Genomic DNA, 144,179 nt, shown 5'->3' with positions numbered 1-144,179 from the left:
CTTGTTAATTTTAGCTCTTAAACCTTTTCAAGTTTGTCTAAAAACAAAAAAACTAAAACTGAAGAAATCTAAAGGCACAAAAACAAGAAAACCAAAATCATTTGTCACCAAATGTTTTGAAGTAGTTGGAAAGTGCTGTTTATGTCAATGTCCCGGTGCTCTCCAAAGTAAATGTGAATGGATTTGTTCCAAAGAGGCAGGAAAGTCAGAAAAAATACCTTGAGGGAAAAAAAAGTGAAGGAAAACAATTGTTTATAAAACATATCCAGTCCATTATTATATTTGGCTCAAATGAATGAAAGTGATAGATATTTTCCCGTTAAAGTTTATATACACCTTGCAGTATTTTAGTCTTTATTTTAGCAATAAGAGGGAACACAAAAATGTATATGTTGTCTTTTTATTTAGTACTACCCTGATGAAGCAGTTTATTCTGCAAGGTGTACGTAAACTTTTGACTGCTAACTGTTGATGAATGTGTGATGTGATGAATTACCTCATCAGGGTCACACCGTAGTAGAAAGCTGGGCAAGGTTCCTCTATTTCCCACAAACACCATGATTGCACTGACCACGCCATCTTCACTGACACTGGGCTTAAAGTCATTAAAAATAGAGAACATTTATTTTGCTACTTTAAAAGGAATTAAACATAACTTTATCAATTACACAAATATAGGTTAATGACCCATGCAAACCCAAGACCCATGCAAATTGAGAAAGGTAATCTTGAATTTTAAGCTTGCATCTTAGTATCTTCATGAAGGATGTTCCTGTATTTACCACGGTTGACACAGTAATGCGGCAGCCTTCTTCATTTGGTTTGTTACCTGTAAAATATATGATGATTATAGGTAAAATATATGATGATTATAGGGGCATATGTAAATGCACAGGTGGGAATGTATTACTTGCAAATGGAAAAGATTCAAAGCATTAAAAGCTATAGGGATAGTTAGGGACTTGATAGCAGTGTTTTAGCTTGATAGAGGTGTGCTGGCTGGGCAAAAATTCATAATAAATCTTGTAACATCACCTCATCAATACAGGTCTGTGATTCCACACCGCTTGCCCTGTATCTCCAATAACAAATGTGAACTGATCCTGCAAAATGAATGTTTAATCCAGATAAGCACAAAAATATTACATATTCCAAAACAAATAGTAACTGAACAACTCACTCTTCAAATGCAAAACGAAATTAAATACATTAACGTTACAAGCATTATTTCTAGAGGTGGGTGATATATTAAATATGTATGTATGTGGTTAAGATTGATTAATATCTAAATGTCTTCGAGAGTTACAATATTGGATCAGCATTCAGCATGCAAATTTAACTTTAAGTCATACTCATTTAGTTTGTTTAAAATTATTTAAAAAGTCGGTTTAGTAAAAATAAATAAATGAATAAATATATTTAAAAAAACAAACACATTTCAGTAGACAAATTCCTCGAACACGCCCACACACCCGAGCACATTACGATGTAAGACACTAGGCTTGTTTGAGATGAGCAAAATCTGCGCAGAACCGATCACCGGTGATCAGCGCGAGATGCATGCCGGTTAGAAATGTGTCCGAGTGCGGTCCGCCTTGCTCTGATGTCATGCCGACGTATGTCAAAAAACTCTCGCGACCGCAAGGCGCACGTGTCGGATTCTGCAGTCGCGCGCAGTTGCTCTCCACCGACTGCGCTGATCAAAAGCACGATGGGAAACGACTTGCTGACGGCACAGCTTAATGCTCATTGGTTTAAACAACCGTGATGTATTGTTCTCTTTTAAAATGTTTGATTTTAAAACTCTGACATCATGTTTTATGTGTATAAATTATGTGTGGATATTCCCAAACTCTCTGACAGTGCGATCTATGTGATGTAATTTTATTTTTTTAATAAAAAAAAACACATGTCTGTATTAAAGAAAAAATGATTGATAAACACGTAGGCCTATTTAAAATGGAATTAAATAAGTACTTTGGGTGTCTTGTTCATTATATTTTCATATAAAAGCAACAAAACTTAAATTGCATCCACTTTATTAGCAACACCATGCACGAGCGTGAATCCCGTGAATCCCGCGATATCCACCTTTGATCTCACAGGTGTCAGATCCACTGCGAGAAGCGAGATCTGTCCGGCTTGCCTGCGCTTTTTTCACTCCTCCTCTCACTGCAGCCGCCTACTCTCGCATACATTTCAGGCGAGGCAAGGCGCATCTCAAACAAGCCTATTATTTGAATGCAATCATAGATAAATTATTGGAAACATGATTAATTTACCTCCCAAATCTATTGCGTATAACGTAACTATCTGCGATTAAAAAGCACTCTTAATCGCAATATCAACTGCGGTGAAAAAAATTCAATAAAGAAAGCATCAAGATATACTTACTTGACTGATTATTGGCAGTATAACATCTCATCTGCAAACAGCCAAACGTGGCGCTCCTTTTGTTCTCTTCTTTTGTTCTCTTCTTGTTTGGGAAGCTTCAGTTTCCTCATGCACCGCCATTACAGAAACATAACAGCGCATTTTTCAAACTCTAGTGAAGTACTGCGTCATCATGACGTAGTATTTCTGGCGCATGCGCATTAAACACCATGTTCGTATCGAGTATATTTTTATTTCAGTTTTTTCTGTTTAAGTTGAATTTGTTCTAACTCATTGTGTTGTTAGACTCTGTAAGTTCACAAAACTTTACTCTTTCACCTAACTAAAAGTCAATATTTTTGTTCAATATTAATGCACACAGTATATATTATAGACTAAACACATTTAAAATACATGAACAAATTATTTTTGGACAACACACTTGAGTTGAAATTAAAGTGAATTACTTTCCATGTTTTCCATTAAAATTATTATTTTATTTAGTATATTAGTCAATACATCAAAATAAATTTCATTTAATAACTTGTAACTTTAATAAATTTAAAACACTATAAATCATAATTATTTAAAATGTATGTTTAAGTAAAACTTAAGTAGACACAATTAAAAAGTGATTGTTTTAAAACATGCACTTAAGTGTGTTTAGAAATATTGTGATGAAAGTGTACTTTAAGTTAAGCTTAATTAGATATTATTACAAAGTGCATTTGTAAAAAGTGCACTTAAGTGTGTTTACAAATATGATCATGAAAGTGTACTTTCTTTAAGTAAAACTTAATTAGACATTATTACAAAGTGCATTTTTAAAAAGTACACTTAAGTGTGTTTAGAAATATTGTCATGAAAGTGTACTTACTTTGGTCCAGTCAGTGTGATGTCCTTCCTAGCCCTGCCAACCTGTTCACCTGGGGCTTGGTGGACTCACCTGCTTGCCAACTCTGCCAGAAAAGGGGATCATTAGAGCATATCCTCAGCTGCTGCTCAAAAGCCTTGGGAGATGGGCGTTATCGTTGGCGCCATGACCAGATCCTGAAGGCAGTAGCAGACGCCATCAGCACTGGCATTAACATTAGCAAGCAGCATCATCCAACCAAGTCTGCAATTGCCTTTGTTTGAGCAGGAGAGAAGCCTCAGCCCCCTAGAAAGACGCAAGGGGGCGTCCTCGCAACAGCAAGAGACTGGCACCTCCTGGTGGACCTGGGGACTCAATTGAGGTTCCCAGACACCATTGCAGTTACATCACTACGACCGGACATGGTCTTGATGTCCGCAGCAAGTAAGCAGGTGGTGTTACTGGAACTAACGGTCCCCTGGGAAGATAGAATGGAGGAAGCCCAGGAAAGAAAGAGGGCCAAGTACGCTGATCTGGTAGCGGAGTGTCGGAGGAATGGGTGGAAGTCCCGCTGTGAGCCTGTTGAAGTGGGCTGTAGGGGCTTCGCAGGCCAGTCTCTACACCGGGTCCTGGGACTCTTAGGGATTTGCGGACTGCACAGGCAAAGAGCCATCAAGAACATCCTGGAAGCCGCTGAAAAGGCAGCACGGTGGCTCTGGTTAAGGAGGGGGGACGCGTGGCGTAGAGCGCTACCTGGACACAAGTCGGGGCTTGATCACCCCCGGCTGGGTCGCCCGGGTGAGGGTGTCTGATGTAAGACCCGAAACACCCTATGACCACGGGAGTATCACTGACGATGTGTCCAGGTTGCACCACAAGGTGTATTCAAGTACTAAGTTAAAATTAATTACATATTATTACAAAGTGCATTTTTAAAAGTGCACTTAAGTGTGTTTATAAATATTGTGATGAAAGTGTACTTACTTTAAGTTAAACTTAATTAGATATTATTACAAAGTGCATTTGTAAAAAGTGCACTTAAGTGAGTTAATAAATATTGTCATTAAAGTGTATTCCCTTTAAGTACACTTAAGTGGTCTTTAATTTTAATTATATTATATTATCTGCAAGTACACTTTTCAAAAAGTATACTTTTATTAGTTTAAGAACACAAAAAGTACGCTTTCAATACAATTAAGCACACTTCTTTTTCACAAGGGTTAAGACTTTTGCATTGTGATATTATTTATGAAAGTTAATTGACATCATAATTTCATCTCAACTTTTAATACACATACAGTAAACAAAAATAATTTTCACAGCCATAACACGAAAAACCTAATTTTCATCCGTCCATCTGTTAGTCTGTCCAAATTTTTATCTCCCGTTTAATGATGTATGACAGAAATGTTGACATATTGCACTACATGAACCATGAAATACCCCATAAGGTCAGTGTTTTCGAAAACTACAACTGGATTTATTATATCCTTCATGAATTGTTCTCTAATGACCACAGCAGTGACATTATCTTCTGGTCTGAAAGGCCACAGGAAGACTAAATGTCCAACTCCTGCTTGGCTCTAAAAGCTGCATGTGGGTTCGATTGGATTCCTGCCAACTGAACCATGAACTAATCTAACCCTTCCTGACAGGTGCAGTACGGGCAAACACAATCTCATCGGTTAGTAAAGTGTGTGTGCGTGTGTATTTTTGTGCTTCCACACATGAATGCTTGCATGCATGAATATTTCCAGGGGTGTTCGTCTATGTTTGTCAATTATCTCTAGTTGAATTCTGTTGCCCTTTCATTGCTCAGTAGATGACTCTGTCTCGGATGATTCTCCTACAATTTCCTAAGTGAAAAAGGCAATTATGAGACAACTGTTGACATACAGTAAGATTATATGTAGAACTATAAAATGAGTGTGTATACACTATTAAAAATAAATGTTCCTTTTTAGCATTGATGGTTCCATGAAGAACCTTTAACATCCATGGAAACTTTCCATTGCACATAAAGTTCTTTAGATTTTTTAAATGTTCTTTATACAAAAAAAAAAAAAAACAATTTTTAAGAACTGTTCACTGAAAGATTCAATGGAAAATGGGTCTAAGGCATCACTATACGAAAACCCCCTTTTGGACCCTTTATTTTTTCATTGTGGACTTTTTATTTTTATTAAATGGACACACAATCCCAGACACAGAAACAGGGAAATATGTCTGTCAGGTACGAGCTGTCTGCACGTCTGTGTATCGGTGGTTAATCAGTTTCGGCATGAGTGCAGCAAACAGCGGTTGGTCCCCAGGTTTATTTTGACTCAATCAAAACTAATCAGCTTTCATGCTATCACCTCCAGTTTCATATTCCTCTGCTTTGACAGTTGGGTGATGACTTCCAATAGGTTATGCTTGTGTGTGGGTGTGTTAATCTATTTTTGTTTATTTGGATTCCCCAATAGCTGTCAGAGCTGTGGACGCTTGACTTCTTGTTGTGTGTGTGTGTGTGTGTGTGTGTGTCCCTGTCTGTTTTCATTTTGTATTTTTGCTCATGGGATTCCTTCGGCCATCTTGTCTGGCTCTCGCTGACAGTTCTAAAGAGAGGGAGGCAGGATTCCCTCATCCATGATTTTAACATCTGTTCCTGATTCTGTGCCACCCTGCACAGGTTACACACAAATCTGCTTTCCAGGCTGCAAGGCTTCTCCAATTCCTTCTCAGTTTTACAGCTGACTGTCTCATTAAACATACAAAATTGTTTGGTTTGAGGATTTGGTTATTAATTATTTTAATTTGGAATAGTAAATTAAAGCTGCAATCCACAAGAGGCCACGCTCGGTGACTTCACTATGGTTGAAATCCAAATTGGTTGCATTTACTTTCTTAATACATGTTCTTGTGCATGATTAATCAGTGCACATTATTCAAAATAATTAAAATGCGTGTTTGTAATCTTTCATCAAAATGTAGTAATTAGCTTTGCCTCTGAAATGATTTACCTTTTGGCTGTCATCTCATCTCTAATGCTTTTTTTAATTCCACCCCTCGAGTATATATGGAACACTCAATTTTTACAATACAATCATTACAATACAAATTATTATATTTATAAATGTATTAATATAATAATTGATGCAAGTACAGCTTGTTAAAGACCCCCTGTGGTGAAAATCAATGTTTTTTTGTAAATATGTTTTAAGACAAAACATGTGCAACATGTACATTATGATGAATACTTTGATTGTTACATATACGTGTGCACCATATCAGACATTAATTATAAATGTTAGCTAGATTATGTTCAGTATGCCTACCTGTCAATTTATGTTTATGCTGAAATATAATTAAATAACGGTTCGTCTTTTTCAAAACATCTATCGTGTGTTATGATGTGTATTGAGCTGGCTCACATGATTTATGTTTCGAGCTTCAGAACTTCTGTTGAGAGAACATTGTGAGCATTATTGTTTCCTGGTTTTCACAGTGCAGTCTGGGACTTTTAGTTCACTTGAAGGCTGCGTCTAACTCCACTTTTAGACATACACTCGTGGACTTCCTGAGCTCTTCCATCACCGCCATTTTAAAGTGCATTCGACTTCATTAAGTGGGCGAGTCTACTCATTATGTACACTTTGGCAGATCCATAGACCACAATGCAACATGATTGTGATGTCACAGCAGATCAAGCTCAATTTACCCCCACCCCCCACAGACAACTCTAGTGTCTAAAGTTATTTTGACATTTGATTTGACTTGTAGCTACATTAAGCTGACTGTTTTTTCAGTTATATTTTATTTTAATGTTATCATTAAAGGGACAATGTGTAGTTTAAGCATTTTATTATCTAAAATCAATATTTTTATTCATAACTATGTCCTCAATGGTGTACAAATACCTCTGCCAATGATCTGACTTATCCTCGTAAACGAAGAATTTATTATCTTTATATACATGGGACGGGTAGGTCCACGGAGGCTTCCATGTCGTTCCGCCATCTTGAAAAACTATAATAGCAGAGAGGGACAAAAAGTACTAGACCAACGCGTTCCCGTGCAGAGCCAGCGTCACGTGACTGAAAGCAGCTGAACCAGACAAGAAGATTTAAGAGACGCTTGTCACTGCCCCGGCAAGTTTAAAAGGCTGCACTGCACGGTTATTTATAATGGAGAACCATACTTATGTGGAGCCACAGGACCGGAGATTGCAAAAAACAAGGTTTAATGTCGGGATAGCTTTTTCCAGGTGGAAAAAGTTGATGCAGGAGAAAGCTTTCAAAATAGACACTGAACTTGCTTTCTTCTCAACAGGTAAGTCAATGTTACGGTCTAAATTACAAGCTTTTTTTCATTGCTTGGTTGCTTCTCTGCCTTTAGAAACTTTCAATTCTATCAAATATCCGTTTGTTCGTTGTGTCAAGTTGCAGTTTGTTTGAAATAACAAACCTGTTCACCCGAAGGAAAACTCGATGAAGTGCTATTAGAAGACATCCTTTATAGCTTTTTAACGGCTACCGTAGAAGCAACACGCATTTGAAAAAGCGAGGCGCTGTATAGAGCACTATTCATTTGAATGCAAAATACAATTTCACCACTAGATGGGAGAAATTCCTACACATTGTCCCTTTAAATAATAATAAATAATAAAAACAAATAATAAATCAGCGTCAAGGTGTTCCATTTAAACAAAATGCAAGAGTTCCGCCAGTAGTGGACACTAGTGCAGCGTAAGCAATGACGTACATATGAGTGAACGAGACGGAGGGAAGTTAGCGAGGGTAGGGCATACAAAATAGACTTAAACGCAGCCGAAGGATTTTGCGATTAAGACAGCCCAACCCGATCTCATGGCAATTCATATTTTACGAGGTGGCTAATTCGTATGAATTTGTATGACCTCACTCGATTGCTCGATTGAGCAAAAATCTTATGTATTTTATTAGTTGCCCAATTCGTACAAATTGGTTGCGAGATAGCATTGGACAGTCCTTAAAATGGCTGATACATGCATACATACATATAGTTTACCGAGTGGATCAGGTAGTGGTGTGAGTGTGAGTGAGTGGAGGCGGGGACTACTTTGCATATCCAGGGACTACTTTACATTCTTCAGTGTATATTAAATGAAACAAGGGCGTAGAGTAACAGTCAAGCTATTTTAAGGCATGAAGAAATTATTTTCACAGGAAAAAAGCACATATATATTATTTTGATTATAAAAGATGAGTTTTAAGGGATACAATTACTGACTGCAGGGGTTATAGGATGGATTCGATTGTTGTAATTTTATTTCCAGTTTGAAATATGTAAATTGTGCTTCTTTAAATTAACTAACTAAAAAAATAAAATAAACAAGTAACTCAATCAAACCAACCAACCAACAAACAAATAAATAAATAGCATGTCATTATACTTTGTATTATTGAATAAAGTTATAGTAATTTGAACAATGCTGAACAGTAATAATAGGCATGTATGCCTTAACAAGTCGCCTCTAAACCACTCTTCTACCAAATAATACAGATCATTATTCCAACAATAGACTGTGTTTACAAGCAGTTGCCAGGCAACATAGTCACATGTCTTTACATGTTGGTTATCACATGGCTTGTGCATTCAGATGTTGTTTTATAAATATACTTTCTATGTTTAGAAGAATAAATACAGTAATCATATGGCTGGATGCAATCCCATTTTTCACTAATTTGAATTAATCACACTTCATTAATTATATGCACAGATTATATTGGTGAAAATGATACGAGGGATGAGCCACTGCAGTCTCTGACCCCATCACGTTCCTCTCAGATCTGCTGTCTTCCCGAATTGAGATGTGGGCACTTTAGCTCTGGTGTTGGCATGGCAACTGCTAGGCTTGTCAGAATGATAAGCTTTTTATAACCACAAGTTTACCAACTACTGCTCTTTTACCTCTCGAGACCATCGTGAAGAGAATACTTACACCCTGGGAAAACAATTCAAGCTCATGTCGAACCTTGAGTGTTTTTCATGCGTATAGGAGCATCCTTCAAGTTGTAGAGCTGGTAAGAAATAAACAATAACTGAAGTGGCAAGTCTAACTTAAAAAAAGTTCCATTTATTTATTTGTAAAATAGTATATTACTGAGTTTGGTGGTGCATGCTCAGGCATATACATCTTTAATAGCTTTTCTCATTCTGTACATATACCTCATGCAGCCTGCCAACAAAAGGTTAAAAGTGCAGTAAGCGATCTCTGAGAAACACGTTGATATTTGAAATCAACCCAAACAAACACGCCCCTCTCTTCATTGCTCCGCCCCCAAAGTACATGAACATGCAACGCAAGAGTGGATGTCTCTTTATCATAGCTAAAGCAAAGCAAAATAACACTTCACAAAAAAATAAAGTGGAGATGGTGAGCAACTGACAATGAAGAACAAAAAATGAACATGCAGTACACAAGCGTATATAGACCAATTTTCAGTTGGTAAACATGGTGACGTTTTTATGTGGGCGGAGCTTAAGTGGTGGCAGAACGATCCCTCTGGCCGCTTCACTAACGTAAAGTCTGCAAGTTTTGTTAGCTTGTTTTTAACAATGACTGGAGAAAATCCGATTTTATCTTAATGTGCAAGGTCACTCACTGTCCAGGACCACGATTGTTATTTGCAAAAGTTAATTTTAATCGGACGGAACCAGATTGGCCGACCCGTACACTCATTGAGGATCTGACAGGATTAACGTTAACGTTACCTCCGGTTGAGTGGCCTGATAGAGAAACGGAGGGCATGTAAATCTTTAGATGCCTATAACTATGTGCTGAATGGTCATGTACAAGACTTGTGTGGTACGATCTACAGTTCTGCCTAGCCAGCGCCGAGAAGACGACAATGTAAAGAGGGACATTACGGTGCAATTTTAATGAGGCGAATATTTCTAGAAATAAAATATTGCAGATAAAGCATATTAATTTTTCATTGATTCTTGCACCCAACAACACAACAAGATGACATTTAATAATAAGAAGAATAATTTAAGATCCTTATTTTGTAGCCGAATCTGTGCTGGTTTGTATTTGCCGCCTCCAGTTTTCCCTTTGTTCTGCCACCAGCTAGCGCCGTGACGTAACTGTGACGTCGGCTGAAAATTGGTCTATACAAGCGAGAGTTTGTTGTTAGTCGCCAGCAGCACAGCATATTCCTCTGACCTTTTCTGTTTTGTAATGTCTCTCAGCCATCCCTCTTTCTACAGTCTTCAAATCTCCCTATTGCTCACTCACTCTCTCTCCTCCCCCATCATGAGTGGACACGCCCACTACTGCTGATTGGCACCTTTAAAGGTGCTGTATGTAAGAATGACACCTAGTGGTCGAAATAGGTACTGCAGTTCAAATTCAAAATATCAGAGACCGTTGTTTCCCCCGCCCCCTCCTCCTCAGACTCGACACTCACGGGGGTTGCCAGTTTGAGGACACGCAACAGGAGCGAGCGCAATTGACGAAGAAATCCGAGGAGACTTACAGACTGTAAGTTAACGAGTTGATTTATCCGCGTTTTAATATGCTCTCGTTCATATGTGTACTTAGCATGTTTCCAAAATATCTGCAAACATATTATGGTATTTTAATGCTTTAGTAGAGTAAAAAAGTTGCATTCAGCACCTTTAAGTGATCAGAATGAACAAATTTTCTTTCTTCTGAAAATATTCATTATACTGAATATAAAAGTTATTAAATTGATGTCCATTTTAAATGATATATTGGCATGACATTGAGAATCAAACACTTTTATACCTTGTTTTGCGGTGTGTATTTTGACCTTAACACCTTTAATCTTATTATTTCTTATTAGGTTCTAATCTTCTTGATTGACACAAAGAGTTGTAACTTTCCCAAGATCCTTCTCAAGGCCTTGCAGGTGCATGCTGTACGCCAAGCTGTCCTTAAGCTCCAGCAAACTCAACCATGACACACACACACACACACACACACACACGCACACACGCACGCACGCACGCACACACACACACACACACAAACACACACACAAACTTCTGTGTACTGGAAGTACAGTTTCGCTCCTTCTCTTGGGTAGGGACACACACATACAGTACTGTACATAATTAACTATTGTACATCTATGCCCATACAGTATAAGGCATTTCTTAGAAACAAACAAGAATAAACAACAACATTGTAAGCAATGCATTAAATTCAATACAGGGTAGTTAGTGTTTCTTGATATTATACAACAACATATAGCATCCTTAAATGTTTCCAGCCTGAAGTGCTCTTTAAAGCTCACAAAAAGCCTTTCTACATCATCTTTCAACAGTGGCAGGTTTTCTGTGTTTGGAGAATGTTGTATGGACACAGGAGCTGGGGGCGTCTGTCCTGCCAGGCCCCGTGATACAGGTCCATATGCCACTGCGCCAGATGCCAAGAACAAAGTCATGGCAGCCCCAGCGCTCTCTAATGCCCTTGTCTGAGGCGGCCTGGTGCCAGAGAGAGGACGAGACAGCTAGAACTAATGAAAAACTAACAAGGACTGAGACTAAACCGTCTAACCGAGAAGCTGAGCTCTGCATGTGTCCTGGAGTCACGTTCTAAACCCCAGTTTCAGCAGAACATCACAAACAAGACAAGTGATCGTTCCCTGCGTGTGTAAAAAAGTGAAACATCTCAACTTTAAAAGTAAACAAACTAAATTCATGACTTCATAATTGTTCATAATTGTTGTTATTAATAATAATAATAATAATAAAGCAACAACAACTACAATTATTAAGTAAACAATTAGTTATTATTATTAAAAACAACACAGCAACAACATATTTTCGGTTCTCTTTGAATTTATTTATTTGAACAGTTGTAATAATTTTTTACTTATTTGACTTATAATGATATATGTGTGTGAGAGAAACAAATCTAAATTAACAGCTACTTTTGAATGGCTGGCAAAGGAGAAAGATGCTTTTTAGGATACTTTTCTTTTTATGATTTATAATTGGCTTAATAATAATAACTTTTTTTTTTTTTAATGTATTTTGAATTGTCAAAATATATGGGTATTTTTAATTGGCCGTTGAAAGAGAAATATGCTTTAAGTCAGAAGGTGAAGTTACAATATCTGGCAGGATTGCCTATTTGAACAATGCAAGATGGGGACTGAAGTATCGTGCTGGAAACCTGTTTGAAAACAATCATTAATTCGGTCACACTTTAGATTAGGCTCCAATACTTACTTTACTTTACTTACTTACTTACTTAAGTTAAGTTTAGGTATTGGGTGGATTAAGGGATGTAGAATATGGTCATGCAGAATAAGCCATTAATATGTGCTTTTATAATTACTAATAAACAGCTAAAACCTTAGTAATATGCGTGCTAATAAGCAAATCGTTAATAGTGAGAAATGGGCCCTAAACTAAAGTGTTACCATTAATTCCATTTATTGCCACCAGCCACATCATCACTTAATAAATCAAACATGGTCAGCATCTTCTGACTCTCCAGAATTGTACGTGCTTATTCAAGCATTGCTTCCATTGAAAGTGACGCCAATGCACAACCAAAAATAAGACATGACTGAGCCACTTGAACATGCCAGGTTTCCTAGCAACAGCAATCAAAGTAGTGCCATTATGTCCGTGGCTAACTTGCTTTTAAAATACCAGCGTTTGCCAAGACTCCCACCGAAATATCAGCCTCACCGTGGTTGATGACGATATGACCCCTGAAGGATAAAAGCAGCATTTAGAAGCGGGTGGCCTTAAAAGCAATGCCCCACTCATGTTGTTGTCATTCTTCGCTTTGCTCCTGTCACGGGAAGCTTAGCTGCACAAACCAGAAAATCCCCTCTTTCTACCGTTACCAAGGAAACTATTTACTGAGACGCCTACCCCCCACCCCCCCACCCCACAGTATTCATTCTCGGTTTCCCGAAACAAGAAAAGTACTTACGTTTCGGCTTCTCCTCTGTGCATAATAAGTCTATTACAAGCACAATGTGTTATCTTTCCTGAAATGCCAGAGGATCGCAGGCCTGTGAGGACTTACCACAAACTGACGCTTTCTTATTGTGTTCCCCGTCCAACTCTCAATTGATTGTAATTGCTGATGTCTCGGATGTGTATTAGCAAAGCGGCTTCTGAAGTCTGTCATGGTTTGAAAAGGTTTAAAGGATTATTGTGGAAAAGGAGCATGAGCTCTAAATGACTGCATTTATTATTTCACAAACAATGAAGCCGTATAATAGTAGTAAATCAACATTTATGAGTACAAGCGACTTGTGAATCTATCTGGGTCAGTGCTCAAATCAAGGAAAATGGGTCAAGAGACATCAGAGAGACACGCATGGTATATTTCTTTGTGCCATGTCCCACAGAATGGTGATAACAATAAGAACTGAAAACACACATACTAAATACTAAACACAGACAGAATTAAAGTGTAAAAATGACATAATGATTTTCTGGGAAATCTAATCTCATCTCAATAGGAATGTCTGTAATTGTGGATACTGCATGTTTCATAATGCATATCATTGATTTTTGTTAAATACCATAACTAAAGCTTCTGTTCTGATTGTGCTGCGTTCATTCCGGATGTATGGGTATTTTTGGGTAAAATAACAATTAGTGCTACAATAAACATACTGCTGGAATTCATCTGATGTAAAAAGAAATTAAAAACCACAAAGGGGAGTCCGATCTCAGAAACCACTGTAGCAAAGGAAATCTTGATGAACTATGATCTATCTACGATCTATATGATCGGTTACTTTGATTATAGAATATGAGGAACATGAATTATTCCATAAGAAAATAAAAGAATTGTCAATTTTGATTTCAAAGTGACTTTAAAAGGTCACACAAAGGTAACATAATTATTTGTATATACACAGACTTTGCTTTCAAAGAAACCTGGAACAATGTATTAATTCAAAATCAGCAAATTACAATGATTTCTGAAGGATCATGTGACACTGAAGACTGGAGTAATGATGCTGAAAATTCAGCTTTGATCACAGAAATAAATTACATTTTAACATATATTAAAAAGAGAAAACAGTTTTTTTAAATTGTAATAATATTTCACAACAGTACTTTTTTTGTTTATCAAATAAATGCAGCCTTAGTGATAATGCCAGGTTCAGACTACATGATATTTTGGTAACGCTTCATTTTACAGTACAGTACTTACAGTGTACTTACCTAGAAAGTACTGGCTAATATAAGGTAAGTACATGGGTTAGGGGTAGGTTCAGGGTTAGTACCTAGTTATTACCCAATAATTGTAATTACTATAATAAGTACATAGTATGTACATGGGTAACAGGACTGTAAAAGGAAGCGTTACCGATATTTTTGTCTGTCAAGATATTCACTGTGTCAGATTTTACGATTTGGACTCCCAAATTCTTGTCGGAGACAAGAAACGTCATGATTGCTTTCCAACCAATCATCATTTGCCATCTTTACCAACGAGCGAGATGTCATTGAGAAGACTTCCGCAAACAAGAGTGTAAATAAACAATGGCAAAGCTGCATGTTTTGTTCTGGCTGTCTTGCTAGCTTTATTCCACGAACCTTTCCTCCATTGCATAATCCCACAGTAGCAGCACCAAATCTATAGCGGCAACCAGTATCCGCTAAGAGGCTGAGTAGAGGGAGTAAAAGATGACGCGTTTCCACTGCAAATCTAGTATTGTAATATTGAAGAGAACAGCAGTATGATGATAGATGATGGTAAATTATGAAAAAATTTAGTGAAATTAAATAAAACCAAATGAAATGAAAATGGTCAACAGAATGTGAGTGCCCCAGCTACTCACCCCCTTCCTACATGCTATTCACGTGCAAACTAACAGGTAATATGCACCTATACCAAGTGACGTAACAAACTAGAAGTGAACATTTCAAAATTAAAGCCACCAACCCGTACCTGGCACCTACAAATACTATATAGTCACAGATGTGATGGAACCCAAAATCAAACATGCTAGACTGCATCTGAAATCGCCGACTTCCCTACTAAAATCTTACAAACCCCAAACTTTAAAACCACAGTATGTGTGTGTAATTTACAGTATATATGTATATAAAGATTTACTCTAAAGGTTAATTCATGACACATATCTTTTGAATAGGCATGAAGCGAGAGCTCTACACCAGATGAATAAAGTGTGCCCACATATGTCTATGCTCTGCTATGCTATCCATAAATAATGTTTTAAATGTGTGCATTCACTCAAGCACCCGCTCGCCTGTGTGTTTGTGTGCAATCTTGCATGAGCCAATATGAGCTGATGTGTATGTGTGACTGTAAGCATGCATGTGTTCACTGCTGCTGCTGTGTGTGTGTGTGTGTGTGTGTGTGTTTTATAAACGTATGTGAGGTCAGTGTTATGCACCGAAACTAGACAAGGACACAGGAATCCCATGATCCCCTGCAGGGCCCTTGTCACGCTTGACATCTGCCTCTCTGCTAATGCCTGCAATCGACTGAGCAACCTTCAAACAGCATCTAAGCAACATCTGAACAATGTCCCAGCTGATCTCTCCTCAGGGACTGAAGTCTGCGCTCACCTCTCCTGTGCTCTGTTTCACTAAGATGATAAACACACCTCGCACAGCATGCTGAACACAGCCAAAGCCCAAAGGCAAGAGGAAAAGGTTCTGCCTCTGAGACACAAGGGACACAATGAGACATCTGCCTGATGGAAGAGGCTGATGAACTTGAGAAAAACTTTATGAATCATGCATTTACTTCTCATACAGCAAGTTGATGTATTGTCATTTTCTTCTGCATGCTGGAAGCTTGCTCCCCACCTTTAGGTAACTGATTTTATATCTCACTATTTCTTACTTTCCACCTCAGAGCAAAAAATAATAAATTGTGAATGTTTAAACACGCTGGAGAAAAACTCCAAACAAAATCAGAAAAGGTCTTCTTAAAGGTGTCCTGAAGACAACACTTATTATAGAGCCTAAATAGAGGCTCAAAATAATGTAAGAAAAAAAAGAAAAACACAGATGTGGGAGATCAAATAAGGAAATGTTACTGCAGGGAGGAAAACTGGAGATATTCTGTCTTTTAAATTTAAAGACACTTCTGTGTCCTGACCACCTGAGTCAAGCCAGAAATAAAAGCTTTAGCGCAAGTTCTGCCAGGAAGACTCAACTGTTACGTCACTTATTACGTCTCATCTGACCAATCGTGTTCTAATACTCTTAGTATAAAAGATCGGTACTTACTCATTCACAGATGCTGACGCCAACATTCACATCCATCCTCCCCACCATCACCAGGATGGTCCCTTCCCATACCTCCCAGGGGTCTCTCACTCTCACTCTCTCACTCTCACCCTAACCCCTGCCTTCGTCTTCAGGCAGGAAATTCAGATTCCGTACTCTCGGATTGCGAGCTACGGACGAGGCCTTCGCCAAAGAACTTTATATCACAATACTTGCTTGCTGGGCTGTTAATAAATGTGTGCTTTGTCACGTCATTTTACCTCCCGAGTCTTTCTGGTAGAACTGAGCTTTGAATGCTATCAGTGATTGTTCTGATTGGTGCAGGATAAGTGGGCGGAGACTACAAGCTTTTATAAGACCAACACACATGACCACTAGACAATTGAACTAAATGCAAAACTTCACTGATCAATGAATACAGATAACGTACAGCAAACCAGTGAGGCAGATGAAAAACTGAATGTGGCAAGTTCCAACTGTACAGATATTTTAATCCTAGAACAGATTCAACGTATTGACATGATAGCATCACACAGTTGTGAATATCCCGTTCCACCACTTCCCAAAGCTGCTCTACTGGACTGAGATCTGGAGACTGTGAAGGCCATTTGAGTTTAGTGAACTCACTGTCATGTTCAAGAAACCAGTTTGAGAGGATTTGAGGTTTGTGACATGGTGCGTTATCCTGCTGGAAGAAACCATCATAAGATGTGTACACTGTGATCATGAAGGGATGGATATGGTCAGCAACAACACTCAGGTCGGCTGTGGCGTTTAATGATGCTCAATTGGTCCTAAGAGGCTCAAAGTGTGCCAAGAAAATATCTCCACGCCATTACACTGCTAACAGCCTGAGCCGCTGATACATGGCAGGATCCGAGCTTTAGTGTTGTTTACGCCAGATTCTGACCCGACCATCTGAATGCTGAAGCAGAAATCAAGACTCATCCGACCAGGCAACGCTTTTCCAAATCTTCTATTGTCTAATGTTGTTGAGCCCGTGTGAAACGCAGCCTCAGTTTGCTGTTGGTCTTCTGCTGCTGTAGCTCTTCTGCTTCAAGCTTCAACATGGTGTGTGTTCAGAGATGCTCAGAGTGGTTTTTTGAGTCACTGTTGCCTTTATCAGCTGAACTAGTCTGGTCATTCTCCTCTTAAATTAACGAATCATTTTTACATACAGAACTGCCGTTCACATATTTTTATGGCCATTCTCTGTAAACCCTAGAGAGGATTGTGTGTGAAAATCCCAGTAGATCAGCAGTTTCTGAAACACTCAGACCAGCCCGTCTGGCACCAACAGTCATGTTCAAAGTCACTTAAATCAGCTTTCTTCCCCATTCTGATGCTCAGATTGAACTTCAGCAGATCATCTTGATCATGTCTACATGCCTAAGTGCATTGAGTTGCTGCAATGTGATTGGCTAATTCGATTTTTGCGTTAATGAGCAGTTGAACAAGGTGTACCTAATAAACTGGCCATAGTACAAGATGCATATTTATGGACAAAAAAACTGTGTAAAATGTAAGTTACTTAATATTAGCTTCTTTATGCCACTGATCATGCTTCTGTTCTGAATAGCAGTCAGGCTTGTGTGAGAGTCCTACTTTATAAAGATGCTGAGAGCACAAATGCACTGACATGGCTTTCACTTGTATCAATGCTTCCTTGAAAAAACGCCATCACTGCTTCACCTCCACAATAATGGCAAACAGACGAGTTCTTTAATGTTACCTCTCATCAACTGAGGCTCATTTCTGACCGTCTGACCTCTGGTCTCCTCTCTGATGAAACCTGTTATGATGTGCAGAGAGATTACAGTTCTCCAGTCAATAAACGAGTCCCTGCTGCTTATAATGTGATGTGATGATTCATTCCCTAAGCTCATCTGAAGAAGATGCATCTTCAGATATCAGTTGTAATGATATTGAGAACAGCTCTTCTTGCTGCCATGATGGGTCACTAATAAAAGCAGCAATGCTAATGAACCAGGTCCTAATAACCATCAGCGCGATGGCGATAACACAAAATATTGAAACAAAGAATATGGGTGTTTTCTCGATGCTTGGATGTTTCCTCATTACCGCAGATTTAGACAAACTAGCTCATTTAAGAGTTTTAGAATTTCATCAAAAACAATCATGTTTCTTAACCGAAAATATTGTTGGTTTAACTTAAAACAGTAAGTTACCTGGTTGCCTTAAAATTTTAAGTTAATTGAAATTAAAAAATTGTGTTAATACAATGAAGGAGATTGGTTTAATAAACAGAAGCTCAAATATGTTATCTGAACCATATAAATGATCTAAATTGACTTGACAAAAGAAAAAATGTTGTGATAACAAATCATTAAAATATTAGTTTTTACAGTGAGAAAGCAGAGAATCATACAAAAAAATGTTTCACACATATTATGGTTTTACTTTGACCCCAATAGTGTTTCTCTTGCCAAATATGACAGGAAATTGTAAAACTTATTAAAACTACTCCCAGTTTGTTTTCATCATTAAGTAGATGATTTTTAAAGTCTAGTACTATAAAATAGAAATACACTTCCTATTGAAACAGACCTTCTGAAGCAGCTTGATTTAATAACATTGTAAATGTATCATTATTAATTCGTTTTTCATACCTCATTATTTTATATGAATACAACTTTGCTCGGTCATTCAACCACTTGAAGACCTCAATAAACTGAAGGCCGTTTAAAACAGCACAAGACCTTCAGTAGGAAATACCGTACATCAACACAATCAAAATCCTTGCTTAAAAATAATGAAATTGCAGGATCATCAACGATAAACCTTAAACGTTTTAGGCATAGACTGTAAAAAATATGGACAAAGCGTCTGTGACGTCACCCATAGACTTTCTGAAGAACGGTTTTGAGGCTGTTTATGGGGGGTATGGGCGGTGCCATCTTGGAAAATCTTACGATATTTCAAATACAAATGTTCAGAAAGGATACAGAGGTGGTATGATGTGTTGTGTCAGATCATGGCCGAGACGTCAAATTTCAGGAATTCCACTCGGCGCAGCCCGTTATCAGCTGTCAATCATGCGCTTATTTGTCATACATTTTTTATCTAAATACGATCTAAACTACCGAGTTAGAAAAAAATTCACCCCCCTCACAGTTGTCAGGCACTCGGGACCTATCCAAAAATACAATAAAAGTCCATGGGACCAACATGTAAACATATAAATTTATGCTGTGAAAATGAATCGGTTACCTAACGTAACCTCGGTTCTCTCTAGATGAGGGAACGAGTATTGCGTAAGCCAGAAAGATTCATCTTTTCTGAGAAATTGAAGCCAAAAATTATCCTATAATTTTGTATCCATTGTCAACGCAGTTCAGCTGCAGCAGACCATGAGCAGGCTAGCTAGCAGCTCATTGGCTCGCTCACAGGGAACTGCTTAAGCCTATGAGGAGACACGAATGAACTCTCGGCCAATGAGAGTCTGACCTGCTCTCATTGCGTCAAAGCCCGCCGAAACGGGCGTGGCCAGAGAGTATAAATTCACCTCTCAGGCTGCAAACTCTGGTTTTCATAGAATGAAGCGAGAACGCTAGTAGCACAAGCACGGCCAGGAACGCAATACTCGTTCCCTCATCTAGAGAGAACCGAGGTTACGTTAGGTAACCGATTCGTTCTCTTACGAGAGGTTCTCTCGTATTGCGTAAGCTAGCTTACGCTGTGGAACACCTGGTCAACGCCGTGTGTGCTAAGCATCCACTATGAGTCCCAGGGGGGACCCCGGGGAACCCTTATGAGTGGGAATAATATATGTACATGTGACAAAGGCCAGCAGAGCGGGCCGGGGATTGTGAAGTACATGAGCACATGATAAGGAGGGACAGAGCGAAACCGGTCTGAGAGAATAACTCCCTATAGTGCAGCTCAACCAGAAGAGCTGTAACATACTAGACTGCAAGTAGTTTAGCCTGCAAGGCGGGAACTTCCAGATTGTAAAATCTGACAAAGGTGGAGGGGGAAGCCCATCCCGCTGCCACACAAATATCATGAATGGAAATTCCGCTGGACCACGCACACGATGAGGCCATGCCTCTAGTGGAATGGGCCCTGATGCCCAGAGGGCATGGCAGGTCTTTTGACGCGTATGCGGCTGCAATGGCATCAACTATCCATCTGGACAGAGTCTGTTTCGAGGCGGCCAACCCTTTGGTGCGCCCACCGAACGAAACAAAAAGCTGCTCAGCTCGTCTGACCGGAGCAGTGCGAGTAAAGTATAATCTCAGGGCCCTGACCGGACACAGGAGATTAGAGTCAGATTCGCTATCGGATGCAGGCAGAGCCGATAGGGAAATAACTTGTGCCCTGAACGGGGTACCAATCGCTTTTGGGACATAACCATGTCTAGGTTTGAGAACGACTAAGGAGTCATTGGGCCCAAACTCCAGACAGGAAGCGCTACTGGACAGCGCGTGAAGGTCTCCCACACGCTTCACTGACGCGAGCGCGAGCAGAAAAATGGTTTTGAGCGAAAGGTATTTGAGGTCCACGGTGTTTAACGGTTCGAATGGGGGGGGCTTTCATAGCTTCGAGAACTATGGAAAGGTCCCAAATCGGCACCGAAGGGGGGTGTGAGGGGTTCATCCTTCTAGCTCCCCTGAGGAAGCGGATGACTAAGCCATCTTTGCCCAGTGACTGGCCGCGCCGGGGTTCAGCGAACGCCGCGACGGCTGCCACATACACCTTGAGAGTGGACGGGGACCTGCCCTTGTCCAGCATCTCTTGGAGAAAACCTAGCAAGGAAGGAACCTCGCATGACCGTGGGTCCAAGCTTCTGTCGGTGCACCACTTAGAGAACACAGACCATTTAGACGCATAGAGCCTTCTAGTAGAAGCCGCTCTAGCCTGCATGATCGTGTTTAGAACTCCCTCTGGCAAAGCAACGGGTAGTCGTTGATCACCCACGCATGAAGCGCCCAGCGCTCTGGGTGGGGATGCCAGATCGTGCCGCGAGCTTGGGAGAGGAGATCTGTTCTGACTGGAATGGGCTACGGGGCTGTCTGTGACAGCTGAGTGAGTTCCGGAAACCAAGTCTGACCCTCCCAACGCGAGGCTACGAGGAGGACCGAGTGGCGTGTTTCCCTGATTCTCTGAAGCACCTGCGGTAGCAGAGAAACCGGAGGGAATGCATAAAGCGGGCGGCTGGGCCAGGTCTGGGCTAGCGCGTCCTCACCTTTTGAGAAAAATATTGGGCAGTGGGTGTTTTCTTCTGAGGCGAAGAGGTCCACCTCTGCTCTGCCGAATATTTGCCACAGCTTTTGGACTGTAATAGTGTGCAGGGACCATTCCCCGGGGGGAATGGGGTTCCTGGACAGACTGTCTGGACCGTCGTTCAGATGGCCCGGCACGTGCGTCGCTCTGAGCGAGAGCAGGTGAAACTGGGACCAAACTAGGATGCGTTCTGTCAGCCGGAAGAGATTTCTGGATCTGACTCCGCCCTGACGGTTTAGATAGGAGACCACGGCCATATTGTCCGAACGGATCAGCACATGGTGACCGTGAATGCGTGGCAGAAAGCGCGTGAGCGCATTCTCGACCGCCAGCATCTCCAAACAGTTTATGTGGAGGAGACTCTCCTGAGCTGACCAGGGGCCGAAGGCCGGTGAGCCCTCGCAGACCGCACCCCAACCCGTGTTGGATGCGTCTGTCGAAATGACTTTTCGGCGAGAAAAGGTCCCCATGGAAACGCCCCGCTGAAACCATTCTGTCATGGTCCATGGCTGCAGAGCTGTGATACAGGTCTGCGTTACTTTTATCAGCTGGCGGCCCGTGGACACACGGCTCTTCAACCAGAACTGAAGCGGGCGCATGCGCAGTAACCCCAGCTGGAGCACTGCGGAGGCTGAGGCCATGTAACCCAGCGCCTTCTGAAAAGTTTTCAGAGGTGTGAGTCTGTTCATCTGAAAGGATGCGGCGAGACGCTGAACACGGCGCGCGCGCTGTGTAGATAGACGAGCCGTCATCGAGACCGAGTCTAGCTCTATACCCAAGAAGGAGATAGTCTGACTGGGTTGAAGTGCGCTCTTTGTCCAGTTGACAGAGAGGCCCAAACTTTTCAGATGGTCGAGGAGAACTGTACGATGAGACAGTAGCTCTCTCTGTGATTGTGCCAAAATCAGCCAGTCGTCCAAATAGTTCAGTATTCGCAGCCCCTGACTCCGCAGGGGGGCGAGCGCCGCATCCATGCACTTCGTAAACGTGCGGGGTGCTAGGGATAGGCCGAACGGAAGGACGGTGTATTGATAAACCTGGCCTTCGAAGGCGAAACGTAAGAATGGCCTGTGAAGGGGATTTATCTGAATCTGAAAGTAAGCATCTTTCAGATCTAGTGAAATGAACCAGTCCCCCTGGCGCACATGCGCGAGGAGTTTTCTGATAGTGAGCATTTTGAACGGTCTCTTCATGAGAACTTTGTTCAGAAATCTGAGGTCTAAGATTGGTCTGAGGCCGCCGTCTTTCTTTGGAACCAGAAAATAACGGCCGTTAAACCCCGACTCGCTCATAGATAGAGGAACTCTCTCTATAGCCCTTTTGCACAATAGTTTTGCTATCTCTGAACGGAGCAGAGTCACTGCTTCTGGGTTCACAATAGTTTCTAGCCGCGCTCGGAAACGTGGAGGGCGGCGGTGAAACTGTAAGCGATAGCCTAGCCTTATTGTGTTTAGCACCCACTGGGAAATTCCCGGAATGGCTACATGGTCCCCGTTGCTGCACACAGCGGGCCGCGCGGGCGCGCTCATAGTGTTTATGACAGCGGGACTTACACTCAGAGAGGAGTTTAAGGGCCGTGTAACAGAGTGAGCAGAGGTGGGACGCGCACACGGGCTCGGGGGCGCGCTTATGCACTCTGAAACTCGAGCGGGTTGGAACCACTTTATGAGAGTGGGCTCTGTGAGACACACGGGAACTGAAATGCTTTTGTGTATGAGTGAACACAGTGTTGTGGGCACCTTTTCAACACGTGAGGCTTTTATGCTCTTTTTGAGATTTCTCTGGGTCGCCGTGACAACGGCGTTTGTGGTCATGCAAGCGGGAAAGGGGACCGGCTTGGTAATGGCGGGGTACACTGCTGTAGTAGCCGCGTGAGCGGGGACTAACAGAGGGCGAAACTTTGACGGCGGTCCGGCCTCGGCGGGAGAGCGCCGTCTTTTTCTCAGCTGTGCTAGGCAGACTTTGAGTGATCAGGTTTCAGCGTGATCCTGGACCAAGGCCCCTGGGGAGGCGGCGGTCTGTGGCGGCTGTCAGAGCGAGAACGAGGGCGGCCGCCCTGGCGTCGCTGAGAAGTCTGACTGTGCTGAGCTGGGCGCTGGGGTGGGTCTCATGCAGGAGGCTGGTCACGTGAGCGGCCTGCAGAGGAGCTAGCGTGACGAGGCAAAAAAAAATTCATGGCCTGGGAGGCTTTCTGCACTTCGGAGAAACGGTCAACGATACCCGTGACAGCAGATCCGAAGAGGCCGGATGGAGAGAGCGGGGCGTTGAGAAAAGCGGCACGCTCAGAATCTCCCATGTCGGCGAGTGTGAGCCACAAATGTCTTTCAGACACGCAAATGGCGGCCATACATTTCCCCAGGGCTTGAGCAGCAGATTTTGTAGCGCGAAGGGCAATGTCCGTGGCGCTCCTCAAATCCGCGACTGAGGGGGGATTTTTTCCGCTCTCGTCCCACTCACGCAGTAAATCACCCTGTAGAATCTGAAGGACGGTCATGGAGTGAAGTGCAGAGGCTGCTTGGCCGGCGGCTGAGTAAGCGCGGGCGTGGAAGCTCGAAGTCGCTCTGCAGGCTTTAGAAGGAAGCACAGGTGATGAGCGCCATCTCTTGGAGGGCGGGCACAAATGTGCGGCGACCAGGTCCTCTACAGGGGGAATGGAAAGATAGCCCTTTTCTGCGGCTCCGTCCACAACGCGAAGCGGAGCGGAAGAGTTGGAGCGAGTTCTGGCAGAGAGCGGGGCATTCCAGGCCCGTTTAGTGACGGGAGTCGAGCGCTGGCGGAAATAGCTGCCGTCCATACGGTTGATGGTCTGCTCGGGGGGAGGAGACCAATCGAGCCCGAGGCGTTCGACGGCCTGTGAGAGGAGGCGCACTAATTCCTCCTCGATTCCAGCGCGGGTCCCAGAGGATTCTCGGGCCGAAGAGGCGTGAGAACCGGACCATTCCTCACTGTCTGAAGCGAGAAGCGAACATGTTTCCTTGATGTCCGCGGCGTCATCGGAGGCGACAGAGCGGCCACTCGGCGGCAACTGTATGTCCGGAAGCGGCGGAGAAGGAGAGCGGGAGGCGATAGGCTCCGGCGGGATGAACGCTTCTGGCTGGGGTTCCGGCGGCCTCTGAGAGCGGCGTTTCTTCTTACGCGGCGAAGTCAGAGGCGGCGCGGAAGCAACTTTAGTGGCCTGAAGTCGAGCCCGCAGGGTCGACAACGGCATCTCCTCGCAGAGATCGCAGCCGCCATCGGCGAGGCCGCCATCGGCGTGCTCCAATCCGAGGCAGAAAGCGCAGATGACGTGGCGGTCTCCAGTCTCGAGGGGAGCGCGGCAAGAACCGCAGGAGGAAAAAGCGAGACATCTTTACAAAGACGCTCGGCTCTTTTAGATACACACACAATACAAGAAGCTTTTTTTTTTTTTGGTAAAAGGATATGAATCCGTCGGATGGCGCTAGCTTGCAGGACGGCTGGAGGTGGCGAAGACGGCCGGCTTCCTCAGTCTCCCAGATGCTCGCTAGAAGGTGCCTTTTCCACGACGGCGGCTTCTCTCAGGATCAGCAGATGCGTGTAGCCTCGCTGAAGAGATGAAACTCGGAGTTTGCAGCCTGAGAGGCGAATTTATACTCTCTGGCCACGCCCGTTTCGGCGGGCTCTGACGCAATGAGAGCAGGTCAGACTCTCATTGGCCGAGAGTTCATTCGTGTCTCCTCATAGGCTTAAGCAGTTCCCTGTGAGCGAGCCAATGAGCTGCTAGCTAGCCTGCTCATGGTCTGCTGCAGCTGAACTGCGTTGACAATGGATACAAAATTATAGGATAATTTTTGGCTTCAATTTCTCAGAAAAGATGAATCTTTCCCGCAGCGTAAGCTAGCTTACGCAATACGAAAGAACCTCTCGTAAGAGAACGGACATTTTAACATGCGGTCTATGGATATTTGCTCCCTTTTGGGACCTCCCTCTAGCGGATTTTCGATGTATTGCAGTTTTTCGCACTTCCAGGCTTCATTTTTCAGATTAGAATGTTGCCGCTTGGTTTTAGGTCACAATAGATTAAACACAGACTGAGAAGTACATGAACCACAAGAAAAAAGTGTGTGTATCGAGGAGATATCGAACGCTATGTTAAAAAATCCTTTGTTTTCCATTAGATCCTCTTCGCAGACCCCATAAAGTTTCCAGTCGCGATACATCATACGCTTATAAAGTTCACCACAGCTCTTCAGAGAATCAGGCGACTTCAAATCAAACAACTCCTCTAAAGTCAGTCAGGAGGATCTGATGATGGCAGTTCTACAACCGACGATGACTAACGACTAAAAATCGCTCAATAAATCTACCTGTGACGTTAATGTCTTTTCTCCTCATGACTTCTCGCAGAAGATACTTCATCACTGCACTGTAACAGTCTCCCATATGCAGTCTGAGCCGTAATAATTGTGAAATTAGCTGTGTGATAATGCCTCAGGTGCACCAGAGGCACGTTCTGTCGGGAATGTATTACTCCCACAGTGCTCTCGGCTATGTGGAAGTTTGAAGGTGAACATTTTATTTCAGATTGCATTGTAGCCTAATGACAAGTGGATTCTAGGGGGATAGGAAGTTTAGGAGAACTTATTAAAAAAATGTATGCACTGAAAATTGTCTTCGCAGGCATTAATACACTCTTTTATTACTAAAACCCACTGGCATGGGCTTAGAGCCCAGATTTTACATTGGACACCAAAGTTGCAATTAAATAGTACCACAATTGTTTATCAAAATAAGTCTCACCAAGCCTGCATTTATTTGAGCAAAAACACAGTAAGTTAATAGTTTTCTATTTGAATATATTTTAAAATGTCATTTAATCATGTGATCAAATTTCAGCATCATTACTCCAGTCTCTTTGCTGCTAAATAAACATTTCTGATTATTATCAATGTTGAAAACAGTTGTGCTGCTTATGATTTTGCTGAAACCGCAATGCATTTGTTTCAGGATTCTTTTATGAATAATAGCAATTTCAAGTGAGCAGTATTTATTTGAAATAGACATCTTTAGTACAAATTTAAATGTCTTTACTGTCCTTTTTGATCAATTGAATGTGCCCTTGCTGAATAAAAGCAATCTACCTGTATATGTTAATGGTATTGAATGGTATATTTTAAAACAATCATTTTATATTTTAAAATTTGTTTGCGGGGGAACAAATGTTATGTTTTAAGGACCCATATTGATGGTTATGGCTAAAAACAATGTGTCCAGGGCCATTTCAGCATTTTTTGGCCATCTTTTTGCAGAATATGTATCAGATATCAGAAGCTTTGCCAAGGTAAATTACAACAAAACAATGACCCGACTTCCAGAAAGTCAGAAAAGGAAGAAAAACCCAGTTTTCTGTGTGCAGACTGTTTTCTCAACAGTCGGGCCACTGCCCCAGCAGAAGTGTGTCTGGTGAGACATCAAGACATTATTTTAGGGCTGTCTTGAGGTATGTCACAGGTTGTGGTATGAGTGAGGAGCTGGCATGTTTGCAGTAGAAGGATTAGTACTATCAAGACAAGTGCAGCACCTACACACACAAGCACATGACACACACACGAGACCGCAGCTGTACATGACACACCGCAGAATTATGTCACACCGGTGCTGCGGATGAGATGGATAGAATCATTTATCTGCCAAATGAGAAGAGGGAGACGGGGAGGAGAGAGAGCCCAGAGAAAAGACAGATGTCAGATGTGTGTGTGTGTAAAAGAGAAAATAAAATATAGAGTGCAGCAGCGGTTCGGTGACACTGAGGTACATTTTCTGTCAGTTATGGAGGAGCTGTGGATTCTGCGGTCTCGTCTTCTTTGCATGATGTCTTTGGAGACCGTCAGATCAGATCTGAGCGCTGACAGCCGGTGAACACTGACTATACACACTTTCTATACATTCTGAAGAGGGCTGGATTATGGACTGGACCAGAGGTCTTGGTCTGTCAAGGGCCTTCAAAACCACATGTCCAGGGGTCTGATCCCATACAAATGGTGCTAACCTTAGTTACATTTTTACTAGATTTACCACTGTTCAGAATGTTAAAATAAAACTAACTTTAATTTTAAAAGCTTGTTTTATATCCATATCAGTTTCATCAGTATACTCATTTATTTCTCCAACTACTTGTATTATTTTGAGTGCACTTTCTGTTTAACCCAGTTGTGGCATTTTCATCTTTCTGACATCATATTAAGAAAAAGACATCATAAGACATATTTTTGACCATGTGGTTCACAGTTATGGGAAAAAAACACATTATATATGGTCAATGTTTTATATTAAAACATAAATATTCATTTTCTGTTATAGATTTGAAAGTGTTTTTTACAGAAAATATGAATTTTCTTTTTAGAATATGAAAATCCCTATAAAGGGACATGGTGATGGAAAAATGAATGTCAATGTATGTCAACTATATGTCAATTATTTAGTTTTCTCTTGCAAAACGTTTGCTTTCTCCAGAATCTTTGCGTTCACTTTCAAACCTTGTGAGTTTTGCAAGCAAACGCAAAGTGTCTCGGAGGAATGCAAACATTTTTGTTTATCGGGAGAACGCAAAAGCATTGACATTTTTTTTTTTTTCTTTTTTTTCTCATCACCATATGCCTTTAGGGGCTCTGTATGAAATTGGGAAAATATTATTGTTAAATTATCAGCAGTAACTCTTCAAATAAAAAGATAAAGTAAAAAAAAAAAAAAGTAAAATAAAGCAGAAATTGCACCATTACCTGAAAATGACCCACTTACTTTACCCAGAATGCTGCACTCAGCTATGTTTCTAATGGACAAGTGCAGTGATTTATGTTGTACACCATCTCCATTAACAGACCGCATTATAAACCACACACACACACATTGTGTTCTGGCCTTCAGTCAGAGCTGAAGGATTAGTTTCCTCTCCAAGCGCTGATTGATTTGTCGAAGCACAAACAAAACTCTTTTTTCTGCTATTATGGTAACAGAAACAATTTAGCAACCCAACAATCTTAGAGACAATTGCAGCTTCTATCTGTTGGGGCGTGTTTTTGAAGAGCGCGTTTCAATCGTAGCAAAGCACCCAACAATGTGGCTTCCTCAGTGTCACTGGGTTCAAGTTTTACTCACCGGCCAACTGGCGAGTAACCTCGTTTTAAGAACTTACCAAAGCCAGCTTTTACTCAGTTTTTTTACTCACTTTTTGTTCCGTGGTAAAAAAGTAATTTTGGACTTTGTAGGCATTATCCAGAGAATCTTCGAGAAAGACATTCATGCAGTTGAGTGGCTTCTCGTCCTCCGAGATGTGAAAGGTAAAGAACAGGGTGTCCCTGTCTTGCAAAGGTTTCTGGACCGAGCAGAACAGAATTATATTGATTTAAATTTGGCAGCACATTCAAATCCATCATCCCCTGACAAGTTAAATCCAATTTTCAGCCTCTCCATGTCTGTCGCTATTGCTTTCTGTGAAGGTGGACAGATAAACACTGAGAGGTTCGCTACTGACCGGAGAGGTTGTAGTTTCAGAAACGTTACTGGACTGCTGGGCCACAGTTATAGATCTGGAAAAGATGTTTGAGTGATTGTAAAGACCCTTTTAAAGGGGTCATGACATGGACTTGAATGGAAAATGGACACATGGGTTACTCTACAACAGTAGCTTGGTTAAAACCAGACCATTCTCAGGTGTAACTGAGTTATGGTCTGGCAAAGCGTCATAGACAAATCATTTCCAGAGGGGCGTCACCAACGGACGTCGCGGATAGACCTAAACCCAATCAGAGCGATGAAGGAGATGACGTATGCAGAGCGGCGGAGAAACATCTCCGAGTGTTGTTCTTTGCTCGGTTTTTAACAAAAAGGAAACGTTCAAATCGCTTAAAACAGACGCGATAGCTGATTCGAACGAGTGATGCTCGACGGCGGCATCCATCTTTGTAATGTAGGCTACTAAATCTGCTTCAAAATCCCAGCGCTGTCGTCATCGTGTAAAGCCCGCCCCAACGTTTCTGATTGGTGCCGCGATTTCGACGAATTGGAAATGAGCTTGAATGAGCTCTTTGCCAGACTAACTTTCAGAGCAAATCTAAATTTGCCGGAAGTTGTCTGGGTTTTCCCAGGCTACTACAACAGTGGTGTAAAGTACTTAAGTACTGTTAAAATTAAAACTTTTACTCAAGTCGCATGGAGTCATTTTTGCTGAAAGGTATCTGTATGCTTTTCAAGTGATAAACCTCTGCTCTACAATATGAACATACGGCAAGTTTCATACCTTAAAGCTAACTCCCTAGTTTAAAAAATGACTTTTGCCTTGCTGCGACATCTCTTCTCTTCTCTGATGATGTGTTTACTGGCGTGAGGGCGGGGCAACCTGTCACTCACATGAGATCCACCAATAGCAAACCACAACCATCCAATCAATTTTGTACTGTTCAAAAAGCTGTTTCATTTGAATATACTTCACAATAGGGAAGAAAAGACTATAGGTGCGTTCTATCTATCTATCTATCTATCTATCTATCTATCTATCTATCTATCTATCTATCTATCTATCTATCTCTCTATATCTCTCTATCTATCTATCTATCTATCTATCTATCTATCTATCTATCTATCTATCTATCTATCTATCTATCTATCTATCTATCTATCTATCTATCTCTCTCTCTCTCTCTCTCTCTCTCTCTCTCTCTCTCTCTCTCTCTCTCTCTCTCTCTCTCTATCTATCTATCTATCTATCTATCTATCTATCTATCTATCTATCTATCTATCTATCTATAATAACTGGCAGTTATTGTGCAGTTAACAAATAACCTCATTAGATATAATCAATTGTATATTCCATTAGTGAGATCTGCATCTGCATCTGTTTCCAAAACCCCCAGAATCATTCAGAGCAAAAATATCAGTTCAACTTGCTATTCTGCATCTATGAAAAGCAAAGTTTAACAACACTGGCGTTGCATCCGTCTACGTGCATTTCTCCAACAATGCAGATAAAAGTGTAATTCATGAGTCAGGCCTTCAAACGTCTGTTGGTTTGAAAGGAGATACGCAAACACACTCTCTGAAGACGTGACCGTGGAGTGTGTGTGTTCTCTTTCACTCTTCATGGCAAAGCAAATAATTAACGAGAAACAGGATGAGTTTTGCTTTTCGTGACGCGCACAAACACATTTAACTCCTCCCCTCCTAACACGACCTACATTTGAAGAGCTCATCTGGACAATTTGCATGCAAATGACGCGTTGATATTTTTCACTTACAGTGTCTCTGCATTTGCAAGTCTGTATTAAAAATCTCAGTGTGGAGCGAACAATTACGTGAGGCGAAGCAGGAATGATTATTCTGAGATGCTGTGAAACGGCGTTGTTATTATGTGTGTACATATACCTTTTCTCTTTACTGATGAGGATTCACATAATGCCTGATTGGAAGAGTTGGGAAGCTAAGATGCTGTGACTTCATAAATAACTACATGGTTTTGCTGGGCTGAACCATTCACTATGAAATCCGGCCTGTTTTCACAAAGTAGCCTAACCACAACTAACTAATAAATCCTCATTTAACTGCAACATGGTTAGCAGATAGTACATTAATCCTAATTTACTTATAATTTATAACTAGATACAACCGCGCTTACAACTGACCTTTACATTTCATTGTTAAAGATGTTGCTTATATTTGAATATTTAATCAGATATAAAAATAGACCACCGGTCACATTGGCAATTAAACTGATACTTGAGCTAATCAGCCTAGCCGAAACTACTGGAAAAGCTCAATTAATTGAGCTCGGGAAATTCTAATCATAGTTTCATTCTAGTGGCGTTAACGCCAAGTAAACTGCCACACATTAATTTGGCTTTATTTTCATTAGCTTGCTTGATAGCGCAGCGGAAACTCGTAGCCCTTCCATTTCACTTAGCTTTCCATTAAATCAACAAATTAAAATGGCAGGGTTATGATCAGTCAAGCTGTTGGTTTAGCTACAAAGCTGGTTAAATTGAACTTTAATGTGGTCTTTTAAACAAGTAAAACCATTGCAGCACTGATTTGCTCACAACTAATGGACAAAAAAAAAACTAAAAAACATTCTGTTGATCGGTCATGGAGATGCATCTCACAGTCCCTCAATCCCCAAAAGCATTCGATAACAAATCTAGCCAAGCCAAAGGAAAAAAGACACAAGCAAAGCAATCATTTATTTGAAGCGCAGTGCATTCGCCAAAAAGGCCACAGAGCAGCATAGCGTCGACAGCTACACAAAAACATTTGAGCGCCTTTTTAAAGGCAGAAGTGTGGATCTGATATACTGGTGACAGTTTAACCGTCAGGCATCCATCACATCTGTGGAAATGGCTCTCCTATTTGCAAGCACCAGCTGACGCACAAAGACAACAATCTGTTTAGTGCGGCTCTCGCAGGGTGTACGGCGGGTCGCCGCTGTGCTCTTGCGGTGGAGTAATGAGGAAGAGTTTGCGTGTGACGGTCCTCGCTTTGTCATAGTGACAGTGGTGGATGAAGAACACAAATTGAGCACTCGAGTAAAAGTATGATACTAGGGATATGCGATTAATCGTATTCTGATTTCGATTTTTGGCTTACACTTTCCTTCCTTCACAACGCTTTCGTTCCTCCCTAAGCCAAACTTAACATCCAATTCAGCTGAATAAGTGAGTGATGTAAAATACAGTCTACTGTTGCTAAACTGCAGATCGTGGCTGATATTAAACAGTGTTATTGAAAGCGCATTAAGCCGCGAAAGAGATACTGTTCCCTAGGCGGCCACATGCTCCGAGACCGGGCGAAACGCGCATACATTTAATAACACAGTCGGTTATGTCTTAAGTGAGTGTAAACACTTGAGAAAGTGTGTTTAAAATGCGCGTGTAACAGTATATCCGTGCAGCTGAAAAAAAGTGCATCACGGTTTCCACAAAAATATGAAGCAGCACAACCGTTTTCAACATTGATAATTGATCTTAAACAGTAAATCAGCATATTTTAATGTTTTCTGAAGGATCATGTGACACTGAAGACTGGAGTAATGATGCTGACAATTCAGCTTTGCATCACTGGAATAAATTACATTTTAAAATATACTCTAATAGAAAGCAGATGTTTTAAATATATTTTTTCACAATATTACTGTTTCAAATAAAACCCATTGCGCCTGAAAAATGACAAAGAGCTTAACTTGGCGTAACTTGACAAATGATGATTTATGAGCTTTAAGTCCGTAAAATTTGGATTTGTGGAGTCTGAAATCTCATCTTTAACTCCCTCTTCATGGTGACATTTTCGAAAATGTCACAAGTGAGAATCATATGAAGTCCCTAATGTGAGCAAACCAAAGCCACACTGCAATAACAACAGCAGCTTCTGTTCCATCTCAAGGAGGAAGAAAATCTCCACAAGCACAGTTACATAATTGCTTTTTTGGACCTATTTGACCCTTTGAAATTCATGACAATCACATGTTTCTGTAAAGAAGGACAGAAGATTCACTCTCTTTAAATTCTTAATGCCAGCAGCACTTTAAGAGTTGTGTCTTATATGTAATCCATTCCTCACAGGCTTCTAACACATCAGTCTCAGTCAACAAGTTCAAAAGCTAGTTTAGCTTTGGCAAGATATTAAGATTCGGTTTCTGGGATTTTTGTAGATGTTGGGACTTTTGAAGATTTAACCAGCCATTGACAGATCTAGCAGCAGTGTGAATGTGGCCTTTGACATGATAATTCACAAGGTGTCCTGATGAACTTCATGCTGATATGAATTTAGTTTAGGCATAAATAACCTGTACAAATTTTTAAAGTGTGCAGCTAGACAAAGTCAAAACATAAATTCTCTCTATCCTGTCTCTTTCTTGAAATTTCATTCCGTAGCGTCAGGCAGTTTTGATTTATATGCTGTTGAACGATTGATGCTCACGTTTGTGCCAACAAGTCCTCCAACCCATACGACCATTTAGGTCGTTTGTGACTACCTTCAAATACGACACATAAGAGCGTTTCCTAAATTTGCGCCCCTACCGGCAGCTGGAGATATGGAGAAATGCATTATAAACCTCGATGCATTATGGGTTATTTTTATCTACCTGCTAACGTTACAGTTTACGTCAAACTCTCCCAGCTATTCAAAGTAGTTTATTGCTATAAAAATATATCTTTTTGATGACTTCATCACACGTACAGGTAGGGTTTCCATCCGTATATAGTCCCGTGTTTATGAATTAAATGATGTCGTGTTTCAAATCGGTATTTATATTTCAAGCTGTGTGACGTTCATTCAAACGCACGCCAGCATTATAAAGTTAGTTTTCATTGTGACATTCAAACATTGAAATTTGCCTGTGTTGGGAAAGGTATCATGCAAAAAGTCCACACATTTACTATGTTTTACCAGTAACTGTCGATCCTATGTCATGTGTAGTAAAAGCACAGTAACGTTATACCATGCTTCTTCCACCGTAACTGTAACCACGGTAACCACACTTACAATGCTTTTACCACAGTAACTGTGTTTGTATTGTGTACTATTGTAGTTAAAGCACAGTAACACAAGACTTAACATGTTTTTTTTACCAGTTACTGTAGTTGTAATGTGGTATTTGTAATTAAACACAGTAATTTACCATGATTTTACCACAGTCTGTGTTTTTACTGTCTACTATTTGTAGGTAAAGCACAGTAACCACAGCACTTGCCATGGTTTTACCACAGTAACCACAGTTTTACTGTGGTATTTGTAGTTGAAACAGTAACACAACACTTACCATGGTTTTACCACAGTAACCATAGTTTTACTGTGGTATTTGTAGTTGAAACAGTAACACAACACTTACCATGGTTTTACCACAGTAACCATAGTTTTACTGTGGTGTTTATAGTTGAAACAGTAACACAACACTTGCCATGGTTTTACCACAATAATCACAACACTGGCCATGCATTTAATACCTTTTTGTAATGTAATTGTAATTCAATATTCTTTTTCTGTCTTGCAGTTACTTCAGATCACATACTCCTCCATCTCCATCTCCCACAACAACCTTTAATCCAACAGCTCTTTTAAGAGGCCATCTCTCGCAAAAACTCACTTTCTGTCTCTCTCTCTCTCTCTCTCTCTCTCTCTCTCTCTCTCTCTCTCTCTCTCTCTCTCTCTCTCTCTCTCTCTCTCTCTCTCTCTCTCTCTCTCTCTCTCTCTCTCTCTCTCTCTCTCTCTCTCAGTTTTTTTTAACTGTAATTAATTTATACATTTTTTTTGCTCTCTTTCTTTCTCTTCTTCATCATGGAATATTTTTAAAAATCAAAATTTGATCAATTCTGTCAGAAAGCTGCTATTAACAGGGAACTTGAACTCAAAGCTCCCAGTGCTGATCTTGAAGAAGCTGCCAGGGAGGCTGAACAGGTCCTTCAAATTAGGTAATGTTGAACACATTTAGTTATAGCTGATTTGCTTTAATGAATGTATCCTTATTTTATGTTTTATTAACTTTCCTTAAAGTCCTTCCTCTCAAATAATTTGGTCACGGATCATTTTTAACACACTGTCTCAACATGTATATATTTCTCTTTGTTTCAGCTGAAAAGGAAGTGCTGTCAAGGGCTTGGTAAACCTGTTTTCGTGGAGAGGGATGAATTCGGCCATCTTGTGTGTTTATGGAGAAGGAAAAAAGCGGCAAAGGCAAATGTTTCCAATGGTATGTCTGTGTTGGTCTTAACCCTTGATTGAATATTACTGCAGTTACATTTTGCACAGCATTTGATGTTTCTTAAACTTTGTTTTACATACTACACTACCCCATCAGTAAGAACCCACAATGAAGCGTCATGTTGATGTAGTAATAGTTCATACAATTGACCAAGTCAGCAAATTCATATGATATTATGCAAGTGCACTCGTACAAAATTCTATGACTTTTACTCCAGCTGCTGTCATTGGCCATTGCCTCAACTCTCTTGCAGATTGTAAGTAGTTGGACCGTTTATATCAGAAAGTTCATATCAAGTCCATTGTATTCTTTATTAACCTTTACATATTGGCGCCGTCTCTTCTCGTACCAACAGTACATGATATCTTTCCACATGTTGATTTTTATTGACCACATCTGTTTAAGAAGCAAGAGTCTGGAAATGCTAGTTTAACAAGTTACGTGACACATCAGATCTTCAAAGAACTTGTCCTAATCAGATCACTTAAACAATTAGTTCACCCAAAAATGAAAATTCTGTCAGTAATTGCTCACCCTCATGTTGTTCCAACCCGTAAGACTTTCATTCATCTTCAGAACACAAATTAAGATATTTTTGATTAAATCTGAGAGCTGTCTCACTCCTCCATAGAAGCTAAGGGATCGAAACTTGCCGGCCTAGAAAGTTAGAAAAGACTATGTTTAAAATAGTCCAAGTGACTACAGTGGCTCAACCTTGAGTTTATCCAGCGACGAGAATACTTTTTGTGCGCAAAAATAACGACTCATTTAATTCTTCATTTTCTTCTCTGTGGGCCTCTGAGTGAGTTTACGTAGTGTAACAGCGCAGCGCTTCTGTGTTGTACGTCAGAACGTAGGCTCGCTATTGGCCGACGCAGGTCATGTGTGTGATGCGTGTGACGTACAACACAGAAGCGCTGCGCTGTTACACTACGTGGCTCACTCAGAGGCCCACAGAAGAAAATGAAGAGTTGAATAAAGTCATTATTTTTGCTTGTTTTTGCACACAAAAAGTATTCTTGTGGCTTGATAAACTTATGGTTGATTGACGAAAGTCTTACGGGGTTGGAACTTGGAACAACATGAGATTGAGTAATTACTGACAGAATTGTCATTTTTGGGTGAACTAACCCTTTAAGTTCGTTCATAACACCAATAACAATAACTATAATGATAAATATTCTAACATCCACAACAAACGGACGATAAAGTTCTGTTTATTATCAAAAGTGCGTGCTGTGGTAATGTTGTCTGCCATTTTAAGTGCTTAAGCTTTTTAAAGTCGAGTAGATTCTGATTGGCTGTCAAAATTTTTATAGTTCATCAGCTGGAAAAAAACAACATTTCTGAAAGTCATTCCAACGAAATTGTTCCTCTGTGTCGTTATATGTTAAATAGCTGCAGTGTGGGCTCATCCTTTGTGTGAAGAGGCCTTTAAACTGCTTACAACAATACTGGCAGCAAGTAATCATGTTTAAAGGAATTCATTTATTAATATAGCTTGCTATTGAAGATACAGCTTTTTCTAGTACCACCTTTCTCTCATTATTAAAACTTACACCCAAAATTCTGCCCATCTCAGTTCCTGTCTTAATGTACATGTTTAAACAACAATAGTATTTAAACATGGGTTCAATAGACATTTCTTGTTTTACAGCTGAAAAAGAGCAAGCCAGGCAAACCAGTATTCACCAGGACAACCAGTTCTGTTGGGGATGAGAAATGAACATGGCCTTCTCATGTATTCATAGATACTCATACATACATGTTTATAGCTGGAAACTACTTTATATGGTGAGTACTGACAGTTTTTCTGGAGTTATTATTAAATTGTTGTTTTGTCTGATTGTTTGAAGGAGGATGAAGCCAGTTGATGAAGAAATAGGCATGTTGCACTAGTTTTAAATACATTATTAATTTGTTATGACTGCTTGTATTATGTTCTCATTTTCTACTTGTACAGAAAGACTACATCAAGAGGTAGAGGAGCCGATAGCTGGCACTGAACACACTCAATGCTCAGGTCCGTCTTCACGCAGTTGGTCAGTTCACATGGTCCAGACTAAGGAGAAATGGGTCTGAGGCCAGAGATGGAGTTTTTGTTGACAGGAGACGATTCTGTGGCCACCAAGTGCAGCACTGCATCAGTTATCCACTGTGAAGAATACATTCCAGCTCTACATTGACAGGTCAGAGTTACGGCCCATGGAATCAATGGTAAGTCTAGTGCAGGGGTAGGCAAGTTCGGTCCTAGAGAGCCGCTGTCCTGCAGAGTTTGGCTCCAACACTGAGAAAAACCTCACCTGCCTATAGCCTTAGTAATCCTGAAGACATTGATTAGCTTGTTCAGGTGTGTTTGATTAGGGTTGGAACTAAATTCTGCAGGACAGTGGCTCTCTAGGACCGAACTTGCCTACCCCTGGTCTAGTGCAACAATTTTAAATAATACTATTATATATGGTTTGCTGATTTACCACCTCCTAAATACATATTTTCTTTGGTTAGAACTTCACCCATCCACCCTGATGCTGTGCTGAAGAAGGCTCATCAGTGTCTTTTCTTCCTCAGACAGCTGAGGAAGTTCAGTGTGAGCACCAAAACCCTCAAATCAACCCTCAATTTTACACTGTGGAGAGGATCCTGACTGGCTGCATCACTGCAAAGCTCTACGAACTGCACAGAACACTGTTGGAGGTGAGCTTCCCTCCCTCCAGGACAAGGGAGTGTGTGAGGAAACTTCCCTTCCTACAGGTGTGTGTGAGGAAAGCACGGAGAATCCAGACACCCGAGCCATGGACTGCTCTCACCGTTACCATCAGGCAGAGGTTATCGTAGAACCCGCACCAGCAGACTGGACTCATACCAGTAAAACACACAGCAACCCCCACCCCCCAACCTCATATGCTCTACATTTTTTCAATTACACTGACTGGACTCTTACTCAGTATTATTCTGGACCCTGACATTCTATTTTCACTCATTCATACCGTACTGCACTGTATATGTATACTGTGATTATTTTGTTTGTTATTTTTTTCATTTTTCAATCTGTGTATAGTATAATATTGTACCATATATTGTTCTCTACTTGTATTGAGTCCCTAACATATACTGTGTATATTAATACTGTATGTGTTGTGTAAATATTCTATACTTGTCATCCATACTGTCATTCTGCAGAGTTTGCAAAAAAGAATTTCATCACCTGTACACACTTGGGTTCATGGTTTTGTGACAATAAAATTATTTGATTTGATCACATCTTTTGTCCATCATTTGTACTGTACTGTGCTCGATAACAATTGCAAATTGCTTATATACATGGAAGAATATTTTGATGGGGAGATAAATATCATGATTATAACAACCCTTTTTTATTTCTCTCAAATATCATAAGTCTTTATATGCTACTTTAGCTGTATTTATGCTGTATTATCCAGTAAAGTTTTGTACATGGTGTTGGATAAAAACATATGGTGAATATTATTTATATACATGGAAGAAGATTTTGATAGGGAGATAAATATCATGATTATAACAACCCTTTTTTATTTCTCTCAAATATCATAAGTCTTTATATGCTACTTTAGCTGTATTTATGCTGTATTATCCAGTATAGTTTTGTACATGGTGTTGGATAACAACATATGGTGAATATTATTTATTAAGGATTGTGTTTGGTAAATATACAATTAGATTTTGTAATAAGACATAATAACCATGATTGTTTTAATTGAGACATGAAGATTTTTCATATTAATGACATTTGGGACAATCATTTGCTAGAATGTTACCATTGTATATGTTTTAGGACTTAGATGTTGTGTCAAATACAGTAAATATGCCAAATTTCAGTTACATGAAGTGAAAGGCTGAAAGATGCATCACAAGAGACTGCTTGGGCTGTATTGTAATGGGCACTTCAGGCACACTGAGGATGATGTACCAGGGAAAGATCAACATGGATCCTGTACTATAAGCAGGATGAGCATTCAAATTTCTGATGTCCAGAACTTTTACATTATGATGCTTTGCAGTGCATTCATTTTTTGTTAAGACTTTTGAGCCATAAGTTACACACTGTGTGTGTACTTGGACAGTATGCCATTCAGTAAAACAATGTTGTACAATGAAGTGTCACAAGTGTATTGGTTGTTTAAATTGATGTCTTTGTTTATTGTCAACACTTCTTATGCTATGTTTACATAATGATGTTGACTTCACTTTAAAAAAAAATCATATATATATATATGAAAAGGTGGTATAAAGGCGTTTTAAAAAGTGCTTATAGTAAAATACCAAATTTTAGCCTGCCTCTCAAATATGTCTTAGAGGTTTTCACAATGACCATGATTAGATATCCCTATGTTCAGTAAAGATAGTATTTTTTAAAAATGTCTTTATTAAACGTTTTAAACTACATTACCCATGAGCCTCTATCATTATAAGCTATTTGGCAATAGTCTTTGTTTGTAGTTCAGTTAACTTATACTTAGGGTTAGGGTTAGGATCTCGGTAAAGGGGTAATTTCTCACAACAAATCAACACCACATTGTTAACTTTATGTATTACTGACGTAATTATAACAGCAAAACGTACTTTGCAACATTAAACGTTTAGTAATATGGGTTTAAAGATTGTCCAACCACAGCCAGTCCTGTAGGTGCCAAGGAAATGTCAAAGCCAATGACAACCCAGTTGAGCAGATGCGTCACACTTACTTGTCCATATATGGTCATTTATGACAGGATCTTCCAGGTTCTTGTGGTGAATGGACAAATTAAACATTTATTTGTCCCCATTAAATATAAAACTAAAATGACAGATTGCATTGCATAACCAGATGCACCAATAGATTACACGCAATAGAAAAATGTTGCAGTTGGATACTGTATGACAAATAAGTATTAAAATAATTCAAAAAGTTTCATTTGCTTACAAAAAACTAATCCTCTGATAATTATTCAAGCATTCAGTATTTCTTAAACAAAGATAAGTTCAGCTACTATTCAAATGAAGTAATTCTATAACATTTACAATGTATTAAAGGTATATAATTATTTAATCACTTCTGTGTTTCCAGGAAATGGACCCCATTACCATTATTAGCTAGTATAAATATAGGAATAAAAAAAAAAAGCTCAAAAAAAGCATAATGAATGGACACATTTTGTAGTAATTTCCCAATGTTTATTTATATGTCAAACTGTTTAAATACAAAGATAAGCGCCCAGCACAGCATCCTCTGTCACACAGGTACTTCTCCAGTTTGCGCCACTATGTAGAAAAGAAAACAAAAAAATAGGTTGGTTATATAAAAAAATATCTGCATTGAGGTAATCAATTATAGTGAAAAATAGAAAACTCTTAAAAAAAAACACTGATTGATAAAGTAACTGATATGTAACCGAAACCCCTTTAAAACAACAATGAATAGTATTTAACATGTAATTTTGATTGGCATTTCAGATGGATGGAGAAAACTGAACTGGAATGATATATGTAAGGGATAATGTGTAAGGGACATTATCCCGCTTATTACATGGCTACATACCAAATATATCAATAATTTGACTCAAAATATTGATTTAAAAAGGAGTTTATTGATTTAAAAATGATTGTATTGCTTCCGCTAAAGAAAATAGCGTTTAGCGCTACGTCTCTACGGTTAGAATCCATTGCAACGCTCTGTTTTTCATGGCAACGGTGTGTTATACTTAGCAGCGGTCTGTTTTCAAGAAACAACAGACCGCATTCTACATTAGAATTCAACCAAGCCATGTAATAAATTTATATATATATATATATATATATATATATATATATATATATATTTATATAATTACATATTATGCAATTCAATAACATTAAGTTGAAACAATTAAGGAAATAATATTAAAAAGAAAGAAAATAGGTTATTTTTACATTACCATTCCCGCCCTCTTTCTCTGTGTTGGCAAGTAGAATACAGTGGGAGGGATGGTGACAGGAGTGCTCACAGTAGAATCTGAGTGTTCACTGTAGAAAAGAAATTATTACAAGTAGACATGGTCAGAGTGGAAATTAGCAATAAGAGTGAAGAAGGGCTGAGAGCAGATGTGCCACACAAGACAGAGAGCGATGTGGAAGCTTTTGGATGGGTTGGGTCTTAAAAGAGCCATTGGGCTTGATATTGTAGAGAGCTGAAGGAGTTTGATATTGTAGAGAGCTGAAGGAGTTTGATATTGTTGAGAGCTGATGGAGTTTGATATTGTAGAGAGCTGAAGGAGTTTGATATTGTAGAGAGCTGATCGAGCAGGACTAAGTAATTTGTGACAAATCCTGCAAAAAAGGACAAAAGAGAATTTTATTAAATCACATGATGAACTATAAAAACACTGACAACCAATCAGGATCTATCCAACTTTAACCGTTTGTTGTGGATGTTAAAATAGTTATCATTATAGTTATTGTTATTGGTGTTATGAACGAACTTAAAGGGTTAGTTGACCCAAAAATGACAATTCTGTCAGTAATTACTCACTCTCATGTTGTTCCAAGTTCCAACCCCGTAAGACTTTCGTCAATCAACCATAAGTTTATCAAGCCACAAGAATACTTTTTGTGTGCAAAAACAAGCAAAAATAATGACTTTATTCAACTCTTCATTTTCTTCTGTGTGGGCCTCTGAGTGAGCCACGTAGTGTAACAGCGCAGCGCTTCTGTGTTGTACGTCACACGCATCACACACATGACCTGCGTCGGCCAATAGCGAGCCTACGTTCTGACGTACAACACAGAAGCGCTGCGCTGTTACACTACGTAAACTCACTCAGAGGCCCACAGAGAAGAAAATGAAGAATTAAATGAGTCGTTATTTTTGCGCACAAAAAGTATTCTCGTCGCTGGATAAACTCAAGGTTGAGCTACTGTAGTCACTTGGACTATTTTAAACATTGTCTTTTCTAACTTTCTAGGCCGGCAAGTTTCGATCCCTTAGCTTCTATGGAGGAGTGAGACAGCTCTCAGATTTAATCAAAAATATCTTAATTTGTGTTCTGAAGATGAATGAAAGTCTTACGGGTTGGAACAACATGAGGGTGAGCAATTACTGACAGAATTTTCATTTTTGGGTGAACTAATTGTTTAAGTGATCTGATTAGGACAAGTTCTTTGAAGATCTGATGTGTCACGTAACTTGTTAAACTAGCATTTCCAGACTCTTGCTTCTTAAACAGATGTGGTCAATAAAAATCAACATGTGGAAAGATATCATGTACTGTTGGTACGAGAAGAGACGGCGCCAATATGTAAAGGTTAATAAAAAATACAATGGATTTGATATGAACTTTCTGATATAAACGGTCCAACTACTTACAATCTGCAAGAGAGTTGAGGCAATGGCCAATGACAGCAGCTGGAGTAAAAGTCATAGAATTTTGTACGAGTGCACTTGCATAATATCATATGAATTTGCTGACTTGGTCAATTGTATGAACTATTACTACATCAACATGACGCTTCATTGTGGGTTCTTACTGATGGGGTAGTGTAGTATGTAAAACAAAGTTTAAGAAACATCAAATGCTGTGCAAAATGTAACTGCAGTAATATTCAATCAAGGGTTAAGACCAACACAGACATACCATTGGAAACATTTGCCTTTGCCGCTTTTTTCCATCTCCATAAACACACAAGATGGCCGAATTCATCCCTCTCCACGAAAACAGGTTTACCAAGCCCTTGACAGCACTTCCTTTTCAGCTGAAACAAAGAGAAATATATACATGTTGAGACAGTGTGTTAAAAATGATCCGTGACCAAATTATTTGGGAGGAAGGACTTTAAGGAAAGTTAATAAAACATAAAATAAGGATACATTCATTAAAGCAAATCAGCTATAACTAAATGTGTTCAACATTACCTAATTTGAAGGACCTGTTCAGCCTCCCTGGCAGCTTCTTCAAGATCAGCACTGGGAGCTTTGAGTTCAAGTTCCCTGTTAATAGCAGCTTTCTGACAGAATTGATCAAATTTTGATTTTTAAAAATATTCCATGATGAAGAAGAGAAAGAAAGAGAGCAAAAAAATGTGTAAATTAATTACAGTTAAAAAAACTGAGAGAGAGAGAGAGAGAGAGAGAGAGAGAGAGAGAGAGAGAGAGAGAGAGAGAGAGAGAGAGAGAGAGAGAGAGAGAGAGAGAGAGAGAGAGAGAGAGAGAGAGAGAGAGAGAGAGAGAGAGACAGAAAGTGAGTTTTTGCGAGAGATGGCCTCTTAAAAGAGCTGTTGGATTAAAGGTTGTTGTGGGAGATGGAGATGGAGGAGTATGTGATCTGAAGTAACTGCAAGACAGAAAAAGAATATTGATTTACAATTACATTACAAAAAGGTATTAAAGGCATGGCCAGTGTTGTGATTATTGTGGTAAAACCATGGCAAGTGTTGTGTAACTGTTTCAACTATAAACACCACAGTAAAACTATGGTTACTGTGGTAAAACCATGGCAAGTGTTGTGTTACTGTTTCAACTACAAACACCACAGTAAAACTATGGTTACTGTAGTAAAACCATGGCAAGTGATTTGTTACTGTTTCAACTACAAATACCACAGTAAAACGACAGTTACTCTGGTAAAACCATGGTAAGTGCTGTGGTTACTCATGTGCTCTAACTACAAATAGTAGACAGTAAAAACAGTTATTGTGGTAAAAGCATGCAAGTTACTGTGCTTTAACTACAAATACCACAGTAAATTTAACGTTACAGTTACTGTGTTAAATCCAAGGTATGTGTTGTGGTACTGTGCTTTAACTACAAATACCACAGTCAAACCACAGTCTTAAAAGCATGGCGTTGTCTTATTTAACTAAAAATACCACAGTAAAACTAATTACTATGGTAAAAATGTATGGGCACTGTGCTTTAACTAGCAGGATCGAGCTAATATACTGTGGTAAAATCACATTCATTCAGTGGCAATCGCAACCCATTTGTAAAGAAAAAACATCAAACTACACTTATACTTACACATGAATTGCCGACAGTCACAACGATACATTAAATAGATCTTTAAATAAAATAAAACAGATATTGATTACTGCGGTCAGGGACATTCTTTTTCTTGCCGCATTTTGTTTTTATTGGTAACGACAGTCAAAGGTCATTTGATGACGACACACCCGATAAACGAGACTGTCATATATAAGACTGCTAGAGGGCGCTTCATTTTAAAACGCCACTATAGGTCGTAATACGCTGCATGTACAAACGACATATGGGGTCGTTTTTCGGAGGAGGACAGTCTCGTTTGTGCATACAAAACTTCAATCCGCTCCTTTTAAATTTGCGTCAAGTTCACTTCAAACTTTAATACATTAACTTATCCATGAAAAGGATGTTGGATTGCTTTCCATCGGCTCTGGAGGTGAAGACGACAACTCCTATAATTCCACGCTCATTCAAGACGTCATCAAGCTTTGCTATTGTTTTGAATAAGCGGCATCTAACGGCGAAACTTACATACTGTGCCTTTAAATGCAAATTTCTTTGTGTGAAGAACATTTAAACTAAATCTAAATATTTTTTGCAATAGAAATGTTACATGGATGTTAAAGGTTCTTCATAGGACCATAAATGCCAAAAAGAACCTTTATTTTTAAGAGTGTAGCCTAAATGAAGTGCCATAATCCTTGGTATTGTTAGACAGGAGCCATCATTCACGGTCATCGGGCCCTTCCTCTGCTGACTGATGAAGGATAACGACCTCTTCCTCTTCGCCCATTTTTAGAACTCCATTTAAGGGTTATTCTTTAATCAGTCAGATTGAACCGTCTGGTGCTGCGCGGGAAAACAGCAGCCCTGTCAGAAACGAGACCTCATCTGGATTCCCCTGCCCTCAATTTCATGTGTGACGCAAGGTCACGTATGAAAAAGCCAGGATGCCTTGTTCCTCAATCTGGTTTGACAACCAATACAACAGGTTGGGCTTTGAAAATACTTGTTTTAAAATCCCATAAAAGGGATAGACAAAGGCAGAACAAAAGATTAATCAAATTTCATCCCAAAATCAAAAGGAAAAAATGAAATAAATGGTGCATGAAGAAAATTAAACCGTTTCTTCATAATTAAGCATATTCCAGATATTATATTATAGTAAAAAAGTACTTATTTAAGAAAAAATATAACTAATACTAGGAAGTGTCAATCAAAGAATATTTAGGCCTAAATTTAAATGGTTGTTTTATATTTTAAGATTTATTCACTTGAATTTCATATAACATTTCCAACCATTTGCATTGCAGTTTTAACAAACTAATTTAATGTGATGCATATTTTTCAGTCATACATAATGCCAGCGGGAATACAGAACTGGATCTAAACGCATACAGTGAAAGTTTAATGTTAACGAACTCAAAATACACTTCTCAAGATAACTAATACAAAGGAACCGTGAACAGAACAACCAAACCTCCATTGACGAGATCACACAAAGAACAGAAGAAACACAAGGCTTAAATAGACAGACAAACCAATCAATGAAAACAATCCACAGGTGAGACCGATAATCAAACAGGAAACAGAATTAAACACCCACACAGAAACAAACCAATCCCATTGGAAATAGATACGATTTTTGTAATAGTACTAATAAACTGACTGTGTTAATAACAAGGTTTATATATTTATCACCAATAAGTCCAATTTTTTTTCAATCTCATATTGCTTGTTCCACACACTACTTGCAATGCCGAAAAAAGATTAATGGTCCTAAACATAGGCTTTACTCAGGTTTGCTGTGCAGTTTGGACAAAGACTGTGCACTTTATTAACTGAGGTCAAGGCAAAGGGATTAAATAAATAAATAAACTCAGACTCAAACCGTTCTTGACCTAATTGAGGCTTAGAAATCGTTGCTCATTAACTTCCTGCCCTCAGTGTCTTGCTAATGGAATTGTCTCATGGATCTGACGATGGATCTCAGAGCTTCGGAGTGTATGAGAGTCAAGCTGTGTTATGGAGAGATGCCTCCTCCGCTAAAATCAATCTGAATATGGAGTATCACATATCACACTCATAGTATTTAATTCCTCTGACCCCACTGAAAAGTTTTGGAGGGAAATCCCTGTATCTGATGATGTAATTCCATGAGCTCATTTCCTGAGGTGTATGCTCTTGTTTTACACTGTTATGGTGAATGCATATTGTACGATTTTTCCTAGAACTTTTTAAAAATGCATTTTGAGAATGAAATTCACATATAAATTTTTTTTTCAAAAAGTGCTTTTTTTTCTTAGATATTTTGTAGGGTTTAGAGTAAAAAATTTAGGGCGTAAAAAAAAAACCTGATTCAAAAAGCAATTCAATAAATATAACTAACCATATAATAATGCATAGATATGATAGCAAAATCTTATCAGGTTTTAAAGGGAAGGATAAAACAGTAGTTATTGTACATTGTTTGCTATTGAGTATTTTAAAAGATGTCACAGTCTTTGACCAAGATATTATTGTGGTTATCATGCAACTTGGCATGAAATAATGGCAAATTACAGCAAAAGAAATATACAGCAGCATGTGTTTAACAGTACTGAACAATGGAAAACAATATAACGCCCTAAAAATGTATGAATGAATCAGACTCAGAATGAATCATATATTTGTTCTTGTTGTTTATTTAGCAACAAGCTGTTGAAAGTGTAAGTAGAATTATGTTTGAAAGAGTGACCAATATTTCGAAAATGAGTCCCAGATGTTGAAAGACTAAGTGGTTCAGTGGTTCTGGTCATGCCAAATTCACATTTACATTATAGGAAACAACATACTTGTTATATAGAAGGGAAACAGACATTAGTGAGAACTTAGCTGGTCTTGGTGATTAATTTGCAAATATTTACAACTTGTTGATTCTTCTACACATTCTCAATTAAAGGAATAGTTCATCCAAAATGAAAATACTGCTAGTTAAGTTTCATTTACATGACAATGATTTACTAAAAACGGAAAAGTTTTTCCTTTGCGGTTTGAAAAATTTCACATACAGAAGACAATGTTGTCAAAATGGTCGCCGTTCACACAGATCCACGAAAACTATTAAAAACGCTGTATTATGCTGCCAGGCCAGTAGTTGGCGATGTCACTTTGTAAAGAAACACTACACACTAGCCCCATTGACTCCCTGTGCCAATGCATTGATGAAGTCAACAGTTGGATGTGGCAAAACTTTCTTCAGTTAAAAAAAAGACAAAACTGAACTCATTGCATTTGAAAACAAAGGTGAAATTCTCCAGGTGAATACATACCTTGACGCTAGTCATAAAAAACAAACAAAAAATCAAGTAAGGAATATTGGTGTGATTTTAGGACTCTGACCTTAGATTTAGTAGTCATGTAGATCAAGTCAGTTAGAAATACCAAGGGTTCACTCAAAGCAAGGAGAGTCTGCTTTTAGCTATTATGCCAGCCGCAGCTGGGACCAGAGTCCAGAAGAGATCAGATGTGCTCCTATAGTAGCCACATTCAAATCCAGACTCAAAACACATCTGTTTAGCTGTGCATTTACTGAATGAGCACTGTGCCACTGCACGTCAGACTGATTGCACTTTATCTTATCTATGCTTCATCTCATTATTCTATTCATTCTTTTAGAACTGTTTTGATTATCTTTGGATTTAATCTTAACTGTTTTAATGTCTGGCGGGAAAGTTTGAAAGGAATTGTGAAAGAGTGATCATTTTGGCCGTGCACTCAGACGTGAGTGAAGAGACACCAGGACTCTAACTCGTGGATGGTGAAAATACACTCTTGTGTAAAGCAGGTATATAGGTTTTCACACTCCATTAAGGGTGAAGAGATGCTGGAAATCGTCAAAGACAGACAGTGTAAAGTTTACACACTGCATTAGGGTTGAAGAGACGCTGGAACCTGTCAAAGACAGAAAGTGTAAAGTTTACACACTGCATTAGGGGTGAAGAGACGCTGGAACCCGTCAAATACAGACAGTGTAAAGTTTACACACTGCATTAGGGGTGAAGAGATGCTGGAACCCTTCAAAGACAGACAGTGTAAAGTTTATACACTGTATTAGGGCTGAGGAGACGCTGGAACCAGTCAAAGACAGACAGTGTAAAGTTTACACACTGCATTAGGGGTGAAGAGACGCTGGAACCCGTCAAATACAGACAGTGTAAAGTTTACACACTGCATTAGGGGTAAAGAGATGCTGGAACCCTTCAAAGACAGACAGTGTAAAGTTTACACACTGCATTAGGGGTGAAGAGACGCTGGAACCCGTCAAATACAGACAGTGTAAAGTTTACACACTGCATTAGGGGTGAAGAGATGCTGGAACCCTTCAAAGACAGACAGTGTAAAGTTTACACACTGTATTAGGGCTGAGGAGACGCTGGAACCAGTCAAAGACAGACAGTGTAAAGTTTACACACTGCATTAGGGGTGAGGAGACGCTGGAACCGGTCAAAAACAGACAGTGTAAGGTTTACACACTGCATTAGGGGTGAGGAGACGCTGGAACCAGTTAAAGACAGACAGTGTAAAGTTTACACACTGCATTAGGGGTGAGAAAACGCTGGAAACCTTTAAAGACAGACAGTGTAAAGTTTACACACTGCATTAGGGGTGAAGAAACGCTGGAACCCGTCAAAGACAGAGAGTGTAAAGTTTACACTGCATTGGGGTGAAGAGACGCTGCAACTGGTTAAAGACAGAGAGTGTAAAGTTTATACACTGCATTAGGGGTGAGGAGACACTGGAAATCGTCAAAGACAAAGAGTGTAAAGTTTACACACTTCATTATGGGTGAAGAGACGCTGCAACTGGTCAAAGACAGACAGTGTAAAGTTTACACTGCATTAGGGGTGAAGAGACGCTGCAACTGGTCAAAGACAGACAGTGTAAAGTTTACACACTTCATTAGGGGTGAAGAGACACTGGAACCCGTGAAAGACAGACAGTGTAAAGTTTACACATTGCATTAGGGATGAAGAGACGCTGCAACTGGTCAAAGACAGACAGTGTAAAGTTTACACACTGCATTAGGGGTGAGGAGACGCTGGAACCCGTGAAAGACAGACAGTGTAAAGTTTACACACTTCATTTGGGATGAAGAGACACTGGAAATCGTCAAAGATAGACAGTGTAAAGTTTACACACTTCATTAGGGGTGAAGAGACGCTGCAACTGGTCAAAGACAGACAGTGTAAAGTTTACACACTTCATTAGGGGTGAAGAGACACTGGAACCCGTGAAAGACAGACAGTGTAAAGTTTACACATTGCATTAGGGGTGAAGAGACGCTGCAACTGGTCAAAAACAGACAGTGTAAAGTTTACACACTGCATTAGGGGTGAGGAGACGCTGGAACCCGTGAAAGACAGACAGTGTAAAGTTTACACACTTCATTTGGGATGAAGAGACACTGGAAATCATCAAAGACAGAGCGTGTAAAGTTTACACACTGCATTGGGGTGAGGAGACGCTGGAAATCGTCAAAGACAGAGAGTGTAAAGTTTACACACTGCATTCGGGGTGAAGAGACGCTGGAAATCGTCAAAGACAGAGAGTGTAAAGTTTACACACTTCATTAGGGATGAAAAGACACTTGAAATCGTCAAAGACAGAGAGTGTAAAGTTTACACACTGCATTAAGCGTGAAGAGATGCTGGAAATCGTCAAAGACAGAGTGTAAAGTTTACACACTTCATTAGGGATGAAGAGACGCTGCAACTGGTCAAAGACAGATAGTGTAAAGTTTACACACTGCATTAGGGGTGAGGAGACGCTGGAACTGGGCAAAGACAGAGAGTGTAAAGTTTACACACTTCATTGGGGTGAAGAGACGCTGCAACTGGTCAAAGACAGACAGTGTAAAGTTTATACACTGCATTAGGGGTGAAGAGACGCTGGAACTGGGCAAAGACAGAGAGTGTAAAGTTTACACACTTCATTAGGGATGAAGAGACACTGGAAATCTTCAAAGACAGCGAGTGTAAAGTTTACACACTGCATTAGGGGTGAAGAGACGCGGGAAATCGTCACAGACAGACAGTGTAAAGTTTACACAATTCATTAGGGGTTAAAAGACGCTGGAACCCTTCAAAGACAGACAGGGTAAAGTTTACACACTGCATTAGGGGTGAAGAGATGCTGGAAATCATCAAAGACAGACAGTGTAAAGTTTATACACTGCATTAGGGGTGAAGAGACGCTGGAACCTGTCAAAGACAGAAAGTGTAAAGTTAACACACTGCATTAGGGGTGAAGAGACGCTGGAACCTGTCAAAGACAGAAAGTGTAAAGTTTACACACTGCATTAGGGGTGAAGAGATGCTGGAAATCGTCAAAGACAGAGAATGTAAAGTTTACACAATTCATTAGGGGTGAAAAGACGCTGGAACCCTTCAAAGACAGACAGGGTAAAGTTTACACACTGCATTAGGGGTGAAGAGATGCTGGAAATCATCAAAGACAGACAGTGTAAAGTTTACACACTGCATTAGGGGTGAAGAGATGCTGGAAATCATCAAAGACAGACAGTGTAAAGTTTATACACTGCATTAGGGGTGAAGAGACGCTGGAACCTGTCAAAGACAGAAAGTGTAAAGTTAACACACTGCATTAGGGGTGAAGAGACGCTGGAACCTGTCAAAGACAGAAAGTGTAAAGTTTACACACTGCATTAGGGGTGAAGAGATCCTGGAAATCGTCAAAGACAGAGAGTGTAAAGTTTACACACTGCATTAGGGGTGAAGAGATGCAGGAAATCATCAAAGACAGACAGTGTAAAGTTTACACACTGCATTAGGGGTGAAGAGACGATTTCCATTGTGTGAAGAGTAAATTTCCATTGTGTATGAAATGTTCTATATAAATAAATTTGCCTTGCCACACCTATAGACTGAATATGTAATACACATGCACATGACGTCACTTTTTTCACAAATTCATGTTTTTGTAGTTTACACAGAGACGATAACAGTATCGTTTTCAAAAACGTGGACGTTGAAACCCGTTTTAAAAGTTTGTGTTTAAAGGGCCCCAAAATTCCATTGTTGTGTAAATGAATGGCCACAACGCATAAAAGGTTTTCCGTTTTAAGTTGAAAACAGTGTCGTGTAAACGCCGGCTTATACTCACCCTCATATTGTTCCAAATGCGTATGCTGGTATTTTTCTGAGAATTTCTGAAAAATCTTCATGCAGCTTCATAGTGACCATGTCTGTAAAGCTCAAAAAAAAAAAAAAAAAAAAAACACCATAAAAATAACAGCATATGCGTTTAGAACATCATGTAAGTGGGTTCAAAGACAGAATTTTCATTTTTGGATGTAACTTTCCTTTAAATAATAATATCATTAAAAGCTGGTTGACAGATCAGTTGTAACACCTAACAAGAAAAAATAAACATTTATAATATTCAAACATTCTGTTCAGAACATCCCATCTGAGAACATGAACCACTGGGGCATGGTTCATATGGGATGTATGAGAGAGAGTGAGAGAGAATGAAAGAGAGCAAGAGCTATACATTCTGTGTGCGGAAAGCTCTTTTCCATGCCAGGAAGTTTACATTTCACCTCTTTTTTATTGCTCAAACAGTTTATGCATAACGGAGATGCAACCATCATTCAATACAATCAAAGCAATGTGAAAATTAAAGCAGAGCTTCAAACGATATTATACCACACAGAAAATAGATTTAATATGACAGCATGTCAAATAATACTCAGAAATAAATCAATAAGTATATATTTCAATAAATATATAGTTAAATAAATATTTAGAAACATTTTGACACTTTGATATGAACTCTTAAACTTTAGAAAAGTATATTTTTTTTATAATGAATAAATTAACAATAATAAATAGTGCTAAATAATCATAACAATGAATACCATTCCCAGACAATTGTATCATTTTCTATAGAGCCAATGAGGCTGCAGCATGCTTAAATGAACATCATCTTTCCCTTAGAAATAACTGAAAACTGACTGAAAAAAACAATCAAATAAGAAACTCCGCAATGCTTTTTTTTTGTGTATAAAACTGTACAAACAGTCAACATAAAACATTACACACAAGTGTACAACAACACCAACATAAACAAATATTCCTTACATATATACAAAAGAATTGTTGTCAACTCTGTGACAGGCATTTTGGATTTGCAGAATTCAGTCAGTGACATTTCTACGATTTTACTGCATCATATTTAGAACGCTAAATTTTAGGAATATTCAGCTTCATTTTGGAGGGTAAACAATTGTAGTAAACATGCAATAGTTGAAGCACTTCGGTCTTTTGGTCCAAAAAGAACTTTGTTTATAAGAGTTCAATAAGAGGAATGCACAGTGGCAAAGTGAGGACATTACTGAACATGAAATCATCATGTTTATATATATATATATATATATATTTTTTTTTTTTCCCCACTAATTTCCTTAGATCCAGCACGAAAGATGAAGTGTGCCATTTCTACATCACTAGCGTCACCGATCAGATTGTTTCCAAACACTCACCCAGCCTGCCATTGGTTGAAATACAAATAGCCCCGCCCACAGCAGGCTACTTAAAGGGGTCATTGGATGCAAAATTCACTTCTATATGGTGTTTACACATAAATGTGTCTTTGCAGTGTGTGGACACAACCACCATACAATAAAAAAAAATCCATTCAGTCCTTTTTTTTTTAATCCTCAAAAAGCCTAAACACTCTCAATAATCAAGCCGTTTGGATTTTCTGAGCAATATGATGTCATATTGCTCATGCTCCGCCCACGACCGCTGACGGACCGTCCCGTATTAGCATATTTCCGCCCTCAGCCATTTGTATACTGTCTGCCATGGCAACACTTTACATGTCTTGTGTCGACACGCCCACGGAAGAGGGGTGGGGTGAGCAGTTACTCATTATCTTTTAAAGAGACACGCACCGAAACGGGTCGCTGTGAACAGAGCTGTTTTTGAGGAGGTAAAAAAGGGTGTTGTTTTACACAACCATTGAGGAAGTTTAACCAAAGTATGTTACAAACTTTACATGAAGACCCTAAAGAATCATACCCACTTGTGGAAAATGGGCATCCGATGACCCCTTTAAAGTTCTGAAAGTGCCACAAAGCCACAGTGTTCACACTCTTTAAGAAGGCAACCTTTAAATAGGTTATAAACAAAGTTTTATAATTGTGTCTGCACATTGAACCTGGACAAGGAGAAAGTACTTAAACTTGAGTGAAAAATATGACACACTTCACCTTTGAAGAAAGAGTGTGAGGAAAGCTCAACCTGCTGTTATTTATTACCATAGACTGTAAAAAAAAAAGATGGACGACTGGTCTCCAGTTCCCTCCATTGAAGAAAAATGAAGCCAAAATATCCCAGATACGGTCATTGCCGATTACGTCATTCGAAGCCTACGCAGTGATCCTGAGGTGGAGCCGAGGCATCAAGGTCCCGCACACACTCCCGCTCCCACAGACTCAATCACAAGCACAGCTGTCAATCATGACGTTACACCCCCGTTTTGTAGCATCAAATAACTAACTAAAACCAAACTTGAAAAAACTAATACTTGAACATACGTCAGCATGATAAGAACTACCAAAAATGACAGAAACCATCTTTGGAATTGTTTTTTTTTTAAATGTAAGTGGATTTTTTAGTTTGGCTCGAGTCCCATTCGATAACATGAAGAGGGACCTATACTACAGCCAGCCACCAGGGGGCGATCAAAATATTCTGGCTTCACTTTTCAGGATGTGTGCAGCACACTTGTTTATGCATTTTAAATAATAACTAACAAAACAAAAGTTCATTTTTTAACAATCATGAAGCACCAAATATAGTTACATTTAAAGCCATATGGAATTAAAATGGACCCAATTTACTTCTTTCTTAAGACTAATTTCACAGAAAATGTGTATTCCCAATCTTTCACTAAAATATAATAATCTGCTCGAGTCTGAAACAAATCTCTGTGTTGGCTAAAACCTTGCTTTTAACAATGCAATACATTCCTGATGGATAAAATCAAATCCAAGCTTGCATTTTGTTGTTGTTGAGTAGTTTTACTCATAAATAGGGCATAATATGGGATGCAATTGCAGATTCTTGACTTCAAAGTTCAGGTTGCATGAGCTTCCCACACCACCCTGAATTATGCTGCTGCATGAGAGACCATTATAAAGGGATATAGAATCAAATTTACAGTAAACGGATTGAAAACCATGTTGACATCATCCAAAATACTGTTAATAGAACATTCCTGGTTTAACAGAAGAAAATAAAATCACATACGGTAAAGATACAGCAATGTGTGTAAACGATTGATTTCATACGTTTTTTTTTTGTGTATGGGCCCAGCACAAAATATCAAACCATAAGCACTAACGTGCATGGTCTTATAGATAAAAAAAGGCTAGTCAAAAACAAGCACCATCACGAAAAATCGTAACATTTACACCAAAAAATTAATAAAAATAAATAAATGGTAGCACTTTATTTTGATGGTCCCCTTAAGACATTGTTACACCTACATGTCAACTGACTTACAGTTAGTAGAATGTCACCAGTGGACTATCAAAATGAAGTGAAACCAAATAAATAAATAAATCACTATAATTTGCTAATCTATATCACAGAGAGAGGTCCAAAGTCAGATTCTCACAGAGCAAAACACGTCAAACCAAACGTAACATCATTTTCACTACGTACATATGTACAAAGGCAAATGTCATTTCAAAAGTACTGCTGAAAAAGCTGTAGAAAAGAGCGGCGAGAGATAGAGAGAGATAGAAAGGCATCTTGCAACAATCCACGACACGTCTGTCTGGAGCAGATGGGAAAGAGCGTCGGAGCGTGATTATATTCAGAGTCCCTGGGTGGTTTTGGCCTAGTCTTTAGTCCTGCTTAGTGGAACCCGTCGCAGCCCTGGACGCTGTCTAATAAGAGGGCACCATGTCTTTGATCACGGGTTCTCTGTTCAAATACGTCGCCCAATAAACCAGGTTGAATGTCCCGAAGAGAACTGGGAACATGATACGGGATATGCGGTCGATTTTACTCACGCTGTTGAAGGTTTTCTTCGCCTCGGCTGGTTTTCCGTCGGCTTTGGTCTTTCCCGGTTCGGCTACGTTCCCCTTGGCGATGGTGGGGAGGACCGTGTCCTTGGTGATGTTGGGGGCGTAGTTCGCCACAGCGACGGCGTAGGCGTTGTTCTTCTTCATGACTGAAGCTTTCTCCTTTTTCTGTGGGAAATTGAGAGTTTGTCATTTTTAAGAAGTCATTACTTTGGAATATGCTTGTCAGTCCTGTTTGGAGAGCTAATTGTCATTCTGGTTGGATGGTTTGGTTATGAAAGCGAGTAAGAACAATATTTTATGACCGAAGCTAATGTATCAAAATACCAAAATGCATCTAACAAAATTACTAAAACTTATTCTAGAATTAAAATAAAAAATGTCTAGTTCAGTCATGAAACTCTAGAGGTTGCAGACTGATAAGTCCTCTAAATGCAATCTGCAAACAATCACTTCATTACTGCATGGTAGAAGCTGATTGGCCTCTGCTGATCATGCAGCCAATGAGATTGCTTGGTCAACATTTAAATAGTCTGGCTGATTGTTTGCTGTAAGCTAGTCCTGCAGAGCGCTATCAGAGTTCCTCTGAACCCCTCCACCTCCCCAGCTCCACCTGCCTAGATCTGCTACGGGACTTATACATGTCTATTCCAAGAGTTGTCATGATTGAACTGGAAAAACCAAACCTATTTATACAATTTATACAGATAGTTAACATAAGATGATTGGCCATTGTCCACGCTGACAGTATTCAATCTGCTCCAGTCTCCAGGACGATTTGAGCCTAAAATACGGTTGTCAATCCCAAACATTGTGGGAATGCAGCCTTTGTGTGTTATGCATCATCCACTTGCCGGATAAAACCGCACTAGTTGTAAAACATGAGTGGTATTATGATGAGGAGTTGATGGGACAAGTGGAGGTGTCGAGGATGAGCAGGCTCATGATGAAGAACAGGGAGGAAGATTCATGATTCAATAAGTTCTTGTCATAACAGCAGCGGAAAAAATCCGCTGTGCCGGCACCGCTTGAACACAGAAAAATAACAAGATCCCACACATGACAAACACTCATTAATAACAACTTTCTCTCTCCCTCGGCATGCCCACACACACAAACATCAAGAGACACATGCAATCCACACATATGGGCCTGGATAATATAGTTGAAAATGATATGTGTGTTTGTGTGTACATATTGTCGCTGTTGGGCGGAAACCTCATATCTTCATATTTTATCATTTCTTTTTTGTTGTTGTAAATCATTACTATTGGTCACCTGTGAGTTTTGCAGATATTTAACCAATGAAAAGTATTAAAAAGAGCTTGTGACTAAACCTCGTAACTCCACCCGGCGGCAATGATATACACAATACACACACACATATATGTATATATACACACTCACCTAAAGCATTATTAGGAACACACTAATACTGTGTTTGACCCCCTTTCGCCTTCAGAACTGCCTTAATTCTACGTGGCATTGATTCAACAAGGTGCTGAAAGCATTCTTTAGAAATGTTGGCTCATATTGATAGGATAGCATCTTGCAGTTGATGGAGATTTGTGGGATGCACATCCAGGGCACGAAGCTCCCGTTCCACCACATCCCAAAGATGCTCTATTGGGTTGAGATCTGGTGACTGTGGGGGCCATTTTAGTACAGTGAACTCATTGTCATGTTCAAGAAACCAATTTGAAATGATTCGAGCTTTGTGACATGGTGCATTATCCTGCTGGAAGTAGCCATCAGAGGACGGGTACATGGTGGCCATAAAGGGATGGACATGGTCAGAAACAATGCTCAGGAAGGCCGTGGCATTTAAACGATGCCCAATTGGCACTAAGGGGCCTAAAGTGTGCCAAGAAAACATCCCCCACACCATTACACCACCACCACCAGCCTGCACAGTGGTAACAAGGCACGATGGATCCATGTTCTATTTCTGTTTATGCCAAATTCTGACTCTACCATCTGAATGTCTCAACAGAAATCGAGACTCATCAGACCAGGCAACATTTTTCCAGTCTTCAACTGTCCAATTTTGGTGAGCTCTTGCAAATTGAAGCCTCTTTTTCCTATTTGTAGTGGAGATGAGTGGTACCCGGTGGGGTCTTCTGCTGTTGTAGCCCATCCGCCTCAAGGTTGTGCGTATTGTGGCTTCACAAATGCTTTGCTGCATACCTCGGTTGTAACGAGTGGTTATTTCAGTCAAAGTTGCTCTTCTATCAGCTTGAATCAGTCGGCCCATTCTCCTCTGACCTCTAGCATCAACAAGGCATTTTTGCCCACAGGACTGCCGCATACTGGATGTTTTTCCCTTTTCACACCATTCTTTGTAAACCCTAGAAATGGTTGTGCGTGAAAATCCCAGTAACTGAGCAGATTGTGAAATACTCAGACCGGCCCGTCTGGCACCAACAACCATGCCACGCTCAAAATTGCTTAAATCACCTTTCTTTCCCATTCTGACATTCAGTTTGGAGTTCAGGAGATTGTCTTGACCAGGACCACACCCCTAAATGCATTGAAGCAACTGCCATGTGATTGGTTGATTAGATAATTGCATTAATGAGAAATTGAACAGGTGTTCCTAATAATCCTTTAGGTGAGTGTATATATATATATATATATACACAATACAATCAATTTATTTTTCTCACCAAGCATCCTGTTTCAAATGGAAACACATCACCGTGAAAGTAAAATGGGTTGTAAATGCCATTTCATGTTGACTTTAAAGGGAAAGTCCAGCTCTGAGTGATATAAGATGACTCAGCAGTGAAACAGGACTGACTCGCGCAGGTGTTTTGATGGTGAATGCGCCGAGCGTTCAGTCTGTTTCTCCAGCTGGGTTCTCGGCACATGCCCGCAGGCCCTGCTCTCATTCTGGGTGTTTCAAAAGGCCACAGACCTCCACCTCCCCCTCACCCCGAGAGCTGATGAATGCGCCCCGGGAAGCAGCGCTGCGGTAATTAAAGAGAGTGACGGGAACTATAGTAATGCATCAGTATAAACGCAGGATGGTTACTAAGAGAGGCCGTTTGCTACTCTGTCAGCTCAAACACCACTGAAATTCAGATGAAGATGAAGAGCAAACCAGGACTGAAACTATGTAGGATCACTGGAAATTAGTTTAACTACTTGCTACTCCTTAGAAGTCACTTGGAAGTCTTGAATCAAATCAGTGAAGATCTCCTAAAGGTTCTGAGCATCAGGTCAGAGTGTAATACGAGGTTTGATAGCATCTAAAATCAGCCTGAATACATGCCATGTTTAGCTGTGCATGTTAAAAATGAACGCTGCCAACGTGAGCATATGCTGTCAAACAGCCCTCAGTGAAACAAATGAAATGACAATTTAAAATCCCACAGAGCCTTTTTCATGCTTAAATAATTTATTTATATGTTGTTTTAGAAAATCTATGTGGCAGACTCTAAATAAACAAATGAGACACAATGCTCACAATATGTTTTCTGTGCCACTAGGAAATGAATCTCACACAATCTATGAAGAAAATACTAGTCATAAATAACCCCAAAATCAAAGATAAAAATGTTTATGTGTATGTATATATATATATATATATTATATACACACACACACACAAAATAAATATATATATATATTTTGCATACACAAAATTAAGCCTATTGTTTGTTCATTTAAAATATTTTTGCATGGCAATAATTTATTCACAATTATGCCATGAAATATTAAAAACAAGTCTGTTGGCACTGCAGTAATGAGAGCGAGATTGATTTGCATTATGGCAATGTGAATAAGGCTTCACCTTTTTTAATGAAACAATTTTGTTGTTCTTTCTTTTGCTTTTCGGAGTGAAAACATGACATGGACATTATCTTGACAGGTTATGTAAGATTCACTGTAGTCGCACCATATCTATTAGATTGATTAGATCTATTTCTGGTGCATCAGACTCCGAAAAACTTTAAACCAAGAAATGTAGGTCTACTTTCTGTGACTGTGACAGAGGAAGACAGTGCTAAAATCTGCATAAACATACCAATTCTACAGGCTGTCATTTCTGATTGGCTGACTGACCTTTAGTGGGAAGAATGTGATTTGTGGAGAAGATTCGAAGGCTCATGAATAAGCAATGATCCTGTGCTACTGAGTCTGACTAGAGAAGGAAGAGACCCTTATGAAACCGATATTAATCAATCTCAGATAATGAGAATAAGACTCCAGAATTGATTGTGTGGATGTCTGTCAGAGAGACAGGGTGACGGTAAATTTCAGGGTTGACCTCACTGGATTACAATAATTCTTTGCAGAGTACTAAAATCTCAATAGTCATTAAAATCATTTGACTGGAAAATAGCATATAATGTAGTTTTGCTTGGCCTTAATTTTAACTGACTGTGCTGTCATAAGTCGTGTCTGCAAATAAATGTCTCGCTGTATATTCTGGTATATAAATCTTGGATCGTCTTTCCATCATTAATGGTTCATACTGTAAATGAGATTTTAAAAAATCTCTTAGTACAAGTTATGCTCCAAAGTTTAATACTTGGGCTGTTTGTACTGTGATCATTTGAAACCATATCTGCACCATGAATCATATCTAGACTTTCCTCTGTAATAAATCAGCCCATATTGTTTGTATAAATAATCTCTAATAAATAACTGATCTTTTTTTTCTTTTTCCCTTTTAAATGCCATGCCAGCTTCTGGCTGTTCATGGTGAAAGCTAGGTTAAGTTATTCAAAAATAAAACTAAAGATGTTTAAGGGATCGAAACTGGTTAAGATTCAATTTGGATTTAAAAAACTTTTTTAAAGTATCAACAGGACAAAAGAAGTTCAACAAAGAGGTAGAAGAATTATAGTCCAGCAAAATATGTTCAATGGACAGTGGATTCTGACAAGATGAACACTTTGTATGTGAGTAAAAATGTATGTGAGTCTTGAGTGTCCTATTCGGCACCGTGTGTAAATTACTGAATCCCAGCGATTATTACAAGGGAATATATGTTTTGTCCCATTATCAAGATTTATCTCACTTAATTTGTTGTTTAAGCACTGATCTCATTCCGATTACCAGTTATTTTTGATATTTTACTGGTTCTGTAGATAACGTCTACTTGCTCATTACCAGAGACTCCTGTGTGGCCAGCACAGCACAAAATAATATTACTATTATTTGATTCAGGGATGAAAATTTGATTAAAATCTGCAAAGATATTGGGTCTCATTGGGTCTTCCCGAAAACTCATCTCCTGATTCACAAATACTTCGTAAACGTCAGATGTGATAGTGAAATGTGTGTGTGTGTTAATGAATTCCAATCAATCGTAAATGGGACGTGCGTGCACGCTCATTCTCAATTACCATAAATCCCGCCCATATATCCGACTGACAACTATATATGGGCATCATATTATGACACCAAACGAAGGATTTCAACATGTCTTCTCAAAAACTAATGAAAAAGAAAAATTTCTCAGATGCAGAAATCAACGTTTTATTATCAGAAGTTCATTCAAAACACCACATTTTATTTTCAAGCATAGGCTACATAGTGGCGTATCAGGTCCTAAAAAAAAAAGCAAGCTTGGCAGCATATTACAGATGCAGTTAATGGAGTTTCATCTGTTAATCAAAGTAAAAAAGAAAAAACGTATGTAATTACTATATATAATATTTTTTCAAAATGATGTGTAAATATGTACCCGATTACGGTGAATTAAAGGTGCATTGCGCACCTCTCTGAGTTTTTGCAGAACTATGCCCCCCTCTGGCGACAAGCGAAACTGCCTTACTGTCTTTGTCTTGCGTGGAGTTTGCGTTGGGGTTTATGAACTACAAGCCGGTCTCTTTGAATCCATCTTCTACTTTTGTCGAAAGTTGACTGAAGTTTTGTCGCTCGAGTTGTCTTCGCTAATACGGAGAATGGCGGCGAATACACAAACCTGCCAGACATAGCCGGGGGAGCGTGAACACGCATGACGTCACGCCCAGTCTCACGTTCCGGCCCGAATCCCTCTTATTTATTTTACTTATTTATTTATTCTAGAGGCAATCGCAGTGATCAGAGAAGGGCTCATTCAGCCCATCAGGCAATTGTTTAAGCATGTATGGGTTACAAAAACGGGTATTTTTAACATGAAATGTTGCGCAATGCACCTTCAAAATGCAGCCTTAGTTATTAATGAGCGTTCGGCTGTTAAACTCACTATTTACGCGTGGCTGGGAGCAGGTGTAGATTTCTTTTGTACCAACTAACATTTGGAAAATACGAACATTTTAATGATTTCGAAAATTTACGCCAGAACCACTTTACACACTATTTACACAAAAATTCGTTCTGCTCGTGTTTCATGAATGAGACCCATTGTGTGATCAGTTTTTATAGATGTCAAGACATGATTTTGAACCAGCTAAAAAAAGTCCTGTTACAAAGATATCTAAATGAACTTCAATGCCAAAAATAGAGCATTTGTCTCTGCAGTGAAAACTAAACTTTGGTCAGGGATGCGTATATCCTGACGGCTGACGCAGTTGATTCATTGCAAAAGCTGCTGCCACTTGATTTCCAGATTTTAGATCCATGTGTGTATATTGGGGCATGTTGTAGGAACATTGCTCTCCTGCCCAAAAATTGCTGGTAATAATCATTTGGATGAGTTTTTGATTTTTGGTTTCTTGTTAAATCCAGATAGATTTGGGGCTTTTTGAGATCCCATAGATGAATTCTGCAAAAGTGTGTCTGCTTCAAATTTTTTAAATCCACGGATCCATTTTCGATCCATGTGTGTATATTGGGGCATATTGCAGGAACATTGCTCTCCTGTCCAAAAATTGCTGGTAATAATCATTTGGATGAGTTTTTGATTTTTGGTGTCTTGTTAAATCCAGATAGATTTTGGGCTTTTTGAGATCCCATAGATGAATTCGGCAAAAGTGTGTCTGTTTCAATTTTTTTAAATCCACTTTCAGATTCTCCAGATGGGTTTTAATGCGTAGACCAAATGGACGGATCTAACTTGGTTTTAGTAATATTATTGAATGCTGACTGCTGAAAACTGCTGAATATAGGCAGAATTTTTCTTATTTGTTTTAAGTTTGATTGCATATTTTATAGCCAACTTTATTCGTCTGATTTTCCAAGGACTGTTCACTGGCTTCCACATAGGGACTTTGGACTGATATTATAAGCTCCCAAAGCCAATCATACAACTTGGTGGTGTAGAATATCCAAAAAGTCATATAAATGATTTCCTGGCTGATCCTTCATAGTCAAGCTTTGAGCAAATCAAAGTTCTGTACAAATTCATATGAGTTTGCTCCCCACATGGTTTAGGATAAAACCTTTAAAACGTTCATGGCTTTAAAACATTTCTTTGTAAGTAATTTAATGTGAGGAATAAAATACAGATTCCTGTCAAAGGTGATACCAAGAAACCTGGTCAACATTAATGGGGACTCCATCCATAAACAACTCTGGTTCATTGTACAATGAATGAACGAAGCTGACAGAAATGCATGACGACAGTTTTTGTTTGTGAAAACTTGAAACCATTCTGCATTGACTAAGATTGTATTTTTTTCTTTCCTTATGTATTGCAATGATTACTACCCCACATAAAGTTATGGCTATTAATATCTCCCATGGGAGCTGGGAGCTGACCGACAAGGTTATCTAGGTCCATGTGTGTCAAATTTAAATCAGGAGGAATGTAAATAGCATCAGTCACCTGTAGATCGCTGATCATTTTTAAATACTAAATCACTAATTTTTTATTAAAATGAGTGTACCACCGGAAGCCTGCTTGTTATTAGGGCATAATAATCACATTTCTTAAAGAGAAAGCCCAATCTAATGGTAATTGTATCTCCTGAAGAGATACAAAAAGAGGATTAATAACTGCAGTCAAACGCAGCAACTCCGTAAAATTACCCCTCACACCACGACTGGATGATAACATTTTCCATTACCTATTAGGAAGAATAGGAACCGTCCCAATTCTACCTTTAGGAGATGGGCTTCTACTATAGTGTTCACTCTCTTTCATTTCCACATCTTTAATTTGTCTTGTCTTTCAAGTTTCATCTTTTGATTGTGAAGAACTTGTCTTTCTGTTATTTTTATTTGCCTTTTGGTTCTCAGTTCTCAACTCTGACTGAGATGAATGTCATTTGAAAGAGTTTCATTCTGAATTCCTGTATTATTTGTCCTTGCGAAAATATTAGTTTAAGATTAGATATAGTTCTAAACAGTTTGAGGATTATCTTTATGCATCCAGGTGATACCTGTCTGGCAATCTATTGTTCTCACAGCTTTATTTTGACAGCAGAAGCAAACGTTTAAACAGGTGTAGCAGCACCATTTTCTTTGATTCAGGATAACCGATCCTCTTTGTACGTCTGACCTTCTCTTTTTCCTATTCTTTGAATCGCATGGAACACTGTTTTGATGCAGCTTAATGATCACCTGAGCAATTACAAGAATTAGATGTTTTTTTTCACAACTCTCCTTGTCATGGCCTTCCTCAACACAATTACAACAGATGTGTTTGTTGTTGCAGCCATTAGACCTGTTTGTACTTTTGACAATTGAAGTAATGGAAGCCAGAGCAAACCACATTTCTCAGAGACCAAGATCTCTTCCTCCATCGACAAGGGTCGCAACTCACAGCAAACGGGTCGTCCCTTTTCTTGTTTCTTATAACAGTATTGGGATAACAAGGGTCTATGGCCCTGTTTACACCTGGTATTAAGATAAGTGGAAGACGCTAAATACAGGTGTAAACGGGGTCTAAAACGTTTGAGCTTGTCCACTTTCAACCACTTCCAGAGATAGTTTTCCACGCCCGGATTGATTTTGTAGTGTAGACGCTCATGTGGTCGAATGTGTTCAAACAGCCACAAAAGACGCTACTCTCCGCCTACTGACCTAACGCGTGAACATTATGGGAAGAGCTCTAGACAGACGGGATTTAAACTGTCGGCTGAAGACCCAAGTTTGGTTTGAAGACGAAAAACGTACCAAACACAATGTTCTCTCACCATTCCTGATTTCTAACACACACTCAGTGTTCGGTTGGTCTTGTGGCTGTCAGAGCAGAAACTAAAGCTGCTGCTTTTTTGTCATCTCCAGTCACGTTCATATCTAAATTGTGAGAGCATATTTTGTATATTAAATCGGAAGATCTGAAAAGCCCATACATTTACCCTCCCATAGACCCTCCCCTCGAAGAAATCAGGACAAAAGTGTGTAAACAGGAATGCGTCTCCCTCGTCTACTTGTGATCCGATCCAACAATACGCATCTTAATACCAGGTGTAAACAGGGCCTATTATACTCTATTATACTCTCATATGCCTGAAATATGCAGTGGTCCATGATAAAATCATTATGGATTATTCTGTGGTTATCTCATTCTGACCTGCAGCAGAAATGCAGAGAGCCTCATGTATCATAGATTATCAGCATGGCTTTACACTCAGGACATCAGCGAACATCAGTTCTTGTTCAGCATATAAAATGAACGCCTATATATTTTACAGAGGTAAACGGTAATGAGACACATCGCTTTTTCTAAGGTGCACTAAACAGATGGAGAAACACTGGATGTATACAGCAACAAAACATAAAATGTTAAAAGAAAATAATGGATGATTTACATAAGCATTCATTTAGGTATCAGCTTTGTCTGACAAATGATCATTTAAGATGGATTTAACAAGAAATGTTTGAGTTCATAATATGTTGAGCACATGTGAGATCATTATGGCCTGTTTCTGAGGAGAAACATCTGAAAAACAGTACGTTTCCGTAAAATCTCTGCTTAACCCTGTATGACATATGCAATAACGGTCAGATTTGTAAAATATTTTTTTACATGAAACATGGATGCGGCTCATAGTGAGATTTTTATTCAAAATTGTATTCATAGACCCAAACAAACCAGAAATATGCAATTTTGTGCAGTTACTTCCAGGCTTGAATTTCCTGTCAGTCACTTAATTTGTCACCTGAGACGTCACATTACTCAAAAATTGAACGCACTGTCACCAAGTTAATCAATCCGATCCATACGGCAGCCCACCCGAACAACACAAAGCATGCTGGGAGATGATCGATGATCATTACCTTGTCATTGACCACGCTCTTGCCATCCCAAGCCCAGCCGCGCTTGGTGAAGTAGTTGACGGTAGCAAACTCAATCAGGGCGGAGAAGACAAAGGCGTAACACACCGCGATGAACCAATCCATGGCTGTGGCGTAGGCGACTTTCGGCAGGGAGTTACGAGCGCTGATGCTCAAAGTGGTCATAGTCAGTACAGTGGTCACACCTGAGAAGAATATAAACAATAATGCAATGCAAATTACTATAATAAACCAATGCAGAGCTCAATTCAAACTTACAACTTCTTGAAGTTAGACTTTCAACCTAAACTCATGCTGAAATACAACTTCGCCAAGATGCAGTTGTATGGCATCTCACGAACGTGGCAGAAATCAATTCCAACATTGTAGGAAAAATAAAACCGGTTTAGCAAACGTTTGCAGAGAATGCAAATGGTTTTGAAAAATGTAGACACACACACACAAAAAATGTTGTATTACATAGCATTATTTATGGAAAAAAACATAGTTTAAAACACTTAACAAAATAATTAAAAATAAAAAGTTATAAATACATATTTTTAAACAAACTTCAACTGGTCAGAATTGTTCCCAAAAACACATCTTCCATTGGTTGGGCAATACAGATATATAAATAAAACAATAAATTAAAGAGTGACAAATACATAGACATAATGTAAATACAAAATACAAAAAATAGTAAACAATACAACAATAAATAAATATATAAAACAAATGATCAAAACTGCTCCCAAAACACTCTACATCTTCCATTGGTTGGACAATACTGATAAATAAATAAAACAAATACAAAATAATAATAATAAAACAATAAAAACAATACAACAATAAATAAATATATAAAATATTTAATAAAAACTGGTCAAAATGGTCAGAATTTACACTTCACATCTTCCATTGTTTGAACAATACTGATAAAAAAATAAATACAATGATAAATAAATATATAAAATAATTAATAAAAAACTGGCCAGAATTGTTCCAAAAAACACTCTTTCATTGGTTAGACAATACAGAGGCTGGATGGATGTCATCGAACATAACCATAACTTATGTTATAAGCATAACATAAGTTCGACCTCAAACAAGGTCTTCATGAGCGCATGAGCTCTTCATGAGCTCAGCAACCTTCGTATCACAGGATAAAGTATTTTAACATCACAAAAATGACATAATTCACCTCAATGACTTTGAAAAACTAGACGTCTCTAAAGCTCGAGTCTGTAGGGATGTCCCTGCTGTTATATCTTTGGTGTGCCACATTCTTTCCAGTCTTCGGGCTTCTAATCGACCAAGAACACGACAACACTTTGGCCTCCAAATGCCTGAATCGCTCTCATTCTTTCGCATTTCTGTCCCTTTCTAAGAACTCTGCTGTGTTTACTGCAAAATTAAAGTATTTTTAGAAAGCGCCCCGTGAGTTGCAAGGAAGGGCTTGAATAATTCTGTTTTTGAGGGAATAATACGACAAGATGACAGCCTTCTTTGGTCGGGGACCGGAGAGACAATAACCTTAATGAGAATCCTCGGGCACTTTCACGACTTTTAGTGTGCGATGCTCTGAACGCTCTCAGCTGAGACTCAGTGACATCGTAAAGGGATTCTGGAGAGGAACCTGTTCCTGACTCCTGCTCGATCCAGGTCTGCAATGACAGATCCACCTGACAGACGGCAAGCTTGGGGACTCCGACTGCGACCATGCACGTAAACAAATGCCTCCAATTAATTTCCATCGCCGTCAAACTCTTCAGTATTCAATCCCGGGTGGGACGGGCATTACAGCAGCCGACGGATGTTGGTTTGAAACGGTTTGACAACCAGAGAGCAGCAGACGAGGGGTCCTGGATGGATCACCTTCCCCTGACTATCAGAAATCTTGAGGCCAAATGCAGATATCCATCCACTGATAAAGCAGTGACAACACATCCAGACACCACGGTGAAAGTGAAGAGCGAAAGAGGTCAGAAACCGCACACAAAGGATACTTTTTTAAATGGCCATTTGAAATAATATTCCAAATCATAAGAAGTGTATTTGTTCGATATGTAAACAGCAAAAAGTGGAGATATTTACCCATTATCATCTCATTAGGCCTTCTACTCAAAAGTATGGCTAAAATAAATGGTTACTAGACAAGTGTACTACCGTCAGGGCCGGCCCGTGGCATAGGCGGTATAGGCAAATGCTAAGGGCGCCACCACTCAATAGGGGCACCAAAAGGAGTGAACGAGTGATTTTTTTTTATTTTTTTATTTTTACTAATACTATTTTAAAACCATTAATTCGAAATACTACAAAATAAAGCAAAACAACTCCACAACAACTTCACTAATAAGTCCCCCGACTCCGGTCCAGCGCATCAATCTTCCCCCGCCCAGCGAGTGCTTGAAGTGCGTCAGAAACAGAGCGCGCGCGGTCAGTTTACTGTTGGTAATTTGTTGTGTAGCGTCGCCCCTCGCCGCATCCAATGTAGACAGTATTGCTTTCGTTTGAGGGCGCTTAACACACTCAAGCACTGCCCGGGCCTGGCAGCTCGCGCCAGGTCTAGACACGGTGAAAGTTACCAGACGGATGGCCGAATTTTCATGACACATTTAAATTAGCATTATATTAGCATTATAGCCTTCGATAGATACAGTGCCAAAGAGAAGAGGCTACAAGGGGATAAAGACAGAGGTAAAGTGATGTAATGAATGAACAGTTTATCTAATTGCATAGTAGTAAGATACCCTACTATAATTTAATGGCAGTTATTTTTACCTTATAACTTTATGCTTACAGTAGTTCTGAGTTCTTCAGAGCCCCCAGACAATGCGATTTGTAACAATCATGTCAGTCTTTTTTAGACGCATTTACTATCACTTTTATTATTTAATGTTTTACTATACAGTTGTGCAGTTTTGAGGGGGATAGCCTATATGGCATTTTTTTAAATTTATTTGCCAAAATTATCAACGATATTTATAGGCTACAGGTTTATTATGTTTTATGTAAAATTCACATTAAAGAAGACATTTTGCAGTTTCATTAATGTTGAAAACATGAACCGTGCCATAATTTAGTGGAAGATTGCTGCCATCAACTCCCAAACAAACACTTTTGCTAGTGCTCAATGAATAGTTTGTGCATGAATGACATTTGGACGATGACATCACTGCTTTATCCAGAGCGGCTATATATAGCCTAAATTAGATAAATTAATATTTTTTTTAAACAAAATAAACCATCACTGAACATACTTAAGCTGGATTATGACACTATTTTCTTCTAGATCTGTTGTACAGGAGAAGCAAACTTTGTTGTATTATTTTCCTGTTATCACTGTAAAGCTGCCTTGAAATAATCTGTATTGTAGGCTAAAAAGCGCTATATAAAAATAAAGGGGACTTGACTTGAATGCTAGATGTAATGCTCTTGCTGTATATATATATATATATATATATATGACTAAATAATCACCAACACAATGATGGGGTGAAATGGGCTGTAATGCATGGGGCACCAGGTAAAATCTTGCCTAGGGCAGCAAATTGGTCAGGGCCGGCCCTGACTACCGTAGTTTAAAGTGCCACAGTTATATGATTATAAAAAATTATATTTATATAATACAAATTGACAGTAAAAAAACATACCTTTTTTATATTAAACATCACAACAGTCATTAATCATTTAATTTAGGGTTTAAATAAATACAAGTTTAAAGTGCAACACTTATGCGATTATAATTCTAATAAATAAAACAATGTTTATATAATAGCATATTTTTGCATTTGTTTATATTAAACATCACAACAATCATTGATCACATAATGTATGGTTTAAATAGATACATACATGTTTACTAGACAAGTGTACTAGTTCAAAGTACCGCAGTTATACGATTATAAATAATGCAATAATATTTATATATTAAAATGGCAGTAAAAAGACATACCTGTTTATTTTAAACATCACAACAGTCAATAATCATTTAGTTTAGGGTTTAAGTAAATAAATAAAAGTGTGCTAGTTATGTGATTATAATTTTAATAAATTAAACAATATTTATATAATAAAATTTGATATATTTTGTCATTTGTTTATATTAAACATCACAACAGTCATTGATCACATAAGGTATAAATGAGTAAATAAATAAATAAATGTGTACTCATTTAAAGTAGAATATAAATGAAGACATGGTAGATTAAAATTGATTTAATATTGACTGTATTATACAGCTGTATAGGGAGCAATAAAGAAGCGTGGAGAGCCGGATCGCCTGGGTAGCAGGTGATTTGCTTTCTGAAGAGTTTAAATGTTTAATCATCTCATTCGTAGAGACGCATGATGGAAAAGTATCAGTTATGGCATGGAGAGAAATGTAATCGAACACACTCGAACACTTCAGGCAGACGAAGGGAACTCGTACTGCCTCCAACGACTTCAAATGCTTCTGTTGTCACTTTAAAAAAAAGCAAAACACCATCTGAAAAAACATCATCCTAAATTGAGGTTATAAAATGTAATGGTGACCAACAGATTGGCTGAATTCTACGTAATTATTTTTCGTGTCATTATCGACTGAGCTGCAAATAAACCTAGCTGATAGCATACATCATACATGGCGAGACCAGTCACTTTCTTCTCCGCTGTCATGTTAAGATGCTTTCATTTTCGAACAAAAATTAACATTCTATTTCATTTACTTACACTCGCATTTAAAACCGTAATACTTTTTTTTTTTGCGAAGCACAAAAGATGTTTTTTTCCATTCAACAAAAGTAAATGTGTATGAACGTGCTGTCAATCTAAAAACAATAAGAACAAACAATGTACCACTGAATTGATCCACATGACTCATGCACTATATTCCAAGTCCTCCTGTAAAACATGATCGTGATTTTAACGGTAAAAGACTGTAAAAATGCTACAGTGCAAAACTGTTAATTGGTTAACAGAAAGTTTCCTTACTATATACGGTAAATATCTGTGATAGATCTAACGGTACATTTAATGTAATTTTACTGTAAAATATCGTTAAATGTACAGTTTTTGAAAGTGAAAAAGAACAACTCGTATAATTTACAGTGAAAAAACGTAAATTGACATTCCCACAATTCCCTGCGTGACACTTCACATTTGATTTATTTTTGTTGAAGTAACTGTTTCTTCTTAGTTTTTTTTAGTTCTTTTCTAATCAGTTATGTACATTAGGGTTTTATGTTACATTTAATGTTGTTAAATTAATGTTTATTGCATTTTTAAAATTTCATGTGTTACCATGATGGTGTTTAATGTTTGTGCGAATGACACTGTGCAGCTTCTATATTATAGTATTAACTTTCTTGTGGAAGAGCTGCTTGTGATGAGCTTTGATTTATCATGACTCTCATCACTGCTGTGATTATTGTTGGTTGTCAGTGTATTACAATGGTACAAAACAGATATTAATACTACAATAGGTTGGTAAATTATCATTATATCAAATAATGAAATACAGTTTATTACTGTAAATTTTAAGTTAAGTCTGTAAAACCAATAACGTTGATACCGTATTTTTGACGGTAAAGTTCTGGTAACCACAGCTGCCAGTTTTTTTTCCGTAAAAACAACGGGATTTTTTTTTACAGTGAGTCGCATGATAAATGTTAGTCTGTTCCTCACTCAAAGCTAAGTCATTTATTCACCAAAAAAAATCACCATTTTCACACCCGTTAATTCAAAATTGCTAATCATTCACAACATGTGAAAAACCAAGGGATTTGGCATCACTCTCATCAAACCTGGTGCAATGCGTTTTTAACACACCGTATTTGAGCTGAAGATGTGAGAGTTGTCGCCGATGGCAAGATTTTCCACAAACTACGTAATTTTGCCGTGTTCCTCACACAAAGCTATTGCATCACATCAGAAGACTAGAGAATATAATGCATGAGTCATACTGATTGCTTTTATGGTGCTTTTTATTTTTATTTTTGGAGCTCGAAAGCCCCAGTCCCCATTTGGAAAAGCACTCTGGGCATTCGGCAATGCAACTGCCTTTGTGCTCCACGGAAGAAAGAAAGTCTTCTGGGTTTGCAACAACACGAGGGTGAGCAAATGATAGCATTTTCATCTTCGGTTGGACTAATCCTTTATTACTTTAGTAATGCAACAAACTGAAAAACACATGACTGTGCAGCGTACGTGCAAGCGTCATAATAAAGTATACATTAGATAACACTCCGTAGTATTTAGCCCAGAGCGCGTTTTCAATTATGCAGCTCTCGACCGCCTTCATGCACATCTGAGCTCCATTTTAATGCCATTCTCTCTATTTCAACTTTAATATCTTGACACATCATTTAACTCTAATAAGCTATACACAACATGCTAACAATTCACGTGATGCTCTACAATTAACGTGTGGCATTAATATACTGACTTTTTAGCGTTATTGTTTGGCAATACAATATCTCTTTTGGGAACGCTAGCTCTGAACTTTTGCCTTATGGCAGGTTGTTTAAAAGGCTGTATAATAGACGGATAGAGCGAGAAAGAGAAGAGACAGAAAGAGGCCGGGACAGCTGAAGAACTGCCAGAAAGACTCCAGGGACAGAGAGAGAAACCGACGGTAGAATAAAGACAAAGACAAAAAGAGAGACAGACGGTAGGGGCAGAAAGACATGTGAACCTATGCCAGGAGGGCTCAGCTCCTCAACATAACCTGCTTAGCAACACCGAGCTCAGGGAATCTCCACAGTAACCGAATTGTTCCGTACCTGAGCTCCATAAATCCTCACAGAAATGCCCAGAAAGGACCGGCTTCCCCGTTAAAGTCTCTAATCTGGGGCAGAGGACTCTGGAGCCAGTGGCTCCCAGGGCTCCTTGTGAATTTTATGGCTTGAAGGTCAATCCAGCTTCTTCAGCTACAGTAGTGTTTCTCACAGTCCTGATCCAGGAGTACACCGGCAATGCACTGATTGGATGACTGACATGACTGTTTGGATTTGTATGAAATTGTAACACTTTACAATAAAGTCAATTTGTAACATCAACTAAGGTTAATAAAAGTATTGTTCATTGTTAATTTTAACATTTACTAATACATTTTTACATTTTAAAGTTGTGTCTCTTAACCATGCAATTTGAACTAACACAAATGATCAAGATATAATTGTAATAATATTTTTTATAATTAAAAAGTTTTCATGGTTCAGTACTGTTTTTTTAAAAATAATGTTCAGCACTATTTTATGTGTTATGCTGGTTTCTAGAATAAAAAAAGTATTTCATGGCCATGGCTGTACCCACGATTGAGGTCCCGACCTCGGTATTTTTCTGGCGTTGTGAAATAATTGCCTAATATTAACAGCACATTGGTGCTGCAAAGATATCAGACAATGCCAAGATAACGGCCTTTTTCATCTGAGCTGATCATACATAAAGTCTGGGATTCAAAGTGTGAAATCTTTGTTGATTTTTTTTTTTTTTTTTATTCTAGAAAAGTACATTTTTCTTTTCTTTTTTTGCATGTTATACTTTCCAAGATAGTAAAAAAACTGTTGTAAACTTCACTTTAATTTCCTCCTGAATGGGTGAATATGACAACACATACCTATTGTTAGAATTGTAAATCTAGACTCAATCACAGCCATGTCAATTTTAATCTAAAATCAAACCTTCGTTCAGCTCAGTGTGACCTTAGTCCTCCATTAATCTGTCACAGTAAATTAATTTATGCAGATTTTCTCCATCAGTTCGGCTGGAGGCCAACAGTGCGTCATAAACCCAGCCGAAGTCAGAATATCAGTTTGGCAACAGCGATTGTGTGGAAAGATTTTAAATGTAATCAACCATTTCATTGAAACCTCAACATATTTCATGATGAACCCATCACTGATCACTCCGTTCCATTTATGATATTAACTCTTTCCCCTCCATTGACGAAAATTTCCGTCATTTATGAGACAACTCTTCCCCGCCATTGATGGAAATTCACGGCTTTCCATGTTTTCACTGTTATTCGGTAGGTGGCGCTATTACACATCTTCTGAAAGAGTACTGAATCTCCTGATCAAAACACATGCGAAGAAGATGCAGAAACAAGCGATATCAAATGTAAGCAGATGAATATGTAAAATAACGCGATCATCAACATTAAACGGCATATAAATCAAAACTGCCTGATGTTACTGAATGAACTGTCGACCCAGGACGAGCTACAGGACTGTGAAGCTTTAGGGGTGTTGATGGACTCGATCTACTCCATCTGTGTTTTGATCATTGTTCTGAATCTCATCCAGACGTAGTCTTTGACAAAAATGCAAATGTTGCTTTTTAAGAAACACCCATATTCAAGTGTTGATTAAAAAAAGGAATGCATTAAGCTAGAATAAATGTTTTTTTTGGTTTGTTTGTTTAAAAGCAGAGGGTCTATTCGAGCTCTCTTTTGATATATTGCATATTCAGATATTAATACAACAACATATTCTAGGGGGCCATGTTGCTGGAAGTGGCTGAGAGAGTTAAAACACCTCACATGTGAATTTCAAGCAACAATACACCATAAAAGTATGCATCAAGGAACCAAAAAAAAAAAATGTGTTTGTATTTTCAGCCAGATAAAATCAAAGAGGAACTGCATGCTCATTGAGTTTCCTTTCAAGAGTGGTAACTCTACATACGCTGCGGGAACTCCTCCCTTCTCCACTTCTGTTGAAATCTTATGGGCTAACGCCAGCTTGGAACAGCTGACCAATTGTCGTGAAGTATGCAAATGGACACAGCGACCCCATAGACTTCAACAGAGAAAAGTGAAGTCAATTAGAAGCACTAACTTCCTGATGGCCGAGCGACTGCGCATGCTCAAACTGAGCTTGATGATGTAAATGTGACGTGAGCAACCTTTCTCACAGTTGTAAGTCTTCTAGTAGCTGTGCCAAGAGGAATCTGAATCATTCCCTTCCGAATCTCACAGAGCCGGAGATCGTGAGTATTAGCTGTCCATGAGCTCGCAGCAGGAGCAACTTTATGACTCTCTATGGGCTTCTCCCTTGACTTTATGCCTCCACGTCCCCCCGATTGCCCGCGAGCTTCTACTTCTGTCTATATGGTAATTTCTCTACTGTCCGACAGAGAGTCGCGTGGTTATGACGCAATCGTTAGCCTATTTTTACAAAAACTGCCTCTACGGCCCATAACGTAAGGTACAAGGTAATGGAGCCTTTTATACATTGTCGTGTTTCTTTAGAAATAAACAATGGACAAATGGAGTCTTTAAATGCCTCAGATGTAAAGTTATTCGCTGTCAAAGTGACGCCAAAATGAATGGGAGTCAATGGAATGCTAACAGCAGGTGAAGGCTTGCTAACCAATGGCGGCCCCCGGGGTAGCTTCAGTTTCCGGCTGGTGGATTACCCCCTTGTATATAATGCATGGGCGCTAGCCTGGTTAAAACCAGACCATTCTCAGTTGTAACTGAGTTATGGTCTGGCAAAACGTCATAGACAAATCATTTCCAGAGGGGCGTCACCAACGGACGTCGCGGATAGACCTAAACCCAATCAGAGCGATGAAGGAGATGACGTATGCAGAGCGGGGGAGAAACATCTCCGAGTGTTGTTCTTTGCTCGGTTTTTAACTAAAAGGAAACGTTCAAATCGCTTAGAACAGACGCGATAGCTGATTCGAACGAGTGATGTTCGACGGCGGCATCCATCTTTGTAATGTAGGCTACAAAATCTGCTTCAAAATCCCAGCGCTGTCGTCATCGTGTAAAGCCCGCCCCAACGTTTCTGATTGGTGCCTCGATTTCGGCGGATTGGAAATGGGCTTGAATGAGCTCTTTGCCAGACTAACTTTCAGAGCAAATCTAAATTTGCCGGAAGTTGTCTGGGTTTTCCCAGGCTACATGGGCGCGACAATTGCGTCAGAATCACGACTGAACGCTTGCACAGCTGATCAAACAGCGAACACGGCGGCTAACGCAATGTCTCGTTCCCGCCTCTCAGGGAACCGAGGTTACGGTAGTAACCGGAGACAGTCTCTATAAGGTTTTTTTTTTCTTTGCAATTGTATTATTATAGTGCACTGCCATATGTCACGTCTGCGAAGTAGCGTCCAAAGTTTGAAATATTCCCAAAAACCCAGATCAATCTGAAGTTTGAGAGTAAATTGGAGATTCACGCAGAGATTAAGCTCACCAAATACAGTTCGGGCCGGAACAGACTCTCGGTTCAGCCAGAAGGACACCTGGGATAGGATGACGGTCATGATGCACGGCAGGTACGTCTGAATCACAAAATAACCGATCTTCCTCTTCAGGTGGAAGTGGGCCGTCATCACAGTGTACTCACCTGTGGGGGGAAAAGAGAGACTTATGGGAAACAGTCCAAAATAAGATTCAAATTTTGTTGAGTAAATCAAAAAAACACGGGAGGGTATCAGATTCACAACATAATACATGAATCGTAATATAAATACTAAGTGATGTGAGTGATTAAAATCAGACATACAAGTGGTTACTTGAAAAACGCACATTTCATTTAAATCAGTGGAAAATTCATTCATCAAATGTTTATCAGGGAAACCAGAAGTTTTTCTACAAATATAAATTGGATCAATTTACAGGCAATTATTTGTTAATACGATATCATCCTTATAAATACTATATTTATGCAGTCAAAGGATTGCCAATTATTTAACTCAGTTTCAAAGCTTCGTAAACAAGTAAATATGAAGATCAAGATCATGATGGATCTCAATTTTAAGTTTCACAGAGAAACTTGCTAATGCATGATCCTGCAAAGAGCCAAATATGCAAGGGGAAAACAAGTTTTATGATCAGTAAGAAATATTTATGGCTGATTCCCCAATCCAGTCACCATCAGCAAGTGTTACACAATAATTTGATAGTCCACTTTAGACATTATATAAGTAACTTTGCAACTACATGTCAACTAATTCTCATTAGAGTATTAGACTGTTAGGTTCAGGTTAGTATAATAAGTTGACTTATTACTTGCAGAGTGACTTATAGTCAGTATAATGTCTGTTGGGGAGCATCAAAATAAAGTGTTAGCAGATATTAAACACACAGTCTACTGATACTCTAATGAGTAAGTTGACAGGTAGTTGCAAAGTTACTTATAGAATGTCTAAAGTGGACAATCAAAAGAAGTGTAACTTTGGATCCTGATGGGAAATCATAAGAAAAGATTAAGTAAAAAGGGGCCAGGTGAAGAAGAGGCGCTCTGTAAATAAGACATCAAAGAACAGATTATGAAACGCATATTACGATGCATATGATATATTCGGAAAGGGCTGATGCAGGGGAGGGAAAGATACATGTAATTATAAGCAAAGCTATTTGAGGGAAGCCAAAATTACACCTCATCTCATGAAGCTCCGGATCAAACGATCAGGTCAGTCTGAACCGACTCTACGGAGACAGTTTGTTACCGACCAAAATGACATAAAGAAAGAAAATCTCCTCGACATCATCATGAGGTTTTTAACCTCATTATCACATAGCATTATTCAAACCGCTCGCAGAGACACACAGAAACGTGGCAAACCGCCTGGAAACGGAGAATCTCCGCCGGCAAGTGACCCACGAGACAGAGAGAGAGAGAGAGAGAGGGGGAAGGCATAACCCAAGGATGGAGGAAGACATTGGTTGCCCATGGCAACAGAAGAGAGAAGTCTATCTGGTGCCTTTGGATGTTGGTGGAGGATGCCGAGCTGGTGCCATTTGGCAGAGGGGGGAAACTCCTCGTCCTTTCTGCAGAGGAAGAACTGACGGATTTTAGCCAGCTCTAATCCTATAAATCTCATTCTTTCCTTTCCTTGCATCCTCTCGGAGACGGCTCCTGCTTTCACCAGCACCGGTTATCTCAGCACGGAGCTGCGCTGGGGAAAATAAGCACGGATGAGGATGAGCAGCGTCTGCTTTCATTTAATTAACAGCAGTCCACTAGAAAAACAGCAAGAGGAAATGTAAATGTGCACGGAGAGTTCAGGCGCGCGCATGTGTGTGTGTGTGTGTGTGTGAGAGAGAATGTGTCTAGACTGAATAAAAAGATTTAAAAGGGAAATAAGACTGTCTCGACTGTGGAGAAGGACGATAGCTCTATTTCAAAACCTAGTGCTCCCTATACCTAGGCTGGATTATAAATGACTGAAAAATCAATAAAACTGAAAAAAAATTAACTGGAAATAAATACAAACTAAAACTGAATATATTCAATATATCTTTTTTTTTTTTTACATAAAAAAATGACCAAAAGCTCAAATTAAACTAAAATGATAAAATATATATATATATATATATATATATATATATATATATATATATATATATATATATATATATATATATATATATATATATATATATAAATTTAAATGAAAAGCGTTAAACGAAAAATATAAAATGAAAATTATAAAATGAATCTAAATAGCAATATAAAAACAAACAAAATGACAAAAGCTAAAAAATAAACTAAAATTAAAATGAAAGCTAAAAATATAAAAACTAAAGCTATAAATAAATAAATAAAAATGTTAGATAAGAAACTTAAACTAAATGGAAATTAGAAACATTGCCTTGGAAACTAACTGAAATAAGTTGAAGAGTTAAAATAACTAACTGGAAAAAACTAAATAAAAACTAAAACTAAACAAGCTTAAAAAAACCTAAATAGTAATATAAAAAAAACACATTTAAACAAAATAACTAAAAGTTTAACTTAAATCAAATTAAAAAAATAATAAAAACTATAATAATATATAAATAATAAGAAAATAACATTCCAGCAAGGAGATATAAATACGAGAATGCATTGCAACAAGTTTTCAATCTGAGATGGTGGATGTGTTGAGAGAAATGTTAAATATATTTAATTCAGTAAAAATATGTATAAATATGATGAAAAAAATGTGTCAGTCTAATTAAAACTGCACTGTTTGTGCTAGGCATTATGCTTATAAGTGTTTGTTGTTGGCATAGCAACATGCTAATGTCAATATCTATTGGAATCAATTGTGAGTTCAAATAAGTAGCACTATTTGTGTTTAACTGTATAAAGTTCTATTTTAGTTAGGAATTTGCCTTTAAAGATAACAGCCTATGATGTGGACAGCAAGGCTACTCACACTAGGTTTTGGAACAGAGCTAACGTGCGCGCGTGTGTGTGTGTGTATGTGTGTGTGTGTTAGTAGCCACTCAGAGCCGCCGCCTGGGCACCGTGAAGATGTTAATTAAAGCGTGAAGATGCCGATCGGTCACAGGAGATGGCATGATTCTCTCTGGAAAGCAGAGATTCCAGAACACACACCGGCTCGGTTCCAAACCCCAGTGAGCTGCTGTGCTGTCTACTGTCTACACACGCAGCGGCTTTATAAAACAGCATCGTAATCGAAATCAAACCCCAAGAGTGGCTGAACTAAACTGCTCTACAAATACAGCAAGTCCATTAATGCTCACTCAGGCATGCCACACAAATAGACTAGTTCAATAGAATAGAATAGAATTGGGCATGTCTAAAAATGTTGTCTAGGAAGGCAGCTCCCTAGGGTTTGGAACGGAGCTGATATATTACAGCAACACTACACTTGACACAAAGATTCTCATTAAAGAGCCTGACCTCACGTTGACCTGAAGACCAATGCAGGTAATAACAGGAGAAAGACTATCGTTTTTTCACACATCATTTAATGAAGGCAAAGAAATAGCCCTCTGAGACACAGCTATATTTGGGGTCTTCTGAAAAGAAGGGTGATGCAGCAATAAAACTTCATTTAATCTGCTGAAAACGGCCTTCAGCCTAGCACAATGTTATCTTCTAGCCTCTTACACAAACTGCATTTAATGAATAAGACATGCAATATTACAACAATATTACATTGTATTTTTGTCTGTTTTTACAGATAGCATTGAGAAGATTACTTAAGATATGAATGTTTTCTGAAAAAAATATATCAAAATTAAGTGAGTTTGTGCTTAAACCAAACACAAATGGCAATGGGGTTAGAAAAAAAAAGATCTTATTTTACTGTTATTACTTCACTGAGATATATTTTCTTGTTTTTAGGCATAAACTCAATGTAGATATTTTTATTTTTCATAGAGCAAGATTTCATGTTTTAAGACATTGTGTTTCTCAAGTAAATTAATCTCGATGTTTTAATGTTTTGATATTTGCACAGCGAAAAACAAGACACAAATACTAAGATTTTCAGTAAACAATTGAAAGCTGAATGAAGATCCGAGTCAATTATTTGCACGAAAGAATAAAGATAATATATGAAGCGCCTGACAAAAGCATCTTGTCATCTACACTCACCTAAAGGATTATTAGGAACACCTGTTCAATTTCTCATTTATGCAATTATCTAATCAACCAATCACATGGCAGTTGCTTCAATGCATTTAGGGGTGTGGTCCTGGTCAAGACAATCTCCTGAACTCCAAACTGAATGTCAGAATGGGAAAGAAAGGTGATTTAAGCAATTTTGAGCGTGGCATGGTTGTTGGTGCCAGACGGGCCGATCTGAGTATTTCACAATCTGCTCAGTTACTGGGATTTTCACGCACAACCATTTCTAGGGTTTACAAAGAATGGTGTGAAAAAGGGAAAAACATCCAGTATGCGGCAGTCCTGAGGGCGAAAATGCCTTGTTGATGCTAGAGGTCAGAGGAGAATGGGCCGACTGATTCAAGCTGATAGAAGAGCAACTTTGACTGAAATAACCACTCGTTACAACCGAGGTATGCAGCAAAGCATTTGTGAAGCCACAACACGCACAACCTTGAGGCGGATGGGCTACAACAGCAGAAGACCCCACCGGGTACCACTCATCTCCACTACAAATAGGGAAAAGAGGCTACAATTTGCAAGAGCTCACCAAAATTGGACAGTTGAAGACTGGAAAAATGTTGCCTGGTCTGATGAGTATCGATTTCTGTTGAGACATTCAGATGGTAGAGTCAGAATTTGGCGTAAACAGAATGAGAACATGGATCCATCATGCCTTATTACCACTGTGCAGGCTGGTGGTGGTGGTGTAATGGTGTGGGGGATGTTTTCTTGGCACACTTTAGGCCCCTTAGTGCCAATTGGGAATCGTTTAAATGCCTCGGCCTACCTGAGCATTGTTTCTGACCATGTCCATCCCTCTATGGCCACCATGTACCCATCCTCTGATGGCTACTTCCAGCAGGATAATGCACCATTTCACAAAGCTCGAATCATTTCAAATTGGTTTCTTAAACATGACAATGAGTTCACTGTACTAAAATGGGGGCACAGTCACCAGATCTCAACCCAATAGAGCATCTTTGGGATGTGGTGGAACGGGAGCTTCGTGCCCTGGATGTGCATCCCACAAATCTCCATCAACTGCAACATGCTATCCTATCAATATGGGCAAACATTTCTAAAGAATGCTTTCAGCACCTTGTTGAATCAATGCCACGTAGAATTAAGGCAGTTCTGAAGGCGAAAGGGGGTCAAACACAGTATTAGTGTGTTCCTAATAATCCTTTAGGTGAGTGTATATAGAACCCCTAGTCCAGAGGGTTGAAACTAAATGAACTGTGGTTGGTCACTTTTACCAAACAATCTCTTCATGTCTAAGTGGGATCAGATCTCAGGTCAGTGTGCGATGAGGACTAGACTTTATGCTGATAAAGGTTAAAGGTGTAATAGATTATATTGCTCCTGTGAAAGTCAGGAAGAGTGGTAGACAAAAAGCACCTTGGAGAAACACAACAGCAGTGCAAAATATGAAAAGAACATGCAGAAAAACAGAGCGCATGTGGCGGAAGACAAAACTTATAGTCCATTATAACATCTACAAAGACAGCATCCATGCTTTCAATATGGAACTAGGCAAAGCTAGACAGACTTTCTTCTCAAATATTATAAACAGCAACTTAAACAACACACGCACACTTTTTGCTACTGTAGAGAGACTGACAAACCCCCCAAGCCAGATTCCCAGTGAAATGCTCTTAGACGGCAAGTGCAGTGAGTTTGCTTCTTTCTTCTCTGAGAAAATCAATAATATTAGAAAGGTGATCAGCGCATCATTGAGCCGCACTGGGGTCAGACAGATCAGACCACAACCTGAGAATGTAGTTACTATGTCTGATTTCAAAGAAATTGATGGCAAAATATTGGAAGAAACCGTACAGCACCTTAAAACATCAACCTGCGCCCTTGACGCACTTCCCACATCTTTCTTCAAAAGTGTGTTAAACAGCTTAGAAGCAGATCTCCTAGAAGTGGTAAATGCCTCACTTCTCTCTGGGAGTTTTCCAAACTCCCTGAAAACTGCAGTTGTCAAGCCCCTCCTGAAGAAGATCAATCTGGAAGAGACCATATTAAGCAACTATAGACCGATCTCCAATCTTCCTTTCATAGCCAAGATCATTGAAAAAGTTGTCTTCAATCAGCTGAACAAATTCCTAAGCTTGAATGGATAATTTGACAATTTTCAATCTGGTTTCCGATCGCATCACAGCACAGAGACAGCGCTCATAAAGATAATAAACGATATTCGCTTAAATACTGATTCAGGCAAATTATCAGTGCTGGTACTACTCGACCTCAGTGCTGCATTTGACACTGTCGATCACGACATACTCCTTGACAGGCTGGAAAACTGGGTGGGGCTTTCTGGGATAGTCCTAAAATGGTTCAGATCATACTTAGAAGGGAGAGGTTATTATGTGAGTATAGGAGACCAATGCATTCTCATCCTTTGGCGTCATATAGGTGACGCCATATGACATTTCGTCGAAATCTTACGCACATGGCATCCTTTAGCGTCAATATAACACGCACTGTTATGGGTAGGTTTAGGTCTGGGGTAGGGTATGGTTATGACGCCTTGGGTTCTGCGTCTCATATTGATGCTAAAGGATGCCATGTGCGTAAGATTTCGACGAAATGTACAAAGCGTCACATGTATGACGCCAAAGGATGAGAACGGGCTGAGGAGACCATAAGTCTGAGTGGACATCCATGACTTGCGGAGTCCCCCAAGGCTAAATTCTTGCGCCACTCCTGTTCAACCTGTATATGCTCCCAATGAGCCAAATAATGAGAAAGAACCGAATCTCTTACCACAGCTATGCAGACGACACACAGCTCTACTTAGCCCTATCGCCTAACGACTACAGCCCCGTTGACTCCCTGTGCCAATGCATTGATGAAGTAAACGGTTGGATGTGCCAAAACTTTCTTCAGTTAAACAAAGACAAAACTGAAGTCATTGCGTTTGGAAACAAAGATGAAGTCCTCAAGGTGAATGCATACCTTGACGCTAGGGGTCTAACAACTAAAAATCAAGTCAGGAATCTTGGTGTGTCTCTAGAGTCAGATCTTAGTTTCAGTAGTCATGTCAAAGCAATAACTAAATCAGCATACTATCATTTGAAAAATTTTGCAAGAATTAGATGCTTTGTTTCCAGTCAAGACTTAGAGAAACTTGTGCATGCTTTCATCACCAGCAGGGTGGATTACTGTAATGGACTCCTCACTGGCCTTCCTAAAAAGACCATAAGACAGTTGCAGCTCATACAGAACGCTGAGAACCAGAACATATGAACACATCACACCAGTCCTCAGGTCTTTACACTGGCTCCCAGTTACATTTAGGATTGATTTTAAAGTATTGTAACTGGTATATAAATCATTTAATGGGCTAGGACCTCAATATATTGCAGATATGCTCACTGAATATAAACCCAACAGATCACTCAGATCATTAGGATCACATCAGCTAGAAATACCAAGGGTTCACTCTAAGCAAGGAGAGTCTGCTTATAGCTATTATGCTGGAACCAGCTTCCAGAAGAGATTAGATGTGCTCCTACAGTAGTCACATTCAAATCCAGACTCAAAACACATCTGTTTAGCTATGCATTTACTGAATGAGCACTGTGCCACTGTTCGTCCCGTCCGACTGTTTGTACTGTATTATATATATATATATATATTTTTTATTCTAAACTGTTTTAATTATTCTTATTTCTTTTGATTATTTTAATTTCTTTACTTTAAACTGTTTTAATTATTCTTATTTCTTTTTATTTTTTTTTATTTCTTCTATGTAAAGCACTTTGAATTACCATTGTGTATAAAATGTGCTAAATAAACTTGCCTTGCCTTGATAGTCAAATGTCTGGTTACGACAGTCTACACATACACACATCTAAGCGCTGCAAACGATGACAGATCTGCACCGCTAACTACCACCAGCGAGTGTGTATCGCCCTCTCCCACTACAACCGTGATGCTGATCGCCATGGTGATGTTTCCACTTCTAAGCATGATGTCACTGACAGAATGCCAGCATCATTTGATCTTTCCTGTTCTCTCTCTACATGTCTCTCGTTTTCCATCTTTCGCAGGGGAAACACGGCCTCTATCGTCATCATCAAGCATGTTCGCCAGTAATGATCTCTCAGTGTGTCAACGTCATGACGGACAGAAAAGGGGTGAATAGAACTGAGAGAGAGGTAATTTTGCGATAAAAGCCGTACCACTTTCAGTGGTGCTTGTGTTTCATGTTGTACATTCGTCTACATTTTACCATAAAGATTTAAAAGGGCATTAGGCTGAGTAAAGTAATTAAATAATTAGCATTATTGGGTGAACTAGTCCTTTAACAATTGCTGTGTGCATGTCACATTTAAACCCAAAAATGCATTTAAAAAAAAACAATGCATTAATACATTATATATATATATATATATATATTATGTATATACTGCATGTAATTTACTATTATTTATGTGTTATTATTTATTAATTTTAATGTATTGAATTACACATATAATTAAATCGTGAAAATAATGTCACAATGCAGCAGATCTTGAAATGAAAATGGTCGTTCCAAAACGTCTCGGGTTATGACTATAACCCTTGTTCCCTGAGAAGGGAACGAGACACTGCGTCGAGAATCGACACTTTGGGGACGCTCCCTAAGCGTGCGCCTCTGAAGTTTGAATGAAACTAATCCAATCCTGATTGGTGTTGCGTCGTGACGTAACATGTGACGGCATACCCGGAAGTATAAAAGTGACGCTGTCACAACACACACTAGCCTCGCGATGAAGCAAGACGCTCAAAGGCCTCAAGGGGGGTGGCAGAACGACGCAGTGTCTCGTTCCCTTCTCAGGGAACAAGGGTTATAGTCATAACCCGAGACGTTCCCTTTCGAGGGAACTCTACACTGCGTCGAGAATCGACACTTTGGGGAACGCGTGCCCACTAGGCCACGCACCGAATAGGCCTGTCCCGGAGTGAAACTATTTAGGCACTCAGCAAGGACTGAGCACGTGTGCGCCAGGCATACTAGGAAGGTGGAGACTGTGGAACCTAATAAAAGTATGTGGAGTAGCCCAACCGGCTGCCTCACAGATCTCCTGTAGAGGAACTCCCGAAAGAAGGGCCCTAGAAGAAGCCATGCTTCTAGTTGAGTGAGCCCTCACGGCTAAAGGTGAAGGCAAATCGCGCACCTTGTAAGCCTCAGTAATAGCCTGAACAATCCAATTACTAATAGTTTGCTTGGATGCCGGGAGCCCCTTCTTAGGTGACCCAAAACATACTAATAATTGGTCCGACCTTCTCCAAGAAGAGGACCTCTCAAGGTACACGCTCAAAGCTCTGACGGGGCAGAGCAAATTAAGCTTCTCTTCTTCTGCCGACACATGAGGTGGAGGATGGAATGCCTGAAGAACTGTAGACCGAGCCGTATTCGATACTTTAGGCACGTAGCCCGGACTCGGGTGCAAAAAAGCTTTACTCTGCCAGGGGCAAACTCCAAGCAAGCTGGTGTACCAGGGCTTGGAGATCTCCCACCCTCTTAAGTGAGGTAATAGCCAAGAGAAATACCACTTTTAGCGTTAAGTCCTTAGGCGAAGCCGACTGCAAAGGTTCGAAGGGGGCCAGGGATAACCCTTCAAGAACTATTGCCAGGTCCCAGGCAGGAACCCTGGACCTGGTTGCCGGTCTCATCCTCCGAGTACCACGGAGAAAACGAATGACCAACTGGTGCCTCCCCAGAGGCCCATCACTCAATGGCGCATGGAAAGCCGCAATGGCAGCCACGTACACCTTAAGTGTGGAAGGGGAGAGACCCGCAGAGAAACGATCTTGAAGAAACTCCAGAACTGAAGCCACTGGGCAGTTAACTGGATCTAACTCCTGTTCTCTACACCAAGTGGAAAAAAAACATTCCACTTGCGGCCATATAATCTCCTAGTAGACGGAGCCCTAGAGCTAAGTATGGTTTCAACCACTCCGGCTGATAGACCAGCATTTAGGTACTGAACCCCCTCAGAGGCCAGACCTACAGCTTCCACAGCTCTGGGTGAGGGTGGAAGACTGTGCCCTCCGCCTGAGACAACAGATCCCTCCTCAGAGGAATCTGCCATGGCGGAGCTATCAGGAGTGATATTATGTCTGAAAACCATACTCGGGTCGGCCACCTCGGGGCAACCAGAAGTAGACTGATGCCCTCTTGACGGACCCTCTCCAGGACTCCCGGGAGCAGAGCGATCGGGGGAAATGCGTACAGGCGAAGCCTCGGCCAGGCCTGTACCATGGCATCCAACCCCAGTGGGGCTGGATGTGTGAGGGAGAACCAAAGTGGACAGTGGGACGTCTCTCGAGACGCAAACAGATCCACTTCCAATGGTCCAAACCTCTCCCATACTGACTTCACCACATCTGGATGAAGTCTAAATTCCCCGGGCCTCAGCCCCTGCCTCGACAGGATGTCTGCTCCCTGATTCTGAACCCCCGGAATATACATTGCTCTGATAGAGAGTATTTTCCCCTGGGACCAAAGAATAATCTGATGCGCCAGTCTGCACAGAGGGCGCGATCTGAGTCCCTTTTGTCGGTTCAGATAAGCTACCACAGATGTATTGTCTGATCGTACTAAGACATGGTAACCATTGATGTCTGGGAGGAAGCTCCTCAAAGCCCTGAACACAGCCATCATCTCTAGTCAGTTTATGTGCCAAGAATGATGATGTCCTGCCACAGACCCCTGGCAAAGCGGCCGTCCATGACCGCGCCCCAACCAGTGAGGGAGGCGACTGTCGAAACGGTTTTCCGGCGACATGACGCTCCCAGCACTGGCCTGTGGGATAGGAATAGGCTTGGGAATCGGTTCCAGGTTCCGGTTTGGAACCGGTTCCAAACGTTCCGATCCATCGGAATCGTACACGTCCACACGTTAACGATTCCACTAACGATTCCGAATGTTCTGTTCTATACATTCCCGCGTCGCGGCATGACGTTACAGTATGCGACTGGATTTTTAAATCCCCCAAAAGCGCGATGGCTACGAGACGATCGAGAGTGTGGCTTCATTTTAAATGCAGACCGGGGAAGCAAATCTGGGCGACACAACCCCTCCCGTCATTTCAGCTCCAATGACGGCATCAAAACAATGAAAGCATGGCGAAGCGGCTCTACACGGCTCTGCTTTCATCGGCGAAAAAGTTAAGAAACTCGACGCTATAAGCCCTCAGTACCGAGCCGAGCAGTTCGCACGTGACTTTTATGCAGTGTTTCCCACACATAGACTAATTCGCGGCCACAAAATCAACTACGGCCGCCACATATTGCGTTTCGTTCATTTTTTTATGCTATTTAAAACACTTAGCGTATTCTTTCCGTTGTATTTCCTTTCCCCGCTCTCCCTCCGTCTCTCTATCACTCACGCGTCTCTCTCACATACACGCGCACACACACACACACACACACACCGCGTCTGTCTATGAGGCGCCGGACTGGACAAAAGCGAAGCGAACTCCGCGAGCGACACTGGGTGAGAGAGAGACAGAGTGTGACTTTTATTTAAACTTATATAATTTATTTTACTGGACAGTTTAAAGCTCATAACCATATTTTGTTGTTACTTGAAGACTGCAGTGTCATGTGGCATCATGCAGTATTTGTCCTGAAAAGGCTACTCAGTAAATGTCTGTAATTTAAGGTCATTCCTATTTTATTTGTATACATTTTAATCATTAACTTTAAAAGCACACTCTTTTTATGACTAAAATAACAGTAAAGGGTAAAACAAATGAATTCCCAAAAATTAAAACGGAAAAAACGGAATTTGGGAAAAATAAAACGGAATTTGGGAAAAAATAAAACTGATTTCATAGGGCCCTAGATATTGCACACTTGGTTTTCATTCTCTAAAACCACTAAAATTAGACATTCAAAGCCAACAACTCTCAAAGCCACCCTGTAAGTGTTCAGCAAATGGTACAGGAATCGATATGGGAATCGATAAGGAATCGCATCGATAAGCAGACTCGACAATGGCATCGATATCGATAATTTCTTAACGATGCCCATCCCTAGATAGGAACCAAGGTTTCTTCCAAATTACCAGAGAACGAAGGCATCTGCGCGTAACTCTGACTATACGGAACAGATTCCCCTTGAGGGAAAAAACCCTTGGCTCTCAGCCACCACTGAAGGGGGCCTCATGTGTAGAAGGCCCAAATGTATAATGTTGGATGCCGCTATCATAAGGCCCAGCAGTCTTGAAACTGCTTTACAGTGATGGCCTGGCCTAGCTTTATCCCGGATACCATGGCCAGGATGGATTCGATACGAGCGGGAGACATACGTGCCCACATTGTAATCGAATTCCATTTCATGCCCAGAAGAGCAGTCTTCTGAGCTGGGTCCAACACATTTTTCTTAGTGTTGAGTCTCAACCCCAGATTCTAATTCTGGCCAAGGACGACATCTCAATGCCGAACTGCCATTCCTCGAGACTGGGCCAATAAGAGCCAGTCGTCGAAGTAATCCAGTATACGGATGCCCTGAAGCCTCAGTGGAGCCAGAGTCGCATCCATAAACCTACACATGAACATGCGGGGAGAGAGTGCTAGGCCGAACGGAAGAACCCCGATCTAAGAGAACCAGCCTCTCGAGACTGGCCTCTGGTGGTTTCCGAGCACCCTTCTCGACTGCCTGAAGCGGAAGACCGGCAGGCTGTAGTCGATATGGCTTTCGTAACCATAACTGATGCTCGTTTTTTATTTTTCGAGGAAAAACGAAGCATAGTGCGTTCGCTGGAAAATGATGCGGCCCGAAGCGTCATAGACGGCGGGCAATACACATCGTTTCCGGGCCCCGCTGCAAGAACCACATCCGATCCAGCCTCTCGAGACTGGTCTCTGGTGGTTTCCGAGCACCCTTCTCGACTGCCTGAAGCGGAAGACCGGCAGGCTGTAGTCGATATGGCTTTCGTAACCATAACTGATGCTCGTCTTTTATTTTTCGAGGACAGACGATGCAGAGTGCATTCCCTGGAAAATGATGCGGCCCGAAGCGTCATAGACGGCGGGTAATACACATCGTTTCCGGGCCCCGCTGCAAGAACAACATCGGTTGCCCTGCAACTGAGTGGACAGCCCCAACATTTAGATCTACCATGCCAAACCAGTCCTCGGATCTGATTTGGTTTCCAATAATGGAAATTGTAAGCATTTTGAACCTGGATCTCCTCAAAGAACAAGTCAATAGCCTTAGATCTAAAATTGGCCTCAGTCCAACATCCTCCTTTGGAACTAAAAAGTACCGGCTGTAACACCTGGACTTTCTATCTGGTAGGGGAACACTCTCTATGGCCCCTTAACTCCAGTAGAGTCTATACCTCTTGTTCCATAACCCGAGCCTGTTCTGGAACCCCTGCGGTCGGTACGACCCCAACAAAGCTGGGAGGTCGGTAACCGAACTGCAGTCCGTACCCATATTTAAAAATATTCAGGACCCATATAGATAATTGGAAGGCGTTGCCATTCTACAAAATCTACTAAGGGAACAGGCCAGAAGGTGATAGCGGAGCGTTCAGCAGAAAATATTTGTCTTCCCTTTTTTATACCAGACAAATTAAGCCACTGATGTCTCTCAACCATCATAACTGCTACAATAAGCTATGGTACGTTTAGTGCCATTATACGCCTGTAAAATCGTCTTAGAGTACAGGAACGTACCAGCCTGACCAACCGCCATCTCACACCCACCTCTTCAAATAATCATTTAGTGAATGTGATCAGATTTGAAAAAGAGTGGGGTTTTTCCCAGGAGAGTTCCTATCTCTTTATTTGTAAGATTGGGGAAAAACAGTTAGCCCGGCGCTGAGGTTGTGACCTGTGCTGCAGGAAACGCTCATCAAGCTTGCTTTCACTTGCGTTCCTTGCTCATCATGTGGCCAGCTAATGTTAAGTCTGGCCACAGCACGAGTCACAACCTCTACCAGCTCCTCATAGCTTTGGCCGTGAACTGGCGCGCCCAAATCACGGTCATCCGCATCAATACTGAGCACATCCACTTCCTCGGAAGCAGAGAGCTCAAGCATTGGAACCTGATCGTGGGCAGGAGAAGCCGCGATGCGGGCTCCTGTACCACTCTCAGGGGCTACGGGATCCTCAGATGAAGAATGAGAAGGTGCCTCAGCAGTCTCATTCTCATCTGTAAGATCCCGCTGCGAACCCCGCAATCTTAATCGTCGCGCCGCCTCAACGGACGCGGGACCAGAACCGTGGGGAACGCGAGCCTGACCGTGCTCATCAAAGCACGCCAGCCGGGAGCGCAGCACTCTAATAGGAAGTGCTTCACAGTCTGCACAAACAGCTCCCTCAAGAGCTGCTTGTGCATGCTGCGCTCCCAAACAATTCACACACAAAGCATGTGTGTCCCCACCCGTAATAAAACGAGGGCAAGGATGCACACATCTTTTAAATTGTTCGCTGGCCATTCTGATCAACTGATTGACAAACAACACCAAATAAGACAGACAGTTTCAACACAGAGCGCTTGCTGAAGAGCGAAAGCTAGTGTGTGTTGTGACAGCGTCACTTTTATACTTCCGGGTATGCCGTCACATGTTACGTCACGACGCAACACCAATCAGGATTGGATTAGTTTCATTCATACTTCAGAGGCGCACGCTTAGGGAGCGTCCCCAAAGTGTCGATTCTCGACGCAGTGTAGAGTTCCCTCGAAAGGGAACTGTATGTCTTTAGTTCTTCTGGGGAACATAAAAGAAAAGTCAAATAAAGTCAATGGGGTCCAAAAAATTTAACCCTATCGACTTTTTAAAAATATATATTTGTGTGTGTGTTCCTGTGTGTCCTATTTTCACGATAATTAAGCACATTTCCCCCTCATTATTCTCATTACTGTATGCATCCGCACAATGTGTTGTGTTTGTGTGTGTGTAATTCTCATTATTCTCAATGGTGCTTCTCATTAGATTCTCATTAATGTAATACACAAAAATCTTAATGGTCCTAAAAATAGGCTTCATGGTCTTTAAGGAAAATATAATTTCAAATTTCTCTTTCTTGTGATTTTTTTGGGGTGATATATGGTCAGGAAAGAACATTTGCTCACTGATGTACTGACTCTGAGTGTGTATCTGTTATCTTAAAGCCATTATCACAGCACTGATAAGCCAGAATAACACATGGGCGTCACGTACCCCGGCATCGTGTTTAAGTGCTCAGCTGACACTGCGCCTCTCAACTACACTTGGTTTTTGTAAACACACCCCTTCATTGCATCATTAATCAATGTGAAAACACACACACACACACACACACACACACACACAAACACACACACAGATAGACAGACAAACCTGAAGTGGCTTTACTCTAAGTGGTTTCCGACCCTGCGGCCTCAAGGAAGAAAGGTATTAAAAAATCCTTCAGATATTGCGAACACTTAAGTGTGCAAAATGTAGTGCGCACTCAAGTGTGGCAGATGACCCAATTTTCCCTCAGACGGCATGTTCACGCTGTTGTAATGAATGATTAATATCACGTTACATGATGGAGACTTACAAGAGCCCCAGGAGAAAAGGTCCAAAGGCTCATGCATGTGTGTTTTAATGCCCACATTTGTGTGTGTTTGTGTGAGTGAGCCGCCGGTACCAGTTTGAGTACACTTACTAAGGGTGATGCAAACAGCACTTAACAAATGGGTCTGAACAGAAGACACGAATCCCACAGGATATGGCACAGCAAAGCCATTGCTCCGACTTGGGAATTCTGTTTTAGGAAATGAAATGGAAACAATTAACAAGTATATTTCAGGCTACTGAATAGAATTAAGACTCCTCCTTCATGTCTTCATACCTTCATGTCTTCACAACTTCAGAAAGGTTGATGATTTGATTAAATTAAATTCAGATTTATATGTGCAACCACTTTTACAATAAAAATCATTCTCGAGCAGCTTTACATCGAAGGTCCCGATATATTCAGTCAAGGCAAAGTTCTTTTTCGTTCTTCGCTCAGGCGTAAAATACATTTGAAATAACTATTGCAGCGATATATTGTTAGCGGATATCCCGACTGCTGAGAGCGGTGTTTAGATGAATATGTAAATATGTGCTGCGTGCTTTTTTCTCAATGACATAACAAACAAACAGAACACAGCAGTTAAGAAAGCATCTGATCATAATGATGTATGGATGTTTGTCCAAGTCCTGCAATTCACCACTCCAGTCAAATCACGTCACGTTTATTTAAAGGTGCCTTGTGTAAGAATTGAGGTAAAGATATCCAAAAAATGAGAAAAGAGAAGAAATAAGGGCGATGATGTCATTAAAAAAATGACAAGTTATAGTGCTTCAGAGATATCAACCTGAATTAGCATGCTAAATTACTAGCCACGGCCCGACAGGTGTCATAATACCAGTTTCGGCATTGGGAGGCGGTATGCGGGCAACATAACCACCAGCCAAACTGCAATACACGAATAACTCGCACGGCTTGTGGGCGTACTTGAACCTGATGTCAATCGTGTGGAAAGTACAGCCCACTACTACATTTCAGTTCAGGGAAGAGAGCGGAAGAATGTCTGAAGCCCTTGGCAAGAGACCCTTACCACCACCACAACCACCCGCTGCAGGGAAAAAAACGCGCTCGGTTCATGTGTGCATATCTGTTATGGGATTAGATTTCGGTCACAATTCTGCGCGCGCAAGATCACATTTTGAGCGCGTAAAAGGGCATTTCGCACGCGCGTGAACTGGGTTTTGCAGAGAAATGTTCGTCTCGCAGATAAGAAAATATTTCGAGCGAACGAAAATCAATTTTGCATTTAAAATAAGTATTTGGATGTGCGCAGACGTTCTCTTTCGCATGTGCAAAGTTTCACTTTCTTGCTCCTCTCATACCAGCCATAAGCGCTCTCGAAGCGCAGACGGCTCGCGTGCTCAACACAACCCAGCGTTACAATATGCCATAATTCCAGCCAATCAGAGATGAGGCTGCTAAATTCGGATTGGCTGGATTGAAAACCAATCACAAGACTCATTGCATCACCGACTGTGGACGAGGAAAAATACATGGTGGAAGATGTTTATGTTTAATTTGTTTAATGGCTTGAACACTTCTATTTAAGTTCAATTGTCTACCACTCGACGATCACAGTTTATTTTTTAGCTTATTTTAAGCTAATTTTCTTTAGCTTATTTTTAATCAAAATCAAATCGTACTATTACTGTACATAATGGCATGTCCCAGTGTTTGCTACACCTCAAGAGGTAGTTCTAACTTCTAATGTAATTAACATTAGTGAAATATGAATGTGACCGAGCTGGGGTCTCAAATGTTACACATTTTCAGAAATGAAGATGGACAGACTTTTCCCCTTTTAATGAAATAAGTGTGTAAAAACGGTACATCACTCACATCAGAATAAAAAAAAAAAGCCATCAAATAAACGTAGAAATGCAATGTAATAACGTTAAAATAATAATCAATCTACTTCATATCCTTGGAATTATTTAAACAAAAACATTCACAGCAGATGTCATGTAAAAACAACTATCATACTAAAAAAGATATACTGTATTTTCTTATATACAATTTTAAGATGGATAGTGTGCACATTGGGATGCAGGCTTGTTCCCCTCACTGCAAAAAAAAAAAAATCTAATTATGCGAGTAATTATATAGAAGTCTTGTGGGTCACACATCCAGGATTTTCACTTACAGTTATATTTGCATATATGTTTGCATTTTTACCCACGTCTTTCTTTTCTTTTTCTTTTTTTTGCAGTGAGGGGAACAAGCCTGCATCCCAATGTGCACACTATCCATCCTAAAATAGTATATAAGAAAATACAGTATATTTTTTTAGTAAGATAGTTCTTTTTCCAGAACATCTCTGCTGTTATTGTTTTTGTTTACTTGAACTTTGAAGTGTTCAAGCCATTAAACAAATTAAACATAAACATCTTCCACCATGTATTTTTCCTCGTCCACAGTCGGTGATGCAGGGAGTCTTGTGATTGGTTTTCAATCCAGCCAATCCGAATTTAGCAGCCTCATCTCTGATTGGCTGGAATTATGGCATATTGTAACGCTGGGTTGTGTTGAGCACGCGAGCCGTCTGCGCTTCGAGAGCGCTTATGGCTGGTATGAGAGGAGCAAGAAAGTGAAACTTTGCACATGCGAAAGAGAACGTCTGCGCACATCCAAATACTTATTTTAAATGCAAAATTGATTTTCGTTCGCTCGAAATATTTTCTTATCTGCGAGACGAACATTTCTCCTCAAAACTCAGTTCACGCGCGTGCGAAATGTCATTTTGCGCGCTCAAAATGTGATCTTGCGTGCGCAGAATTGTGAATGAATTCTTACCCCATAATCTGTCGTGTAACATTTACAAGCGCCAAAATGGTATTTATTGTTTGAATTGCGTAATAAAATTGACAGAATCTGAGAGCTGAGATTTTTTTTATATCATAACTAACCTGCTCTGTCTAGTCTGTCGGTCTCCGTGTCCTCTTTGCTTTGCGATTTTTCTGTGCGTGACAAAATTGATGTGTGGCGTGTGAAAAGTGTCAATTGCGTTTGTCTCACGGTGAATTCGTGAGAGTTGGCAGCTCTGAATGGCGCTAATGTAATCCCTCCACCCGGGTCCCACTCGACCCGCTCCGAGCAGGCCTCGAACCCGAGTCTCTGGCATGAGAGTCAGGCGGTCTAACAAGGAGGCTAAAGACTGCAGCCCCTAGCATCTGTCGCTAGAGAGCCTTTTGAGATCAGAGGAGTGAGGTTTACTCGCACAGCAACAACTAGCTGGCCTCCGTTACACTAGCTTGGTCAACATCAGCGAATGCTGTCTGTCAAAGTAATGTAATTCAAACTAATGAACAAAACGAATATGAACATATTCACTGGTAAAGGTGAAGGGGAGTAGCTTGAAGATGTCAAATTAAAAAATCACTTGACATCAACCAAAGTTCCTCTGGAGTCAAAACGTCCTCTATTAGGAGTTGGCTCGGCTTCATAGACAGTAAAAGCTTCGGCTATGGCTCTAGGGTCGTTGTGAAGATAGGGGCGGAGCATAAAGACTATGCCGTTTCTCGTTTGTTACTCTAGAGTAGACCAACTCACTTTCTGGAGGTATACTGCCCCCATCTGGTATGGAATGTGGAGTATGAATTGATTTTTTGGCGGATATTACACAAGGCACCTTTAAATAACACTTTATACAAAAGACTGAGTTAAAGCAAGCAGCTTTACAGTATTAAACATGAAAAAACAGTGTGTGTCGCTTTCAATAAGAATGAAAACTTCAGTTTTTACTCTAAAGCAGCTCCCCAGTGTGTGCACGTATTCGCGTCTGACCTCGACGGACTGAACAGAAGAAATGAACCGGAGAAGATTTCCCTGTCAAAAGAGGCGGAGCCTCAAAGCCTACTTATTACGTTATTGCCACAGACCAATGGTATCAAATCTGTTTACCAGCCGGAAACAAACTTTTACGGGAAGTTCACTTTAACAAGCTGTTTCATACTCCGGAAACAAACTGCAAAAAAAACTTTGTTTTGCCATGATGTTGTCATGATTGGAAATGATGTCACACTAGTTTATTCTTCAATTTCACCGTAAATATACCAAGTCCTTTACAATCTCCAGTGAGATTAGTGAGAACATCTCAGATAATTAAAGATTAACACAAGAAAAAAACTAAAAAAAAACATTTTTTTTTACAAATAAAGACGTGAATGCTTTATCAATAAACTGTAAACAAACCTTAGCAAAAGCGATAGTTTCCTTCGAATGTCTGATATTACTGTAAACCAGATATGCTATAATTCAGCTGATTATGAAGATGTGAATAGTTAAGCTAATTTTAACTAACTTGTTCAGCAAGCTTCTCTACAGCTGTATTTTTGATTAAATAAATGCAACCGTCCTTAATGAGTAGAAGAGAGTCCTTTCAAAAAATAAGTCTTACTGACCACAAACTTCTGAACAGTAGTGTATATTAGTTATATACAGTATGACGTCCCGACTTCCATATTCAGTTATCAGTATCCACATCATCTTTTAATAAGCCTGTATTGGTTGATCACTACTGTTGCATGAATAAAATCCAGAATGTCTTTAATTTCTTTGCAAGCTGTGACCATTTGCAAAGATAAGGTACTTAAATATGACAGAAAGTGTGTCTTCTGTGTGTTGATGTTGTACAGTCCCTCTGGTTTCTCTGTGCTCAACTGAAGTGGAATATCTTGTATGCCCTCAGTCTCACCCCACGTCAAAAATATGTTCGCTTTACCGAGCTACCAAATGCCAACACGCAAGAAATATTACAGTAACCCAAAGATGTGCATGAGAGAGAGAGAGAGAGAGAGAGAGAGAGAGAGAGAGAGAGAGAGAGGGTTTGTTGAGTCTTGCCTAGAGATCGTGTTAAAGCACGTAGAAAATGTAGCAGGACAGAACGAATGTGCGCTTGATAAACTATGATAGAATGAAGGACAAATCTGCCGTGACATCAGACAATCCTTCAAAATCATCTGCATATATCCAACATGTTGTTTCAGTGTAACTTCTGTCATCATTTACTCACTGTCACGTTGTTTCAAATCCATATTATTGACTTTGGAAGAATTAACCTTATGACAGATAAATGATTGACAGCCCAAATAGCCAATCAAATCGTTGCGCTGAGAAGCCTTGTTGCCATCCGATTCCTTTGACTATGGCAAAAAGATGCTGTTATGGCACTTGTAAATCCCAATACTAGTATCCAGAGTGGCTATTTAATAGAGTTTTGTTTGTTCTTGTCCCGAATTCAGCCAGACATCTCGAAAAAATGCACGCCTGGGATAAGACTTGTCATTCTTTATGACACTGAACTTCGTTAATTTTACACTTGCGTGATTCTGTGACGTTTTCTCCAATAAATAGAAAGATTATACAGATGAAGCTTGTGTGTTTGGACAGTTTTCATTAACAAGATCCAATTTGCAGTTTAACATGGCAGTGAGCTTCATCGTCAGAAAAACTGAGCAGCATATTTGGTCCATTTCCTCCATAAATGCACATCTACTGTTAAGAGTGAGCATCTGTATTCTGAATGCATATAGCCTTCATTCAAGATACTTGTGCCTCTGTTGATTTCATCTTACATGTGGATTATTTGGTAAAATTAGAAAAACAGAAGCATGCTGAATGGACTCTCTGGTTTCAACAGCTCTGAAAAGTAATAAATGATGTAACATGCAACCCAAATTTAACTACTGGTTTAAGAAAAACACACAAAACACATTGCAAAGTGCCCGTAACACATTTTTCTTGTGTTAATGTCAATGTTATGACTTGTGGACTGTCTGACTTCTTGCGTAGATTTTCCCTTGTATTTTACCGTTTCCTCTTCTTCTACCGTAATATTTAGTCTCAACATAACCTGGTTTTTGGGGACGCTATTATGCATCTCCCGAAAGAGTACAGAATCTCTGAATCAAAGCACAGGCAAAAAAGGAGCAGATACAAGCTATAAAAGCATTGCTTATGCATGTTGTAGTCTTTGTTTCTTTCTTTTGATATATTGCATGTTCAGATATCCATACAGCAAAATATTGTGGGGACCATGAAAATTGTGTGAAAATTATCAAAAATGCTGTCGGTGGCTGGCAACTTTTTTAAAAAGCTCTTCAACTTCTTGAAGAATCTCTGCTTTTCCCCAAATAATGTAACCATATTGTGACTAGTAAATCTCAATGTCTTAGTTTCGGACTCACCAGTGCTGGATCTGATGGTTTCGTTTCCCACAGTTTGTCCCAGTAGGTCATACTGGTTCAGTCTAGAGCTCTCCTCTTCCACCACCACAGAGTTGGACGCGTTCTTCGTCCAAGTGTACGTCACTTCTGTCGTTGTGTAAGCATCTGTAGAAACAATTTCAGTGGGCCCACAATTAAAACTATGCAGATGACTGTTTGAAATGTTAAGTCAGTCAATACAAGAAAGGCACTCAATGATGCTTTGGTGAACAAATCCAGCTGTTACTCACAGCTGCCGAATTTAAGCGGACAGGAGTGGAAGTCCATGGGGAAATCTTCAAGATGCATCGGACACTCGGCATGCACCGTCAACCTGTGATTTACATGCACAAGCACAACAAAAGGAGACATTTAATACATTATCATTACTAGCAGGATTTAGAGGTCTACTACCAGACCCGATCACGACGCTATACACAAAGAACTTGCGGGTTTCGAGTCGGATTTGGCTTAAGCTTTCATGAAAATCTTCGGGTTCGGGTTTGTAACGAAGAAAAAAAATATATATATACAGTATGTAGTCAAGGTTTGCGTGCCGTCTGCTGTGTTGTGGCCAAAAGAGTGCACAAGAGCAGGAGCCCATTTGTATAAGCTATAATTTATGTATTAACGGAACGTTTTTGCGCTCTCACGCGCTCTTTCAGTCACAGAAAAGCAGACGGCACTCAAACCTTAACTGTGAGTGTAATAAGGCAATTACTGGGCCTACTGTATATCAGAAATGTACAATAACAAATGCACATAAAATAATATTACAATATCAATTTGTACAGTACATTGAGTTTAATTGATTGACATTGAACTTTTAATGTGTTTAATATGATACAGTAGTTTAATCTTTACGTCAGTGAATAAATATGTTGATTTATAATATACAGTATCTCTTATTTAACACAAACGGAAAAAAAAAAGAATACTATAGAGATGCCTCCTTTAGATACATCCGTGCTGCGAGATGTTTTAAACAATATCGTCCTAGGGAAAAAGTGGTGATGACATGTCCCACCCGCAAATTATGCCTATGCTTATCGCTCTCTTACTTCTGAAACTAGTATAATGACACGCTCTTTAGCCAATTTAATGGCCAAATAAAAAGAGCATTGAGACTGTGATATTCAAAATGGCGCTAATTGTATATTCTTAATATTATTGTGATTATTAAATATATCAGCCAGACATATAAATGTAAGTTCTAGATATCCACTTTCACATTCATTTCTCCTCTTATTTCACTGCTTCTTTCGCTTCCTCAGTTTGTCTCCTTTTTTCTTCCTGCGCTTCACGGCTGAGTCAGGCTCTCATTGATTTGGCATCAGAGAGGAGCATTTGTGCTCACAGAAAGTGCTGGGAGCGAGAGAGCGATTTAGAAGAGAGAAAAAGCAAGAGAAAATTGAGAGAGTACATGTTGGAGAGTGTCATGACGTGTTCTGGAGCAGCGTCGGGATGAACAGAGGCGAGAGTCATTATGAAAGGCCACGTTGTTTGGGGTTTGTGTACATGACACACAACAATATATCACGGCTTCTGCTCTTCCTGTTTCATCTGCAGGTAATTAGGGAGACTGATGATGATGTTTGCGGACTCTTGAATATGTCGATTATAATGACAACTGCTTTACTATGAAGTTGTCACTGGTTTTAACAAAATCAGCTCTTACAAAAGTGAGTTTCACATTACTGAAAAGAGAAGAAACATCTTAATGAGTGGCTAAATCGATACAGCCGCCTGCATGAGGACTGTGGGAGTCAGTGAGGGATGAATTATTCTAATTCTCGGGAATACAAGGTGATTCAGGGATTTACATGAGGAATTACTCCATTAGCAACCCACAATATGAGCTAAATTGATCAATCACCAAAAATATAAATTCTGATAACATTATGAGAGAAGCAGATCAAAATTAAAGCCATTATTCAAACTGGAAATTCACTGGAGCGCAAGATTTGTTCAGTTTGGGGGTGTTTCTTACACAAAACGATCTAAGACTTCAGAAGATTATAGTTCACAAGATCATGCTTGATAGCCCAGATCTGTTTTTTTTTTTAATGGTGTAAACAGACAATATGACCAAAAATCTGATATTTTTAAGTCCAATCAATGATTGTCAGACTTAAAAAAAGCCAGATTTACTGTCCTATCTTTTGTTCACATCATGAAGCATTAAGCTTTTATTGAATTTTTTATTGAGTTTTTAATTCAATTTTTTTTTTTTTGCTTTAAGAAAACCTATTTAAATTAATAAAGAAAGAAAGGTCTGCACACAAAAATATTGCTGTAAATTTGATCGCAATCTATTCTAGAGCAGTGGTTCTCAACTGGTTTGACCATGGGACCCACATTTTAATTCTTTAAAATACCTTCAAAAATGATAAAAACTTTTATATTAGGATAAAAAAATAAAAATAAGGTGGAGGAGTCATCTTGCCCCAGGACGCATCTTACCCCACGTCACCCTACTTTTTGGTGATTTCATGATTTACTAATTGCAACATAACTATGACGAAGCATGCTTGTAATTTGACAGGACAGGAAATTTTTTTTTCCGAAACAAGTTATGAAAATATCGTTAGAATAATGACAATGACATATAGCCAGACAACATCTCATCTGACCACAGAATCAAGACAACGCGTTTTTTTCAGGCACTAAACTGCTTCTGACAGACGAGTCAACAGCTTTCAAAATAAAATTCTTGCATCTGAAAATCACAATTAAATTTGTGGTTGTTTCTTTGACTACTCACTCCGTGACCCGCCGTGCGACCCACCAATTGAGAAACACTGTTCTAGAGCATTAAACATTTTTAGAGCATTATTATTGCATGCAGTCCTTTTCTTTTTTATTATTATTAATTTGATTAATTTAACACACAATCTAAAAGGGTGTAGAGCGCTGTGTTTAAATTCGCTTCATCTGTTATTGATTTACTAAATTACACACAAAAAAGCCTTTTGTTAGAAAAAATTGTGAATTAGCAAGCTAGTACATCAGTACGGAGCCCTTAAAGGGACATGGTGGTGGAAAAAATATGAGATGGGAGGAAAAAATGTATTGCCCCGAGAAACTGCATTCGCTTGCCATGAACTCAAAGGTTTCGCGAGCGAAGGTTTCTCAAAACATCTGCGAGAGAACGCAAGTGCGTTCACATCTAGTTTTTCCTCCTGTCTCATATTTTTTTCTCCATCACAATGTCCCTTTATGGGCTCTGTACATTAGTAGAAATAGCACCTTGCTTACCTCATGGTGTACAGCAGGGTGCCGTCATCTTGGATACGCAGCAGTTTGTTGGGCATGGTCATGTTGTGTGCCACAGATTTCTTCCCGTTGTGAAAGAATGTGTCTGGAGTCCAGATCTTACTGGCCATCAGGTTGTTCAAACGCAGGATGTTCATTGGTCCCTCGAACTTCAGTCGTTCATCCTTCCAGCTCTGCCTGAAGAACACGTCGATGGTGTACTCCTGCCAAAAGATGAAATCACAGCACAGTTTAGAATAATACAAGGTTCTGTTAGATGTTTTCTGTCGCTAAGGGCTTGGATGGTGTTTTGTTTGTGATAATTGGATGCACAATACGCTCTTATACTGGTTGACTGGCAGTGAATTTGCTGTATACTCACAATTGTAGCAAACCAATCAATTGGATGAGCTTATAAAAGTCTGCATCGGGGTTTGTGTTCCTCTTGAATTGCATGCAATTTAAATTCAAGCATTTTCTTGTCCACAAAAGACTCAGTGTCTGTAGTGTAACATTTTCTTTATCCACTTATTGTTGCAGTGGTGGATAAACACAGTTTGCCAAATGATTTGCAAATGGAGTTTACTGCATTTGAGACTCGAACCCTGCTGAGGAGAGTCAATCGCTCAAACCTTTAACTAGGGCTGAGTGTGATCAGATCCCACTCTCGGCTCCAAGAGAGACTTGTGCTGCCCAGAGATATCATTACAAGCTCATCACGGATGGTAGAACAGGGAAAACGGTTAAAATACTTTAACGAAAGATTAGGAGTAGCTTTTGAAAAGGGGAAAAGGTGATGGAGTTCTAACTAACAACCAACAAGTTTCCTGTGACAAGCGGTTTGGCTACAGTAAACACGAAGCTGTGACGTGACAAAATCACAGCCAACCAGAGCGTAGTTGATGTTTAATATATTGCTATGTGGAGTGGAGTTTTGCACCAATAAGATTTCACAGTGGACGGGGCTACAAAACACTTCAACACTTTAAGCTCTAAGTTGTAAAAAAGTTTTTTAAAATGACATGTAATGAAAGACACGCTGCAAAAGACATGTCCGTCTAGCGCATATTTGCATAGAAAAACAATGGAAAAGCATGAAAATGCAAAAACTCGTTCTGTGTGAACGGACTCTGAGACCATAAAGCAGAATTCAAGATTAACAGAAATCCCAGACTAAAAAACAGTTCCAAAATGAGTAAATGTAGAGTGGAAGCGGTTCTAGGCCCAGTTTACAGCTGGTATTAAGATGCGTTTTGGTCATTTGGATCACAAGTAGACGAGGAAGACACATTCCCGTTTACACCTGGTGTCCCTATTGTCCACTTTCAACCACTTCTGTCCTGATTTCTTCGAGGGGAGGGACATGTATGGGTTTTTTCAGATCTTTCAATCTAATGGACGAAAAAAGATCATGCAATTTACATATGAACGCAATTTGCATAAAAACACAACACAAACACAAAGCAACGCAAGCAGCAGCTTTAGTTTCTGCTCTGACAGCCACAAGACCAGCCGAACACTGTGAGTGTGTGTTAGAAATCAGGAATGTTGAGAGAACATTGTGTTTGGTATGTTTTTCATCTTGAAACCAAACTTGGGTCTTCAGCCAACAGTTTAAATCCCGTCTGTCTAGATCTCTTCCCATAATGTTCACGCGTTAGCTCAGTAGGCAGAGAGTAGCGTCTTTTGTGGCTGTTTGAACACATTCGACCACATGAGCGTCTACACTACGAAAGCAATCCGGGCGCATGTGTTCACGACTTCATCTGGAAGTGGTCGAAAGTTGACAAGCTCAAAACATTTTAGACCCCGTTTACACCTGTATTTGCCGTCGTCCACTTGTGATCAAAACACATCTGAACACCAGGTGTAAACAGGGCAGACTCAAAACAACTCTAGAATAAAAGCAGATTCAAATGACAGCATTTTAAGAATAAAAGTAGCTTGACTGGAATCAGTTCCTGATTTAAAAGCAGTGCTAGACTAACTTAAATCAATTCTCCATTGAAAGTTCCAGACTATGGGTTCTCGTTTAAAGCAGTTTCAGACTGAAGTGCCTCACTGCAAGCAGTTCGACAGAAGCACTGCGCCAGAAGTTGTATTACTGCTCGACAGTGTCAGAACAACGCAGGGACTCCCGTCGCTGCAGGTGCTGGTTTTGATGGATGTACAGCTCGTCCTCTGGCACGTCTCTCAGATCGGGACGTTTCGTCCAGTCAGCACTCTGAGATGGTTATGACGGTCTAATTTCAGTCAAGGGGCTTGTATTGTCCCAGCTGAGGAGGTTTTATATGAACATCCATTAACAAGAGAAGAACCACGGAACCCCAGCACCACGCGAACCCTGCACTCGCATTATTACAGATACTCCCACAACATACATGCACGCACACACACATATCACGGAGTAAGGGAAATAAAGATAAGTAGGTGGTGAGGTCAGGAATGAGTGTTTATGAGATTGCCTCACAGGTGCTGAGTATGCATTTACATTGGATTATTCATAGATGCATCATTTATGAGAGAGTGTGTGTGTACAATACTGTTTATTAGTTTGGGGTCTATAAGATTTTCTAATGTTTTTTAAAAGAAGTCTCTAATGCTCACCCAGGATGCATTTATTTGATCAAAAATACAGTAAAAACTAAATATTCTTACAATTTAGAATAGATGTTTTGTATTTCAATATATTTTAAAAAGCTGAATTACAAAACATTAATTATTATTATCATTGTTGATGTAACGATCACCAGTGAGAGTGCCCGGGATAATCATCAGAGGGCACTCCAACCCGGACAATCACCACAACTACATTTCCCATAATCCTTTACCCAGACTAATCAGCCATGATCACATTCACCTGTGTCTCATTACCTTGATTAGCTCACCTCATATAAGCCTGGTTTTCACATTCATTCCCTGCGAAGTCTTGTTTAGTGTCTCTCCTGCATTTCCAAACGTTCTCTCTGTTCTTCCCGTGTTCTTGGTTTTTAATCTTTGCCTGTTTCTTGGACTCCCCTTTTTGCTTGTGTCCCATGCCTTTTTGTTTGTTTGTTTGGACTGCTTACTTTGTGTTTATGACCTCTTGCCTGTTATCTGTATTACGTCTTTGGATTACCCTTTCAAATAAATACTGCATTTGGATCCTCAACCTGTGTGTCTCAGAGCAGTACGTGACAGTTGAAAACAGATTTTTGTGGTAACTGTAAAATTCTGTAACAATTCTGGTTATTTAATAGTAGTGATCCTATCAATTATGCTTTTAAGGAAGCTATTGGTCTTCAGTGTGTAAACACAAAATAAAAACATAAAAACAATGCCATTTATTACAACAAAACCTAGATTTCCGTAAAAAATACAAATAAAATCACCAGCCATAAAGGGTCAGAACAACATAAGGTTGAGAAAACAATAAGCTAATCCTTATGTCTCACCAGTCTTAACTCTTTCCCTGCCATTGACGGAAATTTCCGACATAAATGAGACAACGCTTTACTCCATTGATGGATTTTTTCAGGTTTCTGTGTTTTCACTGTTATATGGTAGGGGGCGCTATTACACATCTTCTGAAAGAGTACTGAATCTCCCGATCAAAACACATGCGAAGAAGATGCAGAAACGAGCGAATTTTTCTCATATGAAAAATATGAGAGATCATCAACATTAAACAGCATATAAATCAAAACTCCCAAATATTACTGAATGAAATGTCGACACAGGACGAGCTACAGGATTGTGCAAGCATTAGGTGTGTTGATGGACTCAATCTACTCCATCTGTGTTTTGATTATCTTTCTGAATCCAGAGATATTCTTTGACAAAAACACGATTTTCTGAGCATTTTGCTCAAAATGTTTGTTTTTTTATATTTAATAACATAACTAAATAATAATATTTAAGAAGTAAATCAGCAATTGTTTTTCAGAGAAAGAATTGTTTCTCTGAAAAACAATGTTACAGCCATGTTTTTCTACTTATCTGTTTTATCTGTGTGGTCCCCCCCCACTGTCAATTTAACCAATAGTATTTTGACACCCCATGTTGGCGGAGAACACAGTGCAGCAACGGAAGCCAGCAATCGAACTGTTCTTTCTTTAATGTTGGTTAGTTTCGTTCTGTTAAGAGAATTAAATGTTAAACGTTTTCGTGCTATTAAGAAATATCGGTTGGTTTCATTCTGTAAAGAGATTTAAATGTTGGTTGGTTTTGTTCAAAGTGAGAGTAAGTGATTCTCAAAAAGTATTAATGAAAATGAAAATTTGAAAAATCTTTAACGTGAAAAAAAACAAACAGTATATATATTAAAAAAAATATTCTCAACCTTAAATGTGGTTGCATTTATAAGGGCAGCGTGGCAGTAGATATCAGTTTATCTGAATGTGGGCTGTCCTCGTCTCACCCCAGCAGTGTACAGAGGCTCCTGGGGCCGTAGGGGCCCAACAAATACTACTTCATCTCTAACCCCTCTCTCCACTTTCCTAGTTGTCCTTCCTTCAATCTCATTCGCCTCTCATTCCATACCATCTGCTCCATGGCTCAGAGGCACACTGCATTAATAGACAGGATGACCTTCTGCGCTGTTGTGTGTGTGTGTGTGTGTGTGTGTGTGTGCATCTTGGCTTTGCTTAGGCCAGATAGAGCAGCACCGGAGGCTCTGTGCAGAGCGGGTTTATCAGGATACAGAACCTCCCGTGTTCACCCTCATCCATCACGGCAGGACATCCCGTATGAGGATGATGTTGGTTTAAGATTCCCAGTGCTACCCGCAAGTCATATCTGTCACCGCACCTGCTGACAGAAGCTAATGATTATAAAGAGGAGGCATGATAGAAAAAGAAGAGGTTATGGATCCCATAAGAAAGAGAAATCACAAATTAAATCTCTGAACCCTATAAAGCCTACTGTATCATATTTGATACTCAAATTTATAAGGCCTCTAAATGATCAACATGATCAAAACTTTGCTGAAAAACCTGTTGCACACGATCTACATGCCTTCTGCTGTCTGAGTTTATACCTTTTCTTAGCAAGTAAAAGTACTTTTAGTATAATTGTAAAAACATACCGTTTCAGGTCATGTGTCTTTTTGTGGTGAAATCTTTACAGATTTTTATAAAGTGAACATACAAATAACTATTAACTTGTTAGTTATATTCCAAGATTCGATTTTCAAGATTTTCAACTTAGGTTTACTTGATTATCCATTATGGGTGTAACGGTACATGTATTCGTCCTGAACCATCACAGTACGGATATCATGGAGTATGGACGGCATACAGTCAGACGATGAAAATAGTCACAGGCGATCCACACTCCAATCCAGAAGGGGGCGTACGCGGTAATGCAACGTTGTTCGCTAACCCCCACAACAGGAAAAAAAGCAGAAGAAGAGACTATCTATGCACCTACAGGGTGCTTCTCATTTCAAATGTGTGCATCCTCGTTTCCTTTCCTCATTTCCTTTCCTTGCGTCTCAATCTCCATTTCAATCAAAATGCTGGAGAAACAATTGAGAAAGTATGAGATTGATGATTTCACTATTGGATGAGAAAACATTATACATCAAATTCTTCCAACACCCAGGGTTATTATAGTTAACTAAAACCATTAAAAAAACAACAATTTTCTTTACTTATAAAATAAATGTTAACAGAAATAATTTTTATTTTTTTATTTTTTTATAACTTGATCTACTAAAACTAAAAATGAACTAATAAAAATAACAAAAACACAACAAAACTACTAAAACTTTAACGAAAATGAAAATGTAAAAGGAAAATACCAAAATACAAAAAATACTGTAATTCAAAATAATAATAATAAAACTATTATAATTTCAATGAAACTAACACTGCCATACGTTTACTCTATATTTAGTAGAAGTACAGTAGATGTAGGAAAAGCATCTCCGACAATGTATACTTGAAAGAAAAATCTATCTAAAAATCAATTAAGTCTCCAAAAGCAACCTTTACACATTACCATTTTCCTCTGGGAATAGGTGGTTTACTGATGCCACCTGGAAAACCGTGATGTGCAGTTGACTCTGTGAATGCTATTTGTGTCACCCACAATTTAAACAGAATCACCCTGGTACTGCTTCACATATTCTAATAACCCCTGTCTAACCGATGTCAACCTGACTGCAAACATGCTAACGCTCAGCAGCCACACCTACCCGACCTCTTCAGCTCATTACCCACGAGTCTCTTCACTCAGCTGTTTACCTGAGTGTCACACGGTTCCCAACAGGGTCAGCTCTAATGATGAGGGTTAGCATGGCCACAGGGCATTGAGACACACACAGAGAGAGAGACAGGCATTCATTGTAAACCCACAGTGCAGGAAACTAAATCCACAGGCTTTTCTAAACAGCTCAAAGCTCTTGACGATAACAATATGACCTCTGACTTGAAGCGAAATTGCAAAACAACAAGCAAATGACACTGTCACTTTTTTTACCAGCTATTTACAAACTAAAGAATCAAAAACTTTTACATGTTTTATTGAACGCTGCACTCCAGTGCTGGGCCAGTGCTGCATCGTCACGAAAGTGCAAGAACACACAAAAGAGAACTCGATTCGCTCAGAAATCTGCGTCTCAGACAGGACGTGAAAACTGAATTGAGCTCTCTTTCACGTCTTCTTGCGCTTGGACAGACATATTCAAACAAAATTGTCAAAATGCCCATCTTGGCAAGTATCCTCGTATACATAGTCAGTTATGTCTTAAGTGAACGTAAACAATGGAGAAAGAAATGCACGTGTATCAGTATATTGGATCCGTGCAGGTCTTAAAGTGACAACAGCCTAATATCCCTGCCGCTGTCTGTGTTTTTTATTTTAATCAAACAACAGAAGACAAAGAAAAATTACTCCCTGCTCTTGACTAAATAACATTTGTAACTTTAATAAGGATTAATCTAGATGTTTCATGGATGATAAAAATATACACTCACCGGCCACTTTATTAGGTACACCTGTCCAACTGCTCGTTAACACTTAATTTCTAAGCAGCCAATCACATGGCGGCAACTCAGTGCATTTAGGCATGTAGACATGGTCAAGACAATCTCCTGCAGTTCAAACCGAGCATCAGTATGGGGAAGAAAGGTGATTTGAGTGACTTTGAACGTGGCATGATTGTTGGTGCCAGAAGGGCTGGTCTGAGTATTTCAGAAACTGCTAATCTACTGGGATTTTCACGCACAACCATCTCTAGGGTTTACAGAGAATGGACCGAAAAAGAAAAAACATCCAGTGAGCGGCAGTTCTGTGGGCGGAAATGCCTTGTTGATGCCAGAGGTCAGAGGAGAATGGCCAGACTGGTTCGAGCTGATAGAAGGGCAACAGTGACTGAAATAACCACTCGTTACAACCGAGGTATGCAGCAAAGCATTTGTGAAGCCACAACACGCACAACCTTGAGGCGGATGGGCTACAACAGCAGAAGACTCCACCGGGTACCACTCATCTCCACTACAAATAGGAAAAAGAGGCTACAATTTGCAAGAGCTCACCAAAAATGAACAGTTGAAGACTGGAAAAATGTTGCCTGGTCTGATGAGTCTCGATTTCTGTTGAGACATTCAGATGTTAGAGTCAGAATTTGGCGTAAACAGAATGAGAACATGGAACCATCATGCCTTGTTACCACTGTGCAGGCTGGTGGTGGTGGTGTAATGGTGTGGGGGATGTTTTCCTGGCACACTTTAGGCCCCTTAGTGCCAATTGGGCATCGTTTAAATGCCACGGCCTACCTGAGCATTGTTTCTGACCATGTCCATCCCTTTATGGCCACCATGTACCCATCCTCTGATGGCTACTTCCACCATGTCACAAAGCTCTAATCATTTCAAATTGGTTTCTTGAACATGACAATGAGTTCACTGTACTAAAATGGCCTCCACAGTCACCAGATCTCAACCCAATAGAGCATCTTTGGGATGTGGTGGAACGGGAGATTCGCATCATGGATGTGCAGCCGACAAATCTGCGGCAACTGTGTGATGCCATCATGTCAATATGGACCAAACTCCCTGAGGAATGCTTCCAGCACCTTGTTGAATCTATGCCACGAAGAATTGAGGCAGTTCTGAAGGCAAAAGGGGGTCCAACCCGTTACTAGCATGGGGTACCTAATAAAGTGGCCGGTGAGTGTACACTCACCGGCCACTTTATTAGGTACCCCATGCTAGTAACGGGTTGGACCCCCTTTTGCCTTCAGAACTGCCTCAATTCTTCGTGGCATAGATTCAACAAGGTGCTGGAAGCATTCCTCAGGGAGTTTGGTCCATATTGACATGATGGCATCACACAGTTGCCGCAGATTTGTCGGCTGCACATCCATGATGCGAATCTCCCGTTCAACCACATCCCAAAGATGCTCTTTTGGGTTGAGATCTGGTGACTGTGGAGGCCATTTTAGTACAGTGAACTCATTGTCATGTTCAAGAAACCAATTTGAAATGATTAGAGCTTTGTGACATGGTGGAAGTAGCCATCAGAGGATGGGTACATGGTGGCCATAAAGGGATGGACATGGTCAGAAACAATGCTCAGGTAGGCCGTGGCATTTAAACGATGCCCAATTGGCACTAAGGGGCCTAAAGTGTGCCAGGAAAACATCCCCCACACCATTACACCACCACCACCAGCCTGCACAGTGGTAACAAGGCATGATGGTTCCATGTTCTCATTCTGTTTACGCCAAATTCTGACTCTAACATCTGAATGTCTCAACAGAAATCGAGACTCATCAGACCAGGCAACATTTTTCCAGTCTTCAACTGTTCAATTTTGGTGAGCTCTTGCAAATTGTAGCCTCTTTTTCCTATTTGTAGTGGAGATGAGTGGTACCCGGTGGAGTCTTCTGCTGTTGTAGCCCATCCGCCTCAAGGTTGTGCGTGTTGTGGCTTCACAAATGCTTTGCTGCATACCTCGGTTGTAACGAGTGGTTATTTCAGTCACTGTTGCCCTTCTATCAGCTCGAACCAGTCTGGCCATTCTCCTCTGACCTCTGGCATCAACAAGGCATTTCCGCCCACAGAACTGCCGCTCACTGGATGTTTTTTCTTTTTCGGACCATTCTCTGTAAACCCTAGAGATGGTTGTGCGTGAAAATCCCAGTAGATTAGCAGTTTCTGAAATACTCAGACCAGCCCTTCTGGCACCAACAATCATGCCACGTTCAAAGTCACTCAAATCAACTTTCTTCCCCATACTGATGCTCGGTTTGAACTGCAGGAGATTGTCTTGACCATGTCTACATGCCTAAATGCACTGAGTTGCCGCCATGTGATTGGCTGCTTAGAAATTAAGTGTTAACGAGCAGTTGGACAGGTGTACCTAATAAAGTGGCCGGTGAGTGTATATGGCCAGTCAATTTTCTTAAAGGGGTCATATAATGGTACATGCACTTTTACAAGTTGATTGTACTGAAATGTGTGTTGGCAGTGCCTGTACACAACCATCATATAATGATAAAAATACATCCAGTGTTTTTGTTTTAATCTCCTTATATGTTTTCCCCTGCCTCAAATTGAGCCGTTCGATTTTGTGACGTCACTAAATTGGACGCCCCTCCCATGATTGTTGATTGACAGCAGCGTTTCGACACAGACCCGCCCTGAGCGAGCTGTCATCATAGTCCGTCATTGTTGATACGCTGGAGCAGAATGGCGTCTAAGCGATTGTGGTGTTCTGTTCTTGGGTGTAATAACGAACACAGAAGTCATTTTGATGTTCCTAAATCCGAACCGCTGAAGACGCAGTGGCTGAGTTTTGTTTTCGAAGGGAATATTCCCCACGAGCAACGTCAATGCGTTCATGTGTGTGCGAATCATTTCACACACCAGACTGCTTTATAAACGAGGAGGTATAAAGCTGGTTTTGCTAAGAAGCTGCTCCTGAAAAAAGAATCGGTACCAGCTATTCGTGTTCCTGATGCACCTCCAGAAGAAGTGAGTGTAAAGTTTTATTAACCTTTATATTAATCTTTGCAAATCGCGAAAAAAAGTTGTTCTTGACCATTAGCTGTAACATCAATCTGTCAACGAACTAACGTATACATCAGTAAACACATAGCGTTCGTATCTCACTACTGTACCCTGCCAGTGCATACAAAGATAGATAAAAGTGACATTACGTTAACCAACCATTCAGAAACGTCCTGTTCGAGCCTTAATTGTCGAACTTCTTTGCGGCCGTCATCTTGTTCTGGGTCCGACTCCGGTTCAAATTGATACGGTTGCACAGATGTGTCCTCAGAGACTCCCGCTGCCATTCTTTCTCCAAAATATAGCCTACCCTTAACTGTTGTCAAGGCAACACTCTACGTGCGTTGTGTCAAAACCACTGATCTATATAATGATTATATAGATCAGTGGTCAAAGCGCCTCAACGAACAGAGGGGCGGGTTGAGCAAAGCTCATTATCATTTAAAGGCATATGCACTGAAACGGCGTGCTGAAAACAGAGCTGTTTTTGACCAGGTAAAATAAGTGTTTTCTTACAATACTAATGAGAATTTTTAATAAAAGTATATTACAACGTTTTCATTTAGACCCTAAAGATTAATATTAACTAGTACAAAAATGGCATTATGACCCCTTTAAGTCTCTGAACATTGTCAGGTGTGGAAAAATGTTCGTTTTAGGCCCTGGCAACAACTGTGCATGGCATGATGAAAAATACATTATTCACATGAAAAAGAAACACTGCAATACTCTAAAGGGGAAAGAAATACAACTTTCAGTCAATTTATTTAATTAAAACTAACAAATTATAATTAAAACTAAAATTATAATTCAAATACAATGTAACGATCAATGAATTGTATCAATACATTTTTGCCATGAATGAAATATACAGTACACTATCGTTCAAAGGTTTTTTAAAAATATAATTTTGAAAGAAGTCTCTTCGGGTCACCAAAAAAATATCAAAAATACAGTAAAAATCAAAGATCAAAGCTGAATTTTCAGAATCATTACTCCAGTGTCACATGATCCTTCAGAAATCATTCTAATATGCTGATTTGCTGCTCAAGAAACATTTATGATTATTATTACTATCAATGTTGAAAACAGTTGTGCTGTTTAATATTTTTATGGAAACCGTGATGCATTTTTTTCCCAGGATTCTTCGATGAATAGAAAGTTCAAAAGAACATTGTTTATTGAAATAGAAATATGGTCTTTAAAAAAATTCTGATTGCCATCTTGGATTCACTTTTTTTACTGAACTTGTTGCAGTGAATTTTGGAATTGCCTTTTATGGAATAGACTTTGCATTAAAATTCTGTCTAAGTAAGCAGGTCACTAGGTTTTGGAGCAGAGCTGACATTGACGCTGATATGTGTATTTGCATGTTGAATTCACAAAGAAAGCGTAATACGGAGAACAGCTATGATTCAGTGAGGCAAAATGATTTCTTTTAAATAATTGATAGTGCAAAGATTTGTGAGCAGAATGAGGAAGGACTAACTGTTAGTACATAGAGAGGGAATCTATTTCAAAAGACGAGGACAGAAAAAAAATGACCGTCAACTGTCAGAGCACTTGAAAAGAAAAAAAGCGAGAAGGATGGTGTGGCAGAGGAGGATGATAAGCCCCGGGGAAATGTGGAGAGGCAAAGAAATGGAACAATTTGTCTTTGAAAATGAAAAAAATATATCAAAGACTTGGACATGCTCTCCCTCCTGCGAGACAGGGTCAGCATGCTAACGTGTGAAGGCAGAGTACAGACATCGCTATACAATGGATAATGCCATGCATTGTACGTTTCAACACAGAAGAACGCCTACTGTATGTCGTACATTGACTCTGAACAACTCAAGAGCGGAGGGTGAGTGAAAAGAAGGAAGAGTGCATGAGCAGAAGGAGAAGCAGACAGAAAGTGAGAGATAGAGGAATGGAAAGAGGAACAGCAGTTTGCTCTCTTGGGTCTGAGGAGCAGAAGGTGTAGCATCTGGGAGTAATCTCATAGACACAGGAGCTTTGAGGGTTGAGACGCTCACACTGAGACACTGGTGAGTGGACACATGGACGCACAGCACACACACAAATGTCCCATGGTTACCATAGTTTCCAACAAAATATCACAGTTACTGCCGTCCTTAAACAAGAAATTCAACAAAATGAGACAGTTTGCAATACACAGTTTTCGAGTATTCACACAGTTTGACAGAGAAGTCCTAAATTCCGAAGAAATGTCTTCGTAAATACATTTAAAAAAAGTTAATTTAATGATTTTAAAGATGTCAAGTGGTGTAATCAAGTAAAAAGCAATTGTAACTTTAAAACTAACGTGTTTCGTGCTATGAGTTAGACCAGGCACGTGCACAGGTAGGGCTCAACCTGTGCAGAGCACATGCCCTTTTTGCCGAAGTGCCCTTTTTTTTGGTGATGTTTTTTTATTTATTTTTTTATATATATAAATTAATGCTATTGGTCATCCTTTAAGTCTATCTGTTTTAAAAAATATTTAGCCAATGAAAGATCTTAAAAAGAGCTTCTGTAAATCTTGTTCGATCCTCAAACGGTCAGTAAAGCTGATAACTCCGCCCCCTCTATCGTGACTGAATGAACTGAAGCTCCGCAGCCGCCGCCGCACAGCAGACAGCAGCTGAACGAAGTTTTGCAAGGGTAAACAAAGATCTTGTTGTTTGAATAAGTACTAAACACGTTGTCTATAAAAGCTCATATTTTATTTATTTGATGTCTGACTAAGATATGTGGGACCTGAGAGAGAGGACTATATGCTAACATTTGCCATAGTCATAGCCAAATAGCCTACACTTAAATAGCCTGTGCATACAGCAGCATTTCATTTTTTATAAAATGCGATTTTGACCATTGTATTTTACAACAGGAGAAAAACTGAGCGCCTATATAGCTATAACAATCTAGTTGGTAAGCTGTTGATGAAAATGTAATGATGCCGCCGGCGCCGTTTCCCATCGGAGAATCATAAGCACATGTGCGCCCCCGCGCTGTTCGTACTGGAACTACACAAATCGACGAGTGATCCTCGTCACATATATTTCTAAGAAATGTGTTCTTTGATTTATGATTGCTGCTGATACACTTAATTTATTAACATTTAATCATGTTATGGTAATAATATTACATTATGGTTAATTCAAGGCTGTTAATATGGACGTATTCGCTGTCTAATTCTTGGATCTATAGTATTTATATACTCTCCGGTCGTCCTCACATTTATAAATGTAGTAAAACATGGAACTAAAAAAAAAAAACATTACAGAAGATCACTGTGAAATCTTCATATTTTATCATCCATAATGTAATTTGTGATTTCATTCATTCCCAGGCTTAATTTATTTGATCCAAAATAAGCAAAAACAGTAATATTGTGAAATATTTTTACAATTTAAAATAACTGTTTTCTATTTGAATATATTTTAAAATGAAATTTATTTCTGTGGTCAAAGCTGCCTGTCATGTGATCCTTCAGAAATGCTTTTCACTGCAACTGTACTTTTCACACTATTTTATCATTTTTTTATTGCTGGCTTATTTTATGGGAAGTGTAGTGAATAAGAGACCTTCAAGAGACCAACATTGGTCCTCCACAGTGTCAGGTTTTTGCCATCAACTGCAACTGTGGAGAGATCCTTTTCAAAAATGAGGTTAAGAACCAACCCCGAAGCCTTTGCTCAGAGGAGAGACTAGACCTTCTCCCCATAGCCATAAAGAGGGACATCACAGTGAAGTCATAAACATTCAAGCATGGCTCACAGAAGGTTGCTGTTGTAATATGGTTTAAAGAAGCCTTGGAGCCCTGTATATCTATATTATCTATTTTATTATTATTATGGTTGTTTATAATAGTGAATAAATCTAAAGCTTTTGAGACTATTATTTTTTTTGTATTGAATTTGTCATGAAGATGTGACCATTTCCTCCTTTTATGTAGGCTTACTAAATAATCTTGATATAAAAAAAGGGAGGGGGGTGCCCTTTTTCAGTTTCAGCACATGCCCCTCAAAAGGTCTGTGCACGGCCCTGAGTTAGACAGACGTCAGTCACCGAGCACCACAACCGAAACATCACCCACCTTTTACAGTTCCCCCTGAACCAAAACAACCAGCTTATGCTGCGTTCACACCATAACTGTAATTTGGAAGAGATGGAAACCCGTGATATTACACGGTTTGTGACTCAAATTTATATGTTTCAATGGCAAAACGGCGCCATCAACGGCGAAATGAATCTGCAGCAGTCAGGTAATACAGTGGTTATGTTCTTTATTATTGTAATGTTATGTGCTTTGAAACATAAGGTAGTTTAACGCAGTCTCTCGTCTCGTGACACTTTGCAGACTCTGCTGTGTGCGTTTTGGAGGAGGCATGGCATTGCTATTGTGTTTTGGAGGAGGCATGGCTTTGGAGACGCTCTGATGGGAGAGTGGGATCCAGGGTTCTCAAGTTTTATCAAAAGCTTGGAGTGAGATCACATGCGGTTAGGGGAGGAGCCCCAATGGAGCCCCGCCCCTGCCCATCCCCGCCCCCCAATTTTACCCATTGTTCATAATTAACCAGCACAAATTGAAATTATAACAATTGGTAAATCTGATAAATGACAGAGCAATTCATCACATCAAATATTCTACTCTTTAATGTTATATTTCAAAATTACAAAGATACAAAAAAAAAAAAAAAACAGATTGCTCCAAACAGTTTGGAAAAACAAATCTTTTTGCGTTTTGAATGTGTCTAGTCGAAATGGTATAATGATTGATTGTGTGGTCTGGGACATTGTGAACAAATGGACATATTAGAGTATTAATGTGTTTGTGTGTGTGTGTGTGTGTGTGTGTGTGTGTGTATACACAAATATCTTTTTGCTTTTTCCCTGACATCTTTGAAAAATACAAATGCAATGGCAATTATTAATGTATGTTTTGACAGCATATAAAATATTACACAGAGCACTAAATTATATATATTATAAATTATAATATATAATTTAAAATAAAATGAAGAAATACATCTTCATTCCGTCCCATACCATAACATTTCCCTTATAGTTCAGGTAATGTAAGCTAGCCAAACTGAGCCAAAGCTTCTGGCCTGGTTGCAAAGTTGTAGAGTTTTTGACTGCATCAATAAAAATGTACACGATGGGCTATATATTAAATGTTCTAGTCTAAAAATGTTAGACGAGCTTTCTTCCCTTCTCCATCACGATGTGTGTTCGCGCGATGTTGTTGGTTACTATAGTAACGAACGTACGGTGGCCGAGAATGTTCTTCCGTGTGTTCGCGCGTCTATGTTGCCTAACGAACGCAATCTGGCCGAGAGATACGTGCTGGCGGCAGGAAACTTCACTTTGTGTGCCTGCGCCTCGTATACAACATTATAAATAAAGCTTGCAGGACAACTTGGTTGGCGTTAACTTTTCAGCGTGAGAAATACACGGTATGGCGTGTGAGCGTGTGAACTGGTTGAATTGCGTGTGTCTCACGGCCAATGCGTGAGACTTGAGAACCCTGGTGGGATCTCATGCTTTCAAAGCTAACTTGCTATTGCTAGCTGCTCCGAAAATTGCCTAGCCTACCTAATAACAAAAAATGAGCATTACATCACTGACCTAAACACTACTGTGATATTTTACAGGTACATTTCTGCAATGGACAGCATGAGCAAGCCAAGCCAGACTAGTGCAGCTGCATGAATCGATTGTTCATTTGCTTTGTTAGTTTGTTTGCAGCTGAATCAAAGGTTCATTTAATTTAATGGCTTTCGATTAAAGTTCATTTGAAGCTCCAGGGTGGGCTGTTAAGAATGCGTGTAACGTACAATCACGTGCGAGAACAATCAGAGCGCATTGTTAGCGCACAACTAACATGCTTCATATTCAACGCAGCTTACATGAGTCATATTTTCTCTTCTCAGAAAAAAAAACTCCATTATGAATCCATTGAGAAGTGTCAGAGCGACGGTGTGAGTCAGCAGAGTCACAGGCACTAATTCAGAGTCACGGATGCAGTCAGGTGACAAAGCCTTTCATTTCCTGCCTCGGTTCCGTCGGATATGAAACTCATCCGGGTCACCATGGACCACTGGTTATTGAGCACTGACCGCTTCCCCACACGGATCCAAACAGAGCTCGCTGTCACAGATTGATATGTGTGGACATAAATGCATTAGCAGTGGCACTGTTCAAAAACCGACACCTGTACAGATGGCGCCCATCTGTAGGCAATAGTTAGATAAAAGAACGATCAGCTGTTGTGTTATTCACATTTATGTATTTGGCAGATGCTTTCATGCAAAGAGACTTGCATTGCATTCAAGGTGCATTCTCTGGAAATCAAACCCACGACCTGGCCATGCTCTACTGTTTGAGCTACATTATGAGTCATCGCTAGACATAAAGCAGGCTAAACCTCAGATGGCTTGCCTATGGATGGTCTGATGCATACACAAATAGCTCCAATCTCAGTGGCTGGCTCCTAATCATTTTATTAATTTATTATTATTATTTTAAAATTTAATTACTAAATATAATTGCATGTTGTCACAGCCAGACACAATAATTTACTACATAGAAAAGCTAGTTTAAGGCTCTTTCTTTTCACTTTTTTCTAAATGGAAATTCGGACCACACGGTTTTAAGTTTACTCATTTTAACCATTTGAACAGACGATTGAGGTACACTACTTTTTATTAAGCAAGTATGCATTCAATTGTTCAAAAGTGACTGTGAAGACATTTATAATGTTACAAAAGGTTTATATTTCAAATAAATGCTGTTCCTTTCTATTCATCAAAGAATCCTGGAGGTTTTTTTTAATCATCCTTTCCAAATGAATATTAAGCAGCACAACTGTTTTTAAAGGGGTCCCATTATGCCATTTTATGAATTCTTGATTTTGTTTTTGGGGTGTACTAGAATATGTTTTCATGCTTAATTGTTCAAAAACAACATTATTTTGCACATATTTTACATTATTACAGCTCCTTTCTCCCCTATCTGGCTCGAACACGCTGATTTCGATGAAACCCTTCCTTCCGAAATACGAAATGTGCTGTGATTGGTTAACTGGCCCAATTTGTTGTGATTGGCAGTGCTTGGCTCGTGTTCGGGAAATGTCCCACCCCTCCATAACAGCGAGTTCTTCTCTAGTGTAATATTGAGGATGGCGTCAATTTCAAAGCATTTCGAGCCCGATTCAGACCCTGACAATGTAAACTGTTAACAAACAGGAGGATCATGCAGAACGGATTTCATGCACAGACTTTGCAAGCATGGATTTCACAGGATCTTTCAGAGTGGTATGTTTTTTTGTAATTGTCTTATACATTATAGATACGATGTTATCCACCAATTTTAATCGTGATATTTGTCGGAAAACTAAGGTAATACAAACAGTAATCGATCACAAAATCATGGTTAATTTTCATAAGGAGCGGTAAACAGTCTTACAAAAGCAACAGAAAACAAGCTGTTCTCCATAAAATGTGCAGCGCACAGATAAACGTTGGGGTTATAATGTTAAGGAACAGTGTTTGAAATAAATTATAACCACTCTATGTTCATCAGTCTTAGGAAGGTCAAACAAATGAGTTTTGGAAATGTTGTGAAATAAACAGCGTCTCTTTGATATAGCGACAACACTGTCTTCTCTAATGCCGCTCATCCAGGCCTCGCCCCCTTTTTTGCATATTCCGTGGGCGGGGATTATTTAAATGAGTAACATTGTGACTTCATAAGATCCCAAAAAAATCTCGTTGTAGTCCAAACGAGCCGTTCGTTGTAGTTCTTGAAAAGGGGATTCTGTTAAATAAAATATCTCCCTTTGGAATGGACTTTGAGCTTTGTAACCTTGCAGATCTTTTTTAATGCTCAAACAGCAACATTACACACTAACTAAAGTTGAAAAAGTGGGAAAGCATAATAGGAGCCCTTCAACATTGATAATAATCATAAAAGGTTTCTTGACCAGCAAATCATCATATTAGAATGATTTCTGAAGGATCATGTGACACTGAAGACTGGAGTAATGATGCTGAAAATTCAGCTTTGAATCACAGGAATAAATTACATTTTAAAATATATTCAAATTGAAAATAGGTATATTAAATCGGAATAATATTTCACTTTTTTATTGTGTTTTCTGATGAAATAAATGCAGCCTTGGTGAGCAGAAGAGACTTTGTCAAAAGCATTACAAAATCTTTCTGACCCCAAACATTTGAACGCCTGTATGTACTTCGTTGCACCCCAATCTTTTGTTGTGCTGTAAATAATTTCAGATCCACAAGCCCCTATACAGGTAAACAATCTGTGGTTGTGCCAGACGGTCTCTTTATGTCTAGGTAGGTGGTTCTTGGCTCGAAAAACCTGCGAAGTGCTGGTCCAAAAGGCTGACAGTGATGCTATTCAACCGCTTCTGACAAACAAATGCAAAATAATGAATTCCACTCACCATATCGGTGTCTGAAACAGGGCCAAAACTGGTGACGTAGATGTCGGTCTTCACTGTGGTAACTCGATCTGGAGAAACATCAAAATGACCGGTGTTATTTTCCCAGAATGCAACAGCGACAGCCCTGTCTCATCTACCTTGAAAGGGGCATCTTTATAAAACCGCAGAAATGGATGGTGAATTTCACATTTTCTTTACAGTTTCACACCAGAAAGAGCATTTTTCTCTCTCCAGCCCTTGAGATGAAAGTGTGCATTAGGCAGGGGGTAAATGTGCTTGCATTTACTGGCCCAGTGTTAGGTTGGCTAGTAATCAAATCTTTCTGTTGCTGCTTCAATATATTCATATTTTGTCCTCCTTTATCTGAGTCTTCTTTTTTCTTTTCTCTCTTTCTGGCATTCAAAAGAGCTAGAGATATTTTCTCTGCTCGCTGCTCTATACAACACAGGCACACAGTAAGTGCATTCAGTCAGATAGCGATGTATTATATACAGAGTATTATATACAGAACTACTACACAGACTATTCAAAACATTACACAGCCTTAGAAATACATGAATGCACACATAAACAAGTGCATTTTTCACTGACTCACATAACTGTTGTTTTACTAAGCAGAGCCCTAATAATTGATTTTGAACAACGATACAATAAAAATTCTGCTTTGATCTACAAAAAAAAAAAGAGCTTCGAAGGCAAACAAATGCAGAGCAGCACTTTGTCCTATATTCAGATAATATCAGAATGAATGATATATTGCAGATTCTCATAAATGAGCTCATGAGATCAAAGCGAGAGCCCGGGGTTCTTCAGTGGTTCTTTAGTGCTTAAAAGCAGCGAGTGTTCTGGGCTTCGAGATGTGTTATATTAATAGCTGTCTAATGTAGGGGTGGTTTATTCAGCTCTGAGCTAGAGGAAAGATGCTCTGAGATTCTATCTGGGGTTTTTTTGTTCACTTATTCTCCTGTTTCACAAATACAATACAACCTGAAGAAAATGCAGACTAATCACCCGATGACAACAGCAATCAAACAAACAAGAAGAAATGACTGCTCATCTTACAAACAATGTCACTCTCTCTCTGTCTGTCTCGCTCACGTCTCTAAAATTGCCCTAATTATACAATGTTGCATGCTCGTCTGGGCGCCATCCCAACGAGGATTAAAAAAAAAGGGAAAAAAATGCATTGATATTCATCTCTGACTAGATTTTGCATGCCGTTTTTGCAGAGAATTGATAGACTGCTGGGAAAGTATAAAAAGACAAACAGAAAAACTGAATTTTTATGCAAAACTAGAAATTTTGAGAGTGCTGTTTGTCTGTATAAAACTTGCCCATCACAACAGGTAGTTGCCATAGTGTTGCTATGCAGTTGTCGGGAGTTGTTTTTAGTACATTGCTATACAGAGTAATCAAAATAATATTGGAACACATTATGGCTTAGTCATTGCAAATATCAAACCACAAAGGCTGCGATTTCATTAAATAAACGAGCTGCCTGTTTCAGAGTGAAGCGCAGAACTGTGTTCATTTACACGCAAGCAGCTCATGATCCATGATTTTTCAGTTTTGCCATTTCACCTTTCCTCCATATTTGTAATGAAAAGTTTTTATAAAATGTAAAGGCCTAAAATAAAAGCTTGATGGTTTAAGGTTTGAATATGAAGAATTTAAGACATATAAGTATTGTAATTTATAAAAAAAATATTGAATTTATTAAAAATATATATTTTACAGTGAAATCGTATTATTAAAAAAATTTGATTTAATAATAATAATAATAATAAAATAATTATAGCATAATAATAGTAATATTAATAATAAAATCACACAATTTTTTTGACCAAATTGTGCAGTCCTACAAAAAAGCACAGCAAACCTGGAACTGTAAAAAAATAAAATAAAATAAGATTCAAGTCAAAACCCTCAAATCTTTATGATATTCTGTTCTTGGTCACTCCTTCAGTATAAGTTTAAGAGATTGTCTTCATCCACTGACAAGCTTAAAATTGTAAAACATGTTTTATTTGATTTTTATACTAAATTAACTGAGCAGTTTTAATAAAATACAAATTATAAGCAATAATAATATTGCTAGTCCAGTAATGCCACTAACAATTAAGACTACTCATCTTTAAAACAATGACTGTTTCACTCTCTACAATTGCCCTAATTACTCAATGCCACACGCCGCTTTCCCAACAAGGATAAAAAGGGGGAAAATGGAGAAATCTGTGACTGAGCTGAAAGACTGCTGGGAAGGCATACAATAAAGCTTTTATAAACCGCAGCTCCTATTGCGCATGGCTATCAGGTGCCATTATTCTGTGAGGTTAGACGGTTGCGTTGTTAGCGGTCTGTGTGTCTGAGTGAATGTAAAGTGGCTCAGCCGGGTCTCAGAGGGACGGGGGAAGGGTCGAGAGTCTGTCTGAAATGAGACTGGGGGAGGTTTATAAAGAAGTGCTCTTATATACATGAGATTATTCACATATGCAGCAGAGCGATTCGTAACGCGGGCAGCGTCTGAGGGAATGCCCTCTTTGTTTGACTTCACCTCTCTCTCTCTCTCTCTCTCTCCCTCTCTCTCTCTCTCTCTCTCTCTCTCTCTCTCTCTCTCTCTCTCTCTCTCTCTCACTCTCACTCTCTCTTTCTCCTTCCTTCAGCTTTTCATTCATCCTGTGAGACCAAATCCTAGTGAACTACCTTGGTGTTTACTGTCTACATCGGCAGCTGCCTTCTAAGGATGCATTCTAACGGAAAGGAAACCTAACGGAATGATTTCGAACGCTCCACACGTCAAATATGAAGTGCACTGGAAACTCGACTCACAATTTATTTCAGTTTGGTGTTAGCATGTTGCTAAGCTAACAATGTGATACCTTTTAAACACAAAGCTTTAAATCTTCTTGACCACAAATTATTGGTCAGGAAATTAGCTACATTTAAGCAAATGCACTACTTAAAAAGCCATCGCTTCAGAGTGGTTCAGCAAAGTTGTGCGCAGTGATGAATCACAATGAAACACGAGTTGGTGAAGCTCCAGAGCGGTGTCTAGAAGATCTGGTGATAAATATAATAATAAATGCATCTCTATCACAGTGAAGCACGGAGGAAGAGTGTCATTGTTAACTGCTGGTGTTGGTGAGCTACTTCACTGTGTGGAAAGTCATTTAATGCTTAATAGGAGAATATTGCAGAATGGCTTGCTTCCTACAGAAGGAAAGTTGTTATCTAGGAATAATCAGATGTTATTTTTCAACAAGACGCTCCTGCCCAAAGATCAAGTCCATCAAGCTCATGTTTTGACCTGGTCAGAGTCCACATTTGAACCTTATAGTGGATATTTGGTCTCACATTAAACTCAAACGAACTGCAAGTCATTTTTCAAATAAACTGTTTGAAGACATTAACATCGAGTGGAACAACACTGACTCTTCTCCTCTTCTGGGATTGCATTCTCTGCGAAGTTTATATGTGATGCTAGCTTAGAAACCATCACAGTTTGAGAGACATTTAAGAACCAGAACTGTAAAATTGTCATGTCAGCATGTAATTGTTGGGCCAATCAATGCAGTTGGCCGTAGTGTGATCATTAAGGACAAAAACGATTTCTCCCCAAGTTTTCTCCCCAATTACTATGACTATCCAATAATAATAATAATAATAATAATACAAAAATACTATAATAATTAAGATATTATTGTCAGTTTATTTATATATTATTATTATTTCAATAAAAAAAAAGTTATTTACCATTGCAATAATACTATTGTACGGTAAAAAAACAAACAAAAACAAAACAGTATTTAATAATAATTTCACAAAACAGTAAAATTATAATGCTATACTATACTGTATGCTGTACTTTTTTTCCCCTTGCTTTCAAACATTAAACCATATAGCTTTTATTTTGCCGTAAACCCACTAAGAAACTTGAAGCTTCTCTTTTGTTGACAACAGATTTCTGAAAGATTCTCATTACAAATTTGTTTAGATGGTTAATGCTTGCATGTAAATGAACACAGTGCAGTGCTTCACTCGTTATCGGTCAACTTGCGAGTATCACTGTTTTCATAAACTTGGTGAATGTTAATTTTGGACCCTGGTTAAGATGTCCTGCACGCATCCATCCACTAGATTACACCACATCCCTAAATATTTCATTTTGTATTTCACTGTTTCACCTTTTTATGATTAACATTTTTTTTTGTACTGCATTGTGTATAATCAATTTATGACCAATAAAAAATCTTGTCACTGAAGTAAAACCACAGTCTTACAAGACAGCATAATGAAGCCTTAAAACGCTGCCTATGTATGTACTGTAGGGCGCTCACTAGGTTTTGGAACAGAGCTTAAATGTCTTTTGTTTACTGACCAGACAGTGAATGATTCATTTTGTGATGCTGTCTGTGATTGTTTGCAGCAGAAAGCGAAAAAAGACTACCTATTGCTTTTCAATCTTTATATAAACCTTGAATCAGAAATAGCAAACATTCTAACAACATGCATGAAAACACTCGCAATGGCAATAACAACACCATAAATTCACCTTGAACTAAATCAATAGCCTCTTGAGGACAAAATGATTATCCAAGTTTCGTTTATGCACCTTCTAAATGTTCCATTTATGAGGTCATTATATCCTCATTCCAACAGCGTTAAACTCCTCTACACAAAGCCAGAGATGCTCTTTGATTCGCTCACAAAAGTTAATAAGCCATAAACATGAATGGAATAACAACACCTTCAGCCATTCTGAGATAGATTGACTGACTGCCGTATTGGATGGAGGAACAGGGGGGTTGTGGGAGTTTGGCCTGAGGAATGATGAGTAGAGTACATCGACCGCTCTGACTGTTTTCCCCAGAGTCTTGGTGCTGTGAACGGATTGGCGTAGCGGTGGACAAAAAAAAAAAAAAAAACATTTTTTACATAAACAAGTACATGTTTCACTGGATTAACCGTTGTACACAAAAACAAATCAGGTGATTTAAAAGATGACAAACATCAGTGGAGTAATTTAAAAAGAGACCATCACAACATTATTTTGAAATTAAATTACTTAACATGAACAAGCAAATATGCTAATAAATATTTCGGAAAACACTTTACAAGTTTAATTTGTTAACATTAGTTAATGTATTAAGTAACATGAACTAACAATGAACAATTGTATGTTTTTACAGCATTTATTAAAGGGATAGTTCACTTTGAAATGAATTTTTGGTATGTTTTGGCTTACCTCAAGGGCATCCAAGATGTAGGTGTCTTTGTTTCCGCAGTAGTTTCAATTTTTATATTTTTAGGTCAAACCGTTCTTGTCTGTCAGTCATATAATGCAGGTCTATGGTCACCACCTCAAAGAGCATGCACAGAGAAGTCCAAATTAAACATGATTTAATGACTCGTAAATGTAAGTACACATTTATGGCCTAAGACACGAAACGAGCGGTTTGTGTGAGGAAACGAACAGTATTTATATCGTTTTTACCTCTTGTAAACACAGCCACGTCCAAGTGATCTGAGGGCGCCGGCGCTTCGGTCTGTGCAAGCGCCGGCGTGTACGTCACTCATTGTTTACACAGAACAGAGATTGTAGGTAAGACGGCTAATTAAAATGGTACTAATTTGCGCTTATCCAGGAGCGCTTATAAACCGTCATAAAAGAAAACAATTTAAAAAATAAAACAATTGTATGAGTGACGTACATGCGCGATAGATCACTTCCGGTGCTTTCCGGCGCTTGCACAGACCGAAGCGCCGGCGCCCTCAGATCACTTGGACGTGGCTGTGTTTACAAGAGGTAAAAACGATATAAATACTGTTCGTTTTCTCACACAAACCGCTCGTTTCGTGTCTTAGGCCATCAATGTGTACTTACATTTACGAGTCATTAAATCATGTTTAATTTGGACTTCTCTGTGCATGCTCTTTGAGGTGGTGACCATAGACCTGCATTATATGACTGACAGACAAGAACGGTTTGACCTAAAAATATCAAAATTGAAACTACTGCGGAAACAAAGACACCTACATCTTGGATGCCCTTGAGGTAAGCTAAAACATACCAAAAATGTATTTCAAAGTGAACCCTTTAACATTTGCTATTGTTGTTAGTAAAAATGTCCCTGTTACTGTAGTTCAGAGTGCATTAACCAACGTTAACATATGCAACATTTGATCTTATAAATGTATTAGTAAAAGTTGAGATTAACACATGTATTGATCATTGTTATTTATTGTTAGTTAATGCATTAACCAACATTAACAAATTATTGTAAAGTGTTTTATATTCTTTTCTCACATAAAGTATAATTCATTAAAATTAAGAGAATTTGTTCAAATGATTTATATGAATAAAGTGACTCAAACTAACAAATCACAAAATAATATCATATCAATATCTATATCTATAAGTCCACTAAAGGAGGGAGGGCGTTCTCACATTTAGCTCCTAAACTCTGGAATAGCCCTCCTGATATTGTTCGAGGCTCAGACTCGCTATCCGAGTTTAAAACTACCTTAAAGACACATCTCTTTAGCCAAGCATTCACATAATGCTTACCTTTTATACTACCGTTGAATCAGATCGAATGCATTAATATTATGAACAGCAGCTATGCTAATTATTTCCCATCTGCTTTTCTGCTGTTATCTCGGGACGCTAGTCCCGAGGTAAATAGCGTTCGTCAGCTCCAGTTTGTATCCAGCCTCTCACGAAGACTTCAGAGTCCCCAACACCTGTGATGAGACGACTAAACGCCTGTGAAGGGGCGACTCAGCGATATGTTATGCCCTAAATTAACACATGATTAACTAACTGTATTTTTTCTATGTACATTTCTGAAATGCACTTTCTGTAAAGCTGCTTTGAAACAATATGTATTGCGAAAAGCGCTATACAAATAAATTTGAATTGAACTGAATTGAATAATAAGTCATGACAACATGTTTTTCCATTACTTTTAACTCATCAAAATATTTTTACCAATTTCAAATACATTTTTTTAAGCTGTACAAGATTCAACTATGCTAGACATTTTTAAAGAAAAGAGAGACTTGTACAGCCAATTTGATTACTTAAAATGTTAAGGCAGCAGCTGAACTAAAGCATTTATGTTAAATTAGTGGGATTTTTTGTGTTGTTTTTTACACAGTGCCCTACAACCTGACTGTTACTGCAACACCACTATAGTAGAGAGATGCTATCAAAATGTTCTGAGAAACCCTAAGGTTTGCAAAACATGTGACTAGCTAAAGTAATTTTGAAAAGTCATTGATTTGATTATTGACTTTTTGATGAAATGTTGACAGGATGCTGGTAGAAACCCACAAGACCGTGAACGAGTGACCTCTAGCATCGAGCGTCATCTCACTAATGACGCAAGACTGTTCACTCGGTTCACATGAACAGGCAACCCAGACCCAGCCTTTGATCCCAGGATTAATGAGCCGGTCTGGCCTAGCCTGGGGTGAAAGTTCATGGGTTAAAACCGAGCCGAGATGTGAAGGGGAACAGGGCGGCCACAAGGAAAATCACACCAAGATGTAAACACAGGAGCGATGTTGGCGTCCAAAAAGGTGTTTATTAAAGTGGATGTGCAAAATGTGCAAATAAATATGGTTCAGAGAAATAAATGTTTTTCCTTCCACTCAAAAATGCATTTACTACATGGTATAATAAATTATCTGTGGGCTATTTGGAGCTGAAACTTCACAGACACATTCTGGGGACACCTGAGACTTATATTATATCTTGTCAGAGGTGAACAGTAACAAAGTACATTTACTTGAGTACTGTTCTTAAAAACACATATCTGAACTTTACTTGAGTTTTTTTTTTTCTGGAAACTTTTTACTTTAACTTCACTACATTTGAAAGACAAATATTGTACTTTTTACTGCACTACATTTCTGTCAAGGTCCTCGAGTAGAAAGTAGTAAGTAAGTAGTAATGTAAATGATGATTTTGGTTGCAGGGGTTGCGTTTTGGTTGGAAATGAAAGTCAGGTTGATGTCAGAACCCGAACGTCAGATAGACGTCAACATCCAACGTCGGACAGACGTCGGACGAGTGATGTTGGTTTCTGACGTTAACACGATTTTCATTTTCAACCACAATACAACGTCTGTCCAACGTTGGAGATTAACGTCAATCTGACGTTGGATTCTGACATCAACCTGATTTTCATTTTCAGCGTTGGGTTTGGTCTTCTAAATGCGAATTTTATCATTGTTTTGGAGCACACTAGCTTATAGATAACATTAAGGCTTACATATTCATACTAAAAGCCAAAAAACTTTAAATAGGGCACTTTTAGAGGGAACAGCCATTTGGGTTGTCCGAAACCATTGTGGACGTTATTGAGTGCAATTCAATCTCACATTCAATCCCACTACTGGAACTGTGTTCTAGAAATATGAAAATTTGATATTGATATGAGGGTAGGTACGCAGGCATAGATTCAGATGTACTGTAAGTATTACATACAACAATGCAACAATAATAAAACAATGCATTGACATTTACTTTTTACTTTTGATACTTAAGTACTTTCAAAAACGAGTACTTCTGTACTTTTACTTGAGTAAAAATCTGTCTTTACAATAATTTACAAATTTAATATTTGACCAGTAGTATCTGTACTTTCACTCAGACCCAAGTAAGGAAATTGTGTACTTTGTCCACCTCTGCATCTTGTAAAACAGGCATAATAGTTCCCCATTAAAAACACACTTTCCTGCTTGCTAATTGGAGCATACCATTAAAAAAAAACACTCTTGCTTCATCATGATTAATAAATACTGTATAAAAGATGATTAAGAGCAAGAGTTAAAACAAGTCAATAAATACAATAAATAGAACGGATAAAACCAACACATTTGAACAAACATTTCCATAAATAGCCAAATTAGCGCTCCCATACAGTTTGTGCTTTCTTTAAGGCCATGCCATGCACTCAGCTAAAACACAAATATACAAAAATACAGTAAGAACACAGTAAAAACAGTGACGGAGGACAACTTCAAGGTCTCTCTGCGAGAGAGCAGAGCTGAGAAGAGCAGAAGAGAATTGAGATTCAACACGTGTCGAGTATAAACAGCTCATTCAGCCGTGCTGTTAAAAATGGTTCAAAGGATGTGAAGAGATGAAAAGATTCAGCCCTCCACTATCCTGAAAATATGCTCCTTGTCTTTGAGCGGCTGAAATATTATTACTTATTCATTCTGCTTTGTCTTTTCAAGCTCTCGTATCATCACTAAAGTGTCCGCGGCTGGTAAGTTTTATAGCAGCTGGATCTTTAATATGCTAAGAGCAGCGTGAACTTCCTTTCGGCTCTAATCACAATATCGAGAAGAAACGTACCTGCCTAGAAGAATACTTTATTGCCCAGAAGTTGCTCTTTTCTTGCTCATGACATTTAATGGCATTCTCAGCTATGCTTCATTTAGGTATCAACAGTGTTGGGGAAGAGTAAAATGATTGATGCTACTAACTAAACTACATTTTTCAGTAGTTTGACGGAAGCTACATTTTTCCCGAGGAAGTAATTGAACATACATTCTCAAAACTGTCTCCTCTCTCTCATGTAGCCCTGAGAAGTAAGTGGCATTCAAAATGTCTAGTTTTATTAGTTGAACGAATCATTTTGGTGCACCAAATCAAATGATTCAAATTAATCAAGTGATTCAATTGAATAAAGTAGGCTCATTTGAGATACCAAATGCCAAAAATAGACGAGTACAGTCTGGGGAGGAGTGAAAAAAAGATGGGCAGTGCTTTGTTGTGATATATTAAATATAATTTAAATTCGGTTGCTTTTATATGAAAACAAATATGATGAACAAGACACCCAAAGTACCAGTTATTTAATTCCCCCTATAAAGACATGTTTTCCATCCATGTATTTTTTTTTTTAAATGTCAATAATCATCTGTCCCATATAGAGATCACACTGTCAGTGTTTAAATCAAACATTTTAGAAGAGAGTAAAACATCACGGTTGATTAAACCAATGAGCATTAAGCTGTGTCGTCAGAAAGTCGTTTCCCATCATGCCTTTTGTCAGCGCAGTGGGGGGGAAAGCATATGCGCCCGACTGCGCCATCTGGCACATTTTTTTTGCATACGTCAGTATGACATCAGAGCAAGTTGAACCACACTTGGACACATTTCTAACCAGCATGCATCTTTTGGTGATCACCGGAATTGGTTTTGAACCGATTGTGCAAATCTCGAATGAGCCTATAGTGATTCAAATGAATCAAATGATTAAAATAAATGAAATTATTTCAATTAACCAAACTACTGGGATGAATCAGAATCCCAACCACTAGTAAATGTATCTGTTCAAGAAGGTGGATAGTAGCTCAGATCATGTAGACTTGGAAGAATTTGATGAGAAATGTTTGAGTTCATATTGAGACCATATTGACATCAGACTTTGGTAACATCTAAACACAGTTTGAGGCATCTCTTCTAAAACCCTAGATCAGGCAAGATTATGGGGTGTTTTTCTCAAAAAAAAAAAAAAACAAGCTTCTACAAAAGTATTGATTTATTTTCACTAATGTCTAGGACAGTGGTATCCAACTGGCGGACCGCGGGACATAATTCCTCCATTTGACCGTTTCTACAGTTTAAAGTGACCAGCGTGTCAAAACAACGGAGCGGTTCACACCACAAGCGCTCAGGGGCATTTATAGTAATGATCGTTCAGCGCTGCATCCTCTAATATTTTTAACTAGAGTGAGACGCGCTTTATAATAAACAATGTTACCATTTGGGAAATAATTTACAGATGACATGGTAAGACAAAAAACTTTGAAATTACTATAGTTACTTTTGTTTTGTGCTTATGATGAGATTTTTGATTATTAGATTATTAATATTATTATTAGATTGTTTGTTCTTAGTAGTTTATTACTTTGTGCAAAATATTAAAATGGTCCATACTTTTCTTAAGAGGTAAAGCTTTATCAGTCCCAAGGCCTTCTATGTGCCATACACAAGATGTCTAAATGTAAAATAAATAAAAATCCTTATACAACATCTGATATTACCTTTTTATACTGTATTCATATCCAGTTGAGAGAAATATTAGCTTTTTTTTGGTAAATATTGGTGAAAATTCTCTCGTCACTGCTTTGGCTCTCGGGGCCCAAGATTCTCATCTTTGACGACTATTTTGAGTGTTTCAGAATTTTTTATTTTTTTTTACAAAGTATTACGGCTGCCCCCGATGGAAATCCAACTGTTCCAAAAAAAAAAAGTACAGTCCGGACCTGTCCTGGGAAGGAAATATAGAGACCGGACATCTTTAATTGAATACCCCTGTTCTAGGAGAAACTACTGAGATACTCGTTCCTGATTTTTCTTTTCTGTGACACTGCTGTGAGCTCACGGTCCTTCTACGCCTATTAAATGATGTACAACTACAGCGACAGACAAATCCATAAGGTTCAGTGAAATCCTGCATGCTGTTACAGCCTTTGTTAGCTAAACTAATCTGCTAATGGAAAAATGTCAGTGACACTTAAGCAGTGACAAAACATTTGAAAAATGTATTTTATGTCAGCCAATGGAGAGCTGCTTCATAATAGCACAATGTACATTACCACACAAATCAATAAAAACAGGTGCTCGGTATCTCTCTTTAATCCGGGCTAATGCACTTCTGTTGTCACCGTAAGCACCATAATGTGCTCCTGGCTTCATCATCATAACTTCAGACACAAACTAACTACACTGATGAAACTGCTAGAGATATACTAGATGCAAATGCACTCAAGGGTAAAGAGTTAGTGCCAAGCTTTGTTCAAACCCATTACTCTACAGACGTAGTGATGCTTGAGGAAAGATAAACTCGACTCTGGAGAAGAGCAAGGATCATTTTAGCCTTCATATCTGGTCCTTATGGCATCTTACATCTTTAACTGGATATCAAAAGCAAGCCGTTTAGTTCAGACTCTATAACTCACCTCCGAGCCCGGGTCTCAGCCGGTTGTCGTAGCCGTCCAGCAGGCGGTCCAGGATGCGTGTGAAGAGTGTGATGTTGTTTTTGAAGGCATCTGTTGTGGCATCTGCAGACACTGACCTATAAGACAAAAGCGTGAACGTCAAGAGTACGTGGGAACTTGACTGTCTCATCATGAGCGGGATGGGAAAGACTTTAAATATATGGAAAAATGAAGGCAATGAAACTACTGGCTGGCTGGTTTGAGGAATTACCTGATCTTCAAAATGCTCCTGACGTCTTTTAGGACTTTAATTATCTTAGTTTCACATGCTCCAAGTTACAGCTTAAATGTTCTGAGAATCATTGTACTGGATTCAAATTACATTTTAAATCATGCAGACTTGGGAAAGCTGTTTGAAAACAGCATTATGCTTAAGCTAGACTTTAAAAAGTAGTAAGATGCAGTACAATTTATTTAAAGAAGCAAGATGTTGTAGATAACAATCAGGTTGTATAATGAAACTATTTTTTTTTTTATACAAAAACCATGAGGATATCAATTAATATGCCAGCCACCTATATAAACATATAGTACATTTACATTATGGCGTGATTTTTCCCCAAAAAATGTTCAGCAGAAATCACGCCCTGTAGCTTCAGCTACACTGAATAGAGCTAATAAAACACTGAATCAAAAGCATAATGAAAGACAACATTAACAAATAATTATTGTACTAACTAACTAACTAACTAACTAACTAACTAACTAACTAACAAACCAACTAAATACATAAACAAACAAAATGCAGGCAATTGAATTGTTTTATAAGTAATTACTTTTAACCACCTCATAATAAAGCAATGAATCAAAAGCTTATAATAAACTATATCCTTTAACAGAATATTTATTTATTTGAATGAATGAATGAATGAATGTAATTTTGACTTTTGTGAGTAATGTTTTTCAACCACTTATTAATTAAACAATCAAAGTTATAATTTTAAACAACATCATTAAAAAAAATATTTATGTTACAAAATAAAATATTTTTTTTATTTTTTATAAATAAATAAAATGAAACATAATTGTGCTGACATATTTTTTGGCCAGGCTGTCATACAAAGAAATTATGAACATGCAAAAACAAGAGAAAACCAACTAAATATTAATAACTGATAATGCTTTAGTCAATGTTTGTGAGCCTTCTGTTTTTCTATTATAGTGCATAGTAAAATAAAACCTGTAAACTGTATTTTAATACCAAATAATTTCGTCAGTTAAATACCTTAATTAAGTTAGTTTTATTTTTCCTTCACATTTAATATATATATATATATATATATATATATATATATATATATATATATATACACATATACATATATATATATATATATATATATATATATATATATATACATACATACTTATAGCGTCATTAAAAACAAATATCCCCTTCAGACAATAATTTTGGTTACACTGTACATACAGTACATAGATAAAATGACAGGCAGGCACTCTTGTATGTGATGACACTATATTCGTATACAACTTCTTTGAACTGACACGTCTAAACAAACAGCACTGCTGAAATGAATAGGCCTTTTAAATGCATGGCAGAAAGCGAACTATTCTAGGAGATGGCTTTGATTACTGCCTTGGTTTGCTTGTGCACAATACAATGAAACATAAAAAAGCAAGTGTTTTGTCAGACAACATTGCTACTTATGGAAAAGTAACCTCTTTTCTGGGATGGTTGTAACACCACAACACCGCTCTGATGCTATTAGATCTTTCACTCTGTTCCACATGTTTTACTTACAAGAAATTTTATGTGAAACGCAGCCTGGGAATATAATTAACATACTTAAGCATAATTGGCTTAATTAGCATAAGCAATCATGCATGCATTATGTGCGGCAACTTGATCGGTTTTCTAGCTGACTGTTAAACCCCTATAAATGTAAGAACACACTCTCTCTGTTCCAAAGCCTATAGGTATGTAGGTATGTGAGTATTACTTGTGATTTTTTTTGTTTGTGAAATTCACTAGCAATTTTTACACCATTCTTCCCAAGTATATAATGCTGCGTTCAAGCCATGAAGTAATTACCGTAAATTCGATTTGACAACACGTCACTTTCTACTCTGAGCTGTTCGCATTCACATCCTCGGACTGTATGTTTCTATGGCAACACTATTAACACCTAAATTAATATGCAGTGGTCAGGTGGTTTTTTGGTCACATGGTACGAGTCGGAGCTCTCAGAAAATTCCCAGTTTACAAGTTGTAATTACGAGCTCTATGAGGACGTGAATGCTTTTTACAAGTTGAAATCTCATTATTACAGTAATTACGAAATGACGTGAACAGTTTAATACACTTTAAATATTTGAAAAAAAGTATCAATGCAATCTAATTAACTCTTTCCCCGCCATTGACAGAAGTTTCCGGCTTTCCATGTTTTCACTGTTATACGGTAGGGGGCACTATTACACATCTTCTGAAAGAGCACTGCATATCTAGCCTCGTGAGACCATCCTGATCTCGCGAGCTTTCAAGGTTTCACTCGCAGATCAGTCTGGATACTTTCCGTTAAAGAAAATTTGGGAGCAGTTCACCAAACGAACGTCCAATCAGCGTTGGCTTTGAGGCGGGTTGAGGTGTAACGCAACGAGAAGCGCGTCAGTTCAGTCTAAAGAACATGTCGGCTTCAGCGGATGAAACTAGCATCAGCGTGGCTATCGAGCAAGTTTTATCGGAATTACAGAGTATTTCTTCACTGAAAGAAGAGCAAAACACTGCTCTGGAGGCTTTTCTCAGAGGAAAAGATACGCTCTGTTAGTACGTCATATGCTTCGTTGATCTGATTGGTTGATTTGGCCCGTCTATCACCAACATAGGCCAATCAGCTAACCAGTATTTTCGCCCCTTACCAAAACTACTTCAACGGAAGGTTTCCAGATGGATATGCGGAGCAAATCCATCTGGCGGAGTCAGGTTACTGCATATCCTGATCAAAACACATGTGAAGAAGATGCAGAAACAAGTGATATCATATGTAATCATATGCATATCTAAAATAATGTGATCACCAACATTAAACAGCATATAAATCAAAACTGCCTAATGTCACTGAATGAAATATTGACCCAGGACGAGCTACAGGACTGTGAAGCTTTAGGGGTGTTGATGGACTCGATCTACTCCATCTGTGTTTTGATCATTGTTCTGAACCTGATCTGGATGTAGTCTTTAACAAAAACGTGTTTTTCTCCGCTTTTTGCTCAAAATGTTGCTTTTATTTATGAAACTTACCCACATTCAAGTGTTGATCGTAAAATAATATGAGGCTTTTTTTTAAGCAAAGGGTCTGTTCTTTCTTTTTATATATTGCATGTTGAGATATTCATACAACAAAATATTCTCTTGGCCATGAAATTTTGGTGAAAATTATCAAAAATGCATGCAGTGGCTGGCAACTTTAAAAAAAAACGCTGGCGGGGAAAAAGTTCAAATTTACTATTGTGTACGCTATGCTTTTTAGAGTATCTCATCTTTAGTTTAAAAACATCCTAATGCCAAACTTTATTGGAATCAACCATGACTCGTGAGTCGAGCTGTCGAGCTAATGAAGTTGTTGTCCATGTAGGCAGCAGCGAGGAAGCTCACTAGGTTTTGGAACAGAGCCATAGATTGTAAACGAACATGACTGTGCAAGTCGCTCTAAACGGGATTTCCGTCCAAAACAATCCAAAGTAGTTCAGCTGGCAAATCACCATATGTATAATTTCTGTTCTCTGCCACGGGATGATACCTCGGCTCATTATAGGGCAAATTTGTAGCTAATTCCTATACAGGCCTGACATCCATCAAAAGTATTTAATATGAGCTAATCACATGGCTTTGAAGCCGGTCATAATGTTAGCATTTGAGTGAGCGTAAAGCACAAGAAACCTGAAGGGATTTCAATATAATACCAACTCTTGAGGTTCCTCATCGGTTGGAGGACAAACCTCCCCTTTGTGCTCCTTTCGCAGGGCACATCAGGCGTGACCCAGATTAGGGGGAGGTTTATCTGATCCCGTCCCGATTCCACAGTTATTCACTGCTCGTGGAACCCAGTTAAGCATATTTCATGAATCGACTTTATGACACAAGCAGGAGGATGGGGTTGCTTATCACATTTATTATCTAGATTTATATGATATTGGATTATTGATTGGTATGGCATGATGTGACCGTGTTCACTCCCAGGAGAGGGGTCTGTTTCAATGTTTTAATGTGAATAAAAAGATAACAGGACATCATAATAAGTTCAAACTAAATCAACAATGAACCTGAGCTGAATGTGTACAGAATGATCAGAGTAATTATAATCCATGTGGTCACCATTTAATCATGGGTTTGCAACAAAATCAAGGTTAATTATTGTTTGATTAGTAGGATTAAAACAAGCAACATTTAGACCAAAAACACTCACTGGCTTCCCCAAAACACACACACACTGCTGTTATACACTCAAAGGGAGATACAACAGGTGTAAATGACCGTGTTCTGGTTGGATTTTACAATATTGATTTTCCATTTTTGATTTTGAACTATGCCAAACTTTCCAAAACATCGGGAATGTCAGACAATGCATAACATTTCCAATGTTTTATGTCACGTTAGCATCAGAAAAGGAAATTTTCTTGCTATAAGAGACCGTTCATTTATGAAATTGTATGTTTGACATTTTTCATTATTATGAAAAGGCCTGAAATGAGGGATCAGATGATTAGTCTATTAAGTGTAATTCACAAACAAAACATATTACTATACAGTATTTGAAAATAACTCAATAAAAACTAATAAAATATTACAAAAGATTTGTCCCCCCCTTGGAATTTAATGTACCACTGTACCTAGCATAGACAAAAACATGTTCATATAAATGTATTTTTATTAAATATTCTACCTTTTGACAAATGGATATGGCAATTACCAACCACTGGGATCACGATTACAAAAACAAGTGACATTTGATATGTTTAATAAGATGTTTAATATTAATAGGATTATGCATAATTAGAATGTAAAGGCTTGACTGGGTTAATTCTTTTATCTTTAAAAGCTAATTAAAAAAATTAAAATAAATCAGCCTATGCACATGTAGTTCGTCCCCAGAATGGGAAAGCGCTCCTCGCGGTTCCACACACGCTGTTCTGCACCACCTAGAGGATTCATCCACGATCATGTACACAGTTCGATGATTTCTCGAAGGCTTTCCAACAACCAAACCTGGCTGCATGAATTAAACTTGCATTAATTAATGTCTCATCAAACAAACATGTCTTTGTCAGTCTTTGTTAGAGGAGCGCTTTCTTTTGGTGACCACCGGAGTCGTGCGCCGCGTAAAAGTCTCCAGTTACGCACGGACACAAGAGGCTTCGTGTCAATCCCATATACCAGAAACGTGGTCAAACGAAGGATATAGATATTATTTTGATGTATTATAATGCACAACGTCCCCGAGCCCATTTAAAGAGCGAAACCAAGACTGTCAGTCCTACCTGGTGTGCCAAAACAGCGTCAACACGAAGATGAGAAGATGAAGCGCGAACCTCTCCCTCATTTCTGCCACTCAAACCTGTGTATAAGAAGACAAAAGACTGAATCCATAAATCAGTGAAGAAACTGAGGTTTGTTTCAGTAAAATACTGCCGATCACACAAACTAAAATGACGGGTTAAGTTGGTCCATAAGCGCACACAGGTCCATACGATCCACCTGCTGAGCTTAGATGATGGATCCCAGACATTTCATTAATACTATTTACAGCGTGTAAAAATTCATGACATGAATATCAATATCTCTTACAAACATTTCAATTCACAAGATGAGAAAACCACGACCAAGTGTCCACGACTCGCGCTGTGGTGATGATAACCTCCATGTAAATGGCAACATATGGTTGATCATTTCCACACATGGCCAGAAACACAAAATCCAGAACGGTGAAGTACTCTATGGAAAGGACACCCACCTGTGATCCACCAGATCTGTTCTGTCCTTATAAATAAACGCTGATAAATAAAAACCGAGAAGTGAAAGTTTATTGCCAGCCGATGAAACCGGATCACGAGTGTTATTTAAAAGTGCGCACGTGGATCGGGAACGAGCCTTAACGAATTCCCATAATAATTCACTATAATATCAGATGCGAATGAGGGTCTGATCCTCCACCACACCTCTCTCTCTCTATCTCTCTCTCTCCCTCTCTATCTCACTCACTCTCTCTCTCTTTAACTAACGCACCGACGCGCCTTGACGCCCCGTGATCTCAGATCTTCTTTACTGAATCTCATACTGCTCACTATTTATTTATTTTTCTCTTGAAAGAAAGAAAAGAGGGGGATAACTAAAGAAAGAGACAGACAAAGAACTGGGTCCTAAAGGCAGTTACATTAGGGTGCTGATTGCTCGCGCACGCTCTCGTGCACACATCACATCACAAAGCCCAAATATCACACATGTTGTGTGATGGTGTATATTTATTTGTAGTATTACGTTTTTGCATACATTAGTATATAATACAAATGCTGTGATTATTTACTCACACACTTGTTGTTCCACACCTGTAAACCGGAAGCCTATTATTTGTCTGTGAAAAAGAAGAAATTGTAATGAATCTTTACAGTTGTTTTCCATTGAATTGCATGTAGGCAAAAATGTTTGTAAAACACTTTGTAGCAATGTTCTTAAGCTTTGTGGCAGAAATCACACCTGCAAGTCACACCTTCTTCCACAGATTGTTCTCATATATGGAACACAAACAGAGTTATTATCAAAATTACAAAGCTGCCTTTACGGAAATACATGGTGATCACTGGCTGTCAAGATAAGTTGCAATATTCTTGATTTATTTGAACAAAAACAAACAAATAGAATACCCTTAAACAATGCTGTGCTAAACCAATCCTAAACATAAACAACGTTCGCCTCATAAATAATAATGCATTTTGCATAGCTGCAGAAACTTAATGCACTGCGTTTACAAACAGCGTTGAATAGAATGATAAACATCTTCACAGATGGAAAGCGGTTATTAAAAACGGTTGTTTACTGTGCTTGTCCAATCAATGGTTTAAACCTTGTAAATATGCAAATAGGAACATTAACCTTAATTAAATCATGAAACCTGATATCCCAGGAATAAATACTAACTCAGTGTAAGAAAAAAGGGTTCAATAGGGTTCTATATAGAGCTCTAGGGTTCTTGATTCAATTTTTAAAGAACACTTTTTGCAAAAAAGTTCTATATAAAGAGAAATGTTTCAAATGATTGCATAAAACTTTCACGTTAAACAGGTTTTTTTTTTCTTTTGTGATAAAGTATGCTCATTAGCAGTTTAAGTCATAAAATGTAATTAAAATGAACAAATAATTAAAACAAAATTAACTAATTAAAATGATATCCATAAAATGATCCCATGATGGGAACCCCTAAGGTTCTATATATGAAGAGTCTGACAGAAGCCTTTAAGATTCTATATTGAACCTTTTCTTCTAAGAGTGTGGAACAAGATAACCCAGAATTATGTTAAGCGGGGTTAAAAATGACCCCCCAAAATGGCATGAAAAGCTCATATTGAGATATTTTTATATATATATATATATATATATATATATATATATATATATATATATATATATTTAAATCTAGATTATAATTTTAAATTCATCCGCACTGCAAAATGTGGTTGGATTCTAAACCACAATGTCTGTTAAACAGGGGTCTAAGATCAGGTCTTTTAGTTATGCATTATTAATGGTGAATAAAATGATTTCCACATGAAACACGTTCTTTTATCAAACTCTCTCTCTCCCTTTCCTAGGAATATTTGATGTCCCACTGTGATATCACTAGCAGGGGGTATCGCAGTAAAAATGTGTGTGTGGACGCATGCTGAATCACATAACCAGACACAAACTTTATCTTAATCTAGCAAATATGCATTAAACATCATGCTGTTCAATAATATTGTATGACCCTATCTGCCTCGTAATATGTATTTATGCCGGGGTGGCATTCATACATAAACCAACAGACACAATGAGATCCTGCAATGCTAAAAATAGGAGACAGCCAATAACTTTTCCCAGAATCTTCTAGACGTCTTTATCATGTTTTGAATAAAAAACAAATGAACAAATCTCACTATTATACCAGTCCAGATATTCAGTGAATTTAATGGCAAATGGCAGTATTCTGCACTAATGTGTCTCTCTGATGACTCTCAACAGGCAAGTATGTAACTTCTCTTAAAATAATTTGATTTAGTAACCTGTATTGGCTATAAATTAGGTCCAGATGATGAATTTGTAATTGCCCCTTGTCGCCTCCAGATTCTGCATAAATATTTAAAGCAAAAAGCCAGCCGTGTTGGCCCGCGGCCCCAAGAAGACAGATGAGAGTGCAATGCTATACACGCCAAAGCAATTGCCAATGCAAATACACATTCTGTGGTAGCATTTGATGCAACATTGTGTTGCTATGAAAAATGGTGTTTCTAAGCATTTCAGGTGATGCTTTGTCAAAGGCATGGGTTTTATTTCAGCCCAAAATCTGTAATATCATTTTATTGACTAATTTTTTTTTCAACCAGGCTGCTGAGAGTTAAAGACATTTTCACTCAAAATTGGATCAGAAAGGCAAAACAATCATTTTTATTGTGGAGATAATGAATTAAACATGAATGTGTCTACAATATAGCATGCTAATGTTTCAAATATTCATCATTGCACATTGCAAACTCTTTTTGCATATTAAAGGCAGGGTAGGTGATTTGTTCCAGAAACATTTTTGTTATGCTGGTTGAAAATCTCTTCACATCCTGATAGCAATCATTAAGATAAGTGGTCTAAATATTATATATATATATATATATATATATATATATATATATGTGTGTGTGTGTGTGTGTGTGTTATACTCGGAGCAGTTCGTGACTCAAATTTATGTTTCAATGGGAAAACTATCAAGCCTGAAATGAATCTGCAGCAGTCAGAAGGTACAGGTCAGAGCTCTTTAAGTTGTTTCTGTTCATTATTATTGTAATGTTATGTGTTTTAAGACACGAGATAGTTTAACGCCGTCTCTCGTGCCGCTTTTGTTTGCTCCCTGCTGTGTGCGTTCATGTGTTTTGAAGGAGGCATGGCTTTGTAGACGCTCTGAAGTTAGGGTGGGATCTCATGCTTTCAAAGCTATCTCGCTATTGCTAGCCTCTCAAAAAATTACCAACTCTACCTTTAAGTGTACTGTACTATGGAAGCTTGTTTCCACCACAGAATGAAAAATAAAAAAGGTAATTGCGACTTTTTCATCTAAAAATTCTACCTTTTTTTCTCACAATTGCGAGATATAAAGCCAGAATTGCGTGATATAAAATCGCAATTGCGTGTTGTAAAGTCAGATTGCGTGTTATAAAGTCAGAATTGCGAGATATAAAGTCAGAATTGATTGATATAAAGTCGCAATTGCAGGTTATAAAGTCAGAATTGCGTGATATAAAGTCGCAATTGCGTGTTATAAAGTCAGAATTGCGTGAAATAAAGTCGCAATTGCGTGTTATAAAGTCAGAATTGCGAGATATAAAGTCAGAATTGATTGATATAAAGTCGCAATTGTGTGTTATAAAGTCAGAATTGATTGATATAAAGTCAGAATTGATTGATATAAAGTCGCAATTGCGTGTTATAAAGTCAGAATTGATTGATATATAGTCGAAATTGCGTGTTGTAAAGTCAGAATTGTGAGATATAAAGTCAGAATTGATTGATATAAAGTCGCAATTGCAGGTTATAAAGTCAGAATTGTGAGATATAAAGTCAGAATTGATTGATATAAAGTCGCAATTGCCGGTTATAAAGTCAGAATTGCGTGTTATAAAGTCAGAATTGATTGATATATAGTCGAAATTGCGTGTTGTAAAGTCAGAATTGTGAGATATAAACTATTCTGAGGGGAAAAAAGTTAGAATTTCCCCCCTTAGAATTGGCCTGATAACTCGCCGAGTTTATATCTCACAATTCTGAGAAAAGATGTCAGAATTTTGTGTTATAAATTATGTGTTATAAAGTCAGAATTGCGAGATATAAAGTCAGAATTGATTGATATAAAGTCGCAATTGCATGTTATAAAGTCAGAATTGCGTGATATAAAGTCGAAATTGCGTGTTGTAAATTCAGAATTGTGAGATATAAACTATTCTGCGGGGAAAAAAGTTCCCCCCTTAGAATTGGAATTCTGAGAAAAGATGTCAGAATTTTGTGTTATAAATTATGTGTTATAAAGTCAGAATTGCGAGATAAAAAGTCGCAATTCTGTCTTTTTTCGACTTTATTTCTCAGAATTGCGACTTTATATCTCGCAATTGCGACTTTATTTCTCACAATTCTGACTTCATATCTCGCAATTGTGAGATAAAAAGTCACAATTATTGTTTTAGTTTTTTTAATTCAGTGGCGGAAACAAGCTTCCATACTGTACAGAGTGCTCAATTAATCGTTAAAAGATTGCGGTCTCGATTCAAACACGCGATCTTCCTAAATGACAATTATTTGTTTATGTCTATTAAACCTTTAATAAGCATGATTACTGAGAACATTCAGATCTGCATTGGTGGTGCCGCTGAGCCAGAGATAGCAGTTGTCATCAATAGGTGAAACAGCTTTACAAACAGTCTTTTCAACCACATTGTCATTATTTCTGTGATACAATAATTAAAATGATCACAGAAGGATATAAACACCGATGCCTACACTAGCTACAGTAAAACTCTGTGAAATAGAGTAAATCACCTTTTGAAAGTAACTCGACACGTAAAATAAAGATTGTATCAGTTACACCCAATAGGTGGCGACAAGTAAAAAATTAAAAAATATTTGTCACTGAATCAAATATCACTGAATTCATTCAAGAGATTTGTTAAAAAATTACGATTCATCCAGTAATGAAACAAGTGAAGTCTTTAGCAGAGTCCCAATTGAAAGGCTGCATCCTTCGAAGGCCGATTGCATCGCCACAGTGTGACGAAGGCTGTCCCAGTTCGAAGGCTTCTTCAAATGCGCCCTTCTTTTCCCATGAAATGAAAGACACATCAGATGGATCCTTCGCGGTCTCGCATACTCCAGAATTCATGATTTTTTGAGAGGAATTGCCGGATTGCACTTTTAAATGTAAGTATTGGATTCTACTTACTTGAATAATATAATGTATCTAATGATACAAAAGTAAAAATAAAAAATATATAAAGACGTTCAAATGTTGACATATTAGCAAGATGCGATTTTATATAGTTTATACTCTTTATTATTAACATAAATGGACCATGCAATTTTGGACAGTTTGTGAACCCTGTTTTGTTTTTAGGTCCAGAACAAACTCATCGACGGCAGCTGTCACAGTTGCTAGGCGACACGGACACGACATTTTATAACGCTCAATCCGACCTTCGTGGCCTTCCAAGGCGTGTCCGAGTCCTTTGAAGGATGCAGCCTTTCAATTGGGACACAGCCATTATGAGTGAGTCATTGAATCTTTAATAATAATAATAATAATTCGTTACATTTATATAGCGCTTTTCTGGGTACTCAAAGTGCTTTACATAGAAGGGGGAATCTCCTCAACCACCACCAATGTGCAGCACCACCTGGATGATGATGATGCGACGGCAGCCATATTGTGCCAGAACGTCCACCACATAGATATCCATAATAAAGGCTAGATGTCTCGTCCGCGCTGCTGGCGGCCATCTTGTCACAGGCAGCTCGCTCACTCGTAACATTGTGTTTTAATGGTGCATGTACTTTTTAAATAACCATAACTTGCTCAATTTTCTACCGATTTTCAAACGGTTTGGTTTGTTATAAACGTCAGAGATGTAGTTATGACACTGCATGCTTATGAATAAGTGTATAAATAAATAATCATCCAGAATTATAGCCACGTTAATAACATTTGTAAGAAACCAAACCGTTTGTAAATCCGTCAAGATTTCAACGAGATAAGAGTATTTGTGTTCGTGCTGATCACTCATCTTACATCAGGCACCACAGAGCCCGCCAGAAAGCTTGCCTGTGACAAGATGGCCGCCGGTGATGACGATAGAGACTCCGCCGTAAGACATCTAGCCTTTATTATGGACATCTATGGTCCACCACACACCAGCTTATTGGCGGAGAGGAGACAGTGATGAAGCCAATCAGTATATATGGGGATGATTAGACGGCCATGATGGACAGAGGCCAATGGGAAAATTTGGCCAGGATGCCGGGGTTAAACCCCTATACTCTTTTGGAGAACATCCTGGGATTTTTAATGACCACAGAGAGTCAGGACCTCGGTTTAACGTCTCATCCGAAGGACGGTGCTCTTTTGACAGTATACTGTCCCCATCACTATACTGGGGCGTTAGGACCCACTCAGACCACAGGGTGAGCACCCCCAACTGGCCTCACGAACACCTCTTCCAGCAGAAACTGGGTTTTCCCAGGATGTCTCCCATCCAGGTACTGACCAGGCTCAACCCTGCTTAGCTTCAGTGGACAACCAGTCTTGGGCTACAGGGTGATATGGCTGCTGAGCCAAAGTTAATTATTGAACCATTAATTCAAAGTTCAAACCGATTTTTAAGTAATTAATCAAATTAATTAAATATTTTTCAATAGAATGCAGCAATTAAAAATTTGTCAGAAACTCTGGTAAATTACATGTTATTTTGTTTAGTTGTCTTTTCAGAATTATAC

At 39.1% G+C, this 144,179-nt stretch overlaps 1 protein-coding gene across 2 annotated transcripts; it reads right to left on the bottom strand.

Annotated features, from left to right (window-relative positions):
- Window positions 1-54,934: 54,934 nt before the first annotated feature.
- Window positions 54,935-137,759, bottom strand: LOC130086542 (gamma-aminobutyric acid receptor subunit alpha-2-like). Of its 2 annotated transcripts, none has more exons than XM_056252601.1 (10): window positions 137,416-137,759; window positions 136,943-137,019; window positions 131,408-131,523; window positions 119,423-119,490; window positions 100,967-101,187; window positions 97,960-98,042; window positions 97,691-97,834; window positions 75,790-75,942; window positions 65,606-65,808; window positions 54,935-55,651 (listed from the first exon to the last, which is right to left on the bottom strand). In XM_056252601.1, exons 2-10 carry the CDS (start codon window positions 137,002-137,004, stop codon window positions 55,346-55,348), a joined length of 1,356 nt encoding a protein of 451 aa, XP_056108576.1. In that variant the 5' UTR covers window positions 137,005-137,019; window positions 137,416-137,759; the 3' UTR covers window positions 54,935-55,345. The 2 variants fall into 2 exon arrangements, with proteins under 2 accessions (XP_056108576.1, XP_056108577.1); XM_056252602.1 differs by lacking the exon at window positions 137,416-137,759 and adding an exon at window positions 137,250-137,272.
- Between the last annotated feature and the right edge of the window lie 6,420 nt (window positions 137,760-144,179).

This window comes from Rhinichthys klamathensis, unplaced genomic scaffold (genome assembly GCF_029890125.1).
Source record: "Rhinichthys klamathensis goyatoka isolate OS25496 unplaced genomic scaffold, OSU_Roscu_1.1 h1tg000097l_1, whole genome shotgun sequence".
NCBI lineage: Eukaryota > Metazoa > Chordata > Actinopteri > Cypriniformes > Leuciscidae > Rhinichthys > Rhinichthys klamathensis.
Note: the sequence above shows the minus strand (reverse complement) of the source record. Positions and strands in the feature narration are given on the sequence as shown.

Excerpts from the sequence above, each read along its gene's own strand:
- LOC130086542 (XM_056252601.1), bottom strand. The coding sequence starts at position 137,004 with ATGAGGGAGAGGTTCGCGCTTCATCTTCTCATCTTCGTGTTGACGCTG. Across the intron at positions 131,524-136,942 it reads ACGCTGTTTTGGCACACCAG|GTCAGTGTCTGCAGATGCCA; the intron begins GTAGGACTGACA and ends TTTGTCTTATAG. Across the intron at positions 119,491-131,407 it reads GCTGAGACCCGGGCTCGGAG|ATCGAGTTACCACAGTGAAG; the intron begins GTGAGTTATAGA and ends ATGTTTCTCCAG.